Below are 135,358 nucleotides of genomic sequence, written 5' to 3'. Positions count from 1 at the left end.
CCCTTGGGGTTTCTGCAAAGAATTTTTTTGAAAGCTTTCCTGAAGTCTTTGTTAAAGATGGTGTAGATAACAGGGTTGAGCGAGGAGTTGCAGTAGCCAATCCAAAAGAAAAAGGTGAAAAGGGGACCAGGAATGACACAGGTATTTGGGCATACAGCCTGAAGTGAGTATGAAAAGAAGAATGGGAACCAGCAGACTACAAACACACCGATGACCACTGCCAGAACAAAGGTGAAGCGCTTCTCTCTGTTGATCATGGCCTTCCGCCTGGCTGCCCCGGGGTTGTTATCAGACTTGGACTTTCTCCCTGGCATGAGACGTGCCCCTTTTGAAGTGGCAATCATATCTTTGTACCTCCGGATTGATCCGGGGGAGTGAACCCCACCTGCGGGTGAGCCGGGCATGCTGGTGCTGCCTCTGCCTCCCTGGCTTTGCTCCACGTCACTCTCAGTGCTGGAGCTGTCCCCATTATTGTTGTCTGTTTTCTTGCTCTTCTGCTTGTTTTTCTTCTTAGCCTCTTTGGACGTGGGGGTCTCCGAGGATGGAGAGGAGGGTCTGTGAGAGGCGCTGTCAGGGGTATGAGTTCTGGGTGGGGGCTGCAGGAGGTTGTTGGAGGTGGCGTTGTGGGTGGGCTCAGACTCCTGAGAGGGGGAGGGGATAATGGCCAAGGTCGGCGGCCGTGTTTTAGGGGTTTTGTTAGAAGACGGAGATGTGCTCTCTTCATCATCCTTGCCGTTGGTATGTACATGTCGAGGAGTTTGACTGGGGGTGGCACTGCCTGCACCATCCTTCCTGGGTTCTCCAGGGGGACAGCGTGTCCTCTGTTTGGCGATCTGATAGATTCTGATGTACACCAATATCATGATGAGACATGGGGCAAAGAATGAGCCTATGGTTGAGTATAGAATGTACCAACGCTCTTCATTAAGTTTGCACTGAGGACCCCTGTCCACGCCCTCGTCTGTCTTTTCACTTTTGTTTAGAGAAAGCAAAGGGGGAAAGGAGATGACAGCTGAAATCAGCCACACCACCACAATAGCAGCTTTGATGCGCCTAGGAGTCCTCTGGCGCCCGTACGTCACCTTGGAGATGGAGAGGTAGCGGTCCAGAGAAATGGCACACAGGTGGACGATAGACGAGGTGCAGAAGAGCACATCTAAGGCCAGATAGATCTCACACCAGAGAGATTTGAAGTACCAGTAGCCCAGCAGCTCATTGGCCAGTGAGAAAGGGATGATGAGAGTGGCCACCAAAATGTCTGCAGCCGCAAGGGACACCAGGAACAGGTTTTGTGGCCCCCGCAGTGAGCGACTGGTTAGCACAGCAATGATGACCATCACATTGCCCACTATAGTGAAGACCACCATGAGTGTGATGGCAGTGGCAAAGGCTGCTGTGGCTTCAGGGGAGTATGGAGCTAAGTTTAGCATGCTCTGGTTACAGGGGGCCGATGGGACCCCGCTGCTGGTGCTGCTGTTCCAGCCAGTGAGTTCCACGGAGCAGGCGCTGTCTACTGACGATGCCATGCCGTGCGTCTGAGCTCTGAGAACAGAAAGATTAATGGATTAGATTATTAGAAATGCTTTAAGTGTCATTCTATAAAACTTCCATAACACACTCACTCCACAAAGACAGTTAAGGTTTGGTTCAACGTCAGCAACAGCACAAACAAGGCTTAAATAAGTTAATTTATTCAGTTTGATATTAATTAAAATGTTTGTAAGCCTTTAGGTCTTAGTACCGTGCTGTGTTTTAATGTAATATCTTTATTTATTTACCGGCGGTTTTCTAAAATGCTTAGTGTGAACAAAATGTTGTACCCTTTTTATACCTTTGTTGTGATTTGGTATCTCCTTTTTCCAATATTAGCTTCCGTGCATCCTCCAAGGCAGATCCCCCAAGTCCATTGTAAGCGCACAGTCCAGTCCAAGGCAGTGCGTCAAACCACTGGTCAGAGCTTCCCGACGTGAGCCCTATCTCACAAATGTGAGGATGTGATCTTCAATGGATAAAAACACAAGCCTTTCGCAAACAAACACAAAATATTATGACTTCAAGCATGAAATAAAAAAGTTCGACGCTTTGACCTGGACCTGTTATTGATGCAGCTCTGTCTTTATAGAATGAAATCAAACGTCCCAATCACCAAGAACGAAAAAAGTACTTGAAAGATCTTTTCGTTGACGGTGCGTCCTGCGCGTGGAGCCACGGGGCTGAGAGCTGTATATCCCGCACACAGCTTCACATCGCGTCGCTGGCCGTGAGGTGCGCGCCCTGGCTCCTCTCGCTGCTCACAAGTTGAAATGAAGCCATAATGAAGCGCGCTTGCCTCGCTACTTTTGATCTGGACCTCAGGATGAAAAGCAATGCGCGTCCTGCCTCCGCGCTCTCCTCCCTCCTGCGCGTCTTTTCGCCCTGCTGATGTCACTCTGAAGCTGTGAGCGTCACGGGATACTTTTATTCTGTCTGTATCGCCTCCTACAACCTCTTGCACGTCTATAAGTCAGTACCCAGGAGGAGGCAAAGCATTTGATTAGGTACCGCTTTGTTTGGGTGGTTCCGTCTTGACCATTTACTCTGCGGGGTGCTCAGGGGTCCTGCTGGCGCCACAGCAGCGGCTTCTGTGCAGTTTTCATACCAGTGTTTTGCACAATAAGTGTAAAGAACACTCAGGGGGAAAAAGTGCATGTAATCTAATCCAAGGCAGGTTGCAAAATATGATTGCATAGAATGATGAAATGCCAATACAAGGATTGCCAATATTTGCAGAAAAAGCAAGCGGTGGAATTTATTTATTTCATTTCAGGATCTACAGGGGCCAAAAAGCGGTTGAGGTGTCAGTCCAGACGAAGAAATAGAGTCCAAACTGTTTTTGACCCAATACAATGTAATGAGAGAATGGGTTTGTGAGCAGCATACAAGAGCAAACTGTTGTCCGCCTATAATCATTTAGTGTTTGTGCCTATTTGTGCCAACATCATGTCACCACCATTGTGTTTGGCACATGGTTCCAAAACTATGGGTGGCTTGTGGCAAATGCAACTTTCTGTCCAATAATTGTGTCTACATTATTCATTATTTATTCTTTGCATTATGTCTTTTTTTTTTCTGTCCAGAAGGCCTATTTTCAGTAATTATCTTCATATCTGCCACTGTCTGCCGGTTGCAACGTTGCAATTTAAAGGATTAAATTAAAAGATTAAAAAAATGTATATTTATATATACACACACACATTAGTACATGTATTAGGTATGGCCTTATTCTATTGTGGAAAGTAAACCGCAGTAATAACATCCAAATGCATTATTTACCTGAACATGTTTGTTTAAATCTAAATGTCTCTATTCTTAATTGCTTTTGCCTCCTATTATTCCTCTGCAAATGACCTCTATTACACCCCATTATGCACAACACTTTTCCCTCAAACAGCTGCAAATTCTGGACATGTTGTTGGTGATTACACCTGAGATCAAGTGGCTTACTGTTTTTAACAAGTTCAGTCAGTGTCACAGAGTTTTATGTTGCCGCAGCAGAGGATGTCCAGGTTGTTTTAGAGTGTATCAACCTACACATGTATGCTGTATTATGAATGGTGAGTGGGATGGAGATACTGTTTTCCTGTTTTTGTTGTAGTTCATATCCCACACAGCACATTAATGACAGAGGAACCCAACTAACCACCCGTAGAATTACAACTGCGGCCTGCTTGATAATTGCATGACCTCCAGCTTCTAGCATAGTCATTGTGCATATTCACTCCACACGCTCAAAATGTGAGAAAAAAATAGAACAATTGTTTTTAAAGTGCACTCCATTTAATTGTATGTGTATTCCATAGGTGAACTATGACATGCTGGAGAAAAACATAATATTTGGGTGGTTCTGAATGGAAAGAGAGAGCCCAGTGTGATGCTCAAAAGCAGCTCTCCTGAAGTAGCATTGTGTAAGAGCATGATGTGCTGTACAAACGTGTGCAGACTAACTCCACCGCTGATTGTGTTGCACTGGATTGTCAAAGTCTGCAAAGGCCATTGGAATGACTCAGCTTCAGATGTCCTTTTGAAAGAGAGAGGAAGAGAGAGAGAAGAGAGAGAGAAAGAAGAGAGAGAGAGATAGAGATGTTTGGAGTATATTGAAACTACTGAAAGTATTTTTTTTACTCTTAAGACATGATTTACTTTATTCTTAGTTGAGTGAATTACCCACCTCTGATACTAATAGATAGAGAACTTAATTGACCCCGAAGGAAATTTGAATGCAGAAACATCTTCACTGTGCTTCCACGTCACGTTTGGTTCTCAATCAAAGGTCTCAGAGCAGCTTAGCAGGAGGATTTGTCTGGTTGTCAGCATCTGGGGGAAGCAGGTGAGCTCTGGAGACTCACACGCTCTTCTAAGCCTCACTCTTACTTTGTACTGTTGGTACGATTGGTGATGAGATTGGCCATTCTCTCGAGGTCGTTCCTCTGCAGCTCTTCTGCTGGTTTGATGTAAAAAGTCTGCAGCATTTCAGAGGGCCCTGGCTAGCTCTCTAGTATACTAAACGCAGGAACACAAAGGTAATAACAATAATGTCCAATTAAGATTGATTTGTTTTTTTTATAGAGGGGATTCCCAGAAGCGAAGACAAGCTGTCGCTATTCTTTCTGGGGTCCATATTGTGAACATTTACCAAAAGCACCAGCTGCTAGAATTGCAAATTGTAAATAAATGAACAATTACAAATGCAGTGTGCAGAAAATTCGTGTTAAACTGTCTTAAGTTGGGGAAATTGTAACATATAGTCCTGGGTGAACTGTAATCACAATGAATCAAATGATCACTTGTAACTGGTCATGTGACAACCATTTATCATCTCATCACTATTCTGAGACAGATTTAAATACCTTCCTTCAACCAAACCCACTCTTCCCGAAGTTCCAAGTTTTCAGGCAAGACAAGCAGCAAGATATGTTCATTTTTCTCTCATTTGTTCATATAATTGTGCCCCTCAGAGATGTCTTGTGATCCCAGGAAAGGTTTAACGGAACAAGGAACTGCATTGTGTCAGCCATTGTCCTCAGAAATATGACTGAACAAGAAAGTATGTGTACTCTGTAAACAGCTCAGGCGTTGAGATGTTTTTCTGTGTTATGTGCCTGGTATAACTGAACACTGTATTTCCAGAGCCTGTGTATTTTCAATCGTCTGTGGAAACGCAAGGTGTATGTTCTACAGACAAGAATTTTCACATGACTACCCAAACTCAATATGTCCTTAAATTATCATTCAGACCCAATTATTCAGACAGACGTAGACGCACATCCAAATTACCTTAAAGTGATGAGTGAAGTTTTGCATGAAAAGGAAAGTCAGTGTGATGCCGCCCTCTGCTGGAGGCTTTAGGAACATATTCAGCCCACTGAACGACACTCAACCGAATGTCATAGTTACATACATTAGTGAAGTGCAGAGATCAAAACAAATGTATGTTCTTTACAGTATTTTGTGATGAAAAAATATATTGTTTAATTCTTTAATACAGTAAGTCTTTCATACAGTAAATCTACCAGGACATATACAGTGCTAAAGGCGTTTTACAAATATACACATTTTATTTCTACTTGAAATTTAAAAAAAAAATAACTACCCTAACCGCTTTCAGCATATAACTTTGTAGCAATGTAAAAAATACAAGAATGTTGAGACCCAGGAGAATTATTACAATATGTTTTTATGTGTTGTTTGCGCAAAGATCCTTGACAGAAGAAGGCTATATAAAATTACAAAAATATGACAAATATGAAAGAGAAACAAACAGCATACAGCATTATTTCTGTACTTTTTACAGCATGGACCTGAAACTGTTCATTGTTTACATATGTTTACATTATGGAAATTACACTTTAAGCTTTTGAAACAAAAGCTTTTGATGGTGTTGTTGTTGTTGTTGTTGTTGTTTTATGGCGGTTGGCATCCGAGTGTTGCATTACCGCCAGACTTTATTCCTCAGACGTTTCGTAGTCCTCAGACTCTGTCGTAGTCCGTAAAAGTACTCCTCCCATCGCTTTGGCGTTACAAAGCCCATGAGGTCATGATGTGTTTTTGTGACTAGAATAGTTGTTGTGTCAGAGACCAACCGGCTTTATTCCAGGGAGACTCTTCTTCACCTTCCTCGCCCTCTTTGACGTTCGGTGCTTTGGAAGTACAAAGCCCATGAGATCATGGGACGTCTTTGTTGTTTTACAAAGCCCATGAGGTCATGGGACGTCTTTGTCGTTTTATCCTTTAGAAGTCCTTCTTCCATCACTTTGGCGTTTCTAGGCCCATGAAGTCCAAGCGCGTTAGAACATCCTCTTGCTCCTCATCCTCGGCTCAGTCTCCAACACCCCCCACCTCTATAAACGTTTACCCAGCCCTGTGCTACATAAGTAAGCAACCACAGCCTGACACAAACCCTGTGACTGGATCGCCAGAACGTTCCGCAGATTGAACTCCCGCCCATTATTCCGAAACCACAAGGCCAACCCGGCCCTTTCCCTATCATAAGCCTCACAGCAAATCAGCACATGCTCGACAGTCTCTGGCACCCGACAGTGACCACACAGACCGGTCGGATGTTTGCCTATCCTACTCAGTGACCAATTGAGTCCAGTATGGCCAATCCTCATGCGGGCGAAGGCCCTTTCCTCCCACGCGTTCCTGCCCATAGACCCGCAAGGACCCACACTACCCTGTATGTGATAGAGATGCCGTCCAGTAACACAGTGGCTCCAAAATTCCTGCCAAAGGCCGACCACATGACTCTTGATAACAGGCTTGATTTCAGATTTGCTTAACTCAACCGCCACATCAATTGATGGCCGCCGAAGGGAACGTTTAGCCAGTGCATCAGCCATTTCGTTACCATCCACCCCCACATGCGCAGGGACCCAAATGAAGGAAACCCTCACATCCTTCCTGGACAGGGAGAGCATCAGACAGAAGATGCCATTCAACACATCCTGTCTGCAATCCGATTTCCCAGATTTAATGCTTTGCAATGCAGAAAGGCTGTCAGAGGCCACCACAATGCCGCAACACTGCAAAGCAGATTCCGCCCATTCCAACGCCAACCGTATCGCTATAAGTTCCGACGTGAAAACAGAAAGGCGATCTGTCAACCTCTTCTTGACCGCTAGCCCCAGGTCAGGCACAAAATAAGCGGCGCCAGTACGCCCACTCTCAGGATCCCTAGACCCGTCGGTATAAATAAACACATCACCTGAGTGCTTATCGATGAGCGCTTGAACGGCAAACTGCGGTGCCCTCCCAGCGACTCCTCTAAGCTTGCCATGCAAGCTAAAATCAACAGGAGCCGGGACAAACTTCCACGGAGCTATAGCAGACAAAGCCACCGACGGGCTCACACGCAGATCACCAACCCCCGCAAGCCGCGCCTTCGCATTTCCTACCTGGCTGAAAATCATACCGCCAGCCTCACTCTGCCCCCCATCAACCCTGAGAAAGTCCCTCACCGGGTGAGAGCTCGTATGACCTTGCACATTCACCCAGTAAGCCAACAGAAGTTCTAGCCTCCGGAGCCGTAACGGCAATTCCCCCAACTCAACCTGCAGCGCCGAGACAGGGGAGGTCCTAAAAGCCCTACAGCAGATGCGCAAGGCCTGGGCTTGCTCCACATCAAGCTTCTTTAAGTTAGTCTCAGCCGCAGACATGTAGGCTATACAGCCATAATCAATAGCCGCCCTCATGACGGCCCGATAAATACCCAGGAGCGACCTTCTGCTGGCCCCCCAGTCCTGGCCGGATAGACAACGAAGCAAGTTATTCACCCTTTTGCATTTACCACTCACCTCATCAATGTGCCGACGCCAACTAAGCCTCTCGTCAAAGGTGACCCCCAAGAACCTCACCTCCCTGACCTGTTCGAGCACCTGCCCATGCAGTCGAAGGGAGACGTCCCTATGTCCATTGAAGAAACAGATCACTTGAGACTTCCGTACGAACAGTTTAAACCCCCACTTCAGGGTCCACTGCTCCACCTGCTGTATTGCCCTTTGCAGTTTCGCCTCGTAAAACCGGAGATTCCTCCCTCTCACCCATAGAGCGCCATCGTCAGATCAAGGAGAAGAAGGCGAACACGACAGACGGGTTTCAGGAGCTTTGCCGTTCACAATAAATAAGGTGCGTCTCAGAAAACGAGGATGCCAACTGCCATAAAAAACTACAACGACAACAGTTTGGATATTACGGCAACATAGAGGAACGCCTCGGTCCGTATGACGGGGAAGAAGAAGAGGAAGCGTGACCTGGTCGGTGACGATATGAACAGCGGGGAGGACTCCCCTGGAGCCACTGATCCTGTGCAGCGTAGGGCGTCTTCTTGCTCGTCTATGGAGGGCTCTCTCAGTGAGGAGCAGGGCGGGGGGGTTGCAGATGTCGGGGATGTGAGTTCAGAGTGTAAGGTGTTCATAAAGCTCGCGCAGGATAATGCGTCCTTTAAGGGGTGGGATCCGATGGCGTTGACAAGGAGCCTGACTGTAGCTGTGGGAGTGGTCAAGCATGCGAGTGTCCTTAGGGATGGCTCGCTGCTGGTTGTGTGCAAGGACGTGGCTCAGCAAAGGAAGGCGATTGAAGCTAAGTGTCTGGGTGGGAAGGACATTCTTGTGTCTGATGCTGTAAGAGGCACGGTCAGGGGAGTTATAGTAGGCGTCCCTACGACGACATCTGTGGATGACATAAAGGAGAATTTGACTGGAGCTAAGGTGGTGGATGCTAGGCGGTTGAAGATGACCCGGGATGGGGTAAGGTGTGACAGCCTGTCGATAATGATTAGATTTGAAGGTGGGATCCTGCCTCGTGTGGTGTGCGTTGGGTACATGCGCTATGGCGTACGCCCATATGTTCTGCCGCCCCTGCGTTGCTTCAAGTGCCAGCGCTTTGGGCATATTGCAGCGGTCTGTAGAGGGAAGCAGAAGTGTGGTAAATGTGCAGGAGACCACGAGTATGGGAAGTGTGACGACGGAGCAAAACTCAAGTGCTGTAACTGTGGGGGAGAGCATAGCTCTGCCTACGGGGGATGCGTGTTCAGCAAGAGGGCTGCGGAGGTGCAAAAAGTTAGAGCCTCTCAAGGCATATCCTACGCGGATGCGGTCAAGAAGGTGTCTGGTAGTCAGGTGACGGTGGATGCAGTGGGGGCTGCCAGTGCTGCTGGTGTCCTAGGCGACAGGGGAGGGGGCAGCGTTGCCCGCAGCCAGGGGGAGGTCCCCACTGGGATGCCCGTGAGTGTGGCTTCCACGGGCAGAGGCCCTGTGGGTGCGGAGGATGTACTGGTTGTGAAGAGGAAAGATTTCTTCCTCTTTATAGTGGAAGTGATTAACTGTACTGGGCAAACCAAGAAGAGATCCGAAAAGACTAAGATCATCGCTAAGGCTGCAGGGAAGTACTTTGGAGCTGGGGGCCCCGAGTGGACGGAGATAGAGGATGCGCTGCGGGAGGGCGCCCTGCCCCATTCTGGCAGTGGGAGTGGGGGGGCTCCCGATGCGCCGTCAGGTTCCGGGGGCTCATAATGGCGGTGGTTGTCTTGCAATGGAATGCGCGTAGTCTTCGTGCTAATGGCCAGGAATTTAAGCATTTTGTCTCTACCTTGTTGAACAAGCCTCACGTTATGTGCGTGCAGGAGACTTGGTTACGACCTAGGTGGGGTTTTGGGATACAAGGGTATGTGTGTGTTAGGAATGATAGGGAGCAGGGTAGAGGCGGAGGTGTGGCTGTGTTTGTCCGAGATGACCTAAATTACGTTGTTGTCAGTGTGAGTAAAGCGCCGGAGGCCCTGGCGGTGAGGGTCTGGCTGGGTGGTGAAGCTGTTACTGTGGTTAACCTTTATAATCCGTGTGGTGAGTTAACGTTAGAGTCCTTACATAGTATCGGTAAGGATGTTCGGGGAAAGGCCGTGTGGTGTGGGGATTTTAATGCGCATAGCGCTTTGTGGGGCGGTAGTGGTACCGATAGGTATGGGCAGGTGGTAGAGGGTTTTATCAATCAAAGGGAGTTGGTTTGTCTGAATGATGGGGGTGGGACCCGCTATGATATGGGGACCGGTGCGGAAAGTGCGATAGATCTTACACTTGTGTCCAAGGAGTTAGCTGGTGTTTGTAGTTGGGAGGTTCTTGGTAATCTTTCTTTTGGTAGCGATCACTATCTAGTCCGCACCGTGATTGGCTTTGGGAGCTGTGTGGTCAGGGGGACGAGGATCCAGAGGTGGCAGTTGGCAAGGGCGAACTGGGGGGCTTTCCTGAGGAAAGCTGATGATGGTTCTAGGGTTCTGCAGGAAGGAGGATTGACTCAGGTGGATGATCTCAATAGTGCAATTGTCTCGCTCATCACGCAGTCAGCGGTAGGCACGATTCCTAAGAGTGGTGGTAGTGGACATAGGAAGCGGGTGCCGTGGTGGACTGAAGCATGTGGTCATGCTGTTAGGGCGAGAAATGCGGCGTTTCGCCGGCTAAGGGTTGCCCACACTGAGGGTGCCCTCATTGACTACAAGAGGGCCCGCGCTGTTGTGCGGAAAACTGTGAGAACGGCCAAGAGTGCCTATTGGAGGCGGTATTGTTCCAAAATTGGGAGAGAAACGCGTCTCGGGGATGTTTGGGGGATGATTAAGCGGATGCATGGGGTTGAGCGCCGTCGTGGGACCCCGGTCCTAATACTGAATGGTGTTGAAGCAGTCAGCGACGTTGACAAAGCTGAACTGTTGGCCAGCACCTTTGTGTCGGTGCACAGCTCTGACAATCTCTCACCTGCGGAAAGGCACTACAGGGAGAGTACTTTGGCCCAGAATTCTGAGCTGATTGGGCACCAGCCTTCGACTCAAGATGACCTTGACCTTCCGTTTAGTTTGTTTGAGCTAAGGAGAGCACTTTCTAAGGCGAAACAGACAGCCCCGGGTAAAGATGAGGTGTGCTATGACATGCTCTCTCATTTGACTGATGACACGCTTGGGCTAGTCCTGGGTCTTTTCAACCGTGTTTGGGATTCAGGTTGTGTTCCATCTGCGTGGAAACAGTCTACGGTGGTGCCGGTTCTGAAGCCGGGTAGGCCAGCGTCTGACCCTTCAAGTTATAGGCCGATTGCCTTGACGTCGCAGCTCGGGAAAACGATGGAGCGCATGGTTACCGAGCGGTTGGATTACTTCTTGGAGAGTCAGGGTTTGCTTCCCGCGCACCAGAGTGGTTTCCGTAGGGGCAGGAACACCATGGATTCCGTGTTGTGTTTGGAATCTGATATCCAGCTGGCCAGGGCTCAGAAAGAAAAGTTGTTGTTGTTGTTGTTGTTTTATGGCGGTTGGCATCCGAGTGTTGCATTACCGCCAGACTTTATTCCTCAGACGTTTCGTAGTCCTCAGACTCTGTCGTAGTCCGTAAAAGTACTCCTCCCATTGCTTTGGCGTTACAAAGCCCATGAGGTCATGATGTGTTTTTGTGACTAGAATAGTTGTTGTGTCAGAGACCAACCGGCTTTATTCCAGGGAGACTCTTCTTCACCTTCCTCGCCCTCTTTGACGGTCGGTGCTTTGGGAAGTACAAAGCCCATGAGCTCCACACTTGGAACCCATTCATATGACATATATACTTGTACCACTGTGTTTATGTGTCATTGTTTTCAAAGCCCATGGGATCAAAGCGGAAAGAATGAACTCGGCTCCACTCCAGGGAGACTCCTCCCCACCCTCCTCGCCCTCCTTGACGTTCGGCGCCCCGGAAGCACAAAGCCCATGAGATCATGGGACGTCTTTGTTGTTTTACAAAGCCCATGAGGTCATGGGACGTCTTTGTCGTTTTATCCCTTAGAAGTCCTTCTTCCATCACTTTGGCGTTTCTAGGCCCATGAAGTCCAAGCGCGTTAGAACATCCTCTTGCTCCTCATCCTCGGCTCAGTCTCCAACACCCCCCACCTCTATAAACGTTTACCCAGCCCTGTGCTACATAAGTAAGCAACCACAGCCTGACACAAACCCTGTGACTGGATCGCCAGAACGTTCCGCAGATTGAACTCCCGCCCATTATTCCGAAACCACAAGGCCAACCCGGCCCTTTCCCTATCATAAGCCTCACAGCAAATCAGCACATGCTCGACAGTCTCTGGCACCCGACAGTGACCACACAGACCGGTCGGATGTTTGCCTATCCTACTTAGTGACCAATTGAGTCCAGTATGGCCAATCCTCATGCGGGCGAAGGCCCTTTCCTCCCACGCGTTCCTGCCCATAGACCCGCAAGGACCCACACTACCCTGTATGTGATAGAGATGCCGTCCAGTAACACAGTGGCTCCAAAATTCCTGCCAAAGGCCGACCACATGACTCTTGATAACAGGCTTGATTTCAGATTTGCTTAACTCAACCGCCACATCAATTGATGGCCGCCGAAGGGAACGTTTAGCCAGTGCATCAGCCATTTCGTTACCATCCACCCCCACATGCGCAGGGACCCAAATGAAGGAAACCCTCACATCCTTCCTGGACAGGGAGAGCATCAGACAGAAGATGCCATTCAACACATCCTGTCTGCAATCCGATTTCCCAGATTTAATGCTTTGCAATGCAGAAAGGCTGTCAGAGGCCACCACAATGCCGCAACACTGCAAAGCAGATTCCGCCCATTCCAACGCCAACCGTATCGCTATAAGTTCCGACGTGAAAACAGAAAGGCGATCTGTCAACCTCTTCTTGACCGCTAGCCCCAGGTCAGGCACAAAATAAGCGGCGCCAGTACGCCCACTCTCAGGATCCCTAGACCCGTCGGTATAAATAAACACATCACCTGAGTGCTTATCGATGAGCGCTTGAACGGCAAACTGCGGTGCCCTCCCAGCGACTCCTCTAAGCTTGCCATGCAAGCTAACATCAACAGGAGCCGGGACAAACTTCCACGGAGCTATAGCAGACAAAGCCACCGACGGGCTCACACGCAGATCACCAACCCCCGCAAGCCGCGCCTTCGCATTTCCTACCTGGCTGAAAATCATACCGCCAGCCTCACTCTGCCCCCCATCAACCCTGAGAAAGTCCCTCACCGGGTGAGAGCTCGTATGACCTTGCACATTCACCCAGTAAGCCAACAGAAGTTCTAGCCTCCGGAGCCGTAACGGCAATTCCCCCAACTCAACCTGCAGCGCCGAGACAGGGGAGGTCCTAAAAGCCCTACAGCAGATGCGCAAGGCCTGGGCTTGCTCCACATCAAGCTTCTTTAAGTTAGTCTCAGCCGCAGACATGTAGGCTATACAGCCATAATCAATAGCCGCCCTCATGACGGCCCGATAAATACCCAGGAGCGACCTTCTGCTGGCCCCCCAGTCCTGGCCGGATAGACAACGAAGCAAGTTATTCACCCTTTTGCATTTACCACTGACCTCATCAATGTGCCGACGCCAACTAAGCCTCTCGTCAAAGGTGACCCCCAAGAACCTCACCTCCCTGACCTGTTCGAGCACCTGCCCATGCAGTCGAAGGGAGACGTCCCTATGTCCATTGAAGAAACAGATCACTTGAGACTTCCGTACGGACAGTTTAAACCCCCACTTCAGGGTCCACTGCTCCACCTGCTGTATTGCCCTTTGCAGTTTCGCCTCGTAAAACCGGAGATTCCTCCCTCTCACCCATAGAGCGCCATCGTCAGCATAAAGGCTCCTCCCAACAGACCCATCCACGTCGTCAAAGATGTCCTTAATCATAACATTGAACAAGATAGGGCTACACACACTCCCCTGCGGGATCCCATTCTCCACCCCATAGACCCCAGAGTAAGCAGCGCCCACTCTGGTTTGGATACGCCGGCCAGACAGAAAGCTCCGGACCCAGTTAAACAGTTTACCCTTCACACCACACTTCCGCAGCTTAATGAGGAGCCCATCCTTCCAAACCATATCGTACGCCTTCTCCACATCAAAGAGCACCGCAATAACCTTTTCTTTCTGAGCCCTGGCCAGCTGGATATCAGATTCCAAACACAACACGGAATCCATGGTGTTCCTGCCCCTACGGAAACCACTCTGGTGCGCGGGAAGCAAACCCTGACTCTCCAAGAAGTAATCCAACCGCTCGGTAACCATGCGCTCCATCGTTTTCCCGAGCTGCGACGTCAAGGCAATCGGCCTATAACTTGAAGGGTCAGACGCTGGCCTACCCGGCTTCAGAACCGGCACCACCGTAGACTGTTTCCACGCAGATGGAACACAACCTGAATCCCAAACACGGTTGAAAAGACCCAGGACTAGCCCAAGCGTGTCATCAGTCAAATGAGAGAGCATGTCATAGCACACCTCATCTTTACCCGGGGCTGTCTGTTTCGCCTTAGAAAGTGCTCTCCTTAGCTCAAACAAACTAAACGGAAGGTCAAGGTCATCTTGAGTCGAAGGCTGGTGCCCAATCAGCTCAGAATTCTGGGCCAAAGTACTCTCCCTGTAGTGCCTTTCCGCAGGTGAGAGATTGTCAGAGCTGTGCACCGACACAAAGGTGCTGGCCAACAGTTCAGCTTTGTCAACGTCGCTGACTGCTTCAACACCATTCAGTATTAGGACCGGGGTCCCACGACGGCGCTCAACCCCATGCATCCGCTTAATCATCCCCCAAACATCCCCGAGACGCGTTTCTCTCCCAATTTTGGAACAATACCGCCTCCAATAGGCACTCTTGGCCGTTCTCACAGTTTTCCGCACAACAGCGCGGGCCCTCTTGTAGTCAATGAGGGCACCCTCAGTGTGGGCAACCCTTAGCCGGCGAAACGCCGCATTTCTCGCCCTAACAGCATGACCACATGCTTCAGTCCACCACGGCACCCGCTTCCTATGTCCACTACCACCACTCTTAGGAATCGTGCCTACCGCTGACTGCGTGATGAGCGAGACAATTGCACTATTGAGATCATCCACCTGAGTCAATCCTCCTTCCTGCAGAACCCTAGAACCATCATCAGCTTTCCTCAGGAAAGCCCCCCAGTTCGCCCTTGCCAACTGCCACCTCTGGATCCTCGTCCCCCTGACCACACAGCTCCCAAAGCCAATCACGGTGCGGACTAGATAGTGATCGCTACCAAAAGAAAGATTACCAAGAACCTCCCAACTACAAACACCAGCTAACTCCTTGGACACAAGTGTAAGATCTATTGCACTTTCCGCACCGGTCCCCATATCATAGCGGGTCCCACCCCCATCATTCAGACAAACCAACTCCCTTTGATTGATAAAACCCTCTACCACCTGCCCATACCTATCGGTACCACTACCGCCCCACAAAGCGCTATGCGCATTAAAATCCCCACACCACACGGCCTTTCCCCGAACATCCTTACCGATACTATGTAAGGACTCTAGCGTTAACTCACCACACGGATTATAAAGGTTAACCACAGTAACAGCTTCACCACCCAGCCAGACCCTCACCGCCAGGGCCTCCGGCGCTTTACTCACACTGACAACAACGTAATTTAGGTCATCTCGGACAAACACAGCCACACCTCCGCCTCTACCCTGCTCCCTATCATTCCTAACACACACATACCCTTGTATCCCAAAACCCCACCTAGGTCGTAACCAAGTCTCCTGCACGCACATAACGTGAGGCTTGTTCAACAAGGTAGAGACAAAATGCTTAAATTCCTGGCCATTAGCACGAAGACTACGCGCATTCCATTGCAAGACAACCACCGCCATTATGAGCCCCCGGAACCTGACGGCGCATCGGGAGCCCCCCCACTCCCACTGCCAGAATGGGGCAGGGCGCCCTCCCGCAGCGCATCCTCTATCTCCGTCCACTCGGGGCCCCCAGCTCCAAAGTACTTCCCTGCAGCCTTAGCGATGATCTTAGTCTTTTCGGATCTCTTCTTGGTTTGCCCAGTACAGTTAATCACTTCCACTATAAAGAGGAAGAAATCTTTCCTCTTCACAACCAGTACATCCTCCGCACCCACAGGGCCTCTGCCCGTGGAAGCCACACTCACGGGCATCCCAGTGGGGACCTCCCCCTGGCTGCGGGCAACGCTGCCCCCTCCCCTGTCGCCTAGGACACCAGCAGCACTGGCAGCCCCCACTGCATCCACCGTCACCTGACTACCAGACACCTTCTTGACCGCATCCGCGTAGGATATGCCTTGAGAGGCTCTAACTTTTTGCACCTCCGCAGCCCTCTTGCTGAACACGCATCCCCCGTAGGCAGAGCTATGCTCTCCCCCACAGTTACAGCACTTGAGTTTTGCTCCGTCGTCACACTTCCCATACTCGTGGTCTCCTGCACATTTACCACACTTCTGCTTCCCTCTACAGACCGCTGCAATATGCCCAAAGCGCTGGCACTTGAAGCAACGCAGGGGCGGCAGAACATATGGGCGTACGCCATAGCGCATGTACCCAACGCACACCACACGAGGCAGGATCCCACCTTCAAATCTAATCATTATCGACAGGCTGTCACACCTTACCCCATCCCGGGTCATCTTCAACCGCCTAGCATCCACCACCTTAGCTCCAGTCAAATTCTCCTTTATGTCATCCACAGATGTCGTCGTAGGGACGCCTACTATAACTCCCCTGACCGTGCCTCTTACAGCATCAGACACAAGAATGTCCTTCCCCCCAGACACTTAGCTTCAATCGCCTTCCTTTGCTGAGCCACGTCCTTGCACACAACCAGCAGCGAGCCATCCCTAAGGACACTCGCATGCTTGACCACTCCCACAGCTACAGTCAGGCTCCTTGTCAACGCCATCGGATCCCACCCCTTAAAGGACGCATTATCCTGCGCGAGCTTTATGAACACCTTACACTCTGAACTCACATCCCCGACATCTGCAACCCCCCCGCCCTGCTCCTCACTGAGAGAGCCCTCCATAGACGAGCAAGAAGACGCCCTACGCTGCACAGGATCAGTGGCTCCAGGGGAGTCCTCCCCGCTGTTCATATCGTCACCGACCAGGTCACGCTTCCTCTTCTTCTTCCCCATCATACGGACCGAGGCGTTCCTCTATGTTGTCGTAATATCCAAACTGTTGTCGTTGTAGTTTGTTGAATGTTCACTTTTGAACTTGCTCTGCTACTGACTGGTCATGTGACAACATAAAGCATATGCAAAAAGGATGTGTTTGCATGTGATTCCTTTCCGCTTTGATCACATCCACTTTATTATTTATGCATTAGTAAATACATAAATAATAAAGTTTGAGAAGCTCTGCTGTAGAGAATTGTGAAGTCTGAAAATCAAGCAATCCCAAAGTTAACAATCATATTTCCCGTTATAAACTTTATAACTATGGTATGAGTCTACCAAGCAATTATTACTGCAGTTGTGTAAACAAATCAAAACAATGACTCTTGTTATTCTTTAACAATTGCTCACAATTCAATCTTTTGCAGCTCAGTCTGTTTGAGACAGGACAGGGCATGCAGCAGCTTCACGGTGCGCTCACACTGAAGACAGGGCCTCACTCCAGGGGTAGCAAAGACCACCAGTAGCAGCACAAACATAATGGGTCCGGTTTAGACTGTTGCTGTCCCCTAGTAGAGGAAAAGGAGATTGCACCATTCGTGTGTGTGTGTGGTTAGGTAAGTCCTTACTGAAATCCTGCGTTAACACACTGTACACAATTAATTATTAGGAAAAATCACAGATAATACTACTATGTCACCATGGTAACTGCCGCTATCACACTCAATGTTCCAACTGAGAGAAAGAATGGACAGAACAACTGATAAAATTGTGTTTCTTTGGCTTTTTTTGGCCTATTAATTGTCAATGGAAGGAATAGTCATTGTTGCTCCGACTGTGCCGAACTGGGCCAGTTTGTTTGATGACAGGGGGTGATAAAGGACACTTCAACTCTCCACACACACACACCATGGATCTAAAACTCAGACTCTCAGAAACATCAGTCAGTGATAAATGTTAGCATAGCTGCAGTGTTCCCGTTGTTTATCTACTTTTGCAATTTACTTGATTTTCCTCTTAGATGTCAGCTACAAAGTAATTTTTTTGCAGTCGAATCAGAATAAGAATCAGAAAACATTTATTGCCATTGGTTTTCCTGAAGTCCATGATCATCTCCACCAGCTAGTCCACCTCCGTCCTGTAGACAGACTCATCCCTGTCCGAGATGAGCCCGATGAGGGTGGTGTCGTCCGCAAACTTGATCAGTTTTATGGAGTCGTGGCTGGAGGTGCAGCAGTTTGTGCACACAGAGAAGAGCAGGGGAGAAAGTACACAGCCCTGTGGAGCTCCTGTGCTGATGGTGTCAGAGACATTCTTGCCCAGCCACACGCACTGCCTCCGATCCGTCAGGAAGTCAGTGATCCACCTGCAGATGGAGTCAGGCAGAGTTGTAGATCTTTATCATTAGGCTGTAGCAGCTCTTTCACGTTTTAATTGTGTTTAAAGTTCTTACAGGAGAAAATGTCTTATCTCATGTGAAGAAGAGCATTGATCTACTAAAATATCACGTGTTGAGGTAATTTTAGAACTCAACATCTCTTCCTTTAATATTCAAATTTTCTTTCTTTTCACAAATTGCAACTTAACTGATGTAAAACAATAATAAAAACCATATCACTATCCCACCAAAGTAATAATCATAAAAATATGACTGTCATATGCACAAAAAGAGCATCACTTAAGCTAAACCGTGTTTTCTAACCAAGTAGCCCCTTGTGATGAATTTTGATAATAATAATCATAATCATAATCATATATAATAATAATTTTGTTGATAATGTTCGCTCATGTCAGACAAAATACAGACTAAACTCCTCCACTTCTCTTTGTAACTTCCCTCGTGCGGGTTCCACCAGATTAGACAACATTCCTTGTAAATGTCAGATTAAAGACCGCGATATTTGCAGTCTGGGTAAACTGCTTGTCAACAACGGGGCTGTCAAACTACATATCCCGGCAACCCTCGCTTTACTCAAACACCAATCAGGTTAAAGGTTCAACTCTGGACAAGAAACTTTGTCCTCTGAGTCTGCGCAGTGGCTCGTGCCTGGCAGTGGTGCGCAGGAAGAAACTAAAGTCAGGCGCCGACTGCGGTAGTGGGTAAGAAGACCTCGCGTTTACCATGAAAGAAATGTTCAGCGCTTTCCAGTTATACGAGAACTATTTGTTTTGCCGTAACAATGTGCGCAGTTTGGGTCATTAACCGCGAGGGGAACTGGTCAGACTGGTTTGAGAGGGAGCAGGCGACTGAAAGGACAATAGTGACAGTCCTCTGCATGTCCCACTGCATGTCCCACTGCCACACATTGATTAGACACAGATCGACTTGTTTTTTGCCCATGTCAGTTCAGCTGGAGTTTAGTCATTGCTCTGATAAATAAAGAGGTGTCGTACACTATCTGGTTGCTACTATTGTACTTCTGTGGGAGTCTATGGTCGTACTGGCTCTCACTCTGTGGCTGCAGACTTAGAATTGGCAGTATTATTATGGCATTATTTGTTATTATCAATGTTTCTGATGTTATTGTATCATATAATTGCACTTTCTTGTAATGAGTGTAATTCTGGCTGCCTAATGCACATGCCATTGGCCCTGTCCTCTATCAGAACCTGTTTTTATGGTCTTATTGGCTGTTATCGTCAGGGTTGGTGGAGCCATTACACCTGCTATTAACTATATTATAGCCTTTGCTGTCTCCCTCAGTGCTGAGTACTACTGAACAGACTGCTACAGACTTCAGGCACAGCTTAATGTACTAACACTAGGTTATACTCAAGAGGCTTGAAGTAAATATAGTTTACATTATTGTGTGAACCTTTGTTAATATTTTTCTTCTTCTATTACGTTTTAGGTCTGGAAAATGAAATAATGCAAAGTTCTAAACAAAGTCTCATGATTTATGACAAGAAGAACTCATTGTGAATATCTAAAATTCAAGTGGTCTGCAGCATGTATCAGATCGTCCCAGTGGCCCCCGGTGAGCAGCATTTGGATGGTAGGCCTGATGGGTCACCTCTGAAAAAAAAGAATGGCTATGAAGGCAGGCCGATGGTCCTGGCCGGGCTGTTGGGCTGCGTGTTGGTGCTGGCGGCTGTGGTGGCCTGGTGTTACTACTCGGCATCTCTGCGAAAAGCCCAGCTGCTGAACATTGATCTGCTGGATCTGAAAAAAGATGGCTTCATCATCCGTAACCAAGCGGGAGCTGTCATCTTCACTATGGCATTCAGGTATGGGACATTTGTTTTTCACTCCTAGTGATCATTGTGATAATAAGCTGCCCGTGTTTACAGTGTGTGAAGCACTCATGTGACTCTAGAGCAAATGGACACTGACCCATATGGAGGATATATTTAGCCCTGCTCTTTATCAGATGAGCGAAACTAAAAAAGACAGTATACATCACAGCAGCCTAAGCAACCAGGTGAGAACAATGTCATGAAACAGTACTTTACTTTGTCTTTTTGCCCCAAAATTCCCAGGTCTGGGTCTCTGGATTTGGATTCATGCTCAAAAGAGAAAAATATTCTGAGGTGCACTCGTTCAAACTCTGGACAGCTGAACTTTTTCGTCGAGACCATTCGGCCCAAAGACACTGTGATGTGCTACCGCGTGCGCTGGGAGGAGCAGAAAGATAAAGCACTGGTCGAACATGCAATGGGCTGTAATGCCTCCCATTGGTACGGAGGGGCAGAGCTGGCGACACAACACTGGCCTTTAAAGATCCATGGAGAGGAGGAACCCCGGCCCTTCATCACCAGTGACGTGTACTCAAAGAGAAATTCTTTTGGAGGGATTTTGGAACGTTACTGGCTTTCGTCAAATGCAACGGCCATCAAGATCAACGATTCAGTGCCGTTTCATTTGGGCTGGTCCGAGCGGGACAGAACCCTGCGGTTTCAGGCGCGATACCTGGACTCTCCGTTTCGACCAGCAGAGGGGCAGCAGGCTGTGCCGGAGCTCAGCTACAGAGTGTGTGTGGGCTCCGATGTCACCTCTATTCACAAAATTATGGTGAGTGAAAAGCATGATCAGAATATATACATACTTTTAGTATGTAGAGCCTTTTAAAACTAGAATATTGTGGAAACGAAAGGTTGTTTAATGCAGACAGTGCACCAGTGATAAAGTTTTATTTCACTAATAACAAGAAATGCATTTTGAATTCTTCTCTAAAATTACAAACACAAATTGTGCTATAATTGCTTATTCATATATACTAAATCCGTTTAGAATACTAGGCCAGTGTTTCTGAACCATAAGATTGACAGTTTTATCTTTAGCTAATATTCTTCTATCCTATAATTATATTGTATGGAATTTCCTATATTAAATTGATTTTGTTCTTTATTTTATCCCCAATAAAATCAACAGGTACGTCGGTACTTTCCAAAACCCATTAAGGTCCCATCTCCTGAAGTGTTCAAGCACCCAGTGTGGTCCACGTGGGCGCTCCACAAGTCTGCCATCACTCAAGAGAAACTTCTTCACTTTGCCTCGGACATCTCCAAACATGGATTTGCATCTTCACATCTGGAGCTTGACGATCGTTACACAGCCGATTATGGCGAGTTTGACTTTGACCCACATAAGTTTCCTAATGCCACTGGTATGTTTGAGAAACTCCGAAAAGACGGGTTTAAGGTGTCATTGTGGACTCACCCTTTTATCAATTACGATTCTATCAATTTTGGCACTGCTGTGGAGAAAGGGTTATTCGTACGTGAGCCTGGAGGGGAACTTCCTGCCCTGGTTCGATGGTGGAACGGCATTGGAGGAATTTTGGACTTTACTAACCCAGAAACCCGTGAGTGGTACTCCTCACACCTTCGTACGCTTAAAAATCGCTATGACATAGTCTCCTTTAAGTTTGATGCTGGGGAGACAAGTTATCTTCCACGCCAGTTCAGCACGCTGGTCCGACTGTCTGACCCCTCAACCTTTAGCCGGCGCTATGGCGAGATGGCCTTACCCTTCAGGGAGCGTGCAGAGCTGCGAGTGGGCTACCAGAGTCAGAACTTATCCTGCTTCTTCAGAATCATTGACAGAGATTCGGTGTGGGGCTACGAGCTGGGGCTGAAGTCCATCATTCCCACTGTTTTAACCATCAGCATCCTCGGGTATCAGTTTGTGCTGCCTGATATGATCGGAGGAAATGCCTACCCTAATCGCACTGCAGGCATGTATACAATTCCTATTATTAGTTGTTATTAGTATATGTTTTTATTACGTTTATGTTTTATCATGTTGCATATTGGAGTGTATTTGATCTCAACACTTCCAAAAATATCGGCAATCATGAAAATAACTTCTTCTCAATATTTACCGCAGCTGTGTGTGAATGTCACGACTTCATACGCAACATATTACATTTCCTTGAACCTGGGAGTTTCTTTTCTTATTGCAGGTGCCAATCGTGGTCTCCCCGACCGAGAACTCTTCATCAGATGGTTGGAACTCTCTGCTTTCATGCCAGCTATGCAATTTTCTATTCCACCCTGGGAATATGACAAAACGGTGAGTCTCTTTAGTAAAAAAGGCTTCACAACTTTAGTATTAGAATCAATTTATTACAATTTTGGTTATGGTTCTATAATAATTCTAATCTTGTGTGGTTTTAATTAAATGTTTTTGCACTTTTATATTTGCCGTTTGAAGGGGCACAGTGTAATATTACAGATTTTGGGCCATTAGGCTTTATTAGACAGGAAATATGGTGTGAAATGGGGGATTAGAGAGAAGGGAGGACATGCAGTCAATTGTTAGAGTTGGGATTCGAACACACAACACTGCGGCTGGCTGCACTAGGAGCCTGGCGTACATGTGCTGTGCTTTAACCACTCGACCACTGGACAACACTGCAGAATGTAAAATTGATGAAAATCTTAGATACAATTCCCTTAAACAAATACATGGATCTAGGGTTAATTCAATTTACCTAAACCACAAGCCTGTAAATCCAGGTCATGTGGTGCCGCTGGGATCACTTTGCTCCAAACCAGAAAGTATGTGCTCTGGTGAGTAGGCGTGTCCTCTATGGTCTTGGGCTGTGCTGTGCTCAGGCCCCTCCCCCCTGTTTGATAATGAGGGATCCACCCACTAAATATTACGCCAACTGTGCAGGAGCCTGTACTGTCATTTTGTGAAACTTACTGTAAACTAAACCAAAATGATCTTTTTCAAATGAATGGTAAACGGCCTTCGATAGGAACTGTGTGGTCAGTATTATCATGGGCTGAATACACTCAAAAGCAGAGTTGTGAAAGTTTTGATAATAATAAACACCATACTTACTGCAAACCTTCTATTTTTTTTTTTATCAAGTGAAATGTGTGAAGCTTATTTACATTTGCATACACAGGATGGCTGATAGAGATACACATTTTGCAGGTTGTGGAAATAGCCCAAAAGTTCACCCAGCTCCATGAGACACTGGTGGCCCCGAGGGTCCTGGAACTGGCAGGGGAGGTGCTCGACACGGGAGACCCCATTATAAGGCCTTTGTGGTGGATTGCCAACGATGATGAAGCTGCCTACAAGATTGATTCACAGTTTCTGATTGGAGATGATTTAATGGTGGCCCCAGTGCTAGAGCCAGGAAAACAGGAAAGGGACATCTACCTGCCAGCTGGAAGGTGGCGAAGCTACAAGGGTGAGCATTTTGATAAAGGCCCCGTTTACCTCACGGACTATCCTGTGGATCTAGATGAGGTGGCCTACTTTACATGGGTCCACTGAAGATTGCACAGACATGGGTCCATTTAAGACATTCAGTCTAAACTTGCCCTTAATGTTTGCACATGCAAATGGAATGCAATTATACAATTATAAACATTAACTTTTAAATTCTTTTTTTCTTTTAGTTTAGTTTTCTGGCCGATTGTTTGCCATTTTCATTCCCTTGTGCCAGTTATTAATTGGATTCTGCCACCCAATTAATAATAATTCATTGAATTTACATTCATGACACCCAAAGCACTTTAAAGTGCATTTCATTCACTCCACACTCAGTGGCGGTAAGCTACTATTGTAGCCACAGCTGCCCTGGGGCAGACTGACCAAAATATTCAACTTGTTGCCTGAAAAACCAAATAACTCGTGTGGTGACATGTGACTAATACTAACTGTAGTAAGTGAAGCCATATTAGATTTGTGCCTACAACATAATGGTGATGAATTTGATCAAGGATCATTCAATTAAAAAAAATAATTTACATGTGTTAACCGTTTTTAAAAGGGAACTACTACTGAATTCTGTGTTTCTTTTGTAAAACTTTCATATTTGTCATATGTCCATGTGCCATCCATTCCTGCCTTATATATTGAAATAAGAGAATGCAATATGCTATTTCATGTTGGCTGTGCCAAATCAAACTTTGTTGTAAATACACGCTGTACATTATCTTTGTTACCTTTAGTCGCACACTGAAATTAAATTAATCTGGTAAACCTTCAATGTATTTTTTATTGCAACAGGATATGCATTTCAACACTGGAGTGGAAAAGTTGAAACAAGTTATTTCATATGTAGATTTAAGTGGGCTTTATGGCTTATGGAAAAGCATGACAAAAATCATTTGAAGATGAATATTACTGAACCCAATATTGTAATCTTATCACCACTTTTATTTTATTGAACAATTTTAATCTATGAAGCCTAAGGTTATTTTGTCTAATCACATATATTCATTGCTTTTGGGGTAAGTATCAGCTCACATAAGAGTTAAGCCGTCAGAGGTGATCAGCAGGAGATACCGCTGTTGCACCCAACACTGGTGATCATAAGAACCAAAAAATTTTAGAAGCAAATTTAAGTATTTTTTGTTCAATATACAGTATATAGCCCAAAAATAGACAAATAGAAGAACTTTTTTAAAATCTGGCTGTTTATTTTGTTTTTCAGAGAATTGAATTTTCTAAAGCCGCTCACAAACCTGAGGAATAGTTTGTGTTAGATCTCATAAGGAAAATAAAATATTTCACTTTTAAGTCAGTCTCAATAATTGTGAATAACCGTTAAATTGTGATGTTTTTTCTCACAATGCGATATCATGACATCCCTATTCACAAATAAATCCAACTGATGCAATAATTTAACTCTTACCTTCTGCCTCTTGAGGAGAAGCAGCGATCAAAGAGCTTATTACACAGTCTTTGTGCATCTAGAGTCAGGAAGTGTGCATGAGGAGCACTTCAGGGCACAGGCTGTGAGAAAAAGAAACACTAAAACTTAACTATTTTAACCTAGTGCAAAATTAAATGGTGACCGCAAATAAATATCTTAACAATTTTATGTTTATGAGCTAATTAAAATATGGATCAATCTATAAATATAATTTTCATGGTGAGGTGTTTGTCATTGGCTTGTGTCCATGTAGATGACGTTCCACAATAAGGATTCGCCTGCTCTTTGCTTTTAAAAACACCTTCAAAAACATCCTTTCTTGCTGTGAACGAGCTTGCCTCTCCACAGATCTATCCAGTTACTTGGCTCGGACTTGGCCTCACTTTTTGTTTCTGTGGAGAAGTTCAATGCTATTCTGTGGAACATTCCAAGCAAAGACAAGTCCGTGGAGACGTTGGCAGACACTCCAGCAGAAAAGTTACATAGTGCATTTTTAATCAAGAATATTTAAACGCATAAAGTGACAATATAATATAATTCAATATATTTATTTAGAGTCAGCATTTAATTGTTTTGTAGGGGAGAAAAAAATAAAAAATACAGACAGAATTAGGTTCAAGCACAATGCACTGATGGGGCAGAGCAGGAAGTTTCATCAGAAAATATTTGAAACACACCCGTAGGCCGAGAATCAAAACTGACACCTTCACTGTAGTCGACAGCAAGAGACAGTTTTCTGAAACCCTTTTTATAAACTACTCGCTGGTTCTTCCTCAATTGGTTGATATCCAAAGTTGATTATTGTTTTATTTTGTATTTTGTGGATTTTTTTTTTTTATTCCTACACAAAGGTTGAAGTCCAAATACGAATGCTAGTGAAACACTCTTTATTTTAAAACGTTTTACTTCTTGAAATACAGAAACATTCACTGGAAAAGTGTCATACATTGTTATCACTCAGTGTCAAGCCACTGTAAATGCAAACAGGCAGTCAAATATTTCTTGTTGTTTATTGAAACATTACATGAGGAACAGGGCGGAGCTTGATGAGAGCAACAGCAAAAGGAAGCTCGGCCCTGTGAAGTGCATGGCTCCATTGCAGAGATCCCCTTCACAGCACTTCACTGCTCCAACACACGCAACACTGGTCTGGCATCCCTTAGTAACGGCACTATAACCTGCAAAACAAAACAAACATGTCGACCCTTGTGCTTAAACAGTTCTGTGTTGGAGTGAGGAATGTGCTGCTCACCTTCTACTCTTAAGGAGAAACAACGGTTGAAAAGGACAGAACAAGATGTGGTGTCAGTGCAAGATCTTGGATCGGTGAGAGTGCAAGTATAACATCTCAACCCACAAGCTGCAAAAGAAGAGGGCGAATTTGAGTTCCCAAAACACATGCTGCCGGTCTTAAGTGCAAAAAGGAACAAATATATGGATTTACTGTCTAAAACCACCTGTTTACAAAGGAGTTCGTGCACGTTGGTTTCTTAAAAAGGATGATATAAGCTACACCACATTTTTGGAAGATGAAGAGAGAAACAACACTTTGTTTACCTCTACATCTTAAAACTTGTCAAATCAATAAATACTAAAATAAAACCAAATCCATGTTTCGTGGCAGGAAACGTATAGAATAAAGTTTATAAAAGTTTACTTTTCAAAACCCCGGGGGGCCGACTCTATAGCTTTTATACAGTGCCCATGCTCATACACAGGTTTGAAAAACCACCCCTATTCACTGACCTCCTTACCCCTGAAAAAGTACCCCTTTTCACGGACCAAACCCAAAAAAGTACCCCTTTCAGGGCCGTAGCCAAGGGGGGGTTCGAACGAACCGCCCATTTGGGCCGAAAAGGTCCGTCTTGAGGGACCACAGATATTAAACCTTCGGGGTCGACGCCCGCACCGGTGCGTTTTGAAACATGGTCGGCTTTAGGACCGCACAGCAGGAAAACTGTGACGTAGACGGCTGCCGTCGACGTCAAAGAGGAAGAACGAACGAGAGGAATCATGCTGTTTTTGAGTAGTTTTGGAGAGTTTTAGTATTTCAAGTATTTCATTGTCAGTAGTTGTGGTGAAGCAAAATGAGGGGCACACTTCATGTTGATCAAGTTTAGTCCTGGTTTAGACCTGCTTTAGTCCTGGTTTAGACCTGGGTTGTACCTGGTTTAGTCCTGGTTTAGACCTGGGTTGGACCTGGTTTAGACCTGCTTTAGTCCTGGTTTAGTCCTGGTTTAGACCTGGTTTAGACCTGGGTTGGACCTGGTTTAGTCCTGGTTTAGACCTGGGTTGTACCTGGTTTAGTCCTGGTTTAGACCTGGGTTGGACCTGGTTTAGACCTGCTTTAGTCCTGGTTTAGTCCTGGTTTAGACCTGGTTTAGACCTGGGTTGGACCTGGTTTAGTCCTGGTTTAGACCTGGGTTGGACCTGGTTTAGACCTGGTTTAGACCTGGGTTGGACCTGGTTTAGACCTGGTTTAGTCCTGGTTTAGTCCTGGTTTAGTCCTGGTTTAGACCTGGTTTAGACCTGGTTTAGTCCTGGTTTAGTCCTGGTTTAGACCTGGGTTGGACCTGGTTTAGACCTGGTTTAGACCTGGTTTAGACCTGGGTTGGACCTGGTTTAGACCTGGGTTGGACCTGGTTTAGACCTGGTTTAGACCTGGTTTAGTCCTGGTTTAGTCCTGGTTTAGTCCTGGTTTAGACCTGGGTTGGACCTGGGTTGGATCTGGTTTAGACCTGGTTTAGTCCTGGTTTAGTCCTGGTTTAGTCCTGGTTTAGACCTGGGTTGGACCTGGGTTGGACCTGGTTTAGACCTGGTTTAGACCTGGTTTAGACCTGGTTTAGACCTGGTTTAGACCTGGTTTGGACCTGGTTTAGACCTGGGTTGGACCTGGTTTAGTCCTGGTTTAGTCCTGGTTTAGACCTGGGTTGGACCTGGTTTAGTCCTGGTTTAGTCCTGGTTTAGTCCTGGTTTAGACCTGGGTTGGAGCTGGTTTAGTCCTGGTTTAGTCCTGGTTTAGTCCTGGTTTAGTCCTGGGTTGGACCTGGTTTAGTCCTGGTTTAGTCCTGGTTTAGACCTGGGTTGGACCTGGTTTAGTCCTGGTTTAGTCCTGGTTTAGACCTGGGTTGGACCTGGTTTAGTCCTGGTTTAGTCCTGGTTTAGACCTGGGTTGGACCTGGTTTAGTCCTGGTTTAGTCCTGGTTTAGACCTGGGTTGGACCTGGTTTAGTCCTGGTTTAGTCCTGGTTTAGACCTGGGTTGGACCTGGTTTAGTCCTGGTTTAGTCCTGGTTTAGACCTGGGTTGGACCTGGTTTAGACCTGGTTTAGACCTGGGTTGGACCTGGTTTAGACCTGGTTTAGACCTTTAGAGTTCCTTCTGAACATCACTCACATGGAAGTACAAGGCCTGTGATGTGGCTCTGTGTCATTTTGGACAGAAACTGTTTTGAGAAGTAGCACAAATAGAAAAACACCCGAGGACTTACCTACTTTTTTATTGTAAATAGTGGTTTATTGCTTGTATATATCACAAGAATACTTTTATATGTTCATATTTGCACCTTGTGGTTCAGTTTGAACCTTTTTAAACGCTTGGTTGAGCATGTTTGAGGGTTTTACAATGAAATTTTCTTTTTTCTAGACGGACTTTGTGTTTTCTGTGTGTGTTTAGGTCCAGTTATGTTGAAATAGTATGTCAAAGTGAAAAACTAACTAACTGATCATATAGGTGAGGTTGTGCTGAAAAAAAAGATGCCCAACATTGGTCTGGTAAACATTTCTTAATGTAGTAGACCTCTATCCCAACCTATACATCCTTCTGCAGCTGACCTGCACACTGCCAGTCACATCTTGTGAGTGTGCGCGCAGCAACAGCACCATACGCAGGCTCAACAATTACTTGAGGGCCTCCATGGGCAAGGAGCGTCTCTCAGCGCTGGCCTTGTTGCATATACACTACTCCTTCCAGTTTGACCTTGAGCATGTGGTGAACGTGTTCGCAAGGAAACACCCCAGGAGACTGGAGCTGGAAGAGTCCTTGCTCAGACCAGAACAGAAGTAAAGTGATTATCCGTGAAGTGTTAGCTTTGTTCAGATATTTGTTTAACCGGCTACTGTTGAAGTTTCTGTGTAAAATTACTGTATATGTGTATTTGTTGTTTTTTTTTGTGATAAAACATTATATGTATACATGTAAGTTATCTACATCATCATACTAAAAAGGTCCACCTTGACACAAAAAGACCCCCCCATAGAAATCCTGGCTACGGCCCTGCCTTTTCATTGCCCAAGCCTGAAAATATACCCTTTTTCACTTTAAAAGTTAGAAAAGTGCACTGAAACATATGACCATAGTACAGGCCGACGTAAGCAGCGTCACCTCACCTTTACCTCCAGCGGGTTATTTAGGTTTCAAAAGGTTAAAGCGGGTTAACTGTGCGCTGCTCGTCCCGTTCTGTGTTTGAAGTTCTTCCATCGTTACGCGCCGGGTTAAAGTGGCACAGAGCCTATAATACACGGGCATAAAACCGAAAAAGAGGAAGAAGTGAAGAAGTATTCTTACCAATAGAAATATTTAAAAGGAGCATAAGAGCGATGCAGATCTTCATTCTGAAATGTAGGTAACAACAAAATACGGAAGGAAAGAGTGAACGTTTGCAAAGAACTCTGACCGAGTTTCAGTTCCACATTTGGTTCCCACCTCTTTCCCTTTATGTGACCTGCATAAGCTGAACACCCATTATCCAGTTAAAGGCACATGGGGATTAACCCATACAAAGCAAAGCTAAGCTTCATTACATTTTACAATATGCAAAGTTGCATTCTATAATTTTATGTTTATTTGGAGCAAAATCCAAATAATCCAGGTTAAACAGTAGAATACAGACAAATGGGTTCTTAGAATTGATCTTACTTCTTAATAATAATATATTAATACATTATGTTTATGTCCTAGAATAATTCTGGGAAGAGAAAAAATTATGAATAGTTCTGCTGAAGTAATTTGTTACACATTAGTTACGTTTAAAAATTAAATTAGTAACATTACTTACTTTGTCCCTCCTATTATGCGCATTCTTGTTGTTGTTGTTGTTGTTGTTGTTGTTTTATGGCGGTTGGCATCCGAGTGTTGCATTACCGCCAGACTTTATTCCCCAGACTTTGTCGTAGTCCTAAAAGTTGTTCTTCCAGTGCTTTGACCTCCAGTGCTTTGACAAAGCCCAAGAGGTCATGAGATGCCTTTGTCATTGTATCCTATAGAAGTTGTTGTTGTTGTTGTTGTTTTATGGCGGTTGGAATCCGAGTGTTGCATTACCGCCAGACTTTATTCCTCAGACTTTGTCGTAGTCCTCAGACTCTGTCGTAGTCCGTAAAAGTACTCCTTCCATTGCTTTGGTGTTACAAAGCCCATGAGGTCATGATATGTCTTTGTGACTAGAATAGTTGTTGTTGTTTCAGAGACCAACCGGCTTTATTCCAGGGAGACTCTTCTTCATCTTCCTCTCCTTCCTTGACGTTCGGTGCTTCCACCGCACAGCTCCACTCTTCAGGCTTCACTCTACAGGCCTTCCTCCTCTCAGACTTTGTCGTAGTCCTTAGAAATTCTTATTCCATTGCTTTGGAAGTACAAAGCCCATGAGGTCATGGGACGTCTTTGTTGTTTTACAAAGCCCATGAGGTCATGGGACGTCTTTGTCGTTTTATCCTTTAAGAAGTCCTTCTTCCATCACTCTGTCGTTTCTAGGCCCATGAAGTCAAAGCGCGTTAGAACATCCTCTTGCTCCTCATCCTCGGCTCAGTCTCCAACACCCCCCACCTCTATAAACGTTTACCCAGCCCTGTGCTACATAAGTAAGCAACCACAGCCTGACACAAACCCTGTGACTGGATCGCCAGAACGTTCCGCAGATTGAACTCCTGCCCATTATTCCGAAACCACAAGGCCAACCCGGCCCTTTCCCTATCATAAGCCTCACAGCAAATCAGCACATGCTCGACAGTCTCTGGCACCCGACAGTGACCACACAGACCGGTCGGATGTTTGCCTATCCTACTCAGTGACCAATTGAGTCCAGTATGGCCAATCCTCATGCGGGCGAAGGCCCTTTCCTCCCACGCGTTCCTGCCCATAGACCCGCAAGGACCCACACTACCCTGTATGTGATAGAGATGCCGTCCAGTAACACAGTGGCTCCAAAATTCCTGCCAAAGGCCGACCACATGACTCTTGATAACAGGCTTGATTTCAGATTTGCTTAACTCAACCGCCACATCAATTGATGGCCGCCTAAGGGAACGTTTAGCCAGTGTATCAGCCATTTCGTTACCATCCACCCCCACATGCGCAGGGACCCAAATGAAGGAAACCCTCACATCCTTCCTGGACAGGGAGAGCATCAGACAGAAGATGCCATTCAACACATCCTGTCTGCAATCCGATTTCCCAGATTTAATGCTTTGCAATGCCGAAAGGCTGTCACAGGCCACCACAATGCCGCAACACTGCAAAGCAGATTCCGCCCATTCCAATGCCAACCGTATCGCTATGAGTTCCGACGTGAAAACAGAAAGGCGATCTGTCAACCTCTTCTTGACCGCTAGCCCCAGGTCAGGCACAAAATAAGCGGCGCCAGTACGCCCACTCTCAGGATCCCTAGACCCGTCGGTATAAATAAACACATCACCTGAGTGCTTATCGATGAGCGCTTGAACGGCAAACTGCGGTGCCCTCCCAGCGACTCCTAAGCTTGCCATGCAAGCTAACATCAACAGGAGCCGGGACAAACTTCCACGGAGCTATAGCAGACAGAGCCACCGACGGGCTCACACGCAGATCACCAACCCCCGCAAGCCGCGCCTTCGCATTTCCTACCTGGCTGAAAATCATACCGCCAGCCTCACTCTGCCCCCCATCAACCCTGAGAAAGTCCCTCACCGGGTGAGAGCTCGTATGACCTTGCACATTCACCCAGTAAGCCAACAGAAGTTCTAGCCTCCGGAGCCGTAACGGCAATTCCCCCAACTCAACCTGCAGCGCCGAGACAGGGGAGGTCCTAAATCTTCTGTGGCGTTTCATAGCGGTTACCGCCATACATCTTAGGCTTTATTCTGTAGATTTTATTCTTTATTCTTTAGGCTTTATCCTTGACTTTATTCTTTATTCTTTAGGCTTTATCCTTGTTTTAGGCTTTATTCTTTAGACTTTATTCTTTAGGCTTTATTCTTTAGGCTTTATTCTTTAGGCTTTATTCTTTAGACTTTATTCTTTAGACTTTATCTTTAGGCTTTATCTTTAGGCTTTATTCTTTAGGCTTTATTCTTTAGACTTTATTCTTTAGACTTTATTCTTTAGGCTTTATTCTTTAGGCTTTATTCTTTAGGCTTTATTCTTTAGACTTTATTCTTTAGGCTTTATTCTTTAGGCTTTATTCTTTAGGCTTTATTCTTTAGGCTTTATTCTTTAGACTTTATTCTTTAGACTTTATTCTTTAGGCTTTATTCTTTAGGCTTTATTCTTTAGGCTTTATTCTTTAGACTTTATTCTTTAGACTTTATCTTTAGGCTTTATTCTTTAGGCTTTATTCTTTAGACTTTATTCTTTAGACTTTAGGCTTTAGACTTTAGGCTTTAGACTTTAGGCTTTAGGCTTTATTCTTTAGACTTTAGGCTTTAGCCTTTATACTTGTTTTAAGCTTGTTGGAGCTGGTGACCCAACAGTAATTAAAACACTGTAAACAAGGAAAGGAAGACAAGACAGATTAATATATTTTACTCGCGAGGAGAACGGTCAAGGATAAACGACTCAGTCACAATAAGCGACCAGGGTCAGATCCCTGCTCGTTCTGAGCTCCTTTGGCCGTTCTCACCGCATTTATTGAAACTTCTTCACGCCCATAGTTACATAAAACAAGTTGCCCGAGCCTGAGGGGAGGGGGGATAAACGCCAAGACAACTTGAAACATAAGATAAAAATAAAAGACATCAAACACATGATGAGGAAAAGGGAAAGGGAGCTTCCCTTTTCCCGTTCACTCCTAAAACCGTGATTCCGCTGCAGATGTTCACAGCACTCAGGGCAGGTCGACCTTGAGTGTTACTGGACACATCTCTTTTGCTCAAAAAACACATCATTAATACAGTTCAATTCACGACACAGTATAATAAGAGTAAAATAATAGGAGAAAATTATATACATTTTTCTAACAAAGCTTTAGACTTTATTCTTTAGACTTTATTCTTTAGACTTTAGGCTTTAGACTTTAGGCTTTATACTTGTTTTAAGCTTTATTCTTTAGACTTTATTCTTTAGACTTTATTCTTTAGGCTTTATTCTCTAGACTTTATGCTTTAGACTTTAGGCTTTAGGCTTTATACTTGTTTAAGTTTTATTCTTTAGACTTTATTCTTTTTATTCTTTAGGCTTTATTCTTTAGACTTTATTCTTTAGACTTTATTCTTTAGGCTTTAGGCTTTATACTTGTTTTAGGCTTTATTCTTTAGACTTATTATTTATTCTTTAGGCTTTATTCTTTAGATTTTTTCTTTAGACTTTAATATTCATTCTCTAGACTATTCTTTAGACTTTATTCTTTAGGCTTTATTATTTAGGCTCTATTCTTTAGGCTTTATTCTTTAGGCTCCGATTCATCCTTTAGACTTTATCCTTTAGGCTCTATTCTTTAGACTTACTAGAGTTACTTTCGTTCAGTTCTGCTTTGAGTTTGAGCAGCACAGTTTATAATGTCCACCATAAAGAGTACAAAATCCTTTCTATCCACAACCAAGGTATTCTCAGTACTTCTGGAATCTCCACACTTAGAGCTTATGTCCTGTGTGGCAACTTTATACGTTCCAAGTTCACCACATCTAAATCAGCTCTAGTCTGGCGGTAATATAACACTTGGATACCAGCCGCCATGAAACCCCAAAGGAGAAGAAGAAGAATGGATAAAGTAGGTGTAAATTAGAGCTAAACCAGGGTTTAAGTAGTAATACAGCGTTACCACATTAGTTTAAACTAAGAAATTACAGAAGGTAGAACAAAAATGTGAATAAAATGTACTCAAATGTACTAAAATGTAAATAAAGGAAACACTAAAATGGAAGTGTGTCCACGGTACCTCACAAGTGGTAGCCTAAACCACAGTTTGAGAACCACTGCTCTATGGCACTGGTTCTCTACCCGGGGTCACGGGGTCACAAGATCAGTTCAAGTAATGTTTAAAATTGTGAAATTGTATTTTATCTCTTTTTTTAAATGACAGTTTTAGTGAAAATGGGCAAGATAACACAATAGCCGACAACAATAAATACAATAAAAAATAATTTTAAACGCTTAAAAATTTGATAATATTCATTGCTGTCGGGTCCTGAGAATGATTATATTGTGGGTCCTGACCTGAAAGGTTTGGGAACCCTTGATCTATGGCATTACTTATGTTAGTCTTTGAATAATAAAAGAATATATACAGCTTGTAATAAGACAATGATACTTGTGTTATACTATTATTATAATGTTGCCTATATCATTCCTATCACACATTAATCACAGTCAGTATATTTTATGCTAGTCCCAAAAGACTAAGAGACAATTGATGATAGTTTTTGCTAAAGTCTTTATATTTCTAACAATGCCAGAGGAGAAAAGGCTCCACACTGCGCACCGAGGCAGAAGATGGCGATAGTGCGCACGTTTGTTCCGTGGCTAAGGTTACGTAATGACGTCATGACGCAGTACACACGCATGGCGGGCTGTATACGCCGGGTGTTTTTCGTGGATTTTTAAACTCGAGCTTGACTGCCTCTCTTACAACACATTAGGCTTACTGTAGCTGCAAAACTATGTCCTCTTTGGTGTTTTTGTGTGAATTGGTCGAATAAAACATGCCGAAGTGTGTGAAAAAGTCCTGCACTGCTCAGAGCACGATCAGCGCTTATTTTGGACCACACAGCAGTGCTTCAACCACTCCGTGCAACGATAAACAAAGTGCATCAAACCCATTATCTTTTAAAAACAAGGTTTGTAGAACACTTAGCAGTGGTTGTAATGTGCAGTAACCCGAGCTTTGTGCATGATCGTTCATTCTGTCCTGCAGCGCAAACGCACCTCTGCCCAGTCTGATGGTAACAATAATGTCCCAGGAGGTGGTCCACCAAACAGGTCCAAACTACCCCTCAAAAAGGTGGAAGAGGAGAGGAAACCTACGCCTGCTCAGAGCAATGCAGGTGCAGTGCACAGTAGGCTGCTGTATGCCAGTTTGGTGAAAATGGACCATGGAGAAGTTATATTTGTATTTATTTAATATGTCTGTTTTAGGTAGGACTTTTCTATCGACCACTGATGGAGGCATATGCACATCCACCTTGGAAAAACTAAGAGGCTTTGCCTGCAACGAAGATCTTGTATATAATGCCACACAGAAGGATAATAGAACTGGCCTTTGTACATTTCAACCGTCAGGATCAAAACAAGGTGATGAAAAAGAGAAAGGTGAAACTGAGGAAACCGAGGCAGAAGAGGAGAGTAAGGCGAGCCTTGTGCTGGTAAGGAATATCTATAAAAACAGACAATAAAAGGAAAAGTAATTGTGTGTTTATAAGTTGTGTTTTTGCAGCCCTGTTTATCTAATTTTGCCAAGCCAGGAGTAGAGAGGAAAAGTAGCACATCAGCGTCCGGACGCTCAAAGAGTGTGTATACCCCTCTGGAGCAGCAGGTGATTGACCTAAAGCAGCGCCATCAAGATGTCCTGTTAGCCATCGAGTGTGGATACAAGTACAGATTCTTTGGAGAGGACGCAGAGGCAAGTCTTTAGTGTAAAGTTTGAAGAACCTGCATTAAAATGAACTCATTTGTAAAAGTCTATTCTCTTTACAGATTGCTGCAAAGATTCTCAGTATCAGCTGCTATTCTGATCATAATTTTATGACATGCTGCATTCCTACACATCGCCTGTTTGTACATGTCAGGCGCCTTGTGGCACTTGGATACAAGGTAATATCTTCTATAGTAAAAACATTTGGGTTTCACAGCATTCTTCTGAATATTACTTTGCTCTTTAGGTTGGCGTAGTGAAACAAACAGAAACATCTGCGATCAAAGCCTCAGGAGCCAACAAGAATGCTCTGTTCACCCGAGAACTAACGGCTCTATACACAAAGTCCACTCTAGTGGGAGAAGGTACCCCTTATATGTGACTCTGGTCTTCACTGGTTCTAAAGTACTAAATTACTTAAAACCTATAGCAAAATGGATTTTGTTCAAACCTACAAAAAAACACACTAATCTTTTAAAGATGTGAGCCCTGTGTGTAAGTTTGAAGACATACCTCAGGGATGTGATGGCATGGACCCTCCACACAGCTTCTTACTGTGCATCAGTGAAAAGTGGGACAAACAACACAAGCAGCTCTCTATTGGCCTTGTGGTAAGTGCTTTTTAGTTTGTTGAAGGAGATAATTAAGATAAAGCCCTTCAAATGAGAAATAAAGACACCTGTGGTAATTCATATTCACTACTTCACTAATGAACTTTGTGTTTTCAGGCTGTGCAGCCCAGCACTGGAGACGTGTTACTGGATTGTTTTTCTGACTGTTTGTCTCGCTCTGAACTGGAGGCCCGAGTCCTGAAGTTAAACCCTGTGGAAATCCTGGTGCCCTCTGACCTCTCAGAGCTCACACTCAATCTACTTCACAGCATCACCACTGCCAGGTAATTCTCTGTCTGGCCAGTAAGTGTCAGTATCTTCACATACACAGTATATGCTATTCCAATTTGTTCCAACAATGTATATGAATTATAGTATTGATGTTTGAAATGACAAAACCTTTTTTGTTTGTCTGTTATCCAAATCCAGATGTCTTGTTTTTGACACCTAATCTTTTGTCATTACATTTGCATTGTAAGTGGTGTGTCTCTTCTTCTGTTAAACTTGATGATCAGAACAGTGCTTGGATCTACATTGTACCCACTTTATTCACTTCACAGTCACAGTAGAGTTTCACCTGCATGTCAAATTGTGGTAGAACATTTCTTTTACTAAAAACTAAAAGGTGAAAAAGGTCCTGCTCTTTAATTTTTGTCACACATTTCCATTAAGAAAAGATGATAAATCACAACATTTTCCCAACGACAGGATGTTGTACTTGCATTCCTCAGATCTTTTGCCTCTCATTGAACATCATCACTTCTGCACAACACGTCTCACTCTGGTTGGTTACTCTGAAGTGGGCTCTGATTGCTTTGTGCAAATTGAAATAGGTGGATTATGTTAGATGAGCGGAAAGTGTGTGTCTGTGGCACTCAGGAGCAGACTTAAGACTAGGAACATAAAATTTGATTTATAATTAATAAATCACAACCCGGGCCAGTGGAAGACAAACAATGGTTGGGTGGAATTAATATGGTGGTATTTTGATGATGTGAAGCGGCAGTCGCTGGCCTTGAAACAGACTTGGGCCTGTGCAGGGTTTTGTTTACATTTATTAGCCACTCGACAATGACACACAGGTGAACATATAAACCAGCAGGTTTTTTTTTGTATATGCGGTTCTGTGTCTCTGGAGTGGTCTGATGAGATGGGCCCCTGGCAACGGGGCACATATGTCACAGGAGGCGTGGGTAATGAGTCCCTCAGTGGCAAGTTGTAAAAAGGTGGTTATAGTCAGTTTCCCCATGACTACGATGGGAATAAAACAATATAACTTGTTGACTTAATGCAAACTGTTTAATTTTGAGCATTTCGATTTTATTTAAGAATTGAAAGGCATCACATATTTTGTATTTTCTGATTTATTATATAATGGCACACACAATCTCAATGCTTAATTTCCTGACTTTCAAAACGTGGTTCTGGGGGTGATTAAGTAATGATTAAATAACATGTTTATTAAGCATCTTGTTACTAGTTTGTAATTTACAATTGATATTTTTTTTGTGCCTCTGAGATGTGACCCAAGGCTGATTCCATGCCCCCTGGTGTATCAATCAATACATAACAGTGGAAATGCTCATAATGTGTTTAAAGTGGCCAGTTCAATGATTAAAGGCAGTAGTTACACAGCTGGCACAACACGCACTCTGTTGATCTTTTTATGTTGTAATTTCTATTGGTTCCTCTCGGTCTGACTGTGAACACGCTTTTTGGTGTATGATAGGCCTGTGTGTGTGTGTGTGTGTGTGCCCGTGTGTGTCTGTGCCCGTGTGTGTGTGTGTCCGTGTGTGTGTGTGCCCGTGTGTGTGTGCCTGTGTGTGTGTGTCCGTGTGTGTGTGTCCGTGTGTGTGTGTCCGTGTGTGTGTGTCCGTGTGTGTGTGTGCCCGTGTGTGTGTGTCCGTGTGTGTGCCCGTGTGTGTCCGTGTGTGTGTGTGCCCGTGTGTGTGTGTCCGTGTGTGTGCCCGTGTGTGTCCGTGTGTGTGTGTGCCCGTGTGTGTGTGTCCGTGTGTGTGTCCGTGTGTGTGCCCGTGTGTGTGTGTGTGTCCGTGTGTGTGCCCGTGTGTGTGTGCCCGTGTGCGTGTGCGTGCGCAGAAGAATGAAAATAGGACTGCGACCAAAACCATGTGTTTGCAACGGTTGCCTTAGCAACAAGATAGCAGACAAAGCGAGTCCTTGAAAGCACCATTCCAACATGTGAATGGGCAAATGAATGGATTTTGTGAGAAATGTGACTGAGAGATAGGAAAAAGAAGTTCAATCACGTACAGGTGCATAGATAATAATGTATTTTCTGTCCTGTTCTGTCCCTCAGCCCTTGTGCCGATGACCGAGCACGGCTGGAGACCCGAGACAGTGCTCAGTTTGAGTTTGCCACTGCAATGGACACCGTCACCAAGTTCTATACCCAGAGCCAGGCCAAAGGTGTGAGTCCAAAGTAGATGGCAGTAAATATTTTAGACTGATACCTTGACAAATGCAAAATGTATTATTTCACTTACAAAAGCTATTGGGGTGTAACTTCAGGCAAAAACTCTCTAAACCGTTCTCCTTTGATTGTGGTTAGATAAGAGATAAAGTGATCCCTATTGATGGAATAAACAAACTATATAGAAATTTGTTTTTTCCAATAGTGATAAAGTGCATGGTATTTTGAGATATAACTTTATTTTGCATTTCTTCTTAGCAAATCTCATACAGTATAATGTTTGTATCAGACCGTGAAAACAGTATTTAATCCTAATGAAACAGGGTTAGCGTTAGGGTCCCATCTAAGACACTGTGTTGCTAATTTTACTCCATTATTTTTGTATAAGTTTGTACTGTGAAACACCCTTCTATCAAAACCATTGCCTGTCAATATTTTGAATTATTCTGGATAACCAAGTGTAGTTTGTCTGTCCCCTCCAGACTCTTGCACTCTTTCAAGCGTTGCCACCTTAGAGAGTCCAGTTATCTGCTGTCTGGGGCCGCTCATCCAATACCTCAAAGAATTCAACTTGGAGAGGGTTCTTAGAAGTGATTGGTATGTTCAAGCAAACAATTCTTACATATGCGTTTCTCAGTAATGACCGCCAGCGATGTGTTTCTTTACTGTTTTAGCCATTTTCAGCGCCTTCTCAGTGGATCGGAGGTTATGACACTTGGTGCTGCGACACTCAGGAACCTGGAAATCCTAAGAAACCAGGTAAGAACACATATAGTCAAGATTTTTAAGGTCCGCCATATAACTTTTCTGGTGGACGGGTTGCCACGTGCTTGTCTCTTTGGAGATGTTATTGTCTTGACAGGCGTGTTTACCCGTATGGCTTTAAACTGATCTTATTCCATGGAGACAAGCAGGTGACGCCACCAGGCCAAGTTACATGTCAGAACTGCAGAGAGGCGACCCTGCTTCCAATCAGAATGCATGTTTTAGAGTTAAAATGTCTGTAATTGATTAAATGCAGGGTGGATAACCAGTAACAAGTTACAAAGTGCTCCTTTTAATCATGTGCAATTCATGTGCAATAACTGTGAAATTCATGTGCAATCTATGTGCCGTCGTGACACATTCATGTGCAATTACTGTCGTGATCACATGTAATGGTATTTATGTATTTATTTATTTATTTGTCTATGGGAGTTTTTATTTATAGGAGATCTTCTACTGAAAGTGTTTTTCAGACTTCCTATAAGTGATCTGTTCTTCTGTATCTACCTCTGTATCTTCCTGCGTTGCACCAATGAAATTTCCCCATGTGGGACAATAAAGGAATATCTTATCTTATCTTAAGATAACCAAAATATATTCTCCCCATAGGAAAATGGCTCTGATGCTTTATGCTTTTGCGAGGACAGAAACTTGCCATATTAATCTAATGGCCTATAGTTTTTCCTACTGACACCAATCACATCTTCAGGGTTTAATTAATGGCATCACTGTCTGTTTATTTATGCTGACAGTGAAGAAGTGGATCTTCGTGCCAGTTTTTGTTTCATGTGGACTGGCCCAGTAGTTATAGAGATATGAACCATAAGCCAGGTCAGAAATCTGTTTAACAGCAAATTCTACCACAGAATCCTGACCTGTCCTGCTCGATGTTAAATTATCTTCAAGACCATAAACACAACATCGTAACCATGTGGGGCTTCTGCATGGTCCTAGATCAGGGGTGGGCAATTATTTTCCTCCGAGGGCCATATCCGAATCCAGGCAAGTAGCGGAGGGCCGGTCCGCGATCATTGGTGTGAAAAAAAAAAATCAAATATCAAATAAAATCTCTTTTCTGTCAAATATAGACTATTTGAATATATTATTTAATTCCTTTCAAGTCATATTTATTAAGGATACAAATGCAGACAGATACCTAAGGGCAAAAAAGGAGAAGACTTTATTTATTTTTTAAATATTACCTGACATGTAGCCCGCAGGCCGTAGTTTGCCCACCCTTGTCCTAGATAGTGGTGTAGAGTGCCAACAACTTATATACTGCACAGCAATTTTCTAATGTTAAGGGCCTTGATAAGCATTCTCAAGGTTCATACATAAAAGCTGCATGTATATAATGCGTGTATGTATTGAATACAGACAGATGGGTTGTTGAAAGGCAGTCTGCTGTGGGTGCTGGACCACACTCGCACTGCGTTTGGACGACGATTAATGAGGAAATGGGTGAGCCAGCCGCTTATGGACCCACAGTGAGTAGACCAGTCTCCTGAGCTCTCCTGTCAAATCTGTATGTCCAAACTGTGCTGATTTATCTAATACACCTTTGTTTGCATATTTTACAATGTGAGGATGGTCTCCATTTCACAGGTGGGGCTTGAGTTGGTATCTGTATCTGTTCTTGTTGACTTGAGCGTCAGTTCAATTAGATTATGTATTATATAGAATATATATTGTTTTGAGCAATATGGCCCTATGGATGAAAGTTCAACGGACATTGGATATGGATATCTGTATCTATAGTGAAATATAGTTTCATTTTCTTTCAGATTTAGTTTTCACCACCACCAGAGTCTTTGCTCCGGGGGAAGATTCCTATGTCATAGGAACTCCCTGCCGGAGTCTAAGCGCCAAACCTATTATACATATCATATACTGTATCATTCACAATCGTACATCTTTCATTGTATTGTCTTCATTTGAATCTCTCTTGGTTGAAATAGCAATAGCCCCTTTTTGTGATATGAACAATAAGTAATAAAATACCCAATTGGTATTCAGTTTTGTGTACTTTTTCATACAAAACATAAAGGGTACGTTCATGTGTGTCGTGTAGCTTTATTGAATACTTTCTGTCACAGGTGCATCTCTGATAGGCTGGATGCCGTGCAGGAGGTTCTGGAGTCAGACTCTGTCACATTAACATCTCTTAAATCACTGCTGTGGCATTTACCTGATGTAGAGCGAGGCATTTGCAGCATTTATCACAGAAAGGTAAGATGTGACTTATCAGACAGTGATTAATTAATATTAAAGTGACACACACAATGTCCTTTAAGGATTTCAGGACTATTCAGTTAATTGATAATTGTTCATGTGCAGTATAACCACAAAGACTTGAAAATAATAATCATAAACATTTTAGTCAATTTATTAAATTCCATCCATTCAATTCAGTTTACCCTGATTTAATTGAATTTAAGTTTGATTTCATAAAGATGTTTATGATGTCAATAATTGTAAAATTGTGATTCTTCTTACAATTAGCTTAACACTGACATTTTATATTGTGACATCCTTATCCCCTCATACATACAGTTTAATTTAAATAATTACTCGCATTTTAAAACATAATTTGTTTTTTACAGCTGTATATTTTTCACAAGAACAACGTCTACATGATTATATGAACTTAATAACTATCACGTAAAGTTATCCACTGTAAGCTTGTAATCTGCATAATGCTAAGGTTAGATGGAATAACACAGCCACATCTTTGGTCCCACTCTGAACCAGGCGTAGTGTGATGATGCACTGGACTTTTGAAATGTCAGAAGTGTACATAGGACTTCAAAAGTGCTGGTGCTGAGAAAAGAAGAACGATATCCATCAACTAAGAAAGATAATGAAGGGATTGACCACCATTGTAAACCAGATGACAAAAGCAACGAGAGAGAGAAAGCTGATTCTTCTTTAGTCATTTTTTGCAAATCAACACAATTTGTTTTAATGTAGGCGTATGTAGAGTATAGATGTATCAGCAAAAAATATTGGCTCAAAGCTAAATAAACTTTGCTTTATTGAAAAGGGGGGCGTTTGACCTGCATGACTGATGAATTCTTCAGGTATTTGCACCAAGACAAAAGCGTACAATTTGTCATGCTCCCTTTTGTGTGCGCCTTGATTAACAACGGGGAGCAGTCACCTCTGTGGCACTTACCCGATTGTCTGACACAATCTCATTTCCTTCTGGAGCCATGTTCAAAATGTCACCGGGCTGTTTTTCATGTTCAGCGGTTCTCAGTCAGGTGCTTGAACCCTAGCTGTATGATGTTTCTTCGTATATATATGGTCAAAATCAAATCCTCAAATGCCACCAAACACACACACAGTTACAAACACACACAGATACAAACACACACACACAGTTACAAACACACACACAGTTACAAACACACACAGATACAAACACACACACACAGATACAAACACACACACAGTTACAAACACACACACACAGTTACAAACACACACACACAGTTACAAACACACAGACACACACACACAGACACACACACACAGACGCACACACACAGACACACACAGACACACAGAGCGTACCGGTAATTGTCATTTCTGTCTGTGGCTAAATGAGTCCGGTGGTTGTGTTGACATTAATGGAGCTGTGCAGTCGCCCGTTTGGCTTGGTAAAAGAACATCTCGGCGGCTGGACACGACTTTAATCTACAGTATTTGATTAATGCCATAAAGCATGTCAGCACTCTCCTCATTAACCTTTCATGGCGCAGTCACATAGAGTGACATCAGTGAAAGCCGTGCACAATAACCCACCGTCCGGCTGTGGTTCTACAATTCAAGACATAGATTGGTCATAAAGGCACTAATGACCTGCGGTATATCCTTGCCTTTGTATTGACAGTGAATTTGTAACTCCAGTGACAGTGACGGCGTTATAATCAATCTGATATCAATGGAAAGGAAACGACACTGATGCAGGGTCATCCAGTGCGGCTAACTGTTGGGGAGGGCTGGGGTGAGATTCCACGATATATGGCGAGACGAGAGAGGAGGTCCGCAAGAATGAGACATTGTGACTGAATCTATATATAGTTTGTTTGTATATTTTCTACTTAGTTGTGCTCTATTTGCCTGTAAATTTGAACAAATCAGTTCAAATAATTGTAATCTGCATCTGACATGCAGTATTTTGCTTGTCCACTTGACTCAACAATTATGTTAGACTGGACATATTGTGACTGGCTAAAAAGATGCAACTGATGTTAAATTAATTTTCAGTTTTTCAGTTTCGTCAGTGTTTTTCCTTGTTTTTCCAGTGCTCCACTCAGGAGTTCTACCTCATCGCCAGTGCACTGTCGAAGCTCGGGCTCAGACTGGAGGCCCTGTTACCGGCCATGCAGTCCCAGCTCACCTCTGCTCTGCTGCGGAGTCTTCTGCTCGACACTCCTGGTCTGTTGGAACCCGCTCACAGTGTGATCAAGGTGCTCAACGAAAACGCTGCAAAGTAAGATGGCTTTTGAAATAGATAGGATTGTCCTTTTTGAAATCGAAATTCATTTGATGTATTTTTTCAGATCAGGAAACAAAACTGAGCTGTTCTCAGATTTGTCATATTTCCCGGTGATTCGGGAGCGGAAAGAACAGATTGAGACGGTGCTCAGCGAGATCCATAATCACATTTATGAAGTCCGAAGTGTGCTAAAAAACCCCTCTCTTGGCTATAAGACTGTGTCGGGGCAAGAGGTAGACAGATTTTGCTTAAGTTATTGTTGGTGTATGTCTGCATGTAATCCTCAAGGATTCAATAGTTTATTCACACCATCTGCGTCACGTTCTGCATTTTTAAATTTCAGTTTCTTATTGAAGTGAAGAATTCTCAAGTATCCACAATACCCCTTGACTGGACAATTGTTAGCAGGTAAAACAATTATGCGCTAACCCCTGCACCCTCCCCCAGGTGCACTATAACCTTTCTGATGGAGGATATGTGAATCTCATAGTTGTTTTACATTAAGAACCCTGTAATTGAAAAAGTATAATGCCATATGGTGGAACATTTCCGGCAAAGCGATAACCTCTCCATATAGACAAACCGGAACTCCGACCAGAAAGGTTATAATGCACTTTTAAAGGGCTCATTCAACATTTCTGATTAATTCTGTTCACAGCACCAAGACATTAGGCAGATATCACTCCCATTTTCTGGTGGAGCACTACAAGAAGCTGCAGCAGCTCAGGGAGCAGCTGCAGCTAGATTGCCAGAGGGAATGGATACGATTCTTGGAGTATGATACACCTTCACTAACTCGCAAAAAAGCTGTTAATACGTGTTTGTGGTGCAAAATTTTCTCTCAGTTTGTCTTTGTCTTGACATTTGGCACGCTCGGAATAAATTTAAGTACTCATTTTAATTCAGACTTTTTTTCTCTTTTCCTCAGTGAGTTTGGGGAGCACTATCACGCTATAAAAAGGGCTATTAGTCACCTAGCAACCATGGACTGTCTCTTTTCATTGGCCGAGGTGGCAAAGCAAGGGGAATATTGCAGGTGAAGTCCTCGAACGATGATAATACATTTTGGATTGTGTGTGTAGCGGGTATTTATCATATTGTGGGGAAAATCTGCATGTACACTCTCATCATGGTGACAAAAATCGGGTCCACCTGATGTATTTTAGTTATTATTTGATCAACCACATGGTTTAATGTTCAGATATGGGTTGAAATGGGTTAAGGTTAGGCTAAGTAGTGACATTGTTAGGATCAGTCCCCAAGAAATCAATGTAAAGCCCCCAAGAAGAATGGAAGCCCAACATGTGTGTGTTTGTGTAGGCGTCCTGTGTCACGTCCCAGTCGTCTCAGACCGGCTGTGTGTGGGAGAGTGCACCATCTCCTCGTGTGTTCAAATACAATGCCAAAATCTTTCACTCACATGCACCCATATTGGGTTTCTTTACTTTATGGGAACATCACATTGGCTTGCATCCATGTCCTGTTGACTGATCCTAACTTTACTGAAGTCACTACATGCCTAATTTTAACCTAAACCCTAACCGTGATGGTGACCTATCCTAATATCTGATCTTTGTACTATGTGTTGTCGATCTAGTAACTTAAAGTTTTGTGTCATGGTGACCGGATTTTTCTCTGCATAAAGGATGCAGGTCCTTCTGAATTGAGCTTATACAGATTTCAGTCCCCACGATGTGATAACTTCCCGCCCACACTACCTCTGCATTTGCACACTAATGCATTCATTGTCTCCATTTTGTAATACTTTCGAGAATGGAGTAGAAATTCTATATAACTCTTGGGACCTGTTTGGAAAAAACATCCTTATTTACTATTGGAGCCCTTTTACTCGGCTGTTATTTTCTTCTTTCTTAAATCGGTTAATCCACTTCAGTTCTGAAGCTAATTGTTATAACATCTGTGTCCTTTGTGGAGACCCAACTATAAAGAAAAATACTTTGTACTTTTTATTACCCTCATGGATATGTCAAAGATTGTAACAACAATGATTTGTGACATTTTTGTAGTTTTTTCGAAGGGGCAGTGTTTGAAAAAGACTCCATTATAACCAAAGGACATTCTGCGTGTGTGGAGACACTATAATGTCATTTCAGATCAATCCATAAAATGTAAAGTTTTTATTTCCAGATCCCTTTTTCAGAAGAGGTGAAATGTTATTTTTTGTAGTTCTTACAGAAATGATGGATTTACCATTTAAACAGGCTTCTATAAAAAGAGACATTAATTGCCATTGTGTCCCCAGGCTTAAAGGTGGTATGGACGATTTTTTTCAGCAAATTTTGTATCATATTTCCTCGTGGCGTGGATAAATCATTTGTTCTGCCACGTATCAATCATAAAACGCACCTACCGCTCACCTGCAGCCGCGTGCGGTTCGTGCCCACCTTTTCCGCGTGCCTAAGCGCATGGATCTATCATAATATAGTTCCCCTCAGTGTACGGGGCAAAATGAAGACGGAGAAAGACAGTTTGAGCTGACGCAGAAGTGGACAGAAATCTACGGGGCACGAGAGATGCGATGCGATCCGTTGCGCTATTAAACAAACGCACTTGTGTGTTGCATCAGTCCGCACGGGGGAGTGCGGATTCCGCCTGCGTTCTCAAATCGCCGAAAAATCGTCCATACCGCCTTTAAGCTTTGGAGCTTTAGACGTAGATGTGTATTTTTGTGTATGTGCTGCATATAATGGAGGGTTGTTCAAATACAGCTCAGCTTTTTGTAAATACCGGTTACTCTACACTCGAACATGCCTATTCTTCATGCCTATGCGCCCCCCCCCCCCCCCCCCCCACACACACACACACACACACACACACACACATACACACACACATGCCCCTTGGAGCCTCCTAAATACAAATACTGTACACACCCCTCCAGAGAGCCCCATTGAATAGCATGGGGGGACGATAGCTCTTTTTGGCCTGTTTAAATGGAAACCGGAGTCATTTCAGTTTAAAGTTAATAAGCTATCCAAAAATGTATTATGATGTAAGTCAATGGGAGGAAACAGAATCCTGCAATTGCAAAAAACAAAAAAATCCTCTAAGCCAATGTTGTTAGACTGAATGTCCAAATGGTCAAAACAAATCCAGCCTATATTGACAATTTATATGAAAAACGGGCCATTTTGTGTGATATTCTAACCACCTCTGTGATTGTGCTTTTTGAAATGATTATTGAAATAGTACATTTGATTGATTTTTTCCCCCCTAGTGTACTAGTCGGAACTGAAGTAGATTAAAAGAATTGAGCAAAAAAAAATAAAAAATGATGGCCAATTTAAGCTTGAGAAATGACAGAAAGAAAATGGTCTCTAGCAGGTCACAAGGGACACTAAACTACACTAGACACTACAATATACAGAGACTACCAACATATTTAAGCTGCAATGTCTGTTCAATTAGAAACATCTACTTGACTTTTCGTTATCTACTGTATGTTTTTGCCATTTGTGGTACTGTATGGTTTATGTACTGATATGTATGGTTTATTTATTAAAATTGTTCTTGTTTCCTTTCATACAGGCCTGTAGTGAGCAGCAGTGAGCTGAAGATTATAATTCGAAACGGTAGACATCCCATCATAGACCGTCTAATGGGAGAGCAGAGCCAGTATGTGCCCAATGACACAGAACTACAGGTACAGAATAATATGCCATACACACAAAACACACATATCCATATTTGTCCAGGGACACAAAAATCATAAGTGACCCACCATAGGTATAATCTATGACATATTATGTGGATCATTATTTTATATTTTGTACATTTTTAATACCAATATTGATCCAAAACAAGCCTTTGCTGACGGCCCCAGACATGGATAGCTGCAGTTTACGGTACTCATCATTAGATTCTTTTTCTGGGGGTACTGGTGTCTTTACTGAAGAATAAAGTTTATTTTTATTTTTTAGTGGAAGCCATCATAACATGGTTAAAAACTGTAAAGTCGATTTTGCATGTGTCTCCTTTGAAGATAAATTATTATTAACTTATTATCAGACACAAAGGTGGTCCATGATTACTAGTATTGTAAAGATATCCATAATATTCTACAATATTGTGGATATTCTGCTCTTTTTTGAGTTGTCTTTGCAGAAGCATATGCACTCTTCCCTGTTTAGTGATGGGAGTGGGTGTAGGTTGATCTTGCGTAGAGGCACATGAAAAAAGAGACATTTTCAATCCACCCACTGCCTCGGATGTGCAGGACATGCTGCAAATATCTCTTCTGTTTTTGCACATCACAAATCTGATCATCAGAAAACCAGTCAGTATCTGGTTTGACCACCAAAATGGCCATCAAAGTTGCTAGATATAGGCAGGAACTGGAACACTTGTCGTATTGTGATGTCATTAAGCTGTTGTGATGCTAAGTAATGAGTTACATAAAATGTTTGATTATTTCAACAGCTTTGATTGTTTTAACATGGTCAGTCTAGTAACCTTTGTCCTTGCCCTGCCATAAAGATACTATCAATGTACAGTATGTGGAGTGTGCCTTTGTAGCGGGGCTTGCGGCACCCTTGAGTGAGCGGCCTGATATACCCACGACCCAAGGACGAAACACAGGCCTCTACCAATCATTACATTCTGACATCATGTTCTGACTGTGCCCTTTATTTGAGAGACTTTCGGTTAGACCAGGTAGGGAAAGAAGACTCTATTGGGGAAAGCATTTTGGCTTGTGTACAGCTAAAATAAAGACCCACATTTGACAACTTGGTTCTATTCTGCCTTATTTCTCTGTCACCGTTTATAGTATTTTTCCCACAACAGTATACATCAATCCAGAACATCCCAAACATGCTCAATGGGTGACATGTCTGGTGAGTGTACAGATCCTTGTAACATGGGGCCGAGCATCATCATGCTGTGAGGTGATGGTTGTGGATGAATGGCAAAACAATGGTGTAAACATACACCCCTTATTATTTGATTATCTGATTACCCAGGTCTAGTTTTCTGGACTGTAAAAGTGCTCATTTTCTGGCTCTTCTATCTCCAGGATGACGGCAAGAGAGCCATGATAATCACTGGCCCAAACATGGGTGGGAAGAGCTCCTACATCCGACAGGTGGCACTCATCTGCATCATGGCTCAAATGGGTTCCTTTGTTCCGGCTGCTGAAGCCCGTCTGGGTCTACTGGATGGCATTTACACCAGGTGATAACTTACAAACCATACCATTTACCATTGCTGGTGGTTTACACTGTTTATATTAGAAAGGTCCAGTATAATTCTTTTTTTTAAACTGAAGTAGAAAATTAGCCAGAATTGCTTAATTGGCACATTTAATGTGAATTGACCCTTTTTTCCCGCGCGCCACGGCTGTGTAGGCACTCCCTTATAATTAAGCTTGAAGATGGAACATTTTAAAATGAGTGGTTGAATAGTTCTCATGGCAATTTGTTCCAATTCACCAGGAAACCTGTGGGCCAAGAACATTTGTTTTGAGGGCCACATTTGGCCCCAGACCATAGTTTTGACACATGCTACAGACAGTCCCTTTGCCTTGTGTGATCCATCTTTCACACAGTGGGCATGTTGGTCAAACACACTCAGACACATCATCATCACACACACACATCATGGGCCTGGAGAGCAGTTCGTAATTGCTATCAGCACATTTGAACTTCCAAGCAGTCTATATATATATATATATATATATATATATATATATATATATATATATATATATATATATATATATATATATATATATATATATATATATATATATATATATATATATATTGTGTGTGTTTTTAGATATAATCCAGTAATAAAAATTGTGGGGGCCTCAGAGAAAAGGACTCTTTATGGGCCCTTGAATTCCCATTATTTCATGGGTCCTAAACAATAGTGGGGTGCAGTTTGCAGTGTACTGTGTGATGAGTCTTAATGAGTTGCAGATGTGTGGAATCATGTTTTTGTGGGCTAAGCATGTTCAGAAACATTTACCCAATGGGAGAGAGACTGGGTTTACATGGAAGGACCTTGAAAATATTTGCACTGCAAAGGGCTGTTTTGAAAGCGAATGCGTCCATATCTAAGTATGAACTTTAAAAAAAACTTAGTAGAGCTGTAGAGTAAAGTAGTGCTGAGTTTTAATACAGAATCCCTCTGTGATGTCATCAGTATGCGACATGCCATTGAAAACACAGGGATAATTTACACTTTACAAGTACAATTTACACTGACACCATTTTCTGACAGTTCAAACAATAATTCAACAAGATAAATGTGTCATGTTATATTTATTGTAAAATCCTAACTGTTCTGTACTCTATATGGATTTTGGTCTTTGTTTACATATTTGGCTGCTGGGTAAGTTACAGTTACAGTTGAAAGGTGGAATTACCTCTGTCGTATTTGCTGCTCATGTCCAACCAGGAAGTAACATTATAAAGTTTACAAAAATGGGTTAAACTGGGGACTAACAGGCAAAGTGTTTAGTGAAATCTGAAATATAATCATGTTTACATTTGAGTGAAATGTGTAGTAACCTGTCAAATACTCTTTAAGTATCTAGCTAGCTCAGTGGTAGTAGCTCGGTGGCAGTAGCTCTGTGGCAGTAGCTCTGTGGCAGTAGCTCGGTGGCAGTAGCTCGGTGGCAGTAGCTCGGTGGCAGTAGCTCGGTGGCAGATTGCATTAACATAAAAAACATCAGAACCACTGGCACACAAGTTGGCACTACGATCGCAGCTGCCTCAGGTGATTAATGTCTTTGTGTCCTTGGGCAAGACATTTCATTCGCCTCGCCCCCAGTGTCTGAATGTGAACGGATCCTTGATGTAAAGCACTGAGTGCCTTGAAGGTCGAAAAGTGCTATATAAATGTACCATTAATTAACTCCATAGAGAGAAGCCACCAGGTCAAGTTACAGGTCAGATCTTTGGATCACTTGGATTTAATAAATGTATGGTAAGATTAATTATCGTACCATACTGTGGACCAAGCAAAGCATAAGCAAGTGGCAGACCCTCCACCAGAAAAGTTACATTGTTCACCTTTAAGTTTTTTATTTGATTATGTAATTATTTTGAAACATGCATGCATGTGTTTTTTAAATCCTCTGTGTGAATTACTTTAATTGTTTCAAATATAATTGCAGTTAGCAGCAATACAGTTGCAGCTCCATTGAGTATTCGCATTGATGTGTCTGTATTTGATAAAACCTGGCAGAGTGAGCAAGTGAATAGAGTAGACTTTTGGCCGTATTTTGCCCCCGACCATGGCGATAACTGGAGTATTGACGAGGTAATTTCCTGTCATCTAGCGTCGGCGCTACTGCTGGGAGTGCAGGCCGTGGAATTCTAAACAAGAGGTGTAATCATGCCAAAATATGAGGTGGAATGAAGCAAATTGAGCGTGTGGTGTGGTGCATTTGGGGAAAGGCCAGAATAATTACTAATACATTTCAAAACTATTGCACAGAAAAGCATAACACAAGATATTTCCTGGAGTATTCCAGGAGTTTCATTGCTATCCCGAAATGGGCGAGATAATCATAATTAAACAACCTCCAAGTAACACAAATTATACATTATAGAATAATTAATACAATCAAATTTTCCATTTTTCTCCCACTCATGTAAACAGTACAGCGCCGTTACGCACTCAGCTCTTTGCTGGACACCTCCACCTTTGGCGGACGCTTAGTACTGCGCGGTTTGGACCAGACTGGGCCATGCAGACTTCAGCTTAGAGAAGAATGAGGAATCTATTTGGGGGAAAATGGATAAATCCCCAACATCACATTCACTCAAAATCCTTGTCCCCATCTGCGTAAAAGTAGCACTCACTGACAGCATCTGTGCATCCTGGTTTTGGACCTGGTTTAGTCCGGGCAGACTGGAAAAACCCACGGACATACGCTCCATTCCCCAGGGGTAAAAGCTAACTCTGCAAAAAACAAATAAAGGTGAATTAAATCAAGAAACCATGCTCCGAGGTTGTTTGTTTTAATTTTGGAAACAAATTGAAAAACTGAAACCCTTTTATTCCTCACTTCTTTCTTGACTGCAAACACCTCCCACAGTTATCAGTCATTGGCTCAAACACTATCACATATATGGACAGGCACTGACCTAGAACCGTGGCCAAGGCTCCCGTTACCGCCAAGATTGGGGGCAAAATACTGCCCTTTATGTTTGAAGTAATGAGATGGTGCGTAGGTGTATGATGGGAAATCCTGCCTGAACTGATTCATATTATTGCTTATCAGTGATGCCCTAATTAATCACTTTATCACTTGACTCATCGTTTCACCTGCATCTGTTAAACATTTTATCTAAACTTATAATATGTATGCGAGGTTTGTTGAAACTGCGACTGTATTTCCTGATAGGTCACTTATAAAATGTTTTTCTATTGCTATTGAGACTTGAAGGTTTTAGCACATATTCTAGCATCTCTTCACAGTCGTTATGGAAACGGCTTAGGTAAACTGTTCAATGTAAAACTGTGTTTTGTTTTAGAATTTATTTGGCCCAAAGGCTTTATTGGACAGGGACGTTGGGCTTGAAATTGGGGATGAGAGAGGGGAGGACATACAGTACAACTGTGTGTAAAACTGTTTTTCTAAGAACCTTTCACAAGCTGGTGTCGGTGACGGTTCTGGGCCGGTGTTAATTTCATAACTGACAAACATACTACAGTGGTATGTGTGTGCGGTCTGGGCCTTTTATGAAGCCCCCTTCACACACACTTCCAGGTAAATTGCCATGTGCAGAGAACGGTTGGCTGTGACCCTCATTCACACATGCTTTAGTGCCGAACATTGACAGGTTTGCTCAACCTGGCATTTGCCTCTGTATCCTACCTCTACAGCAATGTGCTGCACCATTTAAATTAAATTGCAATTCTACTTAACTGCAGTGTAATCATGGAAACCAAACAGATAACTAAAGGAACGGGCAGATATACTGGCAATTTTCTGGCTCCCACATACACCTTCTCTGCATTACCAGATGAAATGTCCCTGCTTTTGCAAAATACCAGGTCAATTCCCAGGTAAGTCTGCATGTGTGAATGGGGCTTAAATTATGCTCCTTTTTAGCACCATTCAAACAAATTGTGCAACAGAAGAGGAACAACATCCTTTGCAAGTAGTATTAATTCAATAAAACATATTTAGACTGTGAAGACTGATTTTTTATGATTATTTTGCATTGTTACAAGATCTGCTCATATTTGTCTTTTTTTATATTGCAGTAAATTTTGTGGATCACATTTGAACATCACCTTTTTATTTGCCGTCTTTGCTCATCTTTGTGACTGGTGCCATATTTAAGGGCACTGAGTCTGTGACAGGTGCATGTGCCTGAATCTCATCTCTGTCGGCCTTCACCCAGTGTCGTCACCTTTTCCCCTGTGTGAACATGCATAGTTTCCCACAATGCACTAAAATGGATAATGAAATGCACTAAAATGCAGCCTCCTTAAGTTGCTTGTGGCGTAACCATGGTTACATATGTGCATTGACTGACAGCTTTTAATTTTCAGCTTGTTGCTTGGTCATTGTATAGTTAATTTATCATGTGGTTTTAATTTCCCCGATTTATGAATTAAATGGCACAACTTGAGGGATGGCAGTGTTAACGTTGATCTTTACAGTCCAGATCAACTTTTTGATTTTCCGTCATTGGTATGAAATGGTCCACCTAGGATCGGTTTCTCGGCGACACCACAATCTAATTTCACTTTATAGCCAGTCTCCTCTGCTCAGATGATAAATATGAAAGATAAGGCCCTCATGGTGTGTGGAGTACAGTCATCACAAAACTGAAGAAAACACATACCTGTAAGTCATCCCTGAAATGCAGACACTGAATAGCCTTTAACCTATTCATGAGTTTGTTCCTGATTTTAAGGATTTAACAAGGACTTTCTTCAATTCAAAATGAATGTATATCTTATATTTATTTGAATTGCTTGCATGCTCTGACTATGGAGAACCTTTGAGGCATCAGTTGCTCAGTGCTCGTCCTATAATCCAAAGATCTGTGGTTTGAATCCCGCTCTGTAATCGTGCTGGTGCAGTCAGATCCACTGACCCGCTGGCTGACGGTGAATACTGCCCTCGTGTCCTGGGTAAGACCCTTATACCACCAATATATTAAAGTCTATGTGAATAGGTGAAAAAGAACAAAAACGTGACAATCATTATTTTTATACCATATTGTTTATTGTTTTATTTACTTCAGTGTTGTAATGGTTAATTAACTCTCTCACCATGATTCGGTGGATTGTGGTCGAGCGTTTGTTCCCTTGACTTGTCCCAGTGGTATTGAAGGATGGCTTTAATACAAAGGGCATATAAAAACGTTTAACCTTAACTAAAGCTAACCTTCATCTATTTTATCCTAGAATGGGGGCCTCAGACGACATCTACATTGGCCGCAGTACTTTCATGCATGAGCTGAGCGAAGCCTCTGACATTATTTTCCGTGCGACTGAGCGGTCACTGGTGATCCTAGACGAGCTGGGCCGTGGCACCAGCACACACGATGGGATGGCCATTGCTTACGCTACACTGCAACACTTTATCACACAAGTAAGTGTCTTAATCAGTTAACTGTTCTTTCTTAGTGTAGCAAGACAAGATATACAATTAAACAGTTTGTGAAATACTGATATGAATTTAAACCACATTGAAAATAAGTTAAGGCTTCATGTGCAATATTTGATCAAATGCTGCCAAACCACATTTTTAATTTCCTCTCTGTGATGATACGCTGTGTATATCACTGCCAGATGACACAAAGCCAAAATATGACCGGGGCTGATCTCGGCTAACTGTGACATATGGCTTTGATTACTGATCAAGTTCATTTCATAACATAAATCTGTGGACAAAATTGAAGGTTTTGTTCGGATGAAGATATGAAAAGGAAAGGCATGATTTGGAGTATTTTCATCTACCTGTTGCATAACAATATTGATTTGTCAGAATGCCCCGGCTGTTAATGAAAACGATCTCAAAGACATCACAGTCAAGAGCTGCTGGACATCCTCCTCCTCATGCACATCACTGATCCTCCTCTGACTCGGTTGTTATAGTAACACACCTTTTCTACGTTTCCAACGCTTACCTGAGAGGAAGTTTAGAATGTAGACAAGTTTTATAACAGCTCTCAAAGAAGTCAGCCTTGATCTAGAGGAGCCGAGCGGAGATAAAGGTTTTAAAATATAATGCCGTATGAAGCAAGTCTGAGTCTGGCTGTGTTAATACATCCACGGGAAACATGCATGATCTGTGCTTTCTGACTAAGTATAAGGGGAAAGATGAAACAAAAGGGTCAGAATAGCCAGCGTGTGACCAGCCCCACAATCTGGTCTGAGGCTCATGGTGGACCTTGTTAGTTTGAAGTGAGAATCTGTAATTGTAATTGACCCAGGGCAGTGAACAGGCTCCCAGTTGTTGGTCTTGTGTTGACGCCTCTGATTGTTTCAGTGTCAGGATACCAAAAGGAGCCTCGCATGGGCCCTATTACTGAGAAGGAAAAGTCACTAATGGTGTCACAATGTCAAATTTAGTGACATTTTATTTTAAATGTTCACAATCTTCAAACCTATTTTAATATGATTTTAATCTAATTGTGCTCATTTGATTCTTTTTTGCATTTAATTGGACTGTGGGATATTGTCAGGTCAGTACGGAGGAGAGCAGGGAGAAGCCTCAATTAAAAAGTTTAGGCTTGAACCCATCACACCAGGGCTCTATAACGCTCCTTATTTGTTCAATTTCCTTTTGAGATGTTTTAAATGTAGTAAATATAACTGATATAAAGGTGCACAGTGTAACTTTTCTTGTGGAGGGTGTGCTACCTGTTTGTGTAAATGTTATTGCTTTGCCTGTATGGCTTTGAACAATTTTGTTGTTTTTTTACAATTATTGTTTTAATTGCTCAAAAATGGCTCGAAAAACAGTAACTCCATGGAGACCAGCAAAGAAAAGTTGCACAGTACACCTTTAATTCAAAATGTTTTCTTTTATCCCATTCTATAAAATAAATAGATCAATACAGCAATAGCCACGCTGCATCCCGGTCAACACCAAATTGAATATATGCCACTGATTGATTCAAGTTCTTTGTACTAATTGCATGAACAGGTGCGTCAGTGCACCCTGGGGTGTCATGCGAATCATGGTCCATTAGCACGTATCAGAACAGCCTCACGTGGGCGGGGCCTCCTCTGACCTACGCGCCTGACAGTGTAGGTGGACAGCACTGATCGAGGCTGTTCTCTCAGAGGCCGTATCTTTCATGACACCAGTCCTTTGGAGCCGAGCACTTGGCCGCTCTGGTAACAGCCTGCACACCATGTCAACTGAGCGTTCACAGAAAAGGAAAGCATCGGGATTACATTCAGTTTAGCTTTTTATGTTTTCATTTGAAGGGTTTATGAAGTTTGATTTTTTATTTTTTTTGGTCATCGCTGTGTTTTGCGCGATATTGTTGTTAATAACAGGAAGTCAAGCGTTCTAAAAATGTACAAATGACATGCAAGAATATAATTTGATGTCACTTCACACATTAATTTAACACAATAAAGGTGTTGCCATTTATTATCAATGTTCTAATCATTGACACGTTTTAGCCCTTGTTTAAGAATAAAAAGCAGCCATGCACTTAACTCTGTGTATGTCACATCTGCTGCTCATGTCCAACCAGGAAGTAAAAGTATGAATGGTCCAAATCTTACATATATATGTTAAGTTAAGTATGTGTGTGTTAAATCTATAGGGTACTCAACAAAGCGACAAGAGACATTATACTTGAGGTGGCAAGTATAGTATATTAAATGAAACTCTGTAAAAGTAGCCACCCTTTAATGTCTTTTATTTATGTATTTACATGCCATAGTTTTAAAACCAGATCATTTCAGTCGGTTAGAGAAATGGCCGCTTAAGAACATGGTGAATTTGGATTCTGCTTATGACGAGGGCAGGGCGATATGGCCAAAACATTAAATAATCACATTAAAAAAACATATTTTGCATGGACAATATAGCAAAAACGACTTAACAGTTGCCCCAAGATCAATGTAGTATTCTCATAATGTCTCCTCTTTCTTTAGGCCAAGTCCTTTACTTTGTTTGTGACTCATTACCTTCTGCTGAGTGAACTGGAGCGACAGTATCCTCAACATGTCTTCAACTGCCACATGGCTTTCCTGCTGAACGAACCTGATGTCGCAAGTGCCGACAGTAAGAAAGTAACAAAGTACAAAACTGCACTAATAAGTCAAAATGTTCTGTATCTGTCATTTTAACTGGGGATACTTCTGACATTCACTTCACTACATTTGAGAGCAGCTATCTGTACTTTCTACTTCACTACATTGTTAAATTGGACTGAAAAGCAAAGTACTTTTTTGTCGGTTTGGTGGCCACGGTGAAGCGAAGATTTTGAGTTAAATACAGAGTTTTGACAAAAAGGTAAAACTAAAAATGACTACCGGTAGATAAAATAAGTTATTGATTCAGTCGCTTCCTTTGACCAAAAATTAGCACAATTCTTTATTAAGATCATTCAATTTGATACTTAAATAGTTCTCTAAATCTTTGTGAAATATTTTTAGGTTTCACATTTTCAAACAGGTAATTAAATAACTAGAAAATCTGCAATGGCTGAAGCCATTGCTGGAGTGTCTGCGTCTCTCTCTCTCTCTCTCTCTCTCGCTCTCGCTCTCTCTCTCTCTCTCGCGCTCTCTCTCGCGCTCTCTCTCTCTCCCGCTCCCTCTCCCGCTCCCGCTCCCGCTCCCGCTCCCGCTCCCGCTCTCGCTCTCGCTCTCGCAGCTCCATCCCAAAATTCTAAAGAATAAAGTCTACCCCTCTCCACAATACAAGCACGTGATGACGTCACGCAGACACTATATGTTCTTGTATTGTGAGTGATGTCACAATTTTTTTATTTATTATATTTTCCATTCCTCCCTCTCTCTCTCCCTCCCTCTTCCTCCCTCCCACTCCTTCTCCCTCCCTCTCCCCGCCTCCCCCTCCCCCCCTCCTCTCTCTCTCTCTCTCGCTCGACTGGCTCCGTCACAAAATTCTAAAGAATAAAGCCTAAAGAATAAAGTCTAAAGAATTCCGCAGACACTCATCATGCCCAAATTCATTTAAAAATGGGGAAAAAGTACTAATACTTTTGAAAATTCTGCAAAAAGTACAAGTTTTTCAAATGTCAAACGTAATAGCACACGTACTACTGTGAAAGCGATCATAATGTGGTATAACATGTTGAAATCGGTTGAAGCGTTAAGGAGTTGAAACTGGCTAAATGGAAAATCATGGAAAATATAATAATAAAAAATACGTGAAATACAAGAACATATAGTGCCTGCGTGACATCACACAGACGCGCAATAAAAATACTTTATAGTTGATTTTTTGTGATATGTTTACTTTTACTTCAGTAGCACATTTTATTTCTTCTTCCACCGCCTAAGGACATATTGCAAATGTTTGAAGCTGGTTGCGTTATGCTGATGCTAAATTGAGACTTTGTATGTTTTTCTAGCTGATGTTGGGCCTGAGTTCATCACATTCCTGTATCAGTTGACTAAAGGTGCTGCACAGCGGAGTTATGGCTTGAATGTGGCGCGGCTGGCAGACATTCCTCATGCCATTCTGCACCGGGCATCTTGTAAGGCCCGCGAGCTGGAGACTTTGGTCAATGACAAAAGGTATATCTGATTTGTCTTCATATTGTTAACATAGACAGCACTACACTACACCTTTCAGATGTGGGCCAATAAGTCACTGTTCAAACATAAAATCCACATAAATTAAACTATCATTTTTTGTGAGGGATTAGATCCACAAATTTGACATTTTAGTCTTTGCATGAGGCAATTTCAACTCACTACAATCATGTCTGTGTCTGCTTTTGTATATTATAGAGACAATTGACGACAAGTCATGGATCTGACATTAAACAATAAACGGACTGGATGGCAAGAGTTTTTTTAAGAGTGTTTTGTTCATATTCTCGTTCATATTATCTTTGTCGTGTCCAGTTAAAGACCTGTCACTGCTCTGTTTTTTTTCTCAACTCTTGCTAAGCTTTGTGGTTGTTGTTGTTGTTGTTGTTGTTGTTGTTGTTGTTGTTGTTTTATGGCGGTTGGCATCCAAGTGTTGCATTACCGCCAGACTTTATTCCTCAGACTTTGTCGTCTATATTGACCGGTCTTTTCAAGGTGCATTGTGGGAAATTGTGAGTGCACTATTTTTTCTACCTGCTGGACATTTGTACAGCAGTAAAAATGGCGTGAGCCCTGAATTATGCCTTATGTAGGGAACAATGTAGACATTAGGACACAGCCTATATATTAATATATACTACATAATATATAATACATATAATATTTACCAAATCACATGTTTGGAAAGAATTCTGCTTGAGAAATATGTGTGTATTGGGACTGAGTGACGGGCTGTAGTTAAGAAGTTTTAACTGATTAATCGCAATTCATTTATTATTTAAATAATCAACTTGATTGTTAATTGGTCTATAAGATGTCATGGGCCGAGAAAAGACATTTTATGACTCAAATTGAGCCGCGACTGCATACAAATTATGCTGGAAATGTGTTAATTTACTGTATTTGATGAAAACACACTTTTGTCCACAAATGTACACCACCAGGATCCTCAAACGGCTTAAATTCTGCTTCAACTGACTCAAATTTACTACAAATCTTTTACGTTCTAAACTACTAATCTATTATTCGACCGAATAATCACTAGCCTAATTGATTGGCAAAATGATCATTGGGTGCAGCCTTAGTTCAGAGATATTGGTGTGAAATCAATAAAGCACTGCAAACTGTTGCAGTATTGGCATCTTTAAAAACTATGTATTTTGGGCTCAAAACTCTTGCCATGGTCACAATAAATGGATACCTTCGGAGCATACTTCTGGGAGCAGTGAAAAAAGCAATCACAAAGAAATGGCTACGAGGAAATAAGACTCAGATTTGGGCCAAAAATTGTCCATTACGCCTTTAATTTGACAATCTTTGGACTAAATGGGACATTTATGTTGGACAGTATGTCGTGGCTTCTTTTGATGTATTTTCTTTTCTTTCATTTCCTTTGAAGTCTGTTTTGAACAACCCTTTTATTCTGTGACGACTAAAAAAAAAAAAAAAAGGGAAAAAAAGATTCCAGTGTTTTTTTTGCATCTATTTCATAGACCCGAAGACACATTTCTGCCATCATTGCATATGACACACAGTGAAGTTCATCCATCCATTTTCGACTGATTATCCGTGGCCGGGTCGCGGGGGCAGCAGTCTAATCAGGGACTCCCAGACTTCCTTCTCCCCAGACACTTCCTCTAACTCCTCCGGGGGGATCCCGAGGCGTTCTCAGGCCAGCCGAGAGACATAGTCTCTCTAGCATGTCCGGGGTCTTCCCCGGGGCCTCTTCCCGATGGGACATGCCCGGAACACCTCCCCAGGAAGGCGCCCAGGAGGCCTCCGGAACAGATGCCCGAGCCACCTCAGCTGGCTCCTCTCGATGTGGAGGAGCAGCGGCTCTACTCCGAGCTCCCCCCGTGTGGCCGAGCTCCTCACCCTATCTCTAAGGTAGCGCCCAGCCACACGGCGGAGGAAACTCATTTCGACCACTTGTATCCGCAATCTTGTCCTTTCGGTCATTACCCAAACCTCATGACCATAGGTGAGGGTAGGAATGTAGACCGACCGGTAAATCGAGAGCTTTGCCTTTCGGCTCAGCTCCCTCTTCACCACAACGGTCCGATGCAGCGACTGCATCACTGCAGCCGCTGCGCCGATCCACCTGTCAATCTCACGCTCCATCCTTCCCTCACTCGTGAACAAGACCCCGAGATACTTGAACTCATCCACTTGGGGCAAGGACTCCCCACCCACCTGAAGAGGGCAAGCCACCTTTTTTCCGGTCGAGAACCATGGCCTCGGATTTGGAGGTGCTGATTCTCATCCCAGCCGCTTCACACTCGGCTGCAAACCGTCCCAGTGCATGTTGCAGGTCCGGGTTTGATGGAGCCATCAGGACAACATCGTCTGCAAACAGCAGAGATGAGATCCTGTGGTCCCCAAACCGGACACCCTCCGACTCCTGACTGCACCTAGAAATTCTGTCCATAAAAACTATGAACAGAACCGGTGACAAAGGGCAGCCCTGGTGGAGTCCAACATGCACTGGGAACAGGTCTGACTTACTGCCGGCAATGCGAACACAGCTCCTGCTCCGGTCATACAGGGACCGGACAGCCCTGAGCAAAGGGCCCCGGACCCCGTACTCCTGGAGCACCCCCCAAAGGACACCCCGAGGGACACGGTCGAAAGCCTTCTCCAGATCCACAAAGCACAGGTGGACTGGTTGGGCAAACTCCCATGAACCCTCAAGCACCCGATGGAGGGTATAGAGCTGGTCCAGTGTTCCACGACCAGGAAGAAAACCACTCTGCTCCTCCTGAATCCAAGGTTCGACTATCGGTCGGATTCTCCTCTCCAGTACCTTGGAATAGACCTTACCCGGGAGGCTGAGGAGTGTGATCCCTCTGTAGTTGGAACACACCCTCCGGTCCCCCTTCTCAAACAGAGGGACCACCACCCCGGTCTGCCAGTCCAGAGGCACGGTCCCCGACCGCCACGCGATGTTGCAGAGACGTGTCAACCAAGACAGTCCTACAACATCCAGATACTTTAGGTACTCAGGGCGGATCTCATCCACCCCCGGAGCCCTGCCACCAAGGAGTTTGCGAACAACCTCAGTGACTTCAGCTTCGGTGATGGATGAGCCAGCCCCCGAGTCCCCGGTCTCTACTTCCTCTTCGGAAGACGTGACTGAGGGATTAAGGAGATCCTCAAAGTATTCCTTCCACCGTCCGACGACATCCCCAGTCGAGGTCAGCAGGTCTCCACCCGCACCGTAAACGGTGTTGGTGAGGCACTGCTTCCCCCTCCCGAGGCACCGGACGGGTTGCCAGAATTTCTATGGGGCTGACCGATAGTCCTCCTCCATGGCCTCCCAGAACTCTTCCCAGGCCCGGGTTTTATAAAATAAGATAAGATAATCCTTTATTGTCCACAAATGGGGAAATTTCATTGTTGCAACACAGGTAGATACAGAGGAAAATAACTTTTTTTTTGCCTCTGCGACAGCACGAGCCGCGGCTCGCTTGGCCTGCCTATACCTGTCAATGACCTCAGGAGACCTACAAGCCAGAGTGGCCTCCTTCTTCAGTCTGACGGCATCCCTTACTTCCGGTGTCCACCACCGGGTTCGGGGGTTGCTGCCACGACAGGCACTGGAGACCTTGCGACCACAGCTCCAAGCAGCCACATCAACAATGGAGGCGGAGAACATGGTCCACTCGGGACTCAATGTTCCCAGCCTCCCCCGGGATATGGGAGAAGTTCTCCCGGAGGTGCGAGTTGAATACCCTACTGACAGAGGGCTCCACAAGACGTTCCCAACAGACCCTCACTATGCGCTTGGGTCTGCCAAGTCTGTCCGGCTTCCTCCTCCGCCAGCGGATCCAACTCACCACCAGGTGGTGATCAGTTGACAACTCTGCCCCTCTCTTCACCCGAGTGTCCAAGAGACGCGGCCGGAGGTCAGATACCACGTGCACTGATGGACACCCTTGTGCTTGAACATGGTGTTCGTTATGGACAATCCGTGGCTAGCACAGAAGTCCAATAACTGAACACCGCTTGGGTTCAAATCGGGGAAGCCGTTCTTCCCGATCACTCCTCTCCAGGTGTCACTGTCGTTGCCTACGTGGGCGTTGAAGTCCCCCAGTAGAACAACGGAGTCCCCGGTCGGTGCAGTACCCCTCCCAAGGACTCCAAGAAGGCCGGGTACTCTGCACTGCTTTTCGGTCCGTAGGCTGCCACAACAGTGAGAGACCTGTCCCCCACCCGAAGGTGAAGGGACGCGACCCTCTCGTCCACCGGGGTGAACTCCAACACGTGGCGGCTGAGCTGAGGGGCTATAAGCAAGCCCACACCAGCCCGCCGCCTCTCCCCGCGGGCAACACCAGAGAAGTCGAGCGTCCAGCCCCTCTCGAGGAGATGGGTTCCAGAGCCCAAACTGTGCGTGGAGGTGAGGCCGACTATATCTAGCCGATATCGCTCAACCTCCCGCACAAGCTCAGGCTCTTTCCCCCCCAGCGAGGTGACATTCCATGTCCCCAGAGCTAGTCTCTGTGTCTGGAGATCTGGTCGCCGAGGCTCCTGCCATCGACTGCCGCCCAGATCTCTTTGCACCGGCCCCTTATGGATCCTCCTGCGGGTGGTGGGTCTACAGGAGAGCGGCCCCACGTCGCTCTTTCGGGCTGTGGCCGGCCGGGCCCCGTGGGGTAAGACCGGTAAGTCCGGCCACCAGGCGCTCGCCATCGAGCACCCATCCCAGGCCTGGCTCCAGGATGGGGCCCTGGTGACGCCGATCCGCCGGGCGACGTAAATGGCTTTGTTCTTTTACTCATCATAGGGGGCTTCTGAACCGATCTTTGTCTGACCCGTCACCTAGGACCTGTTTGCCTTGGGAGACCCTACCAGGGGCTTGAAGCCCCCGATAATATAGCTCCCGGGATCATTCGGGCACTCAAACCCCTCCACCACGTTAAGGTGTCGGTTCAAGGAGAGGCACAGTGAAGTTATTTATTATTTTAATTCTATTCTTTTGTAAACCATGTCAAAACATCTGGGTTTTAAAGTTAAACCCATAACAAACTTAATATTAAACTATAGAATGTTCTACTTTACTTTCAGCTGTTTCCATTTTCATCACAGAAAATCCTTCAACGGTTCAATTTGTTCGTAAAAACAGGACATTTATATGGGCTTGGCACTAGCGGCATGCAGAGAAAGGGCAAAAAGCAGTCTCTGAGCACTAATCCCCAGCATATGAAATCTGTCAGGTGCACACACACCGCTGTACGTCTCAGTAAGAGCAATCCCACTATATGAAATGTTTGTTCAGTGTGCAAAGCCACAGAAAACGAGGAGCCGAGGTTAAGGGCAGGGACAAATGCCCAGACTTTTGTTATTTTAGACTGTAATATCTGTCTTAATTTTGTATTTTGTTTTTTAGGAAGAATAAAAAAATCCTTGAAGATCTGTGGAAGATTTCAGACAAAAATGCGCTGATGGAGTGGCAGATGTTGAACCGCTCTTCCTCCCTAGAGCTCGCCACAAAAGCTTGAACATCTGAGAGGAAACATCCTATGAAGTCTTCTACTTTGTTAGAATTGTACTAATAATCATGCAGAGTATTCAGAATGATTAGTGGCTCTTACTTTCTATGAACAGTGTCAGCTTTTGTTTTTTGATGGATAAACTTATGAAATTAAACTGTGTCAAACGCCCAAACTCTGTGACAGAACATTATTTTCCTTCAGTCCAAGTTGAAATGAAACGTTAAATATTGTGAGTGTAGCTCTACATGATCACAGTTAAGATTCATCCGGTCATCTGGATGGTTCAGACTTCACACAGAATGACACTTCCAGTATGGCAATGAAAAGGACCAGTTTTCTTCACATCGCGCCAGTTTGAACCTTCATTACTATTAAATGCCTGACTTTAGTTTTCGTGTGTGAGACTACCTGGAAAGATGAACCTTTGTACTCTGTTATGTGGAGTTGGCTTTGCATTTGCAGCTTAATGTCTAAAGCTCACTTGCATCCAGAGCGCCACGTCCACGCTCCGCCTCTCACTCCGGGAGGAGAGCGAGCATCACCGGGAGAGTGAGCCGCGCAGTGACGTGATGCGCGCACGAGACTTAACCCCGCTCAAAGCCGATTAGGACGAGTCTCCGCTGGGTGCGTGTCCGTATCTAGTCGAGGGCTTTGCTCCGTGGCGACGCCTCTGGCTCCTCTCCCTCTTTACAGAGCCTTTACGCAGTTGGCTGCATCATGTGGTCCTTGTAGTGCGCACTGCGCCCAGCGTCAGGACTTTCTACCAGAAAATGGATCAACTTTTGCGCGCGCCTTGGCACCGCTGAGCGTTTCTCTGGGAAAGTTCCCTGGCTGTCTCTGTGATCATGGACCCACGCTGAAGGAGACGAGCTCCGGCCGTGTCTTATTGTTCTCCTGCACTAAACAAGATGCAGAAGAGTGTCCGTTACAACGAAGGCCACGCGCTGTTTCTGTCCGTGGTGGCGCGTAAAGAGGGCATGAAGCGTGGCTATCTGAGCAAGAAAACCACTGAGAACAGTCGCTGGCATGAAAAGTTTTTTGCTCTTTACCAAAACCTACTTTTCTACTTTGAGGGCGAGCAGAGCGCACGACCCGCTGGGATTTATCTTTTAGAAGGATGCACCTGCGAGCGCGCCCCAGCACCCAAGATGTCCACGACAGGGAAAGAGTTAATGGACAAACAGGTGAGTCCATAAAGCTCCAACTGTCTTTTTATCCACATTCAATACTGGTGTCCAAACTGTGGCATTAATAAACCTGCTGCAACAGGTGAATGTGGATAACTGAGAGTCTACTTTCATGTGGATCCATCATGTTGTTCATGGCTTTAAAGCCATTCATACTCTTGTATTAAAGCCTAATGTCTATTCACAATCTCCTTTACAACAACCTTGCAATTAAGAGATAAACCAAAGTTTCAATTTGCTACTTGATAAATATTTTGACAATCAGAACTAAATGTCTTTCTGGCCCTGGAAGTGGCTTTACTTTGTTGCAACATTTATGTAGTTGTTGTTGCTAGGAAACATTTGAATCACCCTTTGTACATGCGGCTGCAGGGGCCATCTGCATGTTTATGCTGCTCTGAGATTCAGATTCAGGGGTACAAAACATAAAGGTGTAGGAACTCATGGATGTTAAGGTGATGTTCTTAATCAGCTCAATAATGTAGCTCTATCTATAGGCTAAATATAATATATTCACTTTTCTAGGCTTACGCCTAAATCTCTCCACTGTTTGTCGCTTGATGAAAGTCTTCAGGATTTGGCAAAGCTGGGTCTGCTCGCTCTTCTCGTTGTGTAATGAAACATATTGTGGATGGCTTCTGCAAATGTAATGTCTTAGTTCTTGCAAAATGCCCCAGACCACACGGTCTTCGGATCACACTACAGCTGTGATCTTTAATTAGGGTTATTTTCAATCTGCCCTCAGCTCAAGTGTACATGGACTCCTCCATTAAAAAAAAATAACATGCTTGTTTCTTCTCGATGGCAGAATGGTTCCCAATTAACTGGGAGAGGTTTTCTTCTTTTAGGTTTTGTGTTTTATCAGTTTGGTTCGACCACAAAGCTGTTTTATCACCCCCCCACAACTGCCACACAAATAGCCTCACCAACCTGAAATAACTCGTGGCTTTCCTCTGCATTTTGTCCTCTTTTGTGTTCAGATGGACAGAGCCAGTTCCCAATTGTGTCCACAGTGACAGTCGTCTCTAGTCCTCCCTTATACATGTCCAGAGGACAAGCAGACATGAGTATTACCACATTCCCCCATCACAATAAACTATTGCCATCGAACCATTGAAAAGACCAGGCATATTCTCTTATTATGTACGTTGAATATGTTTGGTTAATTTGCTATAAATAACTATTAGATGGACCCTTTAAATGGCATCTTCTGTGTCTGTATTTTAAATTAATAGGTCTACAGAAATGTCATAAAATATGAGTATACATCATATGAGCGATGAATTCAAACTTGATCAAACAAATTTTTTAACAAAGGCCAAATGGTCAGGAGTGTCATCTCCTATCGATTCAATGCATTTGTTAGATATCATTTATTTACATTTCAAGGCTGCTCTTCTTGGATAGTTTGGCCGATGTCCCTCCACAGCATGCTGAGTGTGCACTTTGCAGTAAACAGATGTGTATTTTCCAGCTGTGCGGCTTATAGACACCATCAGATGGAGGGACATATTTGACACTTAACTGCTTAAACCTGATGACTGCCTCTGTTTTACGGATAGCTATAATTAAAACTGCATCAAGCTCAATATGAAACACCATAATGTGATTTGTTGAGTATTTTGGCCATAATTAATTTGCTGAAGCTGATGTTGCTTATCTTTTATCTTGAATTGTAAAGTTTAGTGACATGTTAAGTAATTGCATTGTGGGATTGAAGTCCCTAAAACAGCTTTTCACTCACCAATAAAAAGACAGATATGTTTGTGTGTTTATCACGTGAGATGTTGTTGACCCAGACAATTTATTTATGCAGGTTTGTGATCTCTACATTATTGACCCTTGTGCTACCATCAAAAATACTGTGCGCAGGTTAAATACATTTTTTTCACGTTCCTGAGACTCGGGGGAGGTGAGGGGAGGTGGGTCATCCAGAGCCGAAGGGCTAATTACTTCCACTATTGTCTAACTTGTACTTTTCATTCATTAAAAAATATGTATTCAGTCATTTTTTCTCAACTGGAAAACTGATTTCCAATTAGACAGCTGGTGACTGATCCTATTTTGTCCCAGAACAATGGTGAAAATAACTGGAGCTGCAGCTGCCTGTTTTCTCTAATAGAGGTGATATAGTATTTTTTAAAAACAGTTTTTCACTTTCACTACAGTATTTTGAATGGGTAAAACTGTGTCTGAGTAGCACTTTGTGGCCTTTGTATTAAGACGTGTGCCGTGTGGGATGACTGACCCAAACCCAGTGTTGCTTCTTCACATAGACAAATGCACAGTTAACATTTTATTATACTTAATTTATCTCTGGAAAAAAGGTTAAGTACTGGACCAAAATTATTCTGGACATTTGCAAAATTGAAAAAAATTATATTCAGACTAAGAAAAGGACAAATTCGGAACACTCTGGACTAATTTGGACAAATGTGCAAGACTAAACGTATACAACTATATTTATACGTATTTTCCCTCTCTGTGTCATGTTCTTTTCGTTCTGTTTTTTTTTTTGAATCTGAAAAGAAGAAAACCCTGAAACGGTACTTTGTTCAATCTGCATAAATGTGCATACAGTGAAATGGAATGAACCTAACCTGTCATAAGTGCTTATGACTACTTGTTTCACTAAAACAATTGTTAAGTCAATTATATGTACAGTTTTACAAAATGTTTTGCCTATTTTCACCAGTTTAGCAATTTTTTTGAACATGAGCAGTAGATGTGACACGGTGAGATAATTCCAAAACTTGTTACCTAGCAACCATACAGTAAACAAAGGCTAGAATCCATATAAATTACACGATTTGACAAATAAAACCTGATCTTTAAACTGCTAAATGATTGAAAATTGCCCCTGCGTTTCAGACAGAGGGATTCTATTTTAGAAATGAGCACAACTTCATGTTAACACTACTTGACTGATGGAAAAACCATGATTTATATTTACCACAGGTTCTATCCCACCCATGTGAAGAAACAGACCAGCCTTACGGAGCATCATTGTTTCTTTTATTGTCCTCCTTCCCTCATAGCCACAGGTGAACTGAGAAAGCTGTCAGCAGAGTATTCTATCAAAAAGTGCCAACTAATGGAGTCCTCATAAGATTAAAACGTGTGTTGTTGCCTGAGCCTGCTTCATGACTGTTGGCTGTTATAGCGAGACTATTCTATCGACGAGTAAAACAGATTTATGGTTCACATGCTGCTGCGCTCGCACCGTGGGAGTCATAGAGCAAACTCCAGCGTCGTTTATGGCTTGTGACTCTATCCCTCCTGGCACTGCAGAGACAAAGAAGCTGCAGGGTTAGCCACATAAGGGTTACAGATTCTAGATACATATTGCTTTTTTTTGCCCAGTGGAGGGACAGATGTGGCTCTGTGCAGCTTAAACTTCAAATATAAACAGGTAATCCCTTGTCTACAGCGAAGTATGCACATGTGTACGAGGACACAAGGCTTATGCACGGATACAACTACAAGCGCTTCAGAACTATAACAGCGTGAACAGCTCTAAAGAAACAGCAGGGACATGTTGGCTGAAAGGAACAACTTATGAAAAATACATGACACTCTGACAATTACAGAGACTTTCAGACTGAATTTGACCACATTTTGCTTTCAATTGTGTGATTAAATGTGCGTCTTGTTTATAGCACACTGTAGCACGCATCTAGAGAATATGATTATGAATCCAACATTCACCTTTAGTCAGTTGCTGCTGTCATTTTATGTAGATTTGCGGAGAAACACCTTCCAAAATTATTGCAACTTTACAAAAACAATTTGAATAACAGATTATTATAAAAAATGATAATTATTAATACAATTTTAAAAACCTGACATTTAGCAAATAACAGTCAGAGTAAATTCAAATTTGTTTTATACTGCCAATGAAAGATGTCTTGTGTGACAACTTTATACATTCCAAGTACCACCACATCTACATCAGATCAGAGTAATTCAGGTCTAAATTAGCTCTAAACCAGAGTTTAAGTAGTAATACAGCATTATCACACTAGTTTAAACTAATATATTACTCAAGGTAGAACAAAAATATGAGTAAAATGTACTCTAAATAAAGGAAACACTAGAACTGAAGTGGTGTCCACGTAGGGACCTCGCGTACCACCAGTGGTAGCCTGAACCACAGTTTGAGAACCACTGCTCTATGGCACTGGTTGTCTAAATTGGGACCACCCGGGGTCACAAGATCAGTTCAAGTAATGTTCAAAATTGTGAAATATTATCTCTTTTTTTAATTAACAGTTTTAGTGAAAATGGGTAAGATAACACAATAGATATCGACAACAATAAATACAATTAAACCTAAACGCTTAACTTGATCATATTTATTGCTGTGGGGTGCTGAGGATGATTACATTGTGGGTCCTGATTATATTGTGGGTCCTGACCTGAAAGGTTTGGGAACCCCTGATCTATGGCATTACTTATGTTAGTCTTTGAATAATAAAATAATATACACAGCTTGTAATAAGACAATGATACTTGTGTTATACTATTATTATAATGTTGCCTATATCATTCCTATCACACATTAATCACAGTCAGTATATTTTATGCCAGTCCCAAAAGACTAAGAAACGATTGATGATAGTTTTTGCTAGTCTTTATATTTCTAACAATGCCAGAGGATAAAAATAATAAATCAATCAAAATCCGCCCTTCCCCATACTGTATTCTGATTGACATTATATACTGTAGTCCTATATTCACGCCAACAATGGTTTGATGCTCTCCTCTGGTCTGTGGAGCATGTTCTAAAGCACAGAAGCACAGTGGAGGCCCTTGGGGAGCGAAAGAGCTGAGAACAGAGGCGGAGGAGACGCTGGTGGTGAATCTGCTACAGAACACCCACTCCCCACTCCTGTTCACTTCTCACACTCTGTCAACAACTTTACACTGCTCCCATTATGCTCACTTTGTCTTCATTATGTGCGTATCTGACAATCTAAATAAAGGGAGATCGTAGTTTAGTGAAAGTTACGTAATGATCTTGTGTTGTAGAGTTATTTCTGCACTTTGGGTTTTCACAATCCTTTAAGTATCCTTTCTGATACTTCAACCTCTACAATACGTCACGCTCAAGACAAGTTTGAGGTGGTCCTAATCATGAAATATGAAATGAGATTGCAGTAGGAAAGTATGTAGGAAAGACTGATCCACCCTCGCTGTGTGAAGCAGAGGTTTTGCAGGTCTTTCCTTCTGCTGCTGTCAGACTTTATAACAAACACTGTTAGTCCTGAACATGTGCAATACTGACTTAACCATGTGCAATACGTCATATTCATGTGCAATACTGACTTAACCATGTGCAATTACTGTCATACTCACACACAACTAATGTCATTCATGTGCATATAACTGATGTAAATAAGAGTGTTTACTTTACCATTATTATTATTAGTAGTATTATTTGTCTTATGCTAGCTATTTTTATTATTATTATTTTATCTTTATTTTTATTTTCTTCCCTCCATTCCCTATTAATATATGGGAGGACCTGTTCACAGGAGTTTTGTTAATAAGAGTTTTTGTTTTTGTTCATAAGAGTTCTTCTATTAATAATCTGTCCTTTCTGTCCCTGTATCTATTGCGTTGTAACACCATGTGTGGACATTAAAGGATTATCTTATCTTATCTTATGTCCAAACAATGTAGTGATGGGCAAAATACTTTTAAAATGTATGTAGTTACAGAGTACTTGTGTATTCCAAGACTGTATTATGAATGCTTGCAATACTTTCATGTTGAATTGCTTTATATTATACTGTAAATGCAACAGGTTGTGTTATACTAGCTTTATGTTTATTAGTGATGATGAGTGATTAAGAGGTAAACATTGCACATCCACCGCAAGAGTTTCTTGCTAATACTGTGCAGTTTGAAACTTCACGAGTGTCATCAATACTGTACTGTATTATGAAACCGTAACTACAGCAACCGTTCCCTTGCATCTTACGTCCCAACACTGTTCACTGTCGACGATAACGGACAAGCAACATGATATTACAAGGACATTCAACGTGACGAAGTGACTAGCCGTGTTCATGTGACATCACAACGTACTTTAATCCCTTTTGTTGAAAACTGAACTGGAGACAGGTGAGAATTACAGAGTGGAATTTGCTGTTTCACTGTCAGACAGTAGATTTGTTGACCTGGTTTATGGTTCAAATCTCTGTCATTACTGGGCCTGTCCACACCAAACAACCTTTACTCTGTCAAAAGAAATAAACAAAAGGGAAATTGTGTTTTTGCAACAGCCTCTGAAAATGGTGCCAATTATTCAACTCCAAAGACATGATTGTTGTCATTTCAATCCATAAGATTAATATGACAAGAGTCTGGAGCCAAACATAATGAGACGATTTGAGTTGTCTATTTTGGATATTTGCCCACCACCTGAGATTATAACATCATCAAATTCTAAAATGTTAACAAACTGTAAATCATATGACCACAACTGCAAACAGTGGCAACCGGTCTGGGTCAAATTTAGGGTGAACAAACATGACTCTATAATTGTCGCTCAATAGAAGTTAAACTGCAGCTGAATTCGTTGGACCCTGATCGTGATCTCTCTCGGTACATTTAATTTGGTTTTGATCAAGGCATTTAGGGCACACCCTGCACAAATACTGCAGAAAGAAGCCAAAGGAAAAAGGTAAAGACACTGGTCATGTCATCAACACTACATTGAAGCGACTCTCTGTTTTAATTGTTCCTATGTCTCTTTTAAATGTGTAAATGTTTTGCAGGATTTGTGTTTGCTGCTACATTTTCAAAAAGAGGTCTCGATGTCGATGGGTTCTGACCTGGTAAAATGAAGGTTAATAGATAGAGAAATAAATGTCGGGTATTAAACATTTTTCAAGTCTTACAGAGAGCCAGACTATTTAAAGTCACTACTGGGTGTCATCTACCTTAACTCCAAATGTCTTTTACCAGCTCCAATAAAAGATTCAATCTCTTTTGTATTAAACAAAGCTCAGCCATTCCGTTATTACACTACTGCCTACATAACTGCCTCAAGGAAGTACTGCAGTATTAAAGGACCGTGTTATCTTGCTCTCTGAGGCAGACTTTAAATAAATGTTCTGGTGTGTTTATTGTGTGCACGTGTCTCGACACGTCTTAACCGTTCATCCACACTTTGTCTTCCTACACATGCACCAGCGCGCAGAACAAAACAGAACACAGAGAAACCTTTGGCAAATTAAGTGAAACAGTCTAATGCTGAACCAAAGTTATGTGTAAATATCTATTGTTAGTTCAATTAAATACGACATTACAACAGTGTAACCGCAGATGCAGAAAAGCTACACTATTGTCAGGGTTAAATGATATAGTACCTCCTATAATGTTATTTTTAAGAACACATAAACATACTTTTGAATCAGTATAATATCGCCTGTCTACCTGTTTTCAATACCCACTTTGGGGTTTGATGAGATGCTCTAGTTTGTGCAAATATAAATAAGCCATGTTTATCAGTAAGCCCTGTCATTGCAGTTTATTTGCGCTCACTGAGCCAAAATGTTATTCTGAACACCAACATCTTAACATTCCTAATTAATGGAACGGTAGGATGTGTCAGTCAAGCCAACGTGTCAACTATTAGTTTAAATTAAAAGCCTGGTGCAAAAAACCAAGTCACATTTTCTTTCATCATGCAAACATTCTGGGGACTTTTGACCAGATGTTTTGCTGGAGCCTCTTTCATCACACTGATACAGATGATAGAGATCAGGACTGTCATAGCCTGATGTTAAACCTTTAATAAAATGTGTTTACTTGAGTTAGTGTTCGCCTAAATGTATCTATAATGTGACCAAAGTATTTAGCTACCCCGGTGTGGAAGATGTTACTCTTTTGCTTACTTTTGATATTGTTTTGGCGTCTTTATGCATCTTTGGACGTTTTACTGTGCTTTCAACAAAGATGGCAGAATTTGCAGATAACAGTTTATAATGTTGAATCTATTAGTAGAACAGGATTTAGAAACACATCTTTGGTGGAGTATTATTGTGTAACACATCCCATCTCTCATGTCAGAGGCTGGGAGCTCATCACAGACCGCTCAAAGTGTAAACTTAACAGTGGAGTGTTCCTGGTCCTGTCCTCGGGGCTATAGGGCTCTGCTCTGGAGAGCTGGACTGAGCTCTCGCTGAAGCAGACACAAAGACGGTTCAGAAAGAGCGGGCTGTAGATACAGGGATGCTAAAGCTGTAGAGAGCAGAGGAGGCCGAGTGGGATTCACAAACTCCAGTCCATGTGTTGATCCCTGAATAGAAACGCTTCTTTAACCCACAGCCTGAAGATATGGCAGTTTGAACAGTCCACACTGTTACAATATTATTTATCAGGTAAACTTTTATATTTTATACTCCATAAAAGCACAAGATATGTGTAATGTTTGTTTGTTTTTTCACAGAAATGACCTGTGACTTTGGCCTTGTGGCATCTGCTTATTTATTTGGAGCTAGATACATTTCTTGTATGAAAATCATCTCCATGGAAACACGCAGGTGGCGGACTTGTTGTTCCCCTGAAAAAGGGAGAAAGAATCACAAGAATGTATTTTTCTCTTTAGCAGTGTTTACTGCATCGAGGAGTCTTTCCCTAGTTTGTGCTCTCATTATTGAGAATACAGTCTCCTTGAATGAAAGGACAAACATATGAATGTGATATGATAAAACATGTTTTAGTAAACTTTTTACTGTGTAATGTGTACGGTTTTAAAGCTTAAATTAATACCAATTCATATATTACAAACCTGTTTTAACCATTTTAACCTCTTTTAGTAAGAAATCCCATTATAATATTTTTGGGGCCTTTCTAAATAAATGACTGCATTGGCATTACCTCTGGCTCTCAGTACGCACATGGTCATACAGACTAATTTGTGTTCACTTATGGAGAATTCAGGAGCAAGGAACTAACAGGAGCGACAGGGTTAATTGATGGTGGTGCTAATGGTGGTTTGAAAAGGAAGACTCTATTTTATGGACTGTCATGTGTCTCTGGGCCGCCCACAGTCCTCCATCCTGGTTCTGTCTCTTTGTGGGCGCTGTTTTATGTTCAAACAAACTTTTGCATCGATCTTTACCAAATGTCAGATATAAACTTTGTTAACCCTAATACAGTAGGGTAAAGGGTTTAGTAAACATTATATAACATGGTACCATCTCAGTACAACATGCATATATATATATAACATACTAAACATACTTGCATATCAGGGGTATTACTGAAGACCAACGTCAGCAACAGGTTAAGACATTTTGACATGGAGGAAAACTCTCAAAAGTGGTGGTCTATGACATATATTTTAGGTCTGACTTTGCACATTAAAATGAATGTTCTTGTTATATTTGCAGCACTACTTCCAGATTGTTTTTGGACATGACGGTCAGAAGCCCCTGGAGCTGCGAACAGAGGAGGAGAATGAGTGCGATGAATGGGTGGATGCCATTCAGCAGGCCAGGTACATAACCACATCACACCCAACTGTAGCCGTGAAAGGCTTGATTTCTGTGCACCCAGTTGAATAGTTATGTTTGACTTTCCAGTTACTCTGACATTATCATCGAGCGCGAGGTGCTGATGCAGAAATACATCCATCTTGTTCAAATAGTGGAAACGGAGAAGGTGGCGGCCAATCAGCTGCGAACCCAGTTAGAGGACCAGGACACAGAGATCGAGAGGCTTAAGTCTGAGGTAAAAACAATCCCTGCATTTTCATTACGTCTCTGACAACGGAGCGTATAATAGTGTCATTAAATGCATTAGTCTCTTGAATGAACTGTGGGTTTAGTCATATGTGCACATGTTACATAAGCCAGTGGACATCAACTGGTGCAGCTGCCCCTTCAGGCCAAAAGGAACGTGTTTTCTGAGGTTAAAAAGAAACTGTCTTGGGGCAAACCAGTGTTACACATTTAGACATTCTAATTAGGTCCATTATATTTTGTGAGATGACGATTACATTTAAAAGCATGCCCGTTACACACCAGTTACCCCTTAAGCTTAGGTATATTTCTCCTTAATGACTGACACGAGCCCCTATTCAAACTGAAGCTGAACATGAACCCTTCGGAAACAAACAAATGGCTGGATTCTTTGTTAAGCTGAAACTCTGTATTTATTTATAAGTAGTCACAAGTTTTGCGCAAAGGAAAAATCACACTAGTTTGGGCATCTGCTGGGTTTTGATAATTTCTCTTTAAAAGCTGAAGCTAATTTAACTAAACTAAGCCCACCAACCAACAGTCCAACACACTCTCATCCCAAAGTCTATTGTAGTGACATATCAGGATTTGTATATTGCGTTTGTAATTGGTACATTTCAAATATATATATATATGATTAATGTACTGTTTTTACAATTGAATCTATGGAGGATAAAAACATTTGATTAATTAACAAACATAAAAATACAATATTCTGTCCAATTCTAAATGGGTGGTGCTGGATTGTCGGGTCTGGAGGGACGGACGTGATCTGGTTGCCATGGTAATGAGCTAACTTCTGTGAACAAAATGGCCTAATCTGTTATATTTTTGACTGGTTTATGTTTTAGTTTATATGATAAAATGTGATAAGACTAGCAGTTTATACATTTCCTAACAGTATATGTTTTTGACTCCTCTGTCCTGGTTGCAGATGCCTTATGCCTATAGGTATGTGTGCCTGTGTTCTGTGTGGAAATGATGGTGAGTGGGAGTAAGAGGTGACTGTGTGTGGGAGAAGCCCACCGCTTTCCAGAAACAGATACACGCTTTCTCCTCTGGCTCTCCTTGTCCACGCAGATCATGGATCTATTCAAATTGGAAATTGGGGAGACGACGCACACCAAACTGTCGCGACACACAACGCAGTGGCTTGCCAGCATGGCACGCATGGGTGCTGTCTATTTGACTACAGAGCGGCACTTTTCATATCATGAATTTGTCTCAGGGATGCAGTTTTGTAAAGCCAATTTTTGTAATGACAATTTCACAAATACATTTCACAATAAAATAATGAGAATTATGCATGTGCCACAGTTCTACCACTGAGCAACAAGGAGACACTAACTTCCCCAATTGCCTCAAATTAGATGTTATAGCTTGATATTACCCAACTTGGACTTAAATTCCTTTACTTTACTCCTAAACTCCTACTACTACTAAGTCAGTGATCCTCAACATGTTTTATTTCTCACCCCGAGGACCCCCTTGGGTTGGGCAAATAAATCTATTGACTTTACTAGTATATTGTCAACTATTACTTTTATGTTTTCTTGTTCTAATGATATTGATCAGGGTTTCTCTATCACACACATCATATACTTTCAGATTTGTAATTTCCCTTGAACATCTTAGGGGGAGGAGGATGCTAGAAATATAACACTGTGGAGTTTGTGTGGAGGTGGGCAGCATGTCGGCAATGGAGGACGTACAGTAGCCTTACCACAAGACACTTATACTTGCTAAACACTATAGACTTGAATCATTCAGGAATCATGGTCCTCTCCAATATAATGACGTGTTTGTTTGCATAACTACTGTCCCCTGTTGGAGGTATTTGTACATTGGACCAGCCGCTGATGTTTATGCATCCTGATTCTTTTCTCATTTGTGTAGAAAGAAGTCGGAAAGAGAGCTTGCTGGGTGCGGAGGTTATTTTGCATTAGGGAGAAAATCGGTCCGCAAATGGTTTATGCTGCTTGTGTTGTACATCTCCCCAGAAGCAACACGTTTCTCTTCAGTTTCGCGCTGTGATCACATTATTGCTGCTGTGTAATTTGAAGATGGCAGTTATAAGAAGGCATCTGCTTTGCCGGTGTTTGTGAAAAATGAAAAAGTGCTATTGGAGTCAATTCTTTGTCTTATTCAAACTGGGATCTGTTAGTTTTTCTTTTTTCCCTATGTTTGATGTTTATGAATAAATAATAGATCTAACCACTCTTATTGCAAACACTTAGCAGACGGACTCAATGTTGTCATGTGCTCTGGAAAAAATAAGATGAAATAATGTAGCTTATGTACCATCTGCGATAAATGGCCACCATTGATGCAATTAATTAATTTCGATGTGAATAATGGAGCTATAAGACTATATGGTCGTGTGTGTTAAGTGCTATTTGTGTACATGTTGTTAAGGAAGGGTATTTTCATCGCTTCAACCAGAAAGCTTTATCTAGCTTAGCAACTATGGGAAAAACACAGATACAGCCTTAAAGTAATCATTTTTTATGACCACATTACACACATAGTTCACAATTCTAAATATTATTAAGAATAGAATATGCTGAAGGCACAATTGAGGTAATTTATTGTGGACAACCCTATTCATGTTTCAGGCAAATTGCCGTTTACTTTCCTGATTAGAAGGATTTTGTGAGGAACTCTCATTCCATCGTTGGTTTAACAAAATCTATAATGAGCACATTTCTATCTATTATTTACTTTATTTCAAGCAATCTTTATCAGGACATAAGAGACACATGTTTCATAGTTAAGATAATTGACAAAGAAGAATTAGAAAGAGTAACAATCATTAGCAAATATTGCGAGGGGCGGATTAAAACAGGCCAAGGTAGGGGGATAGTAAGAAATTAGGCAAAATGACCTAAAGTCATGATTTAAGGTTATGGTACGCTCCGTTGTCTCTTTAGTGAAAATTGCCTTCAATGCCGCTGGGGAAAGCTGTCAGGAGCAGTGGGCGTCACAGCGTCTGAGGACATGTCTCCAGATCTTGGTCAGGACTACCGCAGCTGGGTGGTTTTTGTATCTATTGTGCAAGTTTTAGGTTTGAGACTATTCTCTGAAGGATTTCCATTTACTATATCATGCTTTAAGTCAATCACACACGTTTGCGTCTGTGCTGTGTGAGAGGAAGCAGTTCTGATGTGGTGGATATAGTCATTTCCATATTCTGGCACCAGCTGATACTTTACATCAATCCTGTTAGAATGAAAACCAAAGATTGTCTTGCATGAGAATGTTTAGAATAGAAATGTTGTTAACATTCTCGACCCTTTGAGAATACATGACATCAATCACAAGTGTATTTTGTTTACCAAACTCTTTCATCAATTACAGATTATAGCTTTGAATAAGACTAAGGAGCGGATGCGCCCCTACCATGTTCCTCATAATAATGAAGACCCAGATATCAAAAAGATCAAAAAGGTAAACACACCATATAGTTATCCTCGTATAACTTGTTTCTGGGTTTGTTCTTGCCTTGATTAAGCTGCTGTATGTTCAGGTACAAAGTTTTATGCGAGGCTGGCTATGTCGGAGGAAGTGGAAGATCATTGTACAAGACTATATCTGCTCACCTCACGCCGAGAGCATGAGGAAACGCAACCAGATTGTCTTCAACATGGTGGAGGCAGAGACAGAGTAAGTGCAAATTTATCCTGTATTGACTTTGTATATATATATTTGTATAATATGATAATGAAATCACAATGTGGCTGATTTTTCTTTTACTCAAGCATAAATAGAGCAATTAGGAGTATTGTTTTATGAAGCTTCTGAAATACAATGAACTTTACTTGAAATAGAAAATGTAATACGTGATCTTATGTTGATAATCACATCTGGTGCTATAATATTAAATGTCTCTGTGTGTGTTCGCAGGTATGTGCACCAGCTCTACATCCTCGTCAACTGTTTCCTGCGGCCTTTGAGGATGGCCGCCAGCTCCAAGAAGCCCCCCATCTGCCACGACGACGTGAGCAGCATATTCCTCAACAGGTGTTTCTCTAATGCTTTTTCTGCTGTAACAAAAGCAGGTAGTGCAGACTGGATGCAACTGCAATATCTCTACTACTGTATCTGACATGCGGTTACTTTGTGTCTCCTCTTCAGTGAAACCATCATGTTCTTGCATGAGATCTTTCACCAAGGACTCAAGGCCAGGATCGCCAACTGGCCGACCCTAGTGCTGGGTAAACTGAGGCTTCATCCACTAAACACTCCTCACATATTATTTTTCTGGCGGCTGTAGATCATAACCAGGGATTGTGCTGTAACCGTTCACACGTCACCCTCACTGACGCCTCCATGCTCACATCACACACTGAGTCATTTGCCTATCTCTGTCTGCACCACACACGCACATTGTCTGTAAGACAATGAGTGGCTGGGCCAGAAGGTGGCCCACATTTCCCCTCCGTAAACCTAATCACACACAAGCATCACCTAGGAGACCACAGCTCAAAGACTGGAAATTACTTTTGACAAATTGAAAGAGGAGATATTAAATGATCTCAGTCGAATCTTGCTAATACTTTTCATCAAAGAGCACCATCTCCAACACCAAGCTTTGTAGGAAATGTCATGCTGGGCACAATTTCTAAAGATAATTTACAATAAATTGGATCTAAGCCAATACAACTAATGGCAGTAATATTGTATTATCTTAACCCTACATGGGATAAACATATATGATATTCTTATTGAGTAGATCATAAAATGTAGAAGACAGTCGAATTGAAAACAACTGAGGCAAAAACATACAGGATTTTAATTTTTTAGTGCCTCAAATGTTTTTATTTCCTTCCACAGTTTATGACATACTTTGAAAGTACATTTTTCTCAACTTAATATTGCTTGGAATAGCGCTCACCATTTGTCTTTTATCCCCTGCCATATGACATTCTTACTCTACAAATATAATGATGATGATTGTTTTTCTTAGCGGACCTCTTTGACATCCTGCTGCCGATGCTGAACATTTATCAGGAGTTTGTGCGTAACCACCAGTACAGCCTGCAGGTCCTGGCAAACTGCAAACAGAACCGCGACTTCGACAAACTCCTCAAACAGTACGAGTCCAACGCTGCGTGTGAGGGCCGGATGTTGGAGACTTTCCTCACCTACCCCATGTTTCAAGTCAGTCGAGACAGTTATATAACAGTGTCAATGGATTTCCTTATGTGATAAATTCATGTTTCCCTTTTGTCACCTCAAAGATTCCTCGCTACATCATCACTCTGCATGAACTGCTGGCTCACACGCCTCATGAACATGTTGAGCGTAAAAGTCTTGAATTTGCCAAATCCAAACTGGAAGAATTGTCACGGTATGTTTTATTGCATTATGCTATTATTGTACATATTGTAACCATTTAATTTGTGTATTTTTTTCAGAGTGATGCACGATGAGGTGAGTGACACAGAAAACATCAGGAAGAACTTGGCCATTGAGCGGATGATTGTCGAAGGCTGTGACATTCTGCTGGACACAAGTCAGACTTTTGTGAGGCAGGGTGAGTGTCAAAACACATGTGTTCACGAATATTGTCATATGCATTATAAATATTGTTAATATAGTTCAAATTTTAGGTCTACACTGTGTCACACATTTGTGGAATTTGTATCACAATTTTATAATTAGGCCCGAGCGCCACAAGCTGGCGAGAGGCCTATTAATCTCGTAAGGCCGTGCGAAGCACGGCTGCGAAAGTGCGCACATAGTGCGCACGAAATCGAGCGCGAAGCGCTCGCCCACTTCCAAACACTCACTAACGCACTCCTCCACTCATGCACGCCCCGTGCATACTAATTAGTTGTAGGAAAATGGAACATTACCGTTGTAAACGGGCGAAGCCCGTGCAAAAGTGCGCACTAAACGAGCACTTTACATTGGGATGACGACCGCGAAGCGGTCGTCATCCCAATGTAAAGCACTCATTTGCGCTAAGTAGCTCACGAATACGTTCCCCATCTCTTGCATGTTCCGTGCATATAAGCATGTAAGGCAAAAATTGAACATTATTACTGTATAGAGGGCCAAAAACACAAAGTGGGCGGAGCCCACTCAAAATTAACGAAAGTACCCGTCAGTGACCAGGGGCCCACACCATGAGGTAGGAAAGCGCGAGCGCTTTCCGAAAATGTATAGTTTATGATATTTGAAAAATGGGAAACATTGTTTTCGCATCGGAATATTATTCTTTCTTCTTCTCGGGACCAACCCCCCTATTTTTCACCCAGTGAACATTGACGAAAAGTCACAAAAATTTGCACGCCTCTAAAAATCGTGCCTCTCTACATTCTGGCTATTTCCCTTTTCTAAAATTAAAAAAATTGGCGCGTCAGCGCCCCCAAATGTACCAAAAATGCATTGAGAGATGGGAAATGACCCAAAAAAAATCTGATCGTAGAATCATGAAATTTGGCGCAGAGGTAGATGGTGACAAGAGAAGTAAAAAATATTATTACGGCAACGCCGTCCGCCCAACCAAATGTCGGCCATATTGCTTCAAAAATGGCTAAACATGACTTCGGAGTTTTTCCAAACGTCGTACTTTTACGAACTCCTCGCAGGGCGTTGGCCCTAAAAAGCTGAAATTTGGTGAAAATGCTACTGAGGAGTGGGACATCAAAAGTTATCCAAATTACATTGATACCTCTCACGGTCTCTGTGCGGCGAAGCCGCAAACTGTAGCTAGAATTTCAGAAATCTCCCATATTTAAAATTTCTGCCGTTTGCGCAGATAAAGTCCGAATTGCGTCAAATTAGAATCAGTTGTTAAACTCTTTGCCCTAAACCTACTTGAAGTGAAATAAATTCATTTGGCGCCACAGCGCCCCCTACAGATTTTATATGGAGGTTAAATGTTTAGTTTTGCGAAATTATATGAAATTTGACACACAACTCAATTTTAGCATCCCCATCAAAAAAGTCAATGACTCATGTCATAATTGTTATGGCGTTGCCGTAACGATGACCGAAACCTTTCATGTTATTCCAATGGGGAAATCGCCAGAACATGTTTACACTTTAGACTTTCACAAACTCCTCCCAGGGCGTCAGCCCTATTAACCTGAAATTTGGTGAGACTCATCTTCAAGACCATCAAAAGTTATCCACATTTTCATTCAAAGAGTCACGTTGTCTGTGCGGCAAAGCCGCACATTTTGCCAAGAATTCAAAATAAAATTGCTTTTTGATGGTAAAACAAAGGGGAGAAGATGTGACAGCGTCACAGATTCAGCAGTAGGCGTAATAAAAGGACAATTGGGGCGCGTTAGCGCCCCCTCCTCTTGCGGCGTGGCGGCGGTGTGGCGGCGGCGTGGCGGCGGCGTGGCGAGGGCCGATCATTGCCGCTTGCGGCTATATTTTGCCTTTATTATTCATGTATATGTTGGCACTTAATCTCCTTAAATGTGTCACAATGTTATATTTCTGGCAGTAACACACATGTCAGTGGCTGTAAACAGTGCGTGCACATGCCTCAGCTTAGTGTCGGCTTAATGGAATAAAATATAATCCTTTACAGGCTCGCTGATCCAGCTGCCCTCAGTCGAACGAGCAAAACTCAGCAAAGTTCGTCTTGGCTCTTTGTCCCTCAAAAAGGAAGGAGAGCGACAGTGCTTTCTCTTTACCAAACACTTCCTCATCTGCACACGCAGCTCCGGAGGCAAACTGCACCTGCTCAAGGTGAGAAACAATCCATAGCAACACTTAGTAGCAGTTAACATCTAACTACTAATTAGCACATAACATAATTGTGCCTAGTCCAAGGAAAACATTCAGAAGGCTATTCCTCATTGTATCAACACATTCCTTTAACCTTGTTACTGGGCTTTACACCACAGTATGAACTTCAAAAATATGTTGTCTTCCTGGCACCACATTTCTAAATTGGCGAACTCATAAAGCATCAGTTGCACAGTTAGACCACTAGTTGTGTTACACAAGAAAATAGGTCACTGCTAAAAGGCAAAGCACAGCAGTTAAATCATTCAGTAAAAATAGAACACTACATTAACAAAAGGAAAATAAGTCTGCTGTAAACTTCCCTACATGCTTGTCTTGTTTCCATGGAGATTTTATTGCTTTGCCTGAAATGTTCCAAAGTCTGGCATGAAACTCAATCTTGCACTTATACAATTGCAGATGTTTTATTGGCAAAATACCCTGAAAAACTGTCATTTTTCATACTGTGGACAGAGTCACCTCGCCACAGATCAAACTTGTAACTAGGCTTACGGGTGTCACCTGCTTGTCTCCATGGAGATAAATTTGTGTTTGTCATAGTTCAAAGAAGTAACATTTTCATGATGACCAACATGTGATAGATAACCTCGCCATAAATATTAATTCTTATCATTTTGCGAACCTTGAGAATCCATCTTGTTAGACCACTATGAACCGTCAGTGGTGCGGAGGCTGGACCAATCACAAGGCAGCAATCGGGTTTGGGACAAACAAAAACAAACATGCGATGCAGACGGATGCTTTTTTGCCTATTTTAGGAGAAATACAGACTATTTTCTTTTTAAAACGTGCACATAAAAAGCATCTGTGGAAGGAAAGATGTGTGTTTTTTTCTCAGATGGATTTGTCAAAAGTTTGATTTCTCTGCTTGTTTCGTTCGTCCAGTCATGTTCAAATATTTGTCATGACGTTACGTCTATTCACCATTAACAATCGCTTTCCATATTGTTTAATGTGCAGTGCTCACTTCACAGTTCTACACATGTCATTCTGGCAGGAGCCAGGTTAGATGACGGAGTCTCCTATTGAAACGCTACATAGAGCTTAACATACACCTTTAAACCTTAATAGGCCATTTTTACTCACATTTTTAAGGTTTGTCTGTTTATTAGTGAAGCAGATGTGCTGATACTTCAGCCATCACTGATAATGCTGATTATAACTATAATAATACAATTATGCTAAAACAGCTATTATTCAATTGTATTTGTTTTTAGGTCAATATGTTGATAAGTAACCTTTTTTAATTAAAATTTTATGTTAACCTGAAAATGTTTCATCCAAGCAGCGTTTCCTGCCTTTAAGAATTGATATCACACACATTACTATACTTTCACTGCTGTAACCAAGAGAAGAGAAAATATACACATATTTCTACTTAGGCCTACTTAAATGTTATAAGCTAAAGAACCTCCACTTTGACAATACAAGAGAATCCCAGTAATGAAGTTTGAGGTCTGATAATTGTTCATATTAAACTCCACAGCAAGGTGGAGTGTTGTCCCTGATCGACTGCACCCTGATCGAGGAGCCAGATGCCAGTGAAGAGGAATGTAAGTGTGCCATGCTTATTTAGACTTCCTACCTTTTATACAGGTTAATTAGATGTCACACAATAACTGTCTACAAATTACTCCCCTTTAAATATCAGGTGCATTTTGACATTACCACTCCATTAATTTTCTATTGCTTTAGCATTTAATGGACCACACTTCACACACATTCTGATGCTCGCTGCACATAAACCATGTCCCCCAGGGACAGAAAATGGAAACAGCGGTTCAACATAATTAACCTGTGGATGCACATATTTATCTTTCCTGCTTTTCTATTTTATTTGATGCAAAAGGTAACAGTGCTCTTTTAATGTGTTTAACAATTTAGCCAAAACTGGCCAGGGATTTGGTCAGTTGGACTTTAAACTCGTTATAGAGCCATCAGACTTGCCTTCATTCACTGTGGTTCTCCTGGCACCGTCACTGCAAGAAAAGGCGGCATGGACCAGTGACATCAGCCAGGTAATAAACTATTCCACCCGTACATATTCACACTCAGACAATATGCGCCAGCATCTACACATCGAGTCCACTGGGCATTGTGAGGCGGACTGTTTGAAAAACAATGTAGTGGTTTAGTTCCTGTGGGAGACTCCATCTTCATAAATAAATACATAAATGAATAAATAAATAATATGCTGTAACATAAAACATAATTGTTCATAATATAAACATACATGTTCAACATGTTATGTCGTAGTGTAAATTCACAATAGTGTCGGCCTCAGTAAACACTTATTGTCTCTCTCTGCAGTGCATTGATAACATTCGTTGTAATGGCTTGATGACAAGTGTGTTTGAAGAGAATTCCAAAGTTACTGTGCCTCATATGATCAAGTAAGTGTGTGTGTAGTCATGCCAAGCATACTTTAATTTCACATTGATTTTTAAAAACTTCAGCCTTTATTTAATGGTGAATTTATTGAGTATTTCATGTGTTGTACTTATTATGCTTTTTAAACAGTGTTATTAATTTTGCTCTTTTGGTAATAATCTTATACTTTCCTGCCCAGCAGTCACCCATGCTTGCTTGTATCTGTATGTGTGTAATGATTCATTAGATCCGATGTCCGTCTCCATAAAGATGATGTTGACATTTGCTTCAGCAAGACGCTCAACTCGTGTAAGGTCCCGCAGATCCGATACGCCAGTGTGGAGCGCCTCCTGGAGAGGCTCACAGACTTGCGCTTCCTCTCCATTGACTTCCTCAACACTTTCCTGCACACGTACAGGATTTTCACCACCGCCGCTGTGGTCATGGACAAGCTCGCCGACATCTACAAGAAGCCCTTCTCTTCCATCCCCATCAGGTCAATACGCAACACCAAGCACTAATGTAACAGGATGTGTGTCTGAACTGCTCCTGGCTCTGTTTGCTTTGATATTAGCAACTTAACAGCATTAACCTGCCACCGCAAACCTTCAGTTACTAAAGCCATGTCAAAAACCTGCTAATAACTCTTTGCACAGATCTGTTCTCGACTTGGGCTTTTTAACAAACTTTAGAAGTAGGGCACTTGAGTCAGACATGAGTGACTAAATATCAAGTTTGAGGTAATCCGAGAGAAAAAGAAGGATTATGGAAATAGTTGAAGAATTCTGGATCAATCTGCTCGCTGTATTGTCGTGGAAAGTAGTTTGTCATTATTTTATTTCTTGAATAATTCTTATATTGTGAAGTTTGAGTAAAATGATTTAATATATTTGTATAAAACATGACAACAGTATCTGTTAAATGAGACACTTAGTACTGCCATCTGATAAAGGACATTTACATTCCACTTTAGGTTTAAAATTACCTCAAGTGTTTTTCACATCCAGAGAAGCTGGCTCATTCTGACTAACCCTGGTTCAAAAGTGGTGCTAAAACATTTATTGTAGAACACAGTGGAACTCAAATGCACCTCCAAAGTGCAGACATTGTAAGCCATGTCCAGCTCAATTTACATTGTTTGTTTGTCCAGTCCCTCAAAAGCCGATGCAGTGTTTATAAATGAAGTGATCTTCTGTGTCCTGATTTAAAGAATGACATTGCAACGGTCCTCCATTTTCATAACAATCGCACAATTTAAATTCAAATATAATGTTTTTTGAATGGGGAAAGGTCCTCACAAAATCCTTCAAATCAGGAAGCAATCATTTGCACAAAACCCAAGAACAGAGATATAAACATATTCATATATTCTGGCTCTCAGATTTTACTGCGCTGGTGAAAGCATGAAATGGGGTGGAAAGTGGGGTGAGACATTCAGCAATTGGAAGGTCGACTTTGAATGGTTTCTTGTGGAGGGTCCGTCATCTGCTTGTCTCATGAAAATGTTATTGTTTTGCCTGGACTGATCAACTATTGTGTACAATTAGTTTCATTTATTCAATTACAGGTCTTTTTTATTGCTTTATTGCTGTTTGGTGGCGTCACCTGCTAAGTTTCATGTCATTTTGTGGAACATGCAGTACAAAATAATAACATTTAAAAAGTGAAGATTTTGGACCCTCCACCTCACTTACCTTACTTAACGTGTGTTTCCTAATCAAGGCGCGGTCTTGAATAACATTTTGGAGCATTCAAAAACATTAAAAAAAGAAAATATAACAGCAATAATTGACAATATACTGCTAGAGGTGACAAAATATTGACAAAAAATATAATCTCGATATTTTTATTGGCGTATCCCGGTAACAACATTCAAACGGAACAGAAATAATTTAATTTCACTCACCTGGTGTAAATCACTAGACTGCATTATCACTCACTTCTATTGGAAAAATAAAACATTAAGAATGAATCAAAAAAAAGCTCAGGGAGGACTAGAAGCACCAGATTTTCAATATTAGTCATTGGCTTACCAACTACAATACATTTACAAATGGACTCAGCCCACCCAATCTGATATTATATGGCTAGAAATAGAACAATCATTATGCAAGAGCTAAATATAGCTGACATCCCATTTCTCACCAAGTCAATAAAACAACACACATGCTTTATGCTACGACCATAGCCTCTACTCTGACAGTCTGGTGGAAATGTCACCAATTAACAAATTCCATATTTGCCCCATCTAACTTCACACCACTTTGGTACAACTCTGACTTCTTAAGGAATAAAAAACTTTCCCCACATGGGCTGAAAAGGGGATCACCCATGTCATTTTTTAAAATACCTACAAATATGTTTCAAAATCTGTTTTATGGAGAAAATAAATGTCAGACCCACAAATGTACAACCCCCGACTACAATATCAGACTTGATTAATCTCTTCTCACAAAATAATGTCAAAGCCATCTCAGACCATATGCCTACCAACAATAAAATGGGAAAATGACCTTTCAATTACTCCTGAGGCCAACATCTTGACCAAAGTCTGTAAAAATATTTATCTTATGTCCGGAAATGCCAACTTATAATTAAGGTCGAGGCTGCAGAGCCGCGGTGCGGTCAAATGGCCCAGCAGTTTCAGGAACCGCGGCACTGCCATATAGCCTCATGGCTAACCATAACCCTAACCTTAACCCTAACCCTGACCCTGACCCTGACCCTAACCCTAACCCTAACCCTAACCTTAACCCTAACCTTAACCCTAACCCTAACCCTGACCCTGACCCTAACCCTAACCCTAACCTTAACCCTGACCCTAACCCTGACCCTAACCCTAACCCTAACCCTAACCTTAACCCTAACCTTAACCCTAACCCTGACCCTGACCCTGACCCTAACCCTAACCTTAACCCTAACCCTGACCCTAACCCTGACCCTAACCCTAACCCTAACCCTAACCTTAACCCTAACCTTAACCCTAACCCTGACCCTAACCCTGACCCTAACCCTGACCCTAACCTTAACCCTAACCTTAACCTTAACCCTAACCTTCACCCGGCGCGGTCTAAAACGGTGCGGTCAAATAGCGCAGCAGTTTCAGGAGCCGTGGCACAAAATAACATGGCAGTTTCGGCCGCGCGCCGCGGCTCTGTAGACACGCCCTTATAATTAATACAATACAAAACACTTCACAGAACACATCACACACGTAACAGATGAGCTCAAATGGGAATCACATCAGAGATTTGCACTCAAAAATATGACTATATCTACATGTATGGCAATATATGGTAACATTGTGGTGATGGGAATAATAATATAACACATTTTTACTCTGAATGCACACACACATACACACATGCTCACACACACACACACACACACACGCTCACACACATACACACACACACACACACACGCTCACACGCAAGTACACACACACACACATACACACACACACGCTCACACACACACATACACACACACACACACACACGCATACACACACACACACACACACACATACACACACACACACATACACACACACACACACACACGCATACACACACACACACACACACACACACACACACATACACACACACACACACACACATACACACACGCTCACATATGCACGAACAAACAAAGAAGAACAACAAAAGAAGTTGAGTCTTGAGGCTTGTCTTGAAGGTGTGGAGGTCGATACAGTCTTTGAGTTGTTGTGGTAGTGAGTTCAAGAGGGTGGAGACAGCGACGGAGAAGGGTCTGTCTCCCCAGGTTCGTCCTGCAGAGGGAGGGGAGGGAGGGGAGGGAAGAGAGGGAGGGGAGGGAGGGAGGAGAGGAAAGAGAGGGAGGAGAGGAAAGAGAGGAAAGAGAGGGAGGAGAGGGAGGAGAGGAAAGAGAGGGAGGAGAGGGAGGGGAGGGGACTGAGGGAGTGGAGGAAGGAGAGGGAGGGGACTGAGGAAGGGGAGGGAGCCGAGGTAAATGAGACATTTCTGTAAAAAAAATAAAAATAAAGTGCAGAAATAACACCTTGCATAACTTTTTAACATTTTTATTTTTAATCAGCTCTTTTTGTAATAATCGCATCAAATATTGTCGACATTGAAATGTAGGTTTTGTACCTACTAGACCACTACCATGACCTCCTAATATCTGTAAACCTGCCTGTCTGTCTCATTTCCATGTCAACATTAATGGTCAGAGTTGTTCATAGTAATGGTGTTTGTCTGTGCTCCACCGCCTCATGTTCCCCACAGCTACAGGACGCAGTATCACTCATTTGATCATCTGTCCATCTCATCCATCTGTCCTGACTACAGCACCAGGATCAAGAAGATAACCATCGAGCAGTCAAAGTAACACGCTCTTCCTCATTCCATTTCCTTTGTCCAGTTCCAATTTTACAGGACTTATTCAATACTCTTCATACTTTAATCTATACTTCTCGTCTCCTTTATTTCTAGTTTATTTTCCACAAATGAAAAAGTGTACTCTGAATGCATAATTGTAACTTTTGCTTCAGCGTGGCAACGTTTTAAACAGTCACAGATGCATACAGGTTGTAGGTTGTAAGTAAGATTTCGTAATAACAAAGTCTTAGCTACACTACTAGACCTGTAATGAAGGGATTAAGCTTTCATATTTGATATTAATTTGTGGATCTTTAAAATCCATTCTTGCCACAGAAAAGAATAATTATTATCTTTTGTCGTGGCTTGACTGTTAGTGCCAAAGCTGCAAGTAATATCACAAAGTTAAAGGGTTGGGAACCACTGACCTATATTTGTGTGACTGTGACAATTAGTGTGAGAAAAAGCCACACAATTAAAGATTATTCACAATTACTGACAACACGACCAAACTACAGTGAAATCTTAAATGTTCTTTTATTCCTTTTGCGTGACACGTTTATATGGCCCAAGATTGTTCTTAAATCAAACCTCCTGAATGACGACATACAGTAAAGTTTATGACAAAAACAGCCAGATACAAAGTACTTAACATTTAAATGCATTTTTGGACGCTTCTTAAATGGTCACGATTATTATGTTACGTTTATATTGGGACCTGAATAATCATGATCATCAATTAACGGAATAATCTTGACGTTCCTGCTGTCACTAGTATAAGTATAAGAACTTCCAGTGTGTTTAGAAGCCATTATTACTTGAGTTCGTCTTCTTTTTCAGGTCTTTGGAGTTGTTCTTTGCCACCAGTCAAAACAACAGAGGTGGGGACCACACTAATGATAAATCTCCTCGTCTTCGCCGCAAGTTCTCCTCCCCGCCTCCTCTGTCCATCCCGTCCCGCACCTCGTCCCCCGTGCGAATGCGTAAACTCTCCCTCCACTCTCCGGTCACGTCCAAGGTGGGGGGCCTGGACCTGACCAGTCCCGTGTCCAACTCCACCGTGAACCACAACAGGTCCCAGTCCGCGGCCAGCAGCCCCACCTCGGCCTGCACCCCTCAGACCCCGACGCCCCAGACCCCCAGCCTGAGCGCTGTGTCCCCCACCTCGCCCTCCACCTCCCCCCCGCATAGCAACTCCTCCTCCACCTCCCCCCCGCATAGCAACGGCAGGCTGCCCCAGGACCAAGCCCCTCCCATCCCGTCATCTCCAGAGCAGAGCAGCAGCCCCAGCGCAGAGGGGGACGAACTGCCCAGAGTCGACCCCTTCTGTGGCAAACTGCGCCGCAGCATTCGCAGAAGTAAGATAGTTGATTTTGCTGTAAGAGACGTTGTGTAATGTGTTTCCCTCACAGTCTCTGGTCATTATCGTACTCGTGCGTGTTTGAGTGATCCATTATTGTGCTGTTTTTGTGGCTTGAGTGCTCAAAAATGTCTGTCTTCACTTCCCATTTATGCCCACAACTCTTTCTTTACTTGTGATTATATGTTTCTGCTCTGCTTCTGAAAACGTTTAGTACAATACAATGGAACGTTTCTATTCAGTAACTTTGGATCAATATTGTGTTTGTGAAAAACAAAATCTAAAATAATGTACTAATGTGATAGTTTATTGCTAAATACCACAGAAAAGCACAATATGGCTTTAATTTTAACTAACTCACAATATCCTTTTGCTGTAACATGTTGGTTACAATGATGGCGTATATACTGTGGCTGTAATGTACGGTGTATGCACCTTATTGTATCACCGGGCTGCTCTGCAATGTATTAATCCAGGACTGCAGTGTTATCAGTTGGAGCGGCCTCACAGGACATCATTATCTCCCTTTCACTGGTGCTGCCGTGTCCACTATGATGAGTTTCTCGGCTCACATATGCTGTTATGGTGTTTGTACGTAGAACATTCCGGGCTTCACTCAGGGGCACGGCTTATACATTCATTAGCAAAACACATAACGCGGTGCATGTGCTTTGGTAGCTGTCCACCCTAGTGTCATTAGATGCAGTATCTTAAAGTATGCAGTATCTTTCCTCTTCATCCTACTTAAGGGCAGCTTTGTAATGATTCTCAGAGCACTGTACTTTAGCTGTGGTTACCTCTGTTCTATCTGCAGATATGTGCATTTTACTGCGACACAATGATTAGCATTATGTGTCAAACCTCTGCTTACTTACAGTTAATGTTGTTGCCTTTTTGAGTGAAGACAAATAGGGAAGAAGTGTAATTGATTCCTCGTGTCGGTTTAAAACATGCTTTACTGAGGGCATGCTGTACATCTGTGGTATTAAAACACAGTTGCATGAGAGAATTTTACTGCCTCGATCACACTTGCACACACTTGGGACTAAAATGGGACCTATGTTAGAACAGAGCCAAACCGAGTCTTCATCAGGACTAAACCGGGCTCAAATCAAGTGTGAATCCATGATATGTGTAGTAAGGGGATGCTGAGTTCAACTGTAGCATAATCAATCCTTCTGCTCTTGATTTGTGCTTTAGCGGTGCTGGAGTCTGTGTCACTGGAGAAAATCTTCCCTGAGTCGCCCCAGAGCAGTGAGGCTGGAGACATGTCACCATGCCGCTCCCCCTCCACGCCTCGCCACCTCCGCTTTCGCCAGCCAGGAGGTAAAACTGCATCCAAGGCAACACTTCTGGTTCAGATGAACACAGAGAGAAATGGCCCGATTTGCTGGAGCAGCACACGTTGAAAACACAGCAGTTACACTCGTGACGACATAACAAAAAAGGAAATTCCAGATTCCATTACCAGGATGGGGGAAAAATGTATGTTGTGTCCAAACTGCCCGGAAACGACTGAACCAATACTTATGAATCATGTATTATGTCCTGGTTTAGGTTTGTGCTCCTCAAGTGGATCTATACAACGTTTATAGTAGCAATTTCTATAATACCAACTTGTGTTATTCATTTATTATATGTTAGTATTGTACCCAGACAGTCTGCAGGTTTAGGACATTACAGAAAAACTATACGTATAAGAGGACAATCTGACATGCAAACCTATTATTAAGACAACAAATAAAAGATAACAGAACATTGTAGCCTATAATTTGCTTTAGTCCTCATTAGAGCGTCTATTAGTGAGCAGCGGCGGCGCGTGCATAAATCTTACTCACCACAGGCTGCAGCCTTGCATGTGCCTGAGACCCGCTGAAGAAGGTGTCCGCAGTGTTCACAGATACAGTCCGCTGTCCTGCCAGCTCAGAATATTGATCTTAAATAGAAATAGGCTTGGTAATTGTTACAGTCAGATTGTCCTCTTATACAAATTGTTCTATGGAAGCGTTTCGTCGCCCCCACACCGAGGCCGGGGCACAGCGTGTGTTCGCACTTGCAGATCATATGCGCTGTTGATAAAATGGGAGCCAAGGTGTTAAACCTGATGTGGCGCAGGGGCAAATAAATAAATGAAATACCTTAGTAATAAAAATCATGGTTCTTCCAATAAGGTCTTCCAATAAAAGTGGTCTACCAGTCACCAGAGAGCGCCTTTTAGGATTACAATAGTGAAATAAAGAGCTGCAAATGTCTTAATTCTGTACAATAGTGATAATTAGGTGTCAGTGTATGTCTCTATATGTGTGCGGTTATTATGGAGGCTTTGTAATTTCAGTAGAAAGTGTGAGTGGAAAGATCATAGTGGAAAAAAGTGTTTTCTGAAATAGCACGACATTAGCAGTCTTTTTACTTTTTCTTTTTTTTACACAAAACAAATCATCTTCCATAGAATGTTTCAGGAATGTTTTAGTTAATCTAAAAACAAAAGAAAGAAAATAAATGATATATATATATATATATATTTAGTTTCAGCAACAGCAATAACATCATTTCCAAGCTGGCAGTGGACTGTCATGTCACTTTTGAAATATTCTACTCAAAAATATTCAACCTCTACTCAATTTTTACAAAGAGAGATAAAATTTAAATGAATGCCAGTTTTGTTGTTTTTTGTAGACTGCTCCTGTAATTAAATAAACTGATAGACAGTTCATTGACATCTGGACTTCAGAACACAATAGATCCAGAGCAGCAGCGAGAGGCCACTGCATCATCCCCCTCAGAACAAGTCTGCTCGGCCAAACCACCTTTTCTGCCCGAGTTGGTCATGATCGAAATGCCACCGCTATCACCATAAGAAAACTCAACACATACGCTTTATTTAAAATACAGTGAAAAAATTGACAATCAAAGTTGTCAGCATTGACCTCCCGCTGCCCCCTGCTGGACTCTTGCCTTTTGTCTCTTGGAGTGTTTTAGTTGATGATTGTTTGTTGCGTATTCAGATTTAACGTCTGATTTTAGAGTCATGAATTTGAACTTGTACCCCGCCTAAGGCCCGAAGTCACTGGGATAGGCTCCAGTCACCCGCGACCCCGAAAGGGAACAAGCGGAAGAAAATGGATGGATGGATGGATGGAATTTGAACTTGTAGAGACTGTAATTTTACTTTGTATAGTGTGACTTTTAACATCTGTACAGGGACTACAGATGAAAATATTTGCATGTAATATTTGTTAATATCCTTGAAAAAAATCTAAACAAATACTTGACCAATTTAGTGTGTATGCAAAACTTTCACCTTAGTTTTAATTTTAAGTTATCCTCAGTACAGTGAAATAGTAACGTTTTGTGATTTACAGTCCAGTCGGCAGAAAACTCTCGCCACTCAGTTTCTCCCGCATCGGCTTTTGCGATCGCCACGGCAGCAGCAGGACACGGGACTCCACCAGGTAAACTCCCACGCTCAAATCAACACACACGGCATTGTGAAACTCCAGTAAACAAGATACATTCTTTGTGTGTGTGTGTTGTACCGTGTGTGTCACAGTATTTACCAACTCCGAGAGAACGTGTGATAAAGAGTTCATCATCCGCCGAGCTGCGACTAACAGAGTCCTGAATGTGCTGCGCCACTGGGTGTCCAAGCACTCGCAGGTCAGTCCACTGTGCCCACCCTATGCACCGGACTGGTGTGAAAGAGGAGTGCAGAGAGAGAGGGAGGGAGCGGGGGAGGGAGCGGGGGAGGCAAGACAGAGAGAGAACTGTAAAGAGAGATGCAGAAGGTGGTGAAAGAGAGAGGAAGAGAGAAAGGGAGAAATGAATAGGAGCAAAGGGAGAGACGGAGGGAAAGACACGAGGAGGTGGGCAAATAGAGAGATAGAGAGAGAGATATTGTATGTAAGAGCGAGGTGACGAGAGGGAAAGAGAGAGAGATTGTGTGTGAGAGATAGATTGCAATAGAGAGATGGATTGTGAGAGAGAGAGATACAGGGAGGGCGAGAGATTGCGATATTGTGATAGAGAGATGGAAAGAGAGAGAAAGAGATTGTATGTAAGAGCGAGATGACGAGAGGGAACGAGAGAGAGAGATGTTGTGAGAGGAGAGAGAAAGAGAGAGAGAGATAGATCATGAGAGAGGTTGTGAGGGAAAGAAAGGGAGATAAAGAGAGATTGTGAGGAAGAGAAAGAGAGATAAAGAGAGATTGTGAGGAAGAGAAAGAGAGATAAAGAGAGATTGTGAGGGAGAGAATGAGATTACGAGGGAGAGAGAAGGAGAAAGAGGTTGAAAGAGAGAGAGATGCTGTGAGAGGAGAGAGAAAGAGAGAGATCATGAGAGAGATTGTGAAGGAGAGAAAGAAAGATTACGAGAGATAAAGAGAGATTTTGTGTGAGATAAAGGGAGAAAGCGGTTGCAAGAGAGAAAAAGAGATTGAGGTAGAAAGAGAGCGAGCTCGTGTTCATCACACACTCCGTGGTCTCATCAGTGAGGTCTTTCTTCTCGCTCTGGTGCGTTGCTTTTACACTGGACACTCCCACTGAGCAGCCGCTGTTGCCTGTAATGAATTGAACATGAAGATAATTGCCTGTCTTCTGTCCAATGGCGCTCCGAGCCAACGCTATAGATTAGTTTTATGCTCCTTCTTCAATAATACCAAACGCTGTGTTGACAGGTCCACTTTAATTGGTCTATTAACACTGAATGAGGCCACGGTGAAAAAGCGCGCCCACTCACTTGAGGAGCAAAGAGCTTGTTAACCAACCTTTAAACGGAGACGAAAGGGACACACGTGCAGGGAAAGACTTCATCCAGGTTCATCCAGGAACCAGCGCTCAGCAAATTCTGGAGCCAGTGGGCCTCATTAGTTTCATGGTACACAACGCAATACTCTGATAAGACCAGCGTAATCCCGCTATCTCAGGTCCATGTAGGAAGTGGGTGTGGTCTCGATTTTCAACTCTATTTCAATACTAAGGAAACAGCTTGAGACACCAATGAAAACAAACAAACAAACAAACAAACAAGAAAACACCCTTTTTACATACACTCATGTAGTGTTCTACAGTTAACTCTTTTCTCCCACAATCACCAAATCATAGTTGTTTACAATTCCAATCCCTGGTCAAACGAGTGTCTAGTCTTAGTATTTATAGTGTCATTCTTTGATAACTCTTATATTTAGCATAATACAATACAGTATAATAATAAGTGTTGCTTTTCTTGTTGAGTTTGTTTGATAATGCTAATATCAGGGTCTATTTCGTTTTTCCCCATGTGGGACAATAAAGGATTATCTTATCTTATCTTATCTTATTTTGTGAATGTTTAGGACTTTGAGATGAACGCTGAGTTGAAGATGTCTGTGGTGTGTCTCCTGGAGGAGGTTCTTCGTGACCCAGACCTGCTGCCTCAGGAGAGGAAAGCCACTGCTAACATACTTAGGTACATGTGCATTTAGGAGTTATCTATTTACAAAATAATGTCTACAGCAGAGTTCTGTATGTTTCAGTGGCCTTTCTCAGGATGAGATGGAGGAGGCCCAGCTGAGGATCGAGGATATCTTACAGATGGTGAGATCGATCTTAAGCTATAGTCAGTCCATGATGATGCAGATGACAAATAAACAAATAAAACAAGTGGCTAAAAACAGCAAAGGGATGTTCTCACTCAGTGTCCAAACCTCTGCGGCCCTTAACCCTGCAGCGAGGGGCCGCTGTCACAAAGCATATCTGTCATAGTCTCTCAGATGAGATATTTATAAGCGGGCCTGGGCCTGGGTGTGAGCATCTGTGTGTTTCTGACTGGACTGTGTGCTGCTGATCCAATGCACATGTCGGCTTTGTCTGTGAGTTTAGGCGGACTGTCCCAAGGCCGAGTGCTTTGAGTCTCTGTCAGCGATGGAGCTCGCCGAGCAAGTGACTTTACTGGACCACATTGTCTTCAGGAGCATCCCCTACGAGTCAGTCTCTTCTTTCATATCCACTATTCTTCTGTCTTTTCTTTCTTCATTTTTCATTGAATTCTTTGAATCTTTATTGCAAAGACCGACAGAGGAAGTACCAGTTCACATCATTCACATCAGTCACACCTACTTAACTTCTTGAAGTACCGGTAATTGTACTTATAATTGAATAATAATTGAACTCTTGAGTAAAAGTTTCTGTTTCTTTTCCCACTCTGAGTAAATCTACAAGTGACAAAAGCATTATGTTGTAAATTATTTGAACATTTAGTTGTTTTCTCGGCTCCTTCAGATATTGTACAGTTTTTGTCCTTTTTGAGTCTATCTTGGGCAATACCAGATGTTGCACGTTCATTTTTTTTTTTTTGTCTTTCAGAATACATAAACATTCATTTCAAAATCAGATTTTAGGTCCGGACAGTTACTCGTGCATTTACTCCTACTTGAGTTGTTTCTTGAACCACTACTTTGTACTTTTACTTGAGTAACATTATCTTTAAGTAGCACTTTTTGGCTACTTTACCACCTCTGATGAGATAGGGGTTATAAAGTAATCCTTCTAGTCACGATAGTAAACTGTAACTGCTTTTCACACAGGAGTGGGTCTTATGTCACACTTATAAAGTGGTAAGGCCTAAAATAGAAGCTCAGGTGATTATACAACGTGTCAAACTATGTGACTGTGGCGCGAGTGAACAGCAGTGTGCAGGGAATGACTGCTATTATTATAAGGCTCTTTCTATAATCATGTTGCCCACCACGATGTCTGGTGGTACTTTGTGTTGTAACTGTAGTATATTTCTCATTCTGATACCATCAATATCTAAAGGTGCACTGTGTAACTTTTCTGGTGTAGGATCTGCTATCTGCTTGTTTCCGTCAAGGTGTTATTGCTTTGTTTTTGTCTAGAATGTCTCACAGAAGGTGACGCCACCAGTTACAGGTCAGATCCGTGGAGAATAGAGCGAGGAATATAAACTCAAAAAGAAAAAGAGTAGCCCAAAGAATAAACCAGAAATATAATATTAGTCAGGCAGATGTCCCCCTGCCTCCCGTCTGTCCCACGTCTGGCAAATCTGTCCATTATGTTCAGGGTTTTCCATTGACACTTATTTCAGTCCTTGATGGTCGGCTTCGTCCCTGACATCCTTTTTTTTTTGGCATTGCCCTTGTTGCTAAAGCGAAACGTATTTTTTTCATTGATAAAGAAAACAGGCCGAGCAATGTCATCTCCATGGAAACAAGCATGTGGCGGACATGTGTCACAATACAACAATGTGATTTTCTTTGGTCATAAACAGAGAGTTCCTGGGCCAGGGCTGGATGAAAGTGGACAAGACGGAGCGCACGCCGTACATCATGAAAACCAGCAAGCACTTCAACGACGTGAGCTCGGGAACTCCACTTCTACTTTGGCTCTTTCCTCTGAACACCCGAGATAATCTTTTGATGTTGTATGTGTGCATGTAGATGAGTAACCTGGTGGCGTCTCAGATCATGACCCACACTGACGTCGGCTCCAGGGCCAACTCCATCGAGAAGTGGGTGGCCGTGGCCGACATCTGCCGCTGCCTCAACAACTACAACGGCGTCCTGGAGATCACCTCTGCCCTGAACCGCAGCGCCATCTACCGCCTGAAGAAGACCTGGGCCAAAGTCAGCAAGCAGGTGCCGTATACAACTTATGTATATCATGTTATATATACGTTTTATTTATGTGTATATACTTTACTATACATACAATAGCCAAAACTAAGCGGGCGACAGTGGCTCAGGGGATGGAGTGACTGTCTTATTACATATATATATATATATATATATATATATATATATATATATATATATATATATATATATATATATATATATATATATATATATATATATATATATATATATATATGTAAGTAAGTAAGTAAGTAAGTATATAAGTAAGTAAGTAAGTGATGGTATACTATTCTTCACCCAGCTTGCCAATGTATGACTGAGACTAAAGTTTATTGATCCACTAAAGGAATTACTTGGACACAGTACTGTAGCTCACGCATTGCAGTATAATAACAAGTAGCAAAGATAGTTAAAGACTTAAATATAGTACATATAATATAAAAGGTGTGTGTACAGGTTGGACGACTCATTGAACTAAAGTGCAGTTAAGTTGCAGTTAGAGATACGCTGTTGGGACATTTAAAAACACATCAAATCATTTTAAAATCAAAGCGAAACAAAACCGACAGCCAGTGCAAAGATTTTAAAATCGGGGTGATGTGTCTTGTTTCTTGGTGCCAGTTAAAAGCCGACCAGCAGCATTAAATATAGAATACATTTAATCTATGTCTATCTATGTCTGTGAAATAGGAAACAGGTGGGCGGAGATTGACAGCCATATCTGTCCCCAACTGTAGAGTGACTAATGTGAAGCAAAACTGCAAAATAGCATCGCTTTATTATTTGTGTAATTTTGTTCTACATATGGCTCTGTCTTTTGTGTTCTCTTTCAGACTAAAGCGCTGATGGACAAACTGCAGAAGACGGTGTCATCTGAAGGCCGCTTCAAAAATCTGAGGGAAACGCTAAAAAAGTAAAAAAAAAAAACACGAACGTTACAGCGATCGGACCTGACAATGTTAACGTTACCTTTGACCTTTACGCTGTCCTTTAGCTGCAACCCTCCCTGTGTGCCATATCTGGGAATGTATCTGACCGATCTGGCCTTTATTGAGGAAGGAACACCTAACTTCACCGAAGAGGGTCTCGTCAACTTCTCCAAGATGAGAATGGTAAGCTGTCTGGAGGAATACAAAAAGAGAAGTCCCACATAACTCCTGTGCGTCTGTCCTCCTCAGATCTCCCATATCATCCGAGAGATCCGACAGTTCCAGCAGACTCCGTACAGAATAGAGCACCAAGCCAAGGTGCCCACTGCTTTTTTATTATACATTTTTTAACAATACTAAACTTAAATTTCACAGTGGAACAGAAAGTTGCTGGTAAAACATGACCACAGAGTTTTAATGTGTTTGAGCGATGTGTTGTCCTGCTGTCCTGAAAATGTTACAGCTTAAAGTGATTTTAATGCATTATTACACATGTTAAAATGCCGGTTCTGCAAATATATTTATACTTTTTGTGTGATACATTTTTATTGTTCATTTCTGGTTATCCCAAATTTGTCAGAAGAAAGAGCAAATAAACACACAGAAAAACAAATACAGACATTGAATAAATAAACCAACTGGAAACAAGAAACAGAATTAAAACAAGGGGAGATTAGACGGCAAAGCACAAAGTAAATATGAAATCCAAGGCAACAGCAGCAGAAAATGGTTCAAATTAAATCATGAACATTATGTAAACATATTCAAGTTTAGTCCCATTGTTGGACATATTTTTCTTTTGCATTATTAATACAAGCTGAGCAAAATTCCAAAAAGTCAATTACTTCTCATGATTTTTTTTCCCTCCGCATTAATATTTACCAAGTTTTGACATTTAGTTTTAGCATCAATTCAAATCAAGCTTTTACTTTCGTTTCAACCACAGTGTACAGCACACACATCATACTCCAACTATAATACAATACAATAAAACGCATGAAATATTCAGGCAGCGGGCTGAAGACTATGCGTTGTGTCTCTGCAGGTGACCCAGTACCTGCTGGATAAGACTTTGATCATGGATGAAGACACACTGTATGACCTCTCTCTGAAGATCGAGCCCAGGCTTCCTGCTTGAGCGAGGGGCTGTTATTGGCCAGTGTGCGCCGGTCAACCGTGGACCCTACGGCAACATGCCCATTTCATCTCATCAGTGCAGATGGAAGAGCATTGCAAAGTTATGACAGCTTTGTGCACAGGACGATAAGAAAGACTGATGTTATGACGATATTGGCTGATTTGAGATTCAGCCGGGTCCGGGGGGGTTTCAGAACCACTTTGACAGCAGGAAAATGACAGATATTATGGAGCTGGCAGGAAACGGTTTGAAACTAATGACACACGCTGCTTTGCACGGATAGTGGAACAGCCAGATCGAGAAAGCTAGCTGACTGCGAGGCGGGAATCGATCAAAGCTATGGATTGTACCGATGTAGCAAATGCAGCGCGGGCCGGAGCAGTTTTTTCGATAGCATGCGTTAGTCTCTGTTCGGCTGCTTGTGCGTTTCTGTTTCATCACGTTTTACTCAAAGCATGTCTCCCAAACACGCTTTTGTCTCGATGACGCGCTCGCATGATTTGAGCTCACGATGTTACCGGTCACATGGCCTTCACCCTGACCCTGATTCTGCCTTACACTTACACTTGTCTATGCCTCTATTGTATCCTCAGTGTTGGATATGCTTTCTGTTACATAGTGAACAAACAGAAATACGTTAGACCGCTCGATGTTTTTGTTTTTTACCTAAGAATGCTAAAAAAAAATAACGTGAATGATGTTAAAGGTAATGCATTTTTGTGCCTTCTAATAGTTTATGGGTCAGCGTTTCGATTTGCAACACGCCCTGAAGAGTCCGCCGTCCGTCCTAGATTGTACTCTCTTGGTTTTAACTCCTGGTCCTGGTCATGGTCGATAAAACAATAAGACAGGTCATAGGTCATAGTAGCATGTTGTTGGTGTGGTGTCGCCCTCACAGCTTGTGCAGTTTTAGTGCGGTTCCTGCTCGTGTGCTCAGTTGTGTGGACTGGACACAGAGGCTGGACAGGTCCTGCATTCTTCCACATGTAGCTTTGCTCGAGAATGACTCTTATTGCCATGCTATTTATTTTATCATATGTTATTTTTGTATTACTAGTGATTATAAAAGGTTATGCTGTAAATATTGATCGCTTTATCGTGTTGCTTTTAGGTTGAATTTTGCATCCCACGTCGTTTTATGGCTAGGAACTTGTTGGAGTACATTAAAAAATAAATGAAAAAGCTGTTTCAAACTTTGAGAAAAAAAAATGTAGCATTTGAAATATGTCCTGCATGCACACATCTGTGACATGTTGTGTGATGAATGGACTGTACTTTCTCTATCCTTTTCTTGTATTGTCTCTGTTGTCAATGACTCTCTTAAGGCCTAAAACATTCGAGCATGATTGCCTCATAAAGAGTGCCACTAAATCAAACCACATGCACAGGTGTATTGGAGAATATTGTGAACTGTTGTGTCCAGAGTGTGTTCCCACGTCTGTAATGAGCTGTCTGTTAGTTACAGAATGCCTCGTTTATAAAACATCTGTTGAATGTGTGTTATTTATTTGTTTATTTAAGTGATTGCATTTTTCATGTAGGAGCTGGAGAAATAAAGTCAACACGCCTTATGTCTCTGTGGAAGTGTTATTTCTCTAAGTCACCACTGTGAGGCTCCTTTTGGGCCCTTTCTAAAATATGTTTTATAGTAGTCACACTTTTTTTCTTTTCTTTTTTTTTTTTTAGTAAAGAGGGAACTGTTTTCACGCTTAAATTGACCACAATTTCTAATGTATTAGACATAGTTGGATGATTTTGGTTTGCCCCATATTTTCTAAAGAGGGAATTTTATCTTTTTTAATACCCCTTTATATATCCACATTTACGACGCCCTTTTATTCCACTTTTTTGATTGCTGCAAAAAGCAAATAATTTCTTTTTCAAACTTTTTTGCTTAAATCTCTTGATCCACTTCAGTTCTGAGCAAAATGCTTAATGTGAAACAAATGCCCAATAATATATATATATATATATATATATATATATATATATATATATATATATATATTCAGGTGGAGATGGTGAAAATGTCACAATTTTTTTTTTTTAATCTGAGTTTGTTATCTTGGACATATCAAAGATATGTAATGGAGATAAGTTTGTTATCTTAAGTTCGGGAGCAGGACCACGCCCCTTCCTACGCCCCTTCCTGCGGCTACACTACTTAATCATCCAGATCACACACATACCTGTGTTCGTGATTTTCGTGCCCCTCCCTCCCACCCTCTTTAAACTATTCTAATGTATCTCCTAGATGGGGGTATCGAGGCCCGGGAGCCTTCAGCCCTCATCGCAAGAAGACCCAAAACGGCATCAACTTCGTACATTCGTGTTGTTCATGTTTCTCCCCTGCCAATAAACACCTTGCATCGTATCTGGGGTCGTGGTCCTTGCTAGTGAAACAACATTGGTTTAGATTATTATTAATTTCTGACATAGTTAACAGTTAGCCTACATTTTCTACAGATGTCAAAATCAGTTGAGTAAAAGGGAGCCACCAGTTCAGGACGTTTTTGTAACGGGTTGAACAAATGTAAATATGAGAGATTATAGCCTTGGGTTAAGTCGCATCTGTAGACCACTTGGCACTTGCACAAATGTTTCACATTTCTCCCATGAGAGTCATAATCTGGCCAAACCATTGATTGCCAAACAGTCACACGTGGCCTCTGTGAAATAAAGTGAGTCTTGTCTGCCCCCTGCTGGAGAGAGCAGGTCAGTACTATGGCTTATGTGACTAAATAATTCATTTAATTTATACTATTTACAGTCTCAGTCACAAATCACACAGTCTTTCACAATAAGAGTCACGTAATCATCACATTAACAAGATTCTGTCAGTGCTGCTGCTGCTGCTGGTCCCATGGAAACATCAGTCTGGTGCTAAAGGGGCGAGTGGATGTCAAATCACATTTAATGTTCAACATAAGATAATCATGGCCGCAACAGATGTAAGATACATTTTTATCAGCATTTTAATCACATGTAATTGAACACATTTAAATTGAATACTTTACTTTGGAACAAGCATCAAAACATCTCTATTCAGACAAGGGGGTGGCAGACCCTCCAATGGAAAAGTTACATGCCATGTTGAATCAAAGTGGCACCGCCACACTTGACTTTTTTTTTTTCTAAATCGTACTTACGGACGTTTTTCGTCCGATCGAGCTCTAAACAACACTTTTTGCATCTAAAGCCCATGAAATGTAATTTTTTTTTTTTTTTTTAAATTGACATTCTTTACGGTCTCCGCGTAACACGCCCTCAAAAAAGGCTTAATTTCCTGTTTTTTCAAGGACAAGTCACGCTTAATGGAATTGATCTACGGAACTCATATTTCACTCACTAATGCGTTTTTATGGTCTGATTGGAAATAATTAATACCCATGTAACAAATTTACTCTCTAGCGCCCCCTACCCATTGTGTGAAAAACTCAACATTGTCTGATTTGTTTGAAACTCATGGATTATATTCTCCTCGAGACGCTATGAAAAAAAGTGCATTACAGATATTGTATATTTTTCACTATTGGCCAGCAGAAGCGCAATTAATGCCTTCACTTCCTCTTCCTCTTTTATTTTGATGGGACATTTCCTCTCATGCCGCGGTCTTAGCATTAGCGTTAGCATTAGCGGCGGGTGTCTGTTGCTAGGTGACGGAGGTACAGGGAGGAGGGGGTACAGTTGTTGTTGTTGTTGTTGTTGTTTTATGGCGGTTGGCATCCAATTGTTGCATTACCGCCAGACTTTATTCCTCCTACCTTGAGAGACCTTTATTTTATGCACCTCAGCAGCTCTTTTGCTAAACCTGCATCCCCCGTAGGCAGAGCTATGTTCTTCCCCACAGTTACGGCACTTCAGTTTTGCTCCCACGTCACACTTCCCATACTCGTGATCTCCTGCACATTTACCACATCTTTGCTTCCCTCTACAGACCGCTGCAATATGCCCAAAGCGCTGGCACTTAAAGCAACGCAGGGGCGGTGGAACATATGGCCTGACGCTATAGCACATGTACCCAATGAACACCTTACTAGGCAGGCACCTCCCTTCAAGTGTTACCATTACAGACAGGCTGTCACATCTTACCCCAGACCGGGTCACTTTCAACCGCCTAGCGTCCACCACCTTAGCTCCAGTCAAATTCTCCTTAACTTCATCCACAGACGTCGCCGTAGGGACACCTACGATAACTCCTCTGACTGTGTTTCTTTCAGCATCAGACACAAGAATGTCCTTTCCACCCAGACGTTTAGTTCCAATCGCCTTCCGTTGCTGAGCCGCGTCCTTGCACACGACCAGCAGCGAGCCATCTCTAAGGACACTCGCACTCTTGATCACTCCCACAGCTACAGTTAGGCTCTTTGACAATGCCACTGAATTCCACTCCTTAAAGGATGCACTAGCACGATATCAATAGCTTCAGCCTCATACTGCTGCTCATTCCCAGAACCCTCGGACGAGCTAAGGGACTTTTTACGTTTCCGGGCACGAGCAGTTCTGGCTGCTCCTCCACGCCATCCAGAACACCTTCGACCACCGATCCACTCTCCTCCGCCCTCTCCTGTCTCTCCAGACCGCCCACAGCGCAGACCCGACTCTTCTTTTTCTTCGTCTTCGTATGTGTTTTGTGTAATAAAGTCTAAAGAATCAAGTCTAAAGAATCAAGTCTAAATAATAAAGTCTAAATAATAAAGAATAAAGTCTAAGAGAATGCAGTGTCGGGGCGATCGCGATCAAAACGTGGAAGGAGAACTGAAGAATGGAGTCTATTGGATAAAGTCTAAGGAATAAAGTCTGGCGGTGGTGTAGCACTTGGATGCCAACCGTCATAGAACAACAACAACAGCAACAAAACAACTACAACAACAATAGTCGAGACGGAGTGGAGTCTAAGGAATAAAGTCTGGCGGTAATGTAACACTTGAATACCAACCGCCATAAAACGACGACGACGACGGTCGCGCGGGTGGTGAGAGCCATCATCGCCGCTAGCGCGGCTTTAATTGGCTCAAGCATGGAATGGAATTCATTCCATGGAACGTTCGAGTCTTCTTTAGACTTTAGCCTAAAGTCTAAGAGAATAAAATCTAAAGAATAAAGTCAAAGAGAATGAAGTCTAAGAGAATAAAGTCTAAGAGAATGCAGTGTCGGGGCAATTGTGATCAAACACGTGAAGGCGGTCGCGCTTTAATTTATTTAGCAACTAGCCTATTTTCCAAACACTGACTGTAAGTTATTCATTATTAATTTGCAGTTAACATAACAAGTTAATTCCAGGTTTCCTCTAATTGTAATACGTGATACAAAAACAAAAATACATATTTTGTTTGTTTTAGAACTCTTAAATTTTACATTGTTTACGGTATAAAGCCAATTAACAAGTTCGCTAAACGCAATATAAGCTATAATGACATGCTATATAACCTGATTTTCTGAATCTTTGACTGCAGCTTTAGTGATATTGGGGAACACCGCACAGAGAGAACAGAAGTCCAGACATAAAGGCCACACATGACAGTTCTCATCAGGACTGTAGTTTGTAGATAGGGATAGGCAGACCGACTGTGACAGTTCAAAGAGAATTGTGTGTATCGTAGTTGACCGGTGCAGACTAATCCGAGTGTGTGTCTTGTCTCCTCTCTGTCTCTCCTCTCTCTCCGAGCGCAGTGGATCTCTTCAAACAGGTGAGTGATGATGTTTCTAGAGTCTATAGCTTCAGCAGCACTGATACACTTCTTACTTCCTGATATCAGTCTTCCTAGAGTTCTGTTCCAGCAACACATACTTAAATAAGACAACTTACTAACTTATTGACTAAGTATACATATTTATCTGTAATAAGATAACTTGCAATACGTTGACTTTTGTCATGATATATATGAAGTTTAGCATTTTAATCAAAGCCAATTGCATTGCATTTCACTTCCTTAAACTTGATAGGCCTTCTTCTCTGCATGCGCGCGCTCATACATGCTGACATATTTGGATATTTTAGCAATAAAGAAAATGTCATTGTTTGGCTTATTTTCACAGTTCACGCTCTCACCTTTCCTTGTAACCATGGCAAAATCCTTCACTCGTATGATGTCAGGCCGAAACACTGTTCTGATGCTGGCCAGCGTGGGAGCTGGAGCCTTAGTCTCTGGATACGTGCTGACAAAAAGCAGTGCTGCTACTGCAGCTGCTGCAGCTGAGAGGAGGAGGCTGTACCCGCCTAGGTGTGTCTCTGTGGGGCCCTCACATATACATTTTAAACATAATGTCAAAAAAAGTATATCTTTACGCACACATTTATATTCATTTTATTATTGTGCAGTGCCGATTTTCCATACCTGAAAAAGCACAACAATTGCATGGCATCGTCCCTGACCCCTTCAGTGTATGCTCATCTGCGAGACAAGCTCACACCGAATAACTGGAGCCTGGACCAGTGCATCCAGACCGGAGTGGACAACCCAGGACACCCCTTCATCAAGACTGTGGGCATGGTGGCCGGAGATGAGGAGAGCTACGAGGTGGAGTTTGTCATTATCACAGGAAACAATACTTACAGAAGTGTTAGCTTCTCTGCCAATGGCCGCTCCCACAATGGTGTTAGTTTTTGATCATTTCCACAGGTATTTGCAGAGCTCTTTGACCTCATCATTAAAGACAGACACAATGGCTATGATCCTCATACAATGAAGCACCCCACTGACCTGGATGCCAGCAAGGTTTGATGTCCTGTTTTGAGTCCATTACATGTGTGGTTCTATGACATTCATTGATCTTATCTCCAGCTGACCTCAGCCATATTTGATGAGCGTTATGTGCTGTCGTCCCGCGTGCGCACTGGCCGCAGCATCCGTGGGCTGAGCCTGCCCCCAGCCTGCACACGCTCAGAGCGGCGCGAGGTGGAGCATGTGGTGGTGGCTGCTCTGTCCGGGCTACAGGGCGACCTCGCTGGACGCTACTACAACCTGGGAGAGATGACCGATTTGGAGCAGCAGCGGCTCATTGATGTATGTGCACAGAGACACTTTATAATGGGGAGTTTGAACCAGTTCCATTCTATGTCTTGATTGTTATCTTGATGCCCTGTGCCCTTTTGCATCAGGAGCACTTCCTCTTTGACAAACCAGTGTCTCCTCTGCTCATAGCAGCGGGCATGGCCCGAGACTGGCCGGATGCTCGAGGGATCTGGTACGTTCTAACTGGTTATTATTATTTTCTCTGGGGAAGCTGTTCAGAATAACAAACCACGCCATTGTAACAACTGTACAATTTGTGAGGTATGAATCACATGTCATTGTTTGTTATCTTGCCTCTGTGTCAGGCATAACAATGACAAGAACTTTCTGGTCTGGATCAATGAGGAGGACCACGCTCGGATCATCTCCATGGAGAAAGGCGGGAACATGAAGAGAGTGTTTGAACGCTTCTGCAAAGGTCTTAAGCAGGTTTGTATAGAGGCCTACTTAAAGTGTTCCTATTGGTTAAAAAACTATTCTACAATCACAACAGGGTTGTCAGGGCAAGTGGACAGATGCAAGTTTTTCACATTCGCAGTTTATGGACAGGTCTCATCTTCAGTTCAGAACTTCCAGTCTCACTGCTCTGCAGAGGCTGCACTAGCACTGATCCATGATTGGTGCAGGTGCTGGGGTTTGGGTCAGTGGCTCACAACCTGGGGGTTGGGACCCCCATGGGGAGCTCATGATTTCAGGGGGTCCCCAGACGACATAGGGAACATTTAAATCTTATGCAATAATCTTAAACATTTAAACAAGATTTTCAAATGCAGTGGAAAATTATTGTTTCTCGACCTATGTCCAGAAAATAATATCAAACATTAAAAATGAGGCTACTTAATCCTTTTACGTGTTTGGGGGTCGAGAATGCCAAAGATTATTATTATGGGGGTCATGAACCACTGGTCAGTTTAGAGAGAGGCATTTTAGGTTAAACCCTCTGAATGTTTGGAGACTTGTCTTGAGAACTAGAACATCAACAATGATCTCCAATATTTTTATATTCAAGAAATCAGCATTACAATCATAATCAGTAAAAAAAAAATAGTTTTGAACACCTCGTATCTGGGGACACAAAAATTTGAAATAACAAATCCTACATAAAATAGCTTTAAGTCCCAGCTGAGCATTGGCATGATGTTTGCTTCAGGTGGAGCATCTGATCCAGGAGCGTGGCTGGGAGTTCATGTGGAATGAACGTCTGGGTTACATTCTCACCTGCCCCTCTAATCTGGGCACAGGCCTGAGGGCTGGAGTGCACATCCGCCTCCCGATGCTCAGCAGGGTAAGGAGGCAGTAAGAATACATTATTATTCATGGATGTAAATGCATATTATAACAAAAACTGAGTATGATGTAGGACCCTCGCTTCAAAGAGATCCTGGAAAACCTGAGGCTTCAGAAACGGGGCACAGGAGGTGTGGACACTGCAGCCACTGGAGACACTTTCGACATCTCCAACCTGGACCGCCTGGGCCGCTCTGAGGTAGGACGTCCTGTGAAGAGAGGGAAGAGTATAGGAGCGGACCAGGTGTAGACTGGCTTTAATTCTCTCTCTGCTCTCAAATGACCCGTCACCGTAAAGCAGCCACAATACGCCTTATCACTATAATCTGTCATCCACCAGGGAGAGTAAAGACAGATCAACATTAATGAGCCCTACATAGAATATTACTTTGTCACACTTTTAGGAGGGAAAAGAACTATTAGGTTGAATGGAATATATACAGAAGTATTGCAAAAGTGTTGATATTCAACAAATAATGTGTTGCGTGTTTATGCTTCACATGTAACAAATACAGATTATGTATTAATAATATAGCAATATAAGAAATAAACCCAATCTATATTAATCTCAAAACTTCTAAATCCATGAATTCTACATAAGACGTGTTTAGAGTAAATGATGCCATTCTAACTGTGTTGGCAGGTGGAGCTGATGCAGTCGGTGGTTGATGGAGTGAACTATTTGATCGAATGTGAGAAGAGGCTGGAGAGAAGACAAGACATCAAGATCCCGGCTCCAATTCAACTGTTCAGGAACAGGAAGTGACCTATAGTCCAGCACTTAGTCCAGCTGTTGGTTCTGTTCAAAACAAAATATATTACAGTGCAATGTAACCATGTAACTAAATGTCTTCTAAAGCCAATTCACCAAGTTATCTGTTCTTTGTTGTTTACTTCTGTACCTACTTTGTGTTGCAACACGTATCTTATCTTACCAAAGCTAGAAAATAGTAATACATGTATTCTAACCTGGGACTGAACCTCTACATCTGTTAGTTGCTCAATATGCTTTAAGGAAATGTAAGTATTTTCCAAAATTGAATAGACTGAAGATGCCTTGCAAGATGCAGAATCTGGTGGACTGACATTCAGAACTACTCAGTCCACTTTATCTGATTTAAAGTGCAAATCTCATTATTGCCAGACATCGGCGAGGGTAAAGAGAGGTGGCTGCTTGTGCACTGCAAGGAACATAGTTATAGTGACAGTTTAGTAAGAGTTTTAATAAAGGATGCACATGTATTTGTGTTTTGACTGCAAAGTAATTTTGGTCATTTTCATTATGTTTATTTAGTGCAGATTTATACCTTATATGGTTCGTTTTTATCTTTCTTTTTTTTTTTTTCAAGCAAATCCTCTGTCCAATTATGCACTAATAAGTCAACTCAAAAGTAAATAAAGTAAATCTAGACAAAATAAATATATCTAAACTCAGAGGCCATTTTTTTTTTTTCATGGAGATTTTTTTTTTCAATTAATTTGGGAACAAAAGCATTGAAAGATCAACAACAAAAATATATGTTATGGGGTTCCAATGATTAATAGGAATAAATCCCTGATCGTTTATGAGGATATTTTGCTGACTACACTAATAGTTCAATACTATCTGTAGGACATAGAGAGGTAGGGGAGGGGCGTAAACAGGTGGGGGAGGGAGGGGCTGTACACCTGAGCTATCTTGAGCTCATATAACTCTCAAGACTGAAGGTTTCCCTGATCCCTCCTTATGATACAGGGGGCGGGGCCTGTACATTGAACAGTGGTGATACAGCAACGTGCACAAAAAATATGCTCTGTCAGATGTTCAAAAGAGACAGCATATTTTTGTGTTATTGTTTTGATATTTTTACGTTGTGCATCTTTAAGTGTAAATGGTTTAAATTTGTTAAACAATGATAATAACATTAGTAAATAATAATAATGAAATTGGCACAATTGTTGGTCGAAAAATATAATTGCTGACTTGTCGACTATTAAAATCTCTGATATAGTTGTAGCCCATGTCATACACTGTCAAGACAAATGGACAAACACACTTTTTTTTTTTTTTCCCCTACTTATAAATGATTAGTGATCTTAAACAATTCTGAATCCAGATGACCTAAAATTGAAGGACCATGCTAAAAATATATAGTGTTATCTTCTGTGAGACAGACGAATAATTAATCAAAACAATGAATGATAATGCAACGTAACTTCAAGTCATGTATGTAAACAGTTTCAGGGCGAAACTGAGGTCAGTGTGGGGAAAGGTGTGGACAGTCCCTCCTCCAACAGAATAGGAGGGCGTGGCTGGATCACACAATCACACAAAGAAAGTTATAGTACTTCAAACATACAGACCTGTGATTAATTGTATGTAAAAGGTATGATTAAGTTATGATTCCTGTTAGACACGCCTAGGCACTCAGACCACTTCAATGGCACTTAGGCTAAAGCCAAAGTCTATATAACCTCCTCAAAGATCTCTCAAAGCTTTATTTTTTTTATTCTGTGTTCGGTGCCTGTGTATTAACATGAGGTTTTTTGTGATTGTAATCATAAACTGCATGATTCTGCCAAGGGGTAAGTATTTTTTCTATGACTGGTTGTGCAAAAAGAACAAAATGATGATGAAAATAATCACTTCTGTTTTATTTTCAGTGGGCAGTTTGCAATGTTTGACATGTTTTAGCGTGAATCCCGGCTCCTGCTCACAGATATGGAACTGCCCGCGTCACTACGATCGCTGTGCCACATCAATTGGTAAGTTAATGTATCTCAAAACATAACTTGGTGGTCCTAATCACTTTTCATTTTTTCTCAAATTATAATTCCTTGTAAATATCTTAATTCATGACATGACTTTGATTGAATCTGCACTTATTGTCTTTAAAGAGTTTGAAAATTGAATTATTCTACTAAACTATCTACTGTCTACTGTTTATTTTGTATTTTTTAATGTATTATTTATTTGATAGGGACAAGTATAAACATTAAGCGACAAAATAATAATAATAATTAAAAACAAACTAAACCAGTAGATGTTTTCAAAACGCTCACACTTTTACTTTAGTACTTCTAGTATTTAGTACCACATCTGTGTACTTTAGCAGGGACATTTTGACATAAAGATACATTAAGTGACCTTTCTGGTGGCGGACCTGCTTGTCTCCATGGAAATAGTATTGCTCAATCTAAAATGTTCCACAGAATGGCATTAACCTTACCTATCAACAAGTTCAATATATAAATGCAATATGGATATGTTTAATGTCATACCGTGGAACATTCCAAACCAGGCAATACAATCTCAGAGGTAAACAGCAGGTAAATACACTCCACCCAGGAACAGTTACATTGTGCGCCTTAAGTATGGAGTTTTGTCTTTTTATGTATTCAAATCACTTAAACTGATTTTATCTTCTATGCATTTTGCAGTTGCTGAGAACCTGATCTCCAAAGAGTGCATGAGGAGTGATGTGTGCAACAATGCGTATTCTGTGGGCGTGTCCTGTTGCTCTGGAGACCTGTGCAATGGGGCACAGCACACGGGGATCGTCTCTCCTCTGTTATTGGGGATTCCAATAATAGCTGTTGTTATGGTGCACATCTGAAACAAAGCGGTTTGTTCAACATCGCCTAAAATTATATTGAGGAGATTTTGAACTGAGCAAATTAGGATTGTTAAGGACAATTCACAAGAAATGGCTTTGTTTACCATGCATGATTTTATTACATTTCTTACTCATTAAGGTTTTGCAGTTGCTAAAGTTGGTCAGTAGAGGGCACTAACGAGGGGGTTCATCCCAGTTCACCCAGAAACCGTCGTGCTGCAAAATGACTCAAGTTTGTTATCGTGGTACAATGGCATTAGCTGCTTTAAGAAATACAACTAAATGGCATGACAAATACCACACCTAAACAGTTCAAAATCTAGAGCAAGGCTTTTATAACTGCAAATAAACTAGAAGAATACAAATCAAACATCTGTGGTTTACAGGGCAAATTCCATGTTAACTCTTGTATTTATCACAATCAGGGTTGATAACAATCCACTAGACCTTTCTGATTATGAACACTTCTGATATCTTTGTGAGTCATGAATTAATGTCAATAAAGGTAAATTTACTCGCATAATATTCTTGCCGTGCTTTATATAAAATTGTTGAGTCTGTTAGATGAAACATTAACATGATAAATTAACATGACTAAATGCATTGTGATAGAATTGGTGTATTTGCATCGTCTTTATTTGCGCTTTGAAAACTACGTAATTAGTTATGATTTGTTTGCTTGGGTCCATCCATCCATCCATTTTCTACCGCTTGGTCCCTTTCGGGGTCGCGGGTGACTGGAGCCTATCCCAGCAACTTCGGGCCTTAGGCGGGGTACACCCTGGACAGTGGCCAACTTGTCGCAGTTTGCTTGGGTCATTTGCTAATAATAAAAAATGACGCAGATGAATATCAAAGCCACTTAGACATCAGCAGCACATGACAGTAACTAACTGTTGGCATCATTGTCGTGCGTTGAGTTGAAAGCAGATATCCTTCTCCTAATGTTATTTAACAGGACTGTTCTTTTTTAGTGGGAGGCAGTTAAAACATTGCTCTTTCATTCTTCCATAATATTCTTATCCTGTAAACAAGAGGGCCTCTGTATCTTTTCACAAATAGGTGCACGTTTCCCAATATATTTGAGTTAAAGTGGACTTTATTGCTCCTGAAGGGAAATTTGTTCTTTTTATTTGCATTCTTTCCAGGAGTGTGGCGACCGCTTTCCACATCTTGAGCCAGAATCTTGGTCAAGCGAACCAACCACAACAAAGTTTTGTAGGTTATATGCAGCTGATAGGCCGACTGCACCAGCGTCCCGCCTTCTAACTACATCTGGCACAAAGCAAATCTTCATTTTTCTTTGATTAATGCTCCTAAATGGTGGCTAATCTATACAGTCAATGAACTAACCATGCAAAATACATACACAGAGATCAGAAAGCAAACCACTTCTGCTTTAAAGGTACTTTTTTCACTTGTTCAGTGATTGTGCAAGATTAAATTCTTTATAGATCGTTGTAGGTCAGTATTCCCATTGCACATAATTTATGAAGAATTAGGTGTTTAGAGTGGACAAAATGCCTTTAATCCCTTGTGTGGTTGTGCTTAAATGCAAATGAGTGAAAAACATTGAGGTGTTGATGTGTTGTTGGCAGCTAAAGGTCAGTAACAAAAAGCTGTAGTAAACACAGATAATGTCAGAATATGAATAATGATTTGTACATTAGTTTGTTTTGTTAAAAGAAGAGTGTGGCCAAAGAACTTGGAGGAGACTTCTCCAATGTCTTAAATAAATATTACTTCAACACAAAATAAACACTGGCGTTTCTGACAAGTTTGAGCTCATTTCAAATCTGCGTCCACATCACACATCCAACAAATGCACATGTGACGTTTGCTGCTGGAACATAAGATAAAATTATTTATTTTTCAGAAAACGGCAATGCCTGGAGCAAAATTAAAAAAAAAAGACATCTGCTTGTTAATTGAATCATTGCGGTTGAGCAGGTTTGAGATTAATTCCATGTAAAGAGGAGATCAAAAGCAAAAGGCGGTTAGAAAGATGTCGAGCAGAATAAACGCACTGAGGCTGTCGCTGTAATCCTATTAAGAGCTGTTCATACATTCAGAGCCTGTTCAGTCACCGAAGATTCAGGAATTGAACTGACAAAAGAGGGAAGAAGTGACCACGCTGAGCCTTGACCATCATGCAGATGCAGACAACCACTTTTTAACTGTATTTATAATTTCCTATTTATTCATTACTATTAAGACGGCCATTTTTGGAGCCACTGGCACTGATTATGACAAATACATGCATCACTGCTTATGCCTAATGCCGTTTTCACACACAATGAGAGTGTGTACAGTACTCCTTTAATCTCTTTATACAATTACCTTTTTTGTGAGGGATTAGGCAAGGCAAGGCAAGGCAAGTTTATTTGTAGAGCACATTTCATACACAAGGCAATTCAAAGTGCTTCACACAGCAGGAAAAATGCATTCAAATCACAAAGAAATTACAGAAATACAATAAAATTAACTAAATTAAAAATTATCAATCCAACTGATTGTCTAAACTAATAAAATCACAAACAAAAGAGAAGAGTGCAAAGAAAAAATCCTTTCAGTCATATGCGCAGCTAAACAAAACTGTTTTTAGCTTAGATTTGAACATTGTCAGAGTAGAAGCCTGTCTCACATCTTCAGGAAGACTGTTCCAGATTTTAGCTGCATAAAACTGAAACGCAGATTCCCCATGTTTTGTCCTGACTCTGGGCACCAGCAGGAGGCCGGTCCCTGAGGTCCTCAGAGTCCGAGATGGTTCATATGGCACTAACATATCCAAGATGTACTTTGGTGCTAGGCCATGGAGAGACTTGTACACAAGCAGAGCTGCTTTAAAGTCTATTCTCTGAGCCACAGGGAGCCAGTGCAGAGACCTGAGAACAGGACTAATGTGATCATACTTCCTGGTTCTAGTCAGGACCCGAGCAGCAGCGTTCTGGATGTACTGCAGCTGTTTTACAGCTCGTTTGGAGAGGCCAGTGAGCAGGCCGTTACAGTAGTCTAATCTACTGGAGACAAACGCATGGATAAGTCTCTCTAAATCTGGTTTTGACACTATATTTTTGATTTTGGCAATGTTTTTTAGATGGTAAAAAGCTGCTGATGTTATTGATTTGACGTGGCTATTAAAGTTCAAGTCTGAGTCCATTATTACCCCCAGATTTCTAATTTGGTTTGTAGGTTTTAGAGCGAGACTCTGGAGGTGACGCTAACACTTTCTCTTTGTTTCTGTGGGCCAAAAACGATTATTTCAGTCTTGTCTGAGTTCAGCTGGAGAAAGTTGTTTTGCATCCACAAACTGATCTGTTGGATGCAGTGACAGAGTGAATCTACTGGTCCATAGTCACCTGCCGATAGTGAAACATAGATCTGAGTGTCGTCTGCATAATTGTGATAGGACACATTTTCACTGCGTATCAACTGACCCAACGGCAGCATGTAGAGGTTGAACAGAAGGGGACCCAGGACTGACCCTTGGGGCACTCCACAGGTCAGGGTCATGTGGTCTGAGACACAGCTACCAATTTCAACAAAGTACTTCCTGTCTTCCAGATAGGACCTTAAGCAGTTTAGGGCAGTGCCAGTGATGCCCACCCAGTCCTCTAGTCTCTGTAAGAGGATCCCATGATCGACAGTGTCAAAAGCAGCACTCAGATCTAACAGAATTAAGACTGAGGCTTTGCCCGTGTCAGTGTTCAGGCGGATGTCGTTTGTCACCTTGACAAGAGCAGTCTCAGTGCTGTGATGAGGTCTAAAATCTGACTGAAAAACATCAAATGAGTTGTTTATTAAGAGGAAATCTGTGAGCTGTTGGTAAACAACCTTTTCAAGGACTTTGCCCCAAAATGGCAGATTAGAGATGGGCCGGTAATGACTCAGTACTGCGGCATCAAGACTGCTCTTCTTTAGGAGAGGCTTTATGACCGCAGTTTTCAAAGACATTGGGAATGTTCCAGATTGAAGCGACATGTTAACTATGTGAGTGAATGGTGCTAACAAACTGTTCAGCACAGACTTTAGAAATTTGGTGGGTAACACATCAAGGCAGCATGTAGATGAACTCAGACTAGTGATGATCTCATGGACAGTTTTGTCAGTTACTGGTGCAAAGTGAGTTAGCTCTAAGTGTCTTGGTGGTTTTAGGGTAATTTTTTGCATTGTGGGATTTATAGCATTTTTAATGCCCTGAACTTTGTCATTAAAGAATAATGCAAACTCATTACACTTGGATGTGGAAATGAGTTCTAACGGCAGCTGAGCTGGAGGGTTTGTTAATCTGTTTACTGTGGCAAACAGGACACGCGAGTTGTTACTGCAGCTTCCAATTATTTCAGAAAAATATCTTTCCCTAGTTCTACATAAAATTAGGTTGTACATGTTCAGCTTTTCTTTGTAAATCTCTTTTTGAACCTGGAGCTTTGACTTGCGCCATTTCCGTTCGGCCCTGCGGCACTCCCTTTTCTGTGCCCTGACCGAATCATCATTTCTCCACGGCGCCTTCTGCTTATTTTTAACCATTTTAGCCTTTATAGGGGCGATGGTGTCCAGAACATTCAAAACACTAGATGTAACAGAGTTCAACAAATCATTTACATTAGAACATGAGACATTTTCAAAGTTTATCATTTCCATAAACAGTGCACCTGTGCCATCACTTTTGTGTCTCCTCTGAACAACTGCAGGACCAACCGGAGGTTTGGGAGAAACAGACAGGTCAAAGAAGACACAGAAATGATCAGACAGAGCAACATCGATCACATTAACATTTGAAATATTTACCCCCTTTGTAATTATGAGATCTAGAGTGTGTCCTTTGCTGTGGGTGGGGCCTCTCACATGCTGAGTAAGACTGAAGGTTTCAAGGACAGCATCAAGCTCTTTAGCGTTTCTGTCACAAATATTATCAACATGCATATTGAAATCACCTGTAATGACCAAACCATCAAAGTCTGTGCATATGACTGAAAGCATCTCAGTAAAATCATCAATAAAACTTTGGCAGTGCTGGGGAGGCTTGTATAAAACAATGAAGAGAATGGATGGAGACCGTTTTAGCTCCATTTTAAAGAATACATACTCAAATGATGAAAACACCCCAAAAGACAACCTGCGGGTAATTATTTCATCTCTAAAGACAGCACAGACTCCACCCCCTTTTTTGTTTTCTCGTGTTTCAGATTCAAACTTAAAGTTGGGTGGAGCAGATTCTATCAGAACTACATTTCCTGTGTTTTTGTCAAGCCATGTTTCAGTTAAAAACATAAAATCAAGATTATAAGAAGAAATAAAATTATTAATTAAGAGAGATTTGTTACATAAGGATCTGACATTTAGCACAGCAAGTTTCAGACTAGTTTCAGTGAGACTGGGCTTTATCTTTTCACAGGGAATATGAATCACATTTCTCAGATTGGGCCTGACTCGCATTTTGTTTTTCCATCTGTGTGATGATGTGACTACAGAAATAGCACTAGGGGGGGCTCTTTTTACATAGGGCCCCGGGTTGGTTTGATTTTTAATGTGACAATAAGTCCCGGCAACGCTGAGACCCAGTGCATCCTAGCTATGGGAGATACCAGGTGAAAGGCGAGGTTGGATGGGTGGTGGGGCTTTTGTAGCCAAGGAGAGTTTGAGACCAGGTGAGAGGCGAGGGGGGATGGGTGGTGGGGCTTTTGTTGGTGTAGTCGGTACTGACATAGCCCTTGCTATATTGGGCGTGAGTGGAGCCATCTTAATGCCTGATTTGATCAGACTTTCAAAATGGCTGGGAAGGCCCATGGGTGAGAGTGGAGATGAGAAGGAGAATGATGAATCTTTAGTGGGAGTAGATGTTGCAGGGGGAACCCAGGGCTGGTGTGAAGGCAGGGGCGATGACAGGGATGTTGTTGGGCTTGTCACAGATGGGTCCAAGGCCTTTGAAGATTGTTCCTTTGCTGGAGGCGGTGGAGGTGAATGTGGAGCAGCTGGAGCTGAATCCTTTGCTGGTGGTGGTGGAGCAGCTGCTGATGAATCCTTTGGTGGAGGCTGAGGTTGTGGTGCTTTTGATGTTGAAACATTGGCTCGGTCTCTGGCTGATGGAGCAGGAATTCTTCTCTCATTCCTCTCTTCTCTAACTATCTGCTCAGGACCCTGTCCAGGCCCAGTCCAATGCCTCAGAGCGTGGAGCAGGTTCTCTGTCAGCACCCTCACTCCACCTCTGCATAGGTGGGGGCCATTTCTCTTAAACAGGTCCTCTCGTTTCCAGAATAGATAGAAGTTCTCAATATAGTGTAGTCCTCTCGGGGAACACTCTTTGGACAGCCATGTGTTCAGCTGAAGAAGCCGGCTAAACTTGTTTATCCTCCTATCGATGTTTGGAAGAGGTCCACTTATGAATGTTTTGATTTCCATTTTATCAAGCACGTCGAATAACTTCAAGAAGTCTTTTTTCAAAACTTCAGTCTGTTCCCGCCGCATGTCCACTGCACCCACGTGCACAATCAGCTGTTTAGCTCCTCCATGCTTAGCCATAATATTTGGAAGGAGTGACGTTATCTCAGAAACAGTGGCGCTTGGAAAAGAATGTGTGTTTATCTTTTCATGCGTCACGTGACTTATCGCGCCGTCCCTAACTAAAACAATCTGCGTGACCTTGGCTTGTGGCACAGTTCCTCCTTGCTGTATTTTGGCCACGTCATCTTTCCTTTTTTCATTTAATTCCATCTCTGAAAGTGGTAAAAATCTGTTGGTGAGCTGTATTTTAAGTGACTTCACGTTATCTTTGTATCGTTTAGGCTTTGCTCCAAGTTTGTTCCAAGAAACAGCCTGGTCTTTCTGGTTTTTAGACAGTTTTGGAAACGACACAGAGTCACTGCGGTTTAGGCTGAAAGTAGCAGTTTTTCTTGTAAAAAGTGTGCTCTTCTTACCGTCGGTTGACACAGGAATGGTATCGTGAAGAACTTTTTCAGATTCCAAAACAAATATCCGTGTTTTCAGCTCATTAATTTCTTGTTGATATTTCCGACAGCGTTCACAGTCTTTCTCCCTTCTTCTCACGGACATGTCGCTGGCGTCAGATATGTCGTTAAAACTGGAAAAATGTTCTTAAAATCCTTGGTTTACTTGAAAAAGTCTAAAGCAAAAATGTTTGGAAGACAAAAACTGATTAAAAAGCAAAATAAATAAGGAAAGCAGCGATAGCAAGCGGAGCGAGCAAAAAAGCGTGTGCACTCTTCGGAAGCAAGAGGACATACCATTTAGGCCATTTTAAACCTGTTTTTGGCCCATAATTTTGATCAAACAGCTGCATGCCACATAATTCTGATCTGCCCTTCAACTCAATGTTAAATTTGGTGTAATCCTAACAGAACAAGATACAGAGAGTGAGAAAGCAAAAAGGAAGATAAAGTGTAAAAAATCAGTGTATTTTTTGTTGTCTTTTTTGCTGCAGCCAAAAGTTAACTCCACAGGTATCCATCGATCATCTCCATTGTCAGAGCCCTACATCCAAAATACAATGTTTCAAAGTCAAATAGAATATCGGCATCGAAAACCATCCACAGTACGCCCGTCTGTTTTTTTTTACATGTCAATTAGATTGAAACTAACTTTGGGGTGGAAGATGAAACCTCTTTATTTCCAAATCATTGTCCAGATGATTGTCTTTGAAACATTTTCCAGGCACAGTAAAATATTGAAGTTGAGTTGTTCTTGTTAAAACTATGATCATGGGAACTTTCTATGTTCTTTTATTTAACAATGTGTCACAACAGAACCAGATATTTAAAAGACTTGTTTCATTGACCGTGAACAATGTTAAGAAGCGTTTGTGTACGTTTTGTGTAAACAGCTCATAATGAATGCTATATATATTTGATACAGTCATACCATGAGGCCTACAGCATAATACATACAATTCTGCTGTGACGTACCTGTTTATAGCTCACTTCAGGAACTTGTCTGCTCTGTTAAACCTCAAGTCAATATAGTGCTATTGATGGAAAACATGCACACATCCTCCACGCACATACTTTTATTCATGAAGTATGATAAATAATTGGAAAACTCAACTGTATCCACTTCATAATTCATTCAAATAAGAAATCACTGACTGTGTGCGTTAACATGCGAGTATTTATTTTTAATTATCATGGCACCATAAACAGTAGTGGCAGCTGAGATATTCATATAAAGTACACAATATTAAGGCAATGTTCTTCTGAGAAACAACAGCAACAAACTGGATTAAATAATAAGCAACAATAATAAAATAATAATAAAATAATTCTGAATAAATATAACTTTCACAACACATTACCAAAGTAAATATGGGCATATAAAGTAGTTGTTATGGGCTGAATGCAGCTGTTTTATATGTATTTACACATTGAAAGAAGGTAGAGTCACAGTGAGTGTGCTGGCTGTGCCCTCACTCCACAGAGCAGAAGTTGTCCAGGCTGTTCTCTGGAGCTTTGGGCAGCTCGTCCCGTTCCAGTAGCCGGTACTGAAACGAGACGCGGTTTATGTAGTTTCCACTTGACACCAGCCGCACCACCGAATTATCACAACCGATCTTCATCTGTGCTAAAACGCCAAAGAGAAAAACAAACGCTTGTCACAAGGGATGGATCCTTTTGAGGAAATAATACCATGCAAAATGTGTTCTAATGTTTTTATGTTGATGTTTTCTGTCAGAACATTCTTATTAAACAAACACAGGGATCACATGCATTTTAAGTGGTCCAAACCTCAGGCTTAGCTGCTTTTATAAGACTTTTTAAAAAATAATTTCAATATGACATCGCTTTATGTAAATAATAGCATTATTGCTAGCATTCAAAAAGTTATTTTCAATGGTCTGTTTGAGTGGGTGCACCTACTCTTTTCTTTTTACTTATATTTTTCATAAATGTCTTCCCACAAGCTTTGATAAGTTTGGACTTTGATCCCATGTTAAATTTCAAAGCAACTTAAAAATGTTTATCTTATTTATTTCACAGTGTTAAAATGTTTCTTGGGTTTGAGCCTTGAGTTTTCTGTACATTTTACAATGTGGTTCTGAGCTACAAAAGTGAAAAACACTGTGCACATATGTACTAGAACTTACCCAGTCCACTGAGGGAGAAGCAGAGGTCAGCCACAGGGAACATATGAGAGGTGTCCACCCCGTTTCCTCCCAACAGCTCCACATAGTCACCAGAGCCCGAGCATGCTGACCACACCTGCCTCTGTGCACATCACACAAGTCATTCATCAACCATTGCACTTACCGGTAATTAGACATTATGTTTCACAACTATGCAACACAGAGGATTCCATCTGTAAATGATTTTGGGAAGAGCCATCAAAATCAAACTAATCTTTCTATTTCCCTCACAGTTATCATCTCTCTTATCTAATATCTATATATCTATATCTACTTACTGTACACTTAGAGTTATGATGAAAAATATGCAATGTGCAAACTCCAATCGATTAAACTAATACTTTATTTATGGTTTCTGCCCCTCACTTCACACTTAGGTTCAGGTCTATACTGTTCCTGCCAACAACAAAAGCTTCACCTGAGTGCTGTGTTATTTGTTTTACACATCATGGCAAGCAGCTTTCCATTTCACTTGTATATTAAAACACATTTGCTCTTGGATGACACTCAGGTCTTGTTCTGACTCTTGGCCTGGTCCCTTGGATACCTGCCCCTAACATTTGAGCAGAAATGTCAGCTTGTTGTATTTGGCTGTTTCAGTGCGTCTGGCAGCGGATGTTAGCTCTGCTGCCAACAGCTCCAGGACTCACTCTGTTCTATGTGGTTTATCATCACTTCTTTGTTCTGTACCACAGATGTACATCTGTGCTTTGGAGGAGCAAAATATGTACTACTTTACGGTGACCTCTACAGAAGATATAACAAACATGACTCAAAACGCATGTTAGAAATGTGACTGTGTAGAAAGAGTGCTGAAGAGTAATTAGTCCTGAACTATTCTTATTCAATTATTCCAAAACCCTTGATATATTTTCAGTTTGCCGCCATATAAAGAGGGATCATATGAGAGCCTCATCATGACGAGAATGAGTGAATGGACACATCTGTGTGTATGCTTGAGTGAGTGTCTCACTTGTGGGATGAGCTCATTGCTTTTGGCCTGCCCCAAGCTGAGTTCTGTCAATCGGATCTCCACAGGGTAGATGATGGAGAAGCTGCAGTTCCTGCGCTGATGTGGCATCACCATGGTGAAGCTGCCCTCTGGACTCTGAGACATGATGTTACAGGCTGCACACACACAAACAAGACCACAGCAAATTAACACTTTCCTTTCACCTCACCAAGTCCTTATAGACACCTTGCGTCACAAATTAGACTAATCAAAGGTGACTGTGGGGGACGGCACAATTACCACTGAGCATGAAAATCCAATTCCAGTTCAGACGGAGGCGATATGGAAGTGATTGAAAGTGTATAGTTACAACGACTGAAAAAAGACATCATTCAGGAAGTCATGTACTGTCATCATGACAGTGTATGAAATTCCAATCATAATCAAACTTTGTTAAATAAGTATTCTCTAATATTATGATTGAATGCTGACAATGTAAATAAAATGTAGCCTGCAAACATTAGCATATCAACAAAACTTTTGAAACAACTCATTTTAAATTTATACTACGATTTATACTACGATATTTTCAACTATATTATCTTAAAACCAGTCCAAATGTTACAAAGCAACTTAAGCAGCATAACATCGGAACTAATCAACATTAATAATCTGAATTCAAGATGGTTTAACCCATGCTAGATTCTGCAGGATAAAAGGCAGTTGTCCTTCGTCTTAGTTAAGTATGGGCTTATGATGCAAAGGAAACATAGGACGCTACATTCAGGGCAGCTGCTGCTAGTGTCCAGATACAATGTGATTTATATTATTTGTACCTTGTGTCTTCTTCTTTGTGTGCTCTGTTCTGTGATTGTTATGTTGCTTGACACAGTGTTCACACCATGTTTGTTATGCAGCTGGAAAACAGGTGCGTGACGCTCATTCAATCTCCTGCTGTCGCTCTCGGCCTTGATTAATGCTTGGCCGAGCACAAATATCCAGGAAAAACACACATATGCGTGCACCGCACTACCTCACTAAACTCAATGTAAACAACACTTTGACAACACAAGGATGGATGTTTTTCATGGGGATCTTCAGTAAATCAGACTCTGGTGTGAATAAACAGGACTTACGGAGCGGGTTGTGCAGTTTTTTGATGGTGAGGGTAAACCCGCTGTCAGCGCCATGGATACGGAAGAAGACCATGGCGACGTTCTGTGACGAGCGTGAAGTGGAGCCGGCTGCGCTGGACGAGCAGAAGTCTGTGTAGCGCTGGTGTGAGGCCAGAGGGTGGTCCTGGCTACTCGGAAACTTCTCTCCTTTTAACACCCAGCCATCAAACATCTGACAGTGACGCAGAGTAGAGTATGAGTACTTTTATTTTCAAATACATTATAATGAGAAACTATATTAGAAAAAAAAAAATATATATATATATATATAAGAGATCCTGTGTGCCTTGTATGTGGGTTAATCTATAGCTTACTCTAATAGAATATAGAATATATAATGTGCAAATTTGAATGTATGAGAAAGAGATAATTGGCATAAACCCCAGATTCACACCAACATTGTCTGAGCATGGCTGTTTTTAATTACCATTAATCCATGTGAATTCACATCTATAAATACACCACTAATCTAGTGGTTTGGAAGAAAGACTGCGCTTCGGTTTAGGAAGATCCAGTGCACAGAGCGCGGCTGTGGAGATTCATCTTTAAAAAGTCCCATATTTAGGATTTGTGTTATAATAACTTAAGGCACTAGTTGAACCCACACAAACTGTGTGGCAGTCTTGGCCTCGGTGCAAAGACTTTCCAGCCCACTCTGACCCTGGGTCCTGTAACTAATATAGCAGGATGCAACACAATGTCATGCCCTCAGAATGCCTGACATGATTGGCGGTACATCAATCAAACAGAAGGACTTTAGGCTTTCTCTGACTAATTTGGGTGGTTGGTGTGTGTTTTGTGACCTTAATGAAGTCTCCGGCGTTGCAGTCGATGTTGACATCAGACAGCTCCAGACTGATGAGCTCATTGGGCTCAGCGATCAGGAAGGTGGCACACGCCAGCTGTGAACGGGACGCTACAAAGGTGAAGGAGCCTTCGGTGGACAGCATGTCCAAGCACCCTAAAAACATACAAGGAAACTTTGTCACACAGATTCACGGGGAGACGATCAGGTGCGAACAAAACCATTGACACATTATTTCAACAGAATATTGGGGGGAATCCCAACATTCCATCCATGACGTGCAAAAAGAGATAAATGAAAAACTGTACACAAAGTTCTAATAAACTTTAGTGATAATAATGACTAAATGAGCAAAGGCTAAAGGCTGCAGTCCATCAACTGTTGAATTATTTGTTCTGTGGCATAACAAACTCATAAACATAATCCTTTCTAATCCTTCCTTTTTAGTTACAATATAATTCGCACAATTGTTTCAAAGAATTCATTGCCTATTTCTTCCCTTGTTGACTTGTTAGGAGGTATAAGCCCTCATGTGTGCTTAAATAAAAAGTTCCCTGTAACTCCCGGACCTGTTAAATAAGAGTGTTGATCATGATCAGCGTTTGAATGAATCCACTTACTGAGAGGTCGACGAAAAATAAAATCCTCAGCTTCTCTTTTCTGCTCCAAACTCAACAGGGAGTACAGTCCGTCTGAGGCGTCGCTTTCCTGCACAGTAACAACAGGTAGTCCACAGATTACTCTACTGTAAGTGCAGGATGCTAAACATCATGTTTTACCTCGATGTATCGGCTGAGCCCCATCCGAGCCGAGAGCGACACGAGGAAGAGGAGCAGCTGTGCGCGCGGAGCCACCATCATCATGATGTGAGTTCTGGGAGAATACAGCCGCTGCTTGTGCGCTGGCGCTTTTATAGCCGCACAGTGGCAGGCCTACATCACAGGCTCAGAGGCACAGAGCCAGCGCAGTGACTTCAGATCCCGGCTTCAGATGCGCAAAGATGAGCAGCTCCGGGGGGCGCGTGCACCCAAACTGGATAAACGCGTTTTTCACAAACCAGTGAGTGTCTAACTTTATATAGCCTACACAAAGAAGAAAATTATGGCACATCAAGTCAAAAATAAAAGTCCTATATAGTCCAAAGTCTGTCAAATTTGTCAATTTTCAAATTGAGTCAAAATGTGATTTTTGCTTTCTTCCCATTTTCCGTCCGTCAGTTCAAGTGTCCAGTCTTTTATCGTCAGCGCTTATTGTGTCAATATTTTTTTCATGATGGCCTTTTTCCCTGCTGCCATGTATATTTGCAAAGATATCCATCCACTGTGTCCATGCCCTGTGTCTGTGTCCGGGGTTTTGAGGCCTGAATACATAGTTCTGAAACAGATTTCTGTCCAATATTTTGTCAGCCCTGAACATGTCATTCAGCTTGATAATCATGTACAATACTGTTATACTCATGTGCAATACTGTTATACTCATGTGCAATACTGTTATACTCATGTGCAATACTGTTATAATCATGTGCAATACTGTTATACTCATGTGCAATACTGTTATAATCATGTGCAATACTGTTATACTCATGTGCAATACTGTTATACTCATGTGCAATACTGTTATACTCATGTGCAATACTGTGACATAATGTCAATTATCCCGGTGCAATATTGTCCGTCCATATAACAGCTTTACTATATATTATATAACATTTTGATATTTTTATTAAAAGTTTAAGAGGTTTTTCTGATAACATTAAAATTATCAGTTTTTTTATTATTATTTACTCCTGTGCCTAATCTACTTCTGTACCTAATCTGTGTTGCAACACTGTAATTTCCTATTGTGGGACAAATAAAGGTTATCTTATCTTATCTAATATTATTTAGGAGCAACAGGGCAGTCCCTGAATGCATTATTTGCCTCCTGACAACCACAATGTCCCCAACATTTTGCATTTCCCTGTGAATAGTGAGCACTGTGACTTTCTGGTCCTCTATTCTAATGTACTTATGAAACAAATTTTTAACCTTAGCGACAAACGTTTTGTGAGTGAAACTATGATATAACGTATAGCACTGAACAATAAAAGAATGCATCCTATGATATTCATTTGTTGTTGCCTAAGTTGGACTATTTGTCTCTTCAGGGGGCGAGTCTGCTCTTCTTGTCTCCATACTGGTTCTCAAACCTCAAGTACCTAAAAAAGTATTTGGTCCTTTGAGTACCATCAGCTCTAAACCGGGTCTAAAACAGCATTATTCTAGGTCTAAACTACGGCTAAAAGAGAGGTATAAAATAACCACAGAATTGCTTTAATAGTTTTAAACCAGGCCTAACTCAAAAGAAGACAAACATTCTGATTCAATTGAACTCCGCGTACCACCAGTGAGACACGTACCACACTTTAAGAACTTCTGCTGTATGTTATTACTTTGCCTGGAATATTTGTAAGACAGTAAAACACTTATAGAGTGTTCAGTGTGTACAATAAGGCTCTGAGTCCAAGACTCCCCTCAAAGAGATACCAAATCACAGATTCCTGGTTAAATTAAAATCAATAAATCAAACTGACTAACTCCATCAATAAAAGCATGCAACTCTAGTCCAAGTGTCTAAGCCTCATTTACATCAAATCAAATCAAATCAATTTATTTTTGTAAGGCCCAAAATCACAACAACAGTTGCCTCTGAGGGCCACAGGGAGAAATGAATCAACAATGTCTGTGGTGGCGATGAAGTCAGACAATGTCTGTGGTGGCGATGAAGTCAGACAATGTCTGTGGTGGCGATGAAGTCAGACAATGTCTGTGGTGGCGAGGGACGATGTCCCAGGGTCCTCTGTCCTTAGACTCTCCTTCTCGGCCAGGAAAAACTACAAAAAAAACCTCTTTGGGAAAAAAGCGTAGAAACCTGGAGGAGTTCCAGTGAAGGAGAGATCCGACTCTCACAGACGGACAGACGGACACAAGGAGACTGGAGCTGGACCCACTCTTCAGGCAGATGAGGGACCGTCTGAGTCGAGCTGGACCCACTCTTCAGGCAGATGAGGGACCGTCTGAGTCGAGCTGGACCCACTCTTCAGGCAGAAGAGGGACAGTCACATCAGTTAGCTATTTGTAGGCCATGTTTAATTCTACTGTCCTGTCAAATAAAACATTGTAATAACGATGGAGAATTTAAGGTAAAGCAGGACCTCCACCAGAAATGTTTCATAGTGCACTTTTAACATCTGCAGTTATAGGCTTTATATGTTTTAGAGATCTGAGATCCTCTAGCTCTCACTAACACATTTCGTTCCCTTGTTTGACCATAAAACTCGTTAACCTACTGTAATTGTAATATATCATCACATCTGCTCTGCTTCTGCTCACAAAGAAAGATCAAAACCTGTTTTCTGAATCTGAAACCCCACAGACCTGTATTTATCCTCATTTTAGTCTGCCTGTACTTTTCTACATCTACTAACTAACTGAACTATTGACCATTGAAAATCTTGCACTTCCTGCTGTGAAGAACATACCTCATATTCCCAGTGCTCATATCCTCCTGTAGATTTTACCCACCTGCCTTCTCCACAGACCATTTTCCCCACCGTATATGGGGTTTCTTGGCTGACATCATCCCACTTCATCAGTGCCTGCTCTCATCTGCTGTGTTACATTTTCTGTCTCTTTAAACGTCCTCATTCCTCAATACCACAACCATTTTCTCTACATTTCCACAAGCCAAATGCACTACATTCTGTCATATGGATGCAGTTTTTTTAGAAGGCATGAAATTAAATGTTGTGTGACGCTAACCCAATAATTACACAAAGAATGGTCGTGATTTCAGTTCATATTTGATGCAGAAAACATAATACACTGTCTGTTAAGCCGCTGGTTCTGTTCAACTTGGAGAGGGCATACCGAACTGGCACAACTCATCACACTCAAGAGCCTTGATAATACTTTTTTTTGTAACTACAGAGACAAGCAGGTGTTTTTACAGGCTGCGCAGGACAAAAAGGTAATCAGCTACAACAACCAGTGGGTTAGTTTTTATCCAGATTTGACTGCAGGAGTTTTTCAGCTGTGGAAAGAGTTCAAACCCATCTGCAAAGAGCTGATGAAGAGGAGCATCTGGCGATCCACCCAGCAACGCTTCTAGTGGCTTATGGGGGTAAGACGCATGCAAGAGAATGTGATCCTCCAGAGGATTCAGGATGTCTCGAGCCATGAAGAGCAGTAACATGGAGTGATATGATGGTCTGACATGGGTAACGACTTTATGAAGGTTTTTTGTTCTCCTGGTGATATTTACGACACAAAACTAAAGGTGTATGCTGTGTAAACTATTTGCTTTATACAGTTAGTTTGACTGGTATTGGAGAGGTGAATTGGACCGATAGTGGAACCTTGGATTCAGGAGGAGCAGTGTGGTTTTGTTCCAGATGTGGAAGTCTGGACCAGCTCTATACTCTCCAGTGGGTGCTTGATTGTTTTTATGGACAACATTTCTAGGTCAGGGGTTGGAGGGTGTCTAGTCTGGGTTCCACAGGATCTCGTCTCTTCATCAAACCAGGACTGGGACGGTTTGCAACTGAGTGTGAAGTGATACCTGAGATGTTCTTGGCATGTCCCACTGTGAGGAGACCCCAGGGAACACCCAGGACATGCTGTCCCTCCACCTGGGAATGTCCCCTCCACCTGGGAATGCCTTGGGATCCCCTGGAAGAGCTAGAAGAATCATGTGGAAAGTGAAGTCTGGCCCTCCCTGTTCAGACTGCTTGTCTAGTCAGAAACGGTCAGAAATATATGGATGAACATTTGATTTTAACACGTTAAAATGTACGCTACTTATGAGCATTATTCATTAATTATTGTAAATAATAATAATTTAATTATACATGTATTTTATTTGAAATGGCTTGCACATATTTAAATGATGTGAATGCTGAAAAACTTTTTATTACTTGGCTAAACATGCCAAGAATAAAAATACTTGAACTCTACAGGAAAAAAAACTGAGAAAAACAGAGATAAAAAAAAGATTAAATCAATTCCTTAACACTCAGGAGAATTGATAATAAATAAGGCTCAAGAATTAAGAATAACAGTAATCTGACTCTATAAGTTATCTGACTCTAAAAAACAGTTGTAAGACAGGGTTGTGCCTGGTCTCCCCTTTTGTTTGCTTTGTATTTGGCATAGGCCAAACAAATATCAAACAAAATCAGTTCGTAGATTTACATACAAAATAGACCATAAACTAGTCTGCTATAATATACTTTTGTTTTTCACAAGACAGAAATTTCTATACCCAAATTCAAAATTAATCAAAATGACCTTTATTCATTCCCAAGGGGAAAATCCTTCTGTTAAGTACATACATGAAGCTGACAACCAGAAGAAATGTAGTTATCAAAAAATAAGAAACAAAAGATTCATATCATCACAGTAGGAATAAAATACTATCAATCTGATATTTTTACAGCTTATCCCACAGTAATTAGGAAAACCCCTCCACTGAAATTAGGAGGCACTTTGTTTGCTGCTAAAGCAGACATCTTACCCAGGGAGTTTAAATGTGTGTACACCAAGGAAAATATGTATATTTTATACCCAAGCTGAACACTCATAGTTCAGTAACACCATGGACAAGATTTTAAACATTATGTGATCATGTATTGTCAGAGTCCGACTTCACCAACTACTGCGTGCATATTAGTAGTGATTTGCAGTGGGAAACACAAGTAAACACAGTACCGCAGAAAGCAACTACTTCATCCGATGGAATCTAGAAGGCTAAGATCATCGCCTCAAATAATGCCATCGCTACTATCTGGGATCCTTATCATACTACGCTGTGTTACATCCATGCACTTCAATCCAGTTGACCACTGAACCAGAGCTAATCATCCATACAAGACCTCAACAATCCAACACGACCCATAAAAACACTTTTATTCCAGGCACTGTCCGATAAAAAACAACAACTAGAAACTGAAGTAGTTCTAAGCTCGACTTTGGGCACCTTTAAAAGTTGTCTGTCTTATCATTCCCTCCCTCTTTTCTCTGCAGCATAAGAGCCATTTGGAGTATGTCGATTTATCAACCAGAACCAGAATTACAACAAAAGTAAACAAAGTAACAGTAACTATTTATATATATATATATAAAATAATAATAATATATACTATTATCCAGTATATATATATACATACTGGATAATTGATTATCTTGATAAAACATACACATCAGAACTCTCCAGGGAAATCATATCTAAACAAATATATATAAATTCCTTACTAATCTTAACAACCACGCTACTATATATTATAGATAAGTGGGGAAAGACATTTTGTAATAACCGATGGGAACATATACACAGAGCACAAAATATCTCTCATGTTTGGAAAGAATGTGAAAATATTTCACAATATTTTACAATACTATGTCTACTACTACTACTACTACTACTGAACTAAACTATTGCACATTATTGATAGGGAAATTAGGGGTAACCAGAGGAGCCATACTTCCCTCAGCACAGTTGCTCCTTAGGCAGTATGGCTAAAACTGTTTCTAACTAGCCTGACCATAAGCTATTTCAAAGAGGAATGTTTTAAGCCGGTTCTTAAATGTAGAGACTGTGTCGGCTTCTTTAACATGGAGAGGGAACATGTTTGTAATACACACAGATCAGATACAACATGAAAAATACAACATAATCAATACAGAATCTACTGATCTGACTTTGTCTGTACATTCATTCTTAAAGTAATTGTAAGAGAAACTATAACATTAGAATTGAAAATGTGTGTGGACAAAACAGCAATCAGAACATTTACTCAACAAAGAGTGTTGTCAAATATTGCTCAAGTAGTAACAGGTGTCTTAAAACTACTATGTGTAAATGTAACTGGCCATCTCTGCTCATGTACTAATAACACATTGAGTATGTTCTTTTGCCACATTTTACGGTATGGAAACACGCATGATTGTCTAGTGTTGTCAGGATTCTAAAATGACATCAAATGGCATCACACACAATCACAAACAGTGTTGTAACTGAGCGAGAATTCCGATACTGAGGACAAAGCTTAAAATTCACTGTATCTTTAACATTACAACTCTTTACAGTTGACAGTTATATGTACTATTAGCGTTTAATTTTGCCGGAACTAACTAATACATGTCCCTCCTCACTTTTGTGATTATTTGTGGCCTCTTTAGGAAGTACCATTTAAATAAATCATATAAACATCAACTTAGAAAAGGTGGAAAATTGTCCTTTTTTTAATTGTAATGATTTTTGTTCAAATGATAATGTTACAGCTTTAGTATTGATCATCTTTTGACATTATGATGCATTGACATAAAAACTGTCACAGGCCATTTATGTTCATGATTATTTCAGGCCATTAATACAATGTTGTTCCCTATGAATGGAATAAATACATTTGAACGTGGGTTTAAATGTGGGTGGAGCTAATATAATTGGCTATTGTGGAAAAAGTACCGCGATAAAGATATGTGTATATTCAGGTTATAGAAAGTGATGATGTCAGATGGGAGGCAAGAGCCAGCTTTTCCTATTGATAACATTGTATTTTGTATTATTTTTAAGGTAAATACATATATATATGTATTTATTCTGATCATTTGTATATGCGACCACATCCAAGAACTCACTGTATTGCAACAAAAATCAGATTTGTATTATTATATTTATTTCAGCTGCCCACCATCTGCATGAAATATCATTGGCCTATAATGTTGTGATGTCATCTGAAACCCAACAATTGATTGTTTACCTCGAAGGAGGCGTTGTTAAAGGTCACACTGTTAGTTACAATGATGCTGGTTCTGATCCCTCTCATTCATGTTGATCCCTGTGGAGAGCTTGTGCTGAATGGCTGATGTGAGATGTACTTGGGCTAACAGTAGCTGACATTTCTCTCACATTAATGAAGGCCAGTGACGCCACAAGCAGGGCAACTTAAAAAGGCCACATTTCTGGACGCACCCACTGAGCGATATTCACTTGAACATCCCCCTCATTTGGCGGTAACATTAATTATGACCTATTCAAGCTGCGTTAGGTTTGTTAAGAACAATGCTCATGAAATATCATATGCTAACAAGATGTCTGAAGAGATTTATATTGGGAACGGTCACCATGGGTATGTGTATGTGTCTCAGACTGGCTTCATAATTATTCTATGTTGTTTTAAATTATAGCTTTCTTTTATCAAACGCTTTATGTTGACAATAATAAGTTAGTTGAAAGATTGTGTTTCTTTCACTGCTTCTTCACATATGATTTGGTCTTTCTCCATTTTCTTGTCTTTCCTTTGATAAAAAAAAATATTTTTAGCATAATTGATGTGTATTTCCTCCCAATAGGCCAATACAACTTGACATCATAAACCAGATGATAGTTACTCACACAGTTAATCCTTGTTCCCCAAATTATTTTATTTCCTTCCATCTTGGACCACTATGCTTTATATTTCTACTTGAGTCATATAATTTGAAAGTGACGTTCCTCTTTCTCAGTATAATTTCTGTCCCACTTCTGCTGCACCGAACCAATTTTCAGATACAATGTCGTTTCACTGCTGTGCGTCTATATCTCCCTCTGCTGGTGAAAGAAATGTACTACGTCATTTATCTTATGGCTCGTATCTCATGTAAGTTTTATAGAACATTTGAATTGAACAGTCGCATTATTGTATGCAGCCAATCGCCTTCCAGCTTGTACCATAGTCTGACAGACACCTGTATCCTGCACAGAAGTAACCTGGCCATGCTGTGAATGTGCCGTTCCTAATCTAGCTCTAACTCGGGGCCAGAGACGCTTCATGTGCTCTTCGTACGCGCGTCCCGGCTGCGTCAGTGGTCCAGGCGGCCGAGGGTGTAATTGACAGCGCCTGTGTTAAAGTGCAGAGAGGAGGGATACACTCGGCCTGCCTCGTATCCCAGCATGCATCCTGTTTGTCCACACCTGCTCCCTGACATTCTCCGTGTTTGCTGCCTGACGCACACGCGCTTCTGTCCAGCTCCTGTCCAGCCCCGGCTCTGCGCAACTGCCTGACCGAGCCATTCATCTCCTGCGGGGGCATAATGAGCCGACACTCCCCGTTTGGGCCGCGCTGACAGAGAGAGATGAGCACCAAACCGGCATAGATTTTCTCCCACGTCCCTCCTCCTCAAGCCTCCCTCTCGAATGGGTCTAATTCAAATGCATTAATGAGGAGCGATGGATAACACACTCGACTTTTAATTACCTTCCAGCGCAGCTCTTCAGAGGAGGCGCCCATCAGCTGGCTCGTCTCGTGCCTTAAAATGTATTCAGTGATTGTAGAAGCAAAGTAAGGCAAAAGCAAATGCTCATGAAGAACAAAAATGACTGTGTGTTTTATTTTAGCATTTAAAATCACGGACGTTCCCTGTTTTACTGCACCAAGACCGTGCGCACTGCATACGTGTTAGTAGAATTGAGAATGGGATCAAAAATCACACAACTGGACGTTAAGCACAACCAACCAGTAATAAATAAAGATTAAACCATGTCAAAAAATAATAGAATTTGCCTAAACTCATGACTGCTCAATTGTATAATTACTGTGTAAACTGTTTCATTCTAGCGTCACTAACCCTCAGCTTTCCATATGTTGTCCATTTTTGCCATAATTAAGCCTAGTCTATATATTATCAAAATGTTTGTCTGCTTTGTTACTTATTTGCTGCAGACCAGTTTTGTGTAGGTATCCGGGGTTAAACAAATGTTTCTTTATCGCTGAAAACTTGCTGAACACTGCAAAAGAAAGCAGTAAAACAAATGATAAGTTATGTATCGTGAGTACAATCAGGTTTAGGTGGGTGGGCCTTTGACCCTTTTTAAACGTGTTTCTTCATCATTCAGCCTCCACTGTGGTCTGGCCTCTGTAATAAACATTGATTAACACACATAATCAATGGACTCAATGACAATGATTCAGTGCACTGCATAAATGTATTGACCACAGGCAGTCACAAACAGACAGGCTTTTTCCCATGAATTTCTTCTACGTTTTATCAGCTTTATTCTGATGGGAAGATAACTGTACCACTCTGGCATAACAGGCACTTTTCATTAACTTAAACCGAGGTGGGATGAAATATATTGATCATCTGTCTCGTTTATGAATTAAAAGTGAAATAATGCATGAAAATGGGGTGACAGAGTGGTTAGCCTCCCAAGAAGGAGATCGTGGGTTCGATTCCCGGGCCAGACCAACATCACATGTTCTTTGAGTGGAGTCTGCATGTCCTCCCCGAGTTACAATGGGTTCTCTCTGGGTTCTATCTGGGTTCTCTCTGGGTTCTCTCTGGGTTCTCCTGCTTCCTCCCACCGCCCAAAGAAATGCATGTGTTTGGTTAACTGGCTCTACTGAATGAATGTGAGAGTGAATGGTC

The 135,358-nt window shown here is 42.0% G+C and overlaps 6 protein-coding genes across 10 annotated transcripts in view; 4 read left to right on the top strand and 2 right to left on the bottom strand.

Annotated features, from left to right (window-relative positions):
• Positions 1-2,393, bottom strand: part of adra2b (adrenoceptor alpha 2B) — a 4,942-nt gene extending 2,549 nt beyond the window's left edge. The window contains exons 1-2 of the mRNA XM_072433256.1: positions 1,832-2,393; positions 1-1,540 (exon numbers count right to left, since the gene is read on the bottom strand). The exon at positions 1-1,540 is cut by the window's left edge and continues 2,549 nt beyond it. Coding sequence (XP_072289357.1) covers positions 1-1,526 — 1,526 coding nt within the window. The 5' untranslated portion in view covers positions 1,527-1,540; positions 1,832-2,393. The remainder of the gene's footprint in view (positions 1,541-1,831) is intronic.
• Positions 2,394-18,999: 16,606 nt separating this feature from the next.
• LOC140346621 (myogenesis-regulating glycosidase-like) lies at positions 19,000-24,408 on the top strand. Its single transcript, XM_072432767.1, has 6 exons — positions 19,000-19,054; positions 19,807-20,182; positions 20,435-20,966; positions 21,327-22,155; positions 22,360-22,469; positions 23,343-24,408. The coding sequence occupies exons 2-6, from the start codon at positions 19,905-19,907 to the stop codon at positions 23,688-23,690; spliced, it is 2,097 nt and encodes a 698-aa protein (XP_072288868.1). The 5' UTR covers positions 19,000-19,054; positions 19,807-19,904; the 3' UTR covers positions 23,691-24,408.
• Positions 24,409-34,885: 10,477 nt separating this feature from the next.
• Positions 34,886-64,462, top strand: msh3 (mutS homolog 3 (E. coli)). Of its 2 annotated transcripts, none has more exons than XM_072433328.1 (24): positions 34,886-35,097; positions 35,175-35,304; positions 35,540-35,622; positions 35,694-35,879; positions 35,954-36,070; positions 36,139-36,256; positions 36,372-36,502; positions 36,620-36,786; positions 38,820-38,929; positions 39,416-39,530; positions 39,608-39,692; positions 41,076-41,185; positions 41,795-41,927; positions 44,009-44,196; positions 44,267-44,435; positions 44,546-44,610; positions 44,861-44,977; positions 45,131-45,238; positions 47,752-47,866; positions 49,238-49,395; positions 54,604-54,790; positions 57,319-57,448; positions 58,761-58,926; positions 64,331-64,462. In XM_072433328.1, the coding sequence occupies exons 1-24, from the start codon at positions 34,963-34,965 to the stop codon at positions 64,440-64,442; spliced, it is 3,135 nt and encodes a 1,044-aa protein (XP_072289429.1). In that variant the 5' UTR covers positions 34,886-34,962; the 3' UTR covers positions 64,443-64,462. The 2 variants fall into 2 exon arrangements, with proteins under 2 accessions (XP_072289429.1, XP_072289427.1); XM_072433326.1 differs by having other exon boundaries at positions 35,396-35,622.
• A 574-nt stretch (positions 64,463-65,036) lies between these two features.
• rasgrf2b (Ras protein-specific guanine nucleotide-releasing factor 2b) lies at positions 65,037-102,525 on the top strand. Of its 4 annotated transcripts, none has more exons than XM_072432641.1 (29): positions 65,037-65,620; positions 75,031-75,137; positions 75,223-75,370; positions 78,739-78,828; positions 78,908-79,044; positions 79,285-79,401; positions 79,516-79,595; positions 80,348-80,541; positions 80,622-80,731; positions 80,799-80,917; positions 82,934-83,094; positions 84,641-84,707; positions 85,039-85,172; positions 85,465-85,547; positions 85,817-86,020; positions 89,796-89,894; positions 90,729-91,246; positions 92,449-92,574; positions 94,611-94,700; positions 94,799-94,905; positions 96,579-96,691; positions 96,759-96,819; positions 97,105-97,208; positions 98,513-98,597; positions 98,682-98,879; positions 99,713-99,792; positions 99,874-99,991; positions 100,058-100,126; positions 100,854-102,525. In XM_072432641.1, the coding sequence occupies exons 1-29, from the start codon at positions 65,345-65,347 to the stop codon at positions 100,944-100,946; spliced, it is 3,888 nt and encodes a 1,295-aa protein (XP_072288742.1). In that variant the 5' UTR covers positions 65,037-65,344; the 3' UTR covers positions 100,947-102,525. The 4 variants fall into 4 exon arrangements, with proteins under 4 accessions (XP_072288742.1, XP_072288741.1, XP_072288743.1 ...); XM_072432640.1 differs by having other exon boundaries at positions 65,038-65,620; positions 85,772-86,020; XM_072432642.1 differs by lacking the exon at positions 94,611-94,700 and having other exon boundaries at positions 65,038-65,620; positions 85,772-86,020.
• Positions 102,526-106,972: 4,447 nt separating this feature from the next.
• Positions 106,973-110,120, top strand: LOC140347055 (creatine kinase U-type, mitochondrial-like). The gene is made up of 9 exons (XM_072433381.1): positions 106,973-107,170; positions 107,269-107,467; positions 107,570-107,665; positions 107,732-107,953; positions 108,049-108,134; positions 108,268-108,391; positions 109,113-109,247; positions 109,323-109,448; positions 109,893-110,120. The coding sequence occupies exons 1-9, from the start codon at positions 107,013-107,015 to the stop codon at positions 110,013-110,015; spliced, it is 1,269 nt and encodes a 422-aa protein (XP_072289482.1). The 5' UTR covers positions 106,973-107,012; the 3' UTR covers positions 110,016-110,120.
• Positions 110,121-120,955: 10,835 nt separating this feature from the next.
• On the bottom strand, positions 120,956-125,809 carry LOC140347234 (corticotropin-releasing factor-binding protein-like). The gene is made up of 7 exons (XM_072433608.1): positions 125,693-125,809; positions 125,534-125,621; positions 124,912-125,069; positions 124,070-124,280; positions 122,955-123,109; positions 121,943-122,063; positions 120,956-121,419 (listed from the first exon to the last, which is right to left on the bottom strand). The coding sequence occupies exons 1-7, from the start codon at positions 125,774-125,776 to the stop codon at positions 121,265-121,267; spliced, it is 972 nt and encodes a 323-aa protein (XP_072289709.1). The 5' UTR covers positions 125,777-125,809; the 3' UTR covers positions 120,956-121,264.
• Between the last annotated feature and the right edge of the window lie 9,549 nt (positions 125,810-135,358).

Source organism: Eucyclogobius newberryi, unplaced genomic scaffold (assembly GCF_026437365.1).
Source record: "Eucyclogobius newberryi isolate DKJ021-1_F unplaced genomic scaffold, fEucNew1.0.hap1 SCAF_6, whole genome shotgun sequence".
In the NCBI taxonomy this organism is placed as follows: Eukaryota; Metazoa; Chordata; class Actinopteri; order Gobiiformes; family Gobiidae; genus Eucyclogobius; species Eucyclogobius newberryi.
This window is presented reverse-complemented; position numbering and strand designations above follow the sequence as displayed.

What these genes read in the sequence shown, in the direction of transcription:
- LOC140346621 (XM_072432767.1), top strand. Translation starts at nt 19,905, where the DNA reads ATGTATCAGATCGTCCCAGTGGCCCCCGGTGAGCAGCATTTGGATGGT. An exon ending in ATCTTCACTATGGCATTCAG is followed by an intron (nt 20,183 to 20,434) that starts GTATGGGACATT and finishes CAAAATTCCCAG; the next exon opens with GTCTGGGTCTCTGGATTTGG. An exon ending in CCTCTATTCACAAAATTATG is followed by an intron (nt 20,967 to 21,326) that starts GTGAGTGAAAAG and finishes TAAAATCAACAG; the next exon opens with GTACGTCGGTACTTTCCAAA.
- msh3 (XM_072433326.1), top strand. Translation starts at nt 34,963, where the DNA reads ATGCCGAAGTGTGTGAAAAAGTCCTGCACTGCTCAGAGCACGATCAGC. An exon ending in CCAATGACACAGAACTACAG is followed by an intron (nt 47,867 to 49,237) that starts GTACAGAATAAT and finishes TTCTATCTCCAG; the next exon opens with GATGACGGCAAGAGAGCCAT. An exon ending in TGATGTCGCAAGTGCCGACA is followed by an intron (nt 57,449 to 58,760) that starts GTAAGAAAGTAA and finishes ATGTTTTTCTAG; the next exon opens with CTGATGTTGGGCCTGAGTTC.
- rasgrf2b (XM_072432640.1), top strand. Translation starts at nt 65,345, where the DNA reads ATGCAGAAGAGTGTCCGTTACAACGAAGGCCACGCGCTGTTTCTGTCC. An exon ending in CTGGCCGACCCTAGTGCTGG is followed by an intron (nt 79,596 to 80,347) that starts GTAAACTGAGGC and finishes TGTTTTTCTTAG; the next exon opens with CGGACCTCTTTGACATCCTG. An exon ending in TTCTCTTCCATCCCCATCAG is followed by an intron (nt 86,021 to 89,795) that starts GTCAATACGCAA and finishes TGTTCCCCACAG; the next exon opens with CTACAGGACGCAGTATCACT.
- LOC140347055 (XM_072433381.1), top strand. Translation starts at nt 107,013, where the DNA reads ATGGCAAAATCCTTCACTCGTATGATGTCAGGCCGAAACACTGTTCTG. An exon ending in AGCAGCAGCGGCTCATTGAT is followed by an intron (nt 107,954 to 108,048) that starts GTATGTGCACAG and finishes CTTTTGCATCAG; the next exon opens with GAGCACTTCCTCTTTGACAA. An exon ending in CCGGATGCTCGAGGGATCTG is followed by an intron (nt 108,135 to 108,267) that starts GTACGTTCTAAC and finishes CCTCTGTGTCAG; the next exon opens with GCATAACAATGACAAGAACT.
- LOC140347234 (XM_072433608.1), bottom strand. Translation starts at nt 125,776, where the DNA reads ATGATGATGGTGGCTCCGCGCGCACAGCTGCTCCTCTTCCTCGTGTCG. An exon ending in GGCTCAGCCGATACATCGAG is followed by an intron (nt 125,622 to 125,692) that starts GTAAAACATGAT and finishes GTTACTGTGCAG; the next exon opens with GAAAGCGACGCCTCAGACGG. An exon ending in GCAATGAGCTCATCCCACAA is followed by an intron (nt 122,064 to 122,954) that starts GTGAGACACTCA and finishes TGATGTGCACAG; the next exon opens with AGGCAGGTGTGGTCAGCATG.